The following is a 144,179-nucleotide window of genomic DNA, read 5'->3' as shown; positions in this document are numbered from 1 at the left end:
TCGTGAGGCTTGAGCTGCCTCAAGGCGTAGGCAATGACATGCCCCCTCTGCATCAATACCGCGCCCAACCCTAAAATGGACGCATCACAATAAACCACAAAATCCTCTACGCCCTCTGGCAGGGCTAAGATCGGCGCCTCGCACAATCTCTGTCTCAGCGTCTCAAATGCAACCTGCTGCTCGGGTCCCCACCGAAAGACCACGACTTTCTTCGTCATCCGCGTCATGGGTACAACTATCTTGGAGAAATCCTGAATAAATCTCCGATAGTAACCCGCTAATCCCAGGAAACTATGAATCTCAGATGGAGACTTCGGAACCTCCCATCTCATCACGGCCTCGACCTTGGCCAGATCGACCAGAATCCCGTTCTGGTTGACGAGGTGTCCAAGAAATTGCACCTCGCGCAACCAGAACTCACACTTGGAGAACTTGGCATACAAGCTCTCCCTCCTCAGGGTCTCCAACACCTCCCTCAGATGTTCCTCATGCTCCTCTTGAGTCTTGGAATAAACCAAGATGTCATTGATAAAGACTATCACAGACCGATCCAACATCGGTCTGCACACGCGGTTCATGAGGTCCATGAACGCGGCAGGAGCATTGGTGAGCCCAAACGACATCACCACAAACTCATAGTGGCCATAGCGCGTCCGAAATGCGGTCTTCTGCGTATCCTCCTCCCTGACCCTCATCTGATGATAACCCGAACGCAAGTCAATCTTGGAGAACCAAGATGCTCCCTGAAGCTGGTCAAAGAGGTCATCAATCCTCGGGAGTGGGTAACGGTTCTTCACCGTTACCTTGTTCAGCTCCCGGTAATCTATACACATCCGATGCGACCCATCCTTCTTTTTCACAAATAGGATTGGGGCTCCCCAAGGCGAACTGCTCGGACGAATAAATCCCTTGTCTAACAGCTCCTGCAGCTGCGTAGACAACTCCTGCATCTCGGGAGGAGCCAACCGATACGGTGCTTTGGCTATCGGAGCCGCACCAGGAACAAGGTCAATCCTGAACTCCACCTGTCGCTCCGGAGGTATCCCAGGTAGCTCCTCCGGGAAAACATCTGCAAAATCTCGAACCACCGGAACCTCGCTCACCGTCGCCTTACCCGCCTCCCGGGTATCCATCACATACGCGACATATCCTGCGCATCCCTGTTGAAGATAGCGCCTAGCCCTCGCTGCTGAACATACAGTGGGTCCACCCTGCGGCCTCTCGCCATGAATCACTAACTCCCCCCCCCCCCCGCTTGGGGTCCTGACCCGCACTAGCTGCTGCGCGCAATCTATCACCGCCCCATTAGGGCTCAACCAATCCATGTCAATAATCACCTTGTTCCCGCGCAACGGAATGAGAACCAAGTCTACCAAGTAACGCTCCTCAAACAAACGCAGAACGCAATCTCGAAACACCATCGATGCTCGCACCGATCGATCATCAGCAATCTCTACCTCTAAAGGGCAATCTAACTCACCCGAAGTCTCATGAAACTTCTTGCTAAGCGCAAGAGAAACAAACGATCGGGATGCACCCGAGTCGAACAATTCCTGAACTGGGATGCCGTTCACATGGAACGATCCTAATGCATACATATACATACGGAGCACATATCAATATCATAACATCATAAAATAAAAAATAGAGGGAAAGAATCATACCCGTCACCACATCGGGTGCGGCGCGTGCCTCCTCGGTAGTCAACTGGAATGCTCAACTCCTCACCACCGGAGCCTCTGCCTTGCCCTGCCGGTCATCCGTGATCCGCAGGGTCGCTGGAGCTGGCGCCTTCACCGGCGCTGAAACTGTCAACTGGGGGCCATTGGCCTTCTTGTGGCCCCTCTGGTTGCAGTGGAAACACAGCAACTCTGATTTCTGAATAACTGCTGCCGGAGCAGTGCAATCCCTGCTGATGTGCCCAGACTTGCCGCACTTGTAGCAGCCTGACGATCCCATCCTGCACGCCCCCTCGTGTGGCCTGCCGCATTTCCTGCAGCGGCTCGGTCCTAACTGGCCTTTCGGCCTACCATCTGATCCCTTGGGCTTCTTCCCCGAAGCCCTTCCTGCCTGTCCCTCCTCTAATTTCCGTTTCCGGATGTGCTCCAAATCTATCTCCCTCTCCCTCGCCTTGGCGATCATAGAGTCCAAGGTAGGGCAAGCCGAAAAGCTAACATGCTCCCGGATGTCAGCTCGTAGCATATCGTGATAACGAGTCCTCCTCATATCCTCTTCACCAGCATACTGGGGCACCAACAAAGCCCTCTCCCGGAACTTGGCGGTGATCTCCGCCACAGTCTCCGTCGTCTGTCTCATGTCTAGAAACTCCCTGGCCAGCTGCTGAAGCTCGACAGCCGGCGCAAACTCTGCCCTGAACCTGGTCACAAAGTCCGACCAGGTCATAACCTCGATAGCTGAGGCTCCCAACGAGTCACCCACTGACTCCCACCAATCCCGGGCTCGGTCCCGTAAACACCCTGCTGCATACCTCACCTTCGACCCCTCGGGGCAGAAGCTAGTCAACTGTGCAGACCTGATGTCTACAATCCATCGCCTGGCAGCAATGGGGTCTTTCACCCCATGGAAATCCGGCGCACCACTGCCCCTGAAGTCCTTGAAGGACAGTGTGCGAGATCCCGACTGGCTAGATGCCAAATCACTCCTGAATGCCCGTAGGCGATCCTCCATCAACTCCATGATCCCTTCCTTGATCGACCCAAAGAGGATGGGGGTCGACTCAAGGATGCCTCTGGTGATCTATGACGCGATGAACTCGCGTAGTCCCTCATCTACCGGCTCGGAACCTGATCCCGAACCTGACCCCTCTCCTGAACCGCCATCTACCGGCCTCGACCGAAGTACCACCATTCTGCAATACATCACAACAATCATTAGAGATACTGATACTTCCTGAGGGTTCACCACTACTTACAAGTTCCCTGGTCTTTTCTTGGCCTTCCTTGGTTCGGGTACGGATCCTCTGCTTTCAGTAGTACGGCCCATACTACCTTCCACATCTATCCGTACCTTCTTCAAGGACTGCCTCGACTCCACCGGATCCCTTTCACTATTGCTGATCACAACTATACTCATCCCAGGCTCGCCCTAGGAAATCTCCGACTCTACTCAATCCAGTCCTCAGCTGCTGCAGACCTCCTTGTAATGCCAATTAGCCATCATCCGAATACCATCACACGCGACGAGACTCAGATAATCCTTCGAGTACCCGACTCGTACCTACGACGGTTGGACTCAAAGAAGAGCTGCGCAGTAGGATCAAATCCGGTACTCTAAGATTATTCAACTCTGATTACATGTGACGTGACGTATTCGCCTAATGGCTAATTCCCAATTATTCGGAGTCCCACATAGCACGAAGCAAGCAACATTTAGACAAGGGAAACAATCTCAAGCAATTCCGCTCTCATAGAGGGAAACTGAACTAGCACACAGTGCTAACTCATACTATCGGGCACAACCCTAACATGCTACCCTACTGCTGTCTACTCGATATTAGCATGCAATTCTCATACAGCTGGAACACATAAAGCAGGCACATAAGGCATCACCCCTAGATCCTTAGTCCTATTCTAGCATGCTGTTCTACAAAAGCTGATAAACATAACATAAACTTGTATGGGTACTTTGGGGAATACTTACTTGAGCTCGGCCGGTCGCGCACATCACACACTTCGTTCTTTCTTAAACTCTTTTCTCAATTTTAGAAAACATTTTCTTTTAGAAATCTTTTAATCCCTCGATTTGAGTTCAGACACCCCCCCGAAGGTGAGTCCGAATCCCTTAAACCAGGGCTCTGATACCAACTTGTAACGACCCAATTTTCACGTCCAAAAATTTTGTTTTAAAAACATTACTTTAGAAAACATCAATAGTTAAAAACATTGTTTGATCAACCCACAACACAACGTAGACCATGTTTAAAAGTCAAATCATACAGCCCATCAAAATATCAGAGTATAAATCCCAAAGAATCTCGTAAGTGCGGAAACCAGTGTGTGTGCATGATGTGCCGCTACCACGCCGACTCTTTCCCCTTTGACGAAGAGGTACCTGAAACCAAAACTGTAAAATGTAAGCACAAAGCTTAGCGAGTTCCCCCATCGTACCACATACCATACAAACACATAACACGCATACTGCCAGGCTATTCTGGGGTGCATGACTACCCGGTACGGTCATTCTAGGGTGCCGACTACCCGTGTCAAGCCATTCTGGGGTTCTGACTACCCGTGTCAAGCCATTCTGGGGTGCTGACTACCCATCGGTCCTAACAACCGATCCTCGGGGACTAGTCCCCTCCTACTACCTCTATCGCATATAACATAACAGGCCAGCATGCAAACACATCATCACGTACTGTCAGACATTTCTGGGGTGTCTGACTACCCTCCGGTCCTAACAATTGAACTCTACTATTATCACATATAACATATCATACTAGCATATAACATATCAGATAGTAGCAACCTAGATGATATCACAAAGACAATCATCTAACATACGACTCCTACTGGTGGGCCGGCATTGTGGCCGTAGACCCACCGCTACTGGAAGGTAACTCACCTCAAAGTAGCTGCTGATCTGATCGGGAACTGATTGTCTACTGCGGCTGCTGCTGCTCCGGAAATCCTCCGGCTGCAATTCCCATAACATACTCAATCAAATACTACTGACTGACCTTTGGGTAAAATGACCATTTTACCCCTGATCATGACCTAAGTCAAAGTCAGAGTCAACTTTCAGTTGACCCGACTCGCCGAGTTGGCTTTCCAACTCGCCGAGTCCCTACCCAAACGTTTTCCCTGAATCCCGTTTCTACTCGTCGAGTTAGGCGACGACTCGACGAGTTCTCTTTCTAAACTGATACTCAAGTCCTTCATCCTACTCGCCGAGTTGTATGAACAACTCGTCGAGTTCATCTTCATCCGATGAACACTTATGCTAAGACTCGCCGAGTTGTATGAACAACTCGCCGAGTCTGTTCTTGATCTAAGGAGATTGCCTTGAACTCGCCGAGTCAGGGCATCGACTCGCCGAGTTCCTCCATAGATGAGTTCAGCTTCCAACTTACTAAGTCACACCCCGTGACTCACTGCACTCTCGACACTACGAAAAGGGGACAAACTCGGAGACTCGCGAGCAGACTCGCCGAGTCACATGAACGACTCGCCGAGTCGTTGCCATGCACCCGCTAAATACACAGATTTGCTCGATTCCAGTCCATGTCATTCACAAATCTGGACTCCTAGAACACGAATCACACGTAAAGTTTCCAACTTTACGTGTAGATATTCACCCTTAAGGGTTTTAGGGTTCAATATGTACCCAAAAGGGTAGATCTAGGGTCTTCATGCAATAAGGGTCCATAAAGGCAACAGATCTGAGCTCCTGGAGCTCAACCATGCCTAGATCTATCGGCCAATCAGCTTATTACGAAATAATTTGCACATACAAACTTGGGGATTGGCTCAAGAATGACTTAAATGAAGTAATGAGCATAGAAACAGGGGGAAAACGGATTATACCTCAAAGGAACTGCTAAGGGAGTACAAAGATGCCTGGATTCCTTCCCTTCCTCTTGATCTACTTCCCCTTTTGCCTCAAAACCTTCAACAACACACAACAAATGCTTCAAACTCTCAATGAACAGGCTTAGAACGAGGGTTGGGAGCTCTGGGGGTGAATGGGGGATGGCCTGGGGCGGATATGATGTTTAAATAGGGTGCAAACCCCTGAAACTTAGGGTTTCATCCAACAGCGGTGACTCGCCGAGTCGCCAACTTAAACATGTCCCGGGTCCCGTCCTTACTCGGCGAGTCGGACCTATGACTCGCCAAGTCCAAGGCAAAAAGAAGGAGAATACTCGAATAAGATTTACGTACCAGGAACGAGGTGCTACACCAAAGCTCATCGCTTCCCATACGTCCCAAACACTCCCGCTCCGCTAGACCCGAAAACCTGCAATTATGCTCACAAGATTCGAAAGTACCCGAAATAGTCATAAAATAACAAAAGGGAAAATATGCATGGAAATTATCTAAATTATGAATGAAATATGCTAAAATAAACTATAAAAAGAAGTAAACAAAACTAACTATCAAATCACTCCAAGCTTAACCCTTACCTGTCCTCAAGTATGACAAGACTAAAATGAACTTGGGATGAACTATCCTAGAGAAAATAAAAAGAATGGATAGAGCCGCAGAACCTGATCACCGTTAGTCAACATGGTCATAATTGATCTTGCTATTGCCTCACGAATTTTTCATCCGATGACAATGGTACCATAAACCACAGCCAGGACAACTCCTTTAGGTGAGTAAGGAGGGATGAGTAGTCGCAGCCTCAATGGAACATGCATACAATGAAGAATATCTGTAGTAGGGAGAAAGCAGCTGGATGAGTTCGGGTGGAGCTCTTCTTTAAATGTACACTCTGATCTCATGTTTGCTGGTTTCTCTCATGTGTAACTAGGTTTAATCGCTCGGGCACCGTTGTAGGAATCAACTCACTTGGTGTTGGCCCAAACCTCCCGTAGTATCCGACTCGACAGTCTCCCTAACATCACCAATTTGCGAAAAACAACTCGATATACATATAATAAAACATACCTAAATAAATGAATATCAAACGCCGGGTGACCAAAATGTTAGAAAATTTAGTTCAATAATTGAACCGGTCAACCTTCTCAGATTTCTGCAGCTGGGAATTTGCCTGCCCCCTTTTTTTTTGTTTTTTTGTTTTTTTTTTTGTTTTTTTGTTTTTTTTGCCATACTTGAAGGTAATGTAATAACAACCCTTTGACTCAAAATTTGGTTCCTAAAGTGTGTAAGTGGAACCGAAAGGGTAGTAATATAATCCGAATGGTCTAAGCGAGAAAATGACCGTGTGTGGAGCATAAAGATATAATGTAAGATCCTCTTCAAATTTGTGATTTTTTTTCAAAAATATTGAAAATGTCCACATGCGGACTAAAAGACTTCTCTAAAATCCTAAGAAAATCGCAAAAAGATATGGTGATGTAAAGAGACCGGATATGGATTTTACTCGGGGACAAGCACTAGTGCTTCATCCTAACGGTTCAAACATGATCAAGTGTGATCCTCTCGGCGGTAGTGACCGCAAGGCTAACACATCCATTGCTATAGTATATCCTACAGTCATTAGTATTGTATGCATAATTCTTCATGAAAACTACCTGTCCATGATCACTTACCCCTTTAAGCTACCAGCATCTGATCCCAAGTATGAGATCCCAAACTGCAGCTAATGGTCCCGGTTCGATGGGTGAGATAACAACAAGATCCTGGACCAATAATGATACAATAACTGTGAACCTATTCCATGGCATCCAGGGGGTGAGAATAAACAGACAAGAAAAATGCATGAATGTTAATGCCTAAGCTAAATGTTATGCAAAAATATAAAAGGTGAAAAAGAAAAAAGATAAAATCTTTTTGGAATTTTATATAAATAAGAGAAAAAAAATGAATGAAAATTAGCTTAAAACTAAAATGTTATGCAACCTAGTTAAAAATGCATGAAAAAGTAAAAGATAAGGGAAATGCCCCACCCCAAGCTTAAGAACAAGCATTGTCCTCAATGCTTAAGGAAAGGGCGGAAATGACCTAAATCGGAGGGTCAGGCGGCGGGAAATGCCTGTGGTGATAGTCCCACATATCCTGGACCCGACGGGAAGTGTGAGGGAAGGACTGCTCCAATCGATCAACACGGCTTGCCACATCTTGGATGGCTCTCATATTCTCTTGCGTTTGAGCGTCGATGCGCTGCACCGTGGAGAACATTGTGGCAAATTGGTCAAAGAACGTAGGGGGGAAATATGGTGGGACTTCGTGTCCCCCCTGCTGATGCAGCTGGTCAAAACGTTGTGGAGGGGCCTGGAATTGATCATGCTGAAACAACAGCTGCTGCATCGAAGGCTGGTCAAAATGGTCCTCAGCTTCGGGCATCTCGTTGTCCTCTTCGTCATGTTCTTCCTCTTGTTCCTCTGCATCGTCACCCTCATCATCACCGAATTCTGGGAATACACCTACTTGGGTCAACTGATCTGGAGGAAGCCAAGTGTCGGGGTCGTTTGTGTCGAATGAAGAACCTATCCAACTTGGCAGGATGTAAACCGGGGCTTTGTCAGAGTCTAACCAACTGTACGTGCGGGCTCCCCGATCGAGCAACATCTCCATTTGGATGAGAGCGTCACAGTCTAGCAGGAAGTTCGGTGGGGTGTCGACAGGTATGTACTCGGGAGCCAGGAAGTCTAGGCCGACGGCTCGACCTATGATCATGAGAAGTCCCCCAATGAAAATTGCCCCTGAGGAACGCTGGCGTATGGAGTCGCATTTGTCTAAAAAGAAGCTTGGAAAACTGAGGGGGAGTGCACGCCTCATGCTTCAGAGGAAAAATAGCTCACATCTGTTGATTTGACCGGGCTCGAGGCGCCCGAAGATACTCGTCGTAAGGACTCGGTGAGCAATTCGCCAGCAGGGGTGAACGATGTGCTTGGCTCGCAGTCGGCTTGGGTTGAAGGTTGTGAGACCGGAAATTTGCATCCAAAAATTTGCATTCGGGTAATGCAGAAAATCTTGGTACTCTTGATTTTGGGGGTTGATGCGGAATGGATCGTCTATACCCATGATGGAATCAAGCTCTTCGTATGTGAGCCTATGATGCTCCCCTTTCAACTGGAATGTGCGGACTTTCGTTTCATCATCTCGTGCATATGTGCTAAGAAATTCCATTGTGGGTTCCTTGTAAGTTTTGTCACAAAGTCGAAGAAAACCACGCCAACCCAGTTGTAGGAACAAATTGTATACACCATCATGCACCCTAAGCTTTTTCATGGACCTTCTATGGTAGAATTTTGTCGGCCGGATTGTGTGACCCCGAAGGTTGGAGCGATAGGTTTTGATCTCAGCATTTGTAAGGGAAGGATCGCTTCCTTCTTCTCCTCTTTTTTTTCGTTTACCGGCTGCTTTGCGTGATGGACCGGCGACATCCTTTTGCGGGTTAGGATTGATAGATGATCCATTGGTGTGTGTCCGAGCTGCGGTTTTGCCTATTTTCAAAACCTACAATATCAAAAACAACTTCACCAATGTAGTCCCTCACCTCACCACTCTCAAATCAATGCAACTATCTTTAAACCGAACACAAAAATTCCAAGAAATAATGACACCCAACTTTTGACAATTTAAAATGGTTTCAACAACACCACTCGGTTAATTTGACAATCCCAACAAAAATTCGGCAGCATTATGAGACAAAATGAGAAAATCCCAACCAAAGTTTAAACAATTTTTGAACAAATTTCCAAGCAAATTAACCAATCTCAACCTTTCTCAAATCAATGTTTCCAAATAAACCGGGCAACAACTAACGATCCTAGGCAATTGCCAAAGCATAATTGGATGCAATTATCGAATTGAAACAATGCAATGTAATAAAAACCAAGGAAAGAAAATACCCGAATTGTCCCAAAATTGAACTTGAACCCGGAATCCGCTACCGTGCACCCCAAGCTTTGTGGTTATTCATGGGTGCCAAAATGCAAGACTTGTTCACTGAAGGAATATATTCAACTTGATTTGTGTGAAAAATCCGGCGGCGGCTTGTGGTGGCTCAAAAATTCCAGGAAAATTTTTGGTGAGATTTTGAGGTTTGTTTCGGTTAGATGTAAAGAGCTTGGAAAAAGAAACACTTTGGTGGTGTCGGAATTGCGAGAGGTGGTCGGAGTTGGCTGGAAAATGGTCAGAAAGCGGCGAGTTGGGTGGTGGTAGCGCCCCTAAACCCGGAAATGGATTGGAGTAAATTTCGGGTGGGGTTTGTAGAGCACAGAAAATGGTGAAGAATGGTGGTGGTCTCCTCGGATTCCGACCGGTGGAACTCCCAGAAATCGAATTTTAGTGAAAAGTGGGTTTATGTGTTCTTGAGAGTTTGAGAGAGAATGGTGGGTTTTTGAGAGAATGAAATGAAGAAGAAGAGTTGCTGAAGGTTTTCAATCCATATTCAAGTGTGGTCAACACCCGGTCAACGTTGGTCAACTCATTAAACCACTTGGTCAACGAAAGTCAAAGCTGGTCAACAAAATAAGGGCTCGTCGTCAAAGCAACACGCGGGTCGCCCAGAGGGGGCACGCGGGTCGCACGGATCATGCAGTTAGGGGTCTACTTTGTGTCGCAAGTTGAAGTCCGGCCGCACACACCAGCCGCGCACCCGTGCGTGGGTCGCGCAGATCACGCAGTTAAGGACCCGATTTTTGTCGCAAGTTGAAGACCGGCCGCGCACCCATGCGCGGGTCGCGCAGATCCCTGCTCCCGGAAAATCGATTTTTCTCTTTTTTCTTCCGTTTCTTCACTAGTTCTTGATTCGGAAGGCCCCAAACACCTAGAAACTCTTGATTTCTTCAAAAATGACTTCAAAAGGCGCATTAAAACATTTTCAAAACTTCTTTATTCGAACGTAGAAACATGAAAGCATAAAGCTTTCCAAAAATGCCCCTCTTTAACGTCTTAGGCGAGACGTCCTTCTAGCTTGGTTCAACACACCGGGACATCCAAGTGGATGATTTCAATAACACTTGCATTAAAACCTTCATAGAATGGCTTTAATCGGTGCCCATTGACTTTGAAAATTTGTCCCGTTTCTTCACTTTGGATTTCGACCGCTCCATGGTCAAAAGTCTTTATTACAACAAATGGGCCAATCCACCTTGATCTTAATTTGCCCGGGAATAACTTCAACCGTGAATGGTAAAGTAAGACCCTATGTCCCGGTTCAAAATTCTTCCGGGTGATGGACTTGTCGTGGAAGAGCTTTGTTTTCTCCTTATAAATCCTTGAGTTTTCATAAGAGTCATTTCTCAATTCTTCTAACTCTTGAAGTTGAAGCTTTCTATGTCTTCCTGCCTCATCAATATTGAAATTGCATTTTTTGACCGCCCAAAATGCACGGTGCTCTAACTCGACGGGAAGATGACAAGATTTTCCAAAAACCAGTCTGAAAGGCGACATTCCTATCGGGGTCTTATAAGCGGTCCGATAGGCCCATAAGGCATCGTCAAGTCTCAAACTCCAATCCTTCCTTGTTGGATTCACTGTTTTCTCTAGAATAGACTTCACTTCACGATTCGAGACCTCCGCTTGACCATTCGTTTGAGGGTGATAGGCAGTAGAGACACGATGAGTCAAGTGATACTTCTTCAATAGAGCCTCCATCATTTTGTAGGAAAATTGCGTCCCTCTATCACTAATCAAAGCCCTAGGCACACCAAATCTCGCAAAAACATTAGACTTTAAAAACTCGATAACCATTTTGGCATCGTCCGATCTTGTGGCTTTGGCTTCAACCCACTTAGAAACATAGTCAACCGCGAGTAAAATATAAATGTTGCCAAATGAGATGGGAAATGGGCCCATGAAATCAATCCCCCACATGTCAAAAATTTCACAAACAAGGATTGGATTTTGGGGCATTTGGTTCTTTTGTGAAATGTTTCCCGTCCTTTGGCACCGCTCACAACTTTTGCAAAACATATAACAATCGCGTGACATGGTTGGCCAAAATAATCCACACTCAAGGACCTTTCTCAAAGTCCAGCTAGGTCCAAAGTGTCCCCTACAAGCAAATTCATGACAGAATTGCAAAATGGATTGGTGCTCTTGTTGGGGTACACATCGCCTAATGATTTGATTGGGACAATGTTTCCACAAATAAGGTTCATCCCACACATAGTATTTTGCATCACTTTTCAACTTGTCTTTTTGAGCATGTGTGAATGTGTCGGGATACCTTTTTGTGACCAATAAGTTAATGATATCGACATACCAAGGAATAGATTGAGTAAGGGAAAAGAGATGCTCATTCGGAAACTCGTCCCGCAATGGGAGAGGAGTTTCATTTGAACTGATCCGGCTTAGATGATCGGCAACGAGGTTCTCGCATCCGATCTTGTCCCAAATTTCCAAGTTAAACTCTTGTAACAGTAGGATCCACCGGATGAGTCTCGGCTTTGCATCTTTCTTCATCATCAAGTACTTAAGTGCCGCGTGAGCCGAATACGCTATGACCTTGGTACCAAGTAGGTATTGTCTAAATTTCTCCAAGGCGAACACTATGGCCAATAGCTCCTTCTCCGTGGTAGAGTAGTTGCTTTGAGCATTATCTAGTGTCCTTGATGCATAATAGATCACGTGGGAGGCCCTCCCATTCTTTTGACCCAAAACGGCGCCTATCGCATAGTTGCTTGCATCACACATGATCTCAAAGGGGAGATCCCAATTTGGTGCTTTCATGATGGGAGCGAATGTAAGCAACTCTTTGAGCTTGTCAAAAGCTTCTTTGCACGCCTCATTGAACTCGAAATCGACCTCCTTTTGCAAGAGTTGGAACATTGGTCTTGTTATCTTTGAAAAATACTTGATGAACCTTCGGTAGAAACCTGCATGGCCCAAAAAAGAACGAACTTCCCGAACACAAGTCGGGTAAGGTAAGCTTTGAATAACATCAATTTTGGCCTTATCTACGTCAATTCCTTTTTTAGACACAATGTGACCCAAAATGAGACCTTGACTCACCATGAAATGACATTTCTCAAAATTCAAAACCAAGTTTGTTTCAATGCATTTTTTTAAATTTTTTGTGAGATTAGTCAAACATTCTTGAAAAGAGTTGCCATATACCGTGAAATCATCCATAAAAACCTCAATTATGTTTTCAATGTATTCAGAAAAAGATACTAACCATACAATGTTGGAAAGTGGCCGGGGCATTACCTAATCCGAATGGCATTCTCCGGTATGCAAAAGTACCAAATTGACATGTAAATGTTATCTTTTCTTGGTCTTCCGGTGCCACTGGGATTTGGTGAAAACCGAAATACCCATCGAGACAACAATAATGAGATTTCCCGGCCAACGTTTCTAACATTTGGTCAATGAAAGGCAATGGGAAATGGTCTTTTCTTGTGCTTGCATTGAGCTTACAGTAGTCAATACATACTCTCCACCCGTTTTGCACACGGGTGGGGACCATCATACCTTTGTTGTTCTGGACCACCGTGATTCCCGTCATCTTTGGAACGACTTGCACCGGGCTCACCCATTTGCTATCTGAGATTGGGTAGATCATCCCCGCATCAAGGAGCTTCAAAATCTCTTTCTTCACAACTTCCATCATTGGCGGGTTCAATCTTCTTTGCGCATCCCGACTCGACTTGCATTCATCCTCCATCAAGATCTTGTGCATACAAGTAGAGGGGCTCAATCCCTTGATATCTGCAATCGTCCAACCCATGGATTCTTTATGCTCCTTCAACACCTTGAGGAGTTGCTCTTCTTCAGATTCGGTTAAATGAGTTGAGATGATAACCGGAAGGGTTTCATTCTTTCCCAAGTAGGCATACTTCAAGTGTTGAGGTAAGACCTCTAATTCCAATTCGGGTGGTTGAACAAGGGATGGAGGCAATTTTGTATGAGTTGGGGGCAATTCAATTTGCTTGACATCTAATCTTGTGGACTTCTTCATGTCCATTTTATTTACCACCTTTTCAACTTCCGGATCCAAAGAATACAACTTTAATTGTTCAGCTAGCTTCCCACAATCGAATCCTTTGCTTAAGATCATCTCCAACATATCACCGTTAGACAACTGAAACAATTCTTGATTAATTGGCTCAACAACATCAACAAAGTACAAAGATGAAACATTACTAGGATATCTCATGGCATCATAAATATTAAAACTTATCGTTTTGCCATCAAACTCCATTGTCAAACTTCCCGCATACACATCGATCTTCGTCCTAGCCGTCTTAAAAAACGGTCTCCCAAGCAAGATTAGAGCCGATTTGGAGGACACTTGCTCATCTAGATCAATCACATAGGTACTTCAATGGGAATAACTCCTATCTCTTCCTCTTCTTCCCTCGACTTCTTCTTCGAACTACTTTCTCCGACTTGTTTGCCACTTCGCAAGGTCACCACATTGACATTTGGGTTCTTTTCGGTTTGAGAAGGGAGTTTACCACGGGATTCCAACTTGCTTATGGATGTAACTGTATATCCTATTTGTGCTTCAAGGTTGGAGATACTTGAAACGACCCAAAAATACGGCCCGGAAATTTCATTTTTTAATATAACCATAATCATAACACGGAGTATATCATAATAAAACCATGTGTTGCAAATCTCAAAACCATACTAAAATACAAATGAGAAAACGGTGTCATGACTGTATCAAAACATATATAAGATAACTGATCAACTCCTAGGATAAAAACTGTGGCTGTGGTGTGTGCGATGCCATCATCCCGAGCCCTTCCCTCTGCTTGCGGAAGTACCTGAAACCAAAACTGAAACTGTAAGCACGAAGCTTAGTGAGCTCCCCCAAACTACCACATACCACACAATAACATATAAAGCACGTACTGGGCCTTGCCCACTGCATCGGAACGAAGTCCGGCTAACCGGGGCCTTGCCCCTACATCGGACCGAAGTCCGAAGCTGGATGAAACATCGGACCGTAGTCCGAAGCTGACTGGGACCTTCGTCCCCTACATCGAACCGAGTCCGAAGCTGACTAGGACATCAGACCGAAGTCCGAAGCTGACTGAGACATCGGACCGAAGCCCGAAGCTGACTGGGACCTACGTCCCCTACATCGGACCGAAGTCCGAAGCTGACATCGGACCGAAGTCCGAAGCTGACTAGAACCTTGTCCCCTACATCGGATCGAAGTCCGAAGCTGACTGAACATAGCATACACATATCATCTAGCATAAACACATAACCCTGTCTGAACCACGAAGGCATTAAACTTACTAACTACTACATCAGACCGAGGTCCGAAGCTGACTGCTAGCTAAACGGGCAGGCATTGTGGCCTTAGACCTGTTACTACTGGAAGGAACACTCACCTCGTGAACTGGCTGCTCTGTGAATGGCTCTGGAAGCTAACTGTTGCTGCTCTGGTATCTCCCCGGCTACAAGGCCATAAACACACTCAATCAAATACTAAACAGTGCACTGGGGTAAAATGACTCTTTTACCCTTGGTCAAAGTCAACTCTCCCGGTCAAAGTCAACCCACAGTTGACCTGACTCGCCGAGTTGGGCCACCAACTCGCCGAGTCTCTAATCTCATTTCACAACCCCACTCGTGGCTACTCGTCGAGTATGGCATCGACTCGACGAGTACTCTTTCTATCCAAGAACTCAGACAATCTTCATCCGACTTGCCGAGTCATATGAACAACTCGACGAGTTGTTCTTGAGCTCAAGAAGATTGCCTTGGACTCGCCGAGTTGTATGAACAACTCGCCGAGTCCCTCCATTACTGAGTCTGCTCTCTGACTCACTGAGTCCACTCTACTACTCACAGGCTTCCACTCGTCATCACTCAAAAGGGGAAAACGGGGACTCGCGACTCGACTCGCCGAGTCGTTCTTCTGACTCGCCGAGTCGCTTGCATGCAGCAACTCAAAACTCGATTCTGCTTGAATCCAGTGTATAAAACTAATAGATCTGGACTCCCTTAACTCGATTAGCACGTAAAGATTCTATCTTTACGTGCCCATATGCATCCATGAAGCTAAAATGGCTCAAAAAGCATAATAAAGGCTAGATCTAGGGTTTTCATGCAAGATAACTTCAAAAAGGCAATAGATCTGGGCTCTACAACTCCTAAATGAACAAATCTAAGGATATCTCGACATAATAGGGCATCCATACAATCATAAGGCTTGAGAGAAGCATCAAACTAGATCTAGAAGAGTTCTAATGGAGGTTAAAAGCATAAAACAGGAGGGAATCCGAAGAATACCTCAAAGAACTCTGATTTGCCCTTGGATCTTTGCTCTACACCTCTTCTCCTTGCTCCTTTCTTCTTCTCCTTCTTCAAGCCTTCAAAAATTTAACACAAGAACACTTAGATCACTAAAGGATGGATTAGGGTTTTCTCACAGCTTTCTGAGGGTGAAGGAGGCGAGATTGGGGCTATAAGGTGGATTAAATAGTGAGCAACCCGGGGATTTAGGGTTTCTTCCAGGCAGGCAGACTCGCCGAGTCCCGAATATGGACTCGCCGAGTCGCCGACTAACACGTGCTCGTAATCCCGTCCCTACTCGGCGAGTCAGGCTATGAACTCGCCGAGTCCCTCTTGCAAACTTCTAATTAAATACTATGGAATCATCATACCGGGGACGGGTCGTTACAATTCTCCGCCACTTGGCTCAGACTTCGTCCTCGAAGTCTGCTACAGCTGAATCTGCAAATATCTCCGGATAGTGCTCTCTCATCTCCTCCTCAGCCTCCCACGTCCACTCAGACCCCTTCCGGTGCTGCCACTGCACTTTTACTAACTGAATTTCCTTGTTCCTCAAGGTCTTTGTCTTCCGGTCCAGAATCGCGACCGGTCTCTCAATATAATTCAGGCTGCTATCAACCTGAATATCCTCTATGGGAACGACTGCTGACTCATCCACCAAACACTTCCTCAACTGAGATACATGGAAAGTGTTGTGGATCTGACTAAGCTCCTTAGGAAGATCCAACTGATAAGCAGCCCGACCCACCCGGGCAAAAACCCTGAAAGGACCAATAAACCTGGGACCCAACTTGCCCCTCTTTCGGAACCTGATAACACCCTTCCAAGGTGAGACCTTTAGAAGGACCATATCACCCACCCGGAACTCCAAGTCTGAACGCCTCCGATCGGCGTAACTCTTCTGCCGACTCTGCGCAGTCTGCAGTCTACTACGGACCTGCTGGATCAACTCGGTCGTCTTGAGCACCACCTCTGTGCTTCCAATGACTCGTTGACCTACCTCGCCCCAACAAATCGGGGTCCTGCACTTCCTCCCATATAGCATCTCAAAGGGAGGTCGATCAATGCTCGCATGATAACTGTTGTTATACGAAAATTCCGCTAACGGAAGGTACGTATCCCAACTGCCACCGAAGTCTAGAACACATGCCCTGAGCATGTCCTCGAGAGTCTGAATCGTCCTCTCACTCTGCCCGTCCGTATGAGGGTGGAAAGCAGTGCTGAAATGAAGACGAGTACCCATCTCGTCGTGAAACCGCTTCCAGAATCTGGATGTAAAGCGGACATCTCGGTCTGACACCACCGACACCGACACTCCATGACGTGCCACGATCTCTCGCACATAGATATCGGCTAACTTTTCTGCCGATATACTCTCTTGGATCGGGATAAAATGAGCACTCTTCGTCAACCGATCCACTACTACCCATATCGAATCCATTCCTCGTGCGGTCCTAGGAAGCTTGGTGACAAAATCCGATGTCCTCCCATTTCCACACGGGAATGTCTAACTGCTGCATCTTGCCGTGAGGCCTCTGGTGCTCCGCCTTGACTTTCCTGCAGGTCAGGCACCTCTCAACATACCAAGCGACATCCCGCTTCATGCAGGGCCACCAATAATCGGGTCGAAGATCTCTATACATCTTCGTCGCCCCTGGGTGGATAGAAAATCGAGACTTATGAGCCTCATCCATCAACACCTACCGTACTCCTCCCCAGTACGGTACCCACACTCTCCCATGAAGTGTCAGCAATCCCCGACTGTCATAATCAAACGAAGATGCTCGGCCCACTATCCTCTCACACTTCTGCCTCTCCTCCTTGAGGCCCTCGATCTGAGCCTCCCTGATCCGTTCCAACAACGGAGTAATCACTGTCATCCTCAAACACAAATCTCTGATAGGGGCTGCCGACACTTTGCGGCTTAGGGCATCAGCCACCACGTTGGCCTTCCCTGGATGGTAAAGGATCTCACAATCATAATCCTTCAGCACATCTAACCACCTCCTCTGCCTCATGTTCAGACTCGGCTGATCCATAAGGTACCTCAAACTCTTGTTATCCGTGTTGATAGTACAACGGACCCCATAAAGATAATGCCTCCAAATCTTGAGGGCAAACACAACCGCCCCCAGCTCTAAATCATGGGTAGGATAGTTAGCCTCGTGAGGCTTCAACTGTCTCGAGGCGTAAGCTATCACATGGCCTCGCTGCATCAACACTGCTCCCATACCTGTGATTGAGGCATCACAGTAGACTACGAAGTCCTCTACTCCCTCTGGCAAGGTAAGGATCGGAGCCTCGCACAACCTCTGTCTGAGGGTCTCGAACGCTGCCTGCTGCTTAGGCCCCCAACGAAATACCACCGACTTCTTGGTCAGTCGGGTGAGAGGCACTGCTATCTTGGAGAAATCCTGAATGAATCTCCGGTAATACCCTGCCAACCCTAGGAAGCTCCGAATCTCAGATGGAGACTTCGGGACCTCCCACCGCATCACAACCTCTATCTTGGCCGGATCCACCAGAATACCCTTCTGGTTGACGAGGTGACCAAGGAACTGCACCTCTCGCAATCAGAACTCACACTTGGAGAACTTTGCGAAAAGTCTCTCCCTCCTCAAAACTTCCAGCACCTCCCTCAGGTGCTCCTCGTGCTGCTCCTGCGTCTTGGAATATACCAAGATATCATCTATGAATACTATCACTGACCGATCCAGCATCGGCCTGCACACGCGGTTCATGAGATCCATGAACGCGGCTGGGGCATTGGTGAGCCCAAATGGCATCACCACAAACTCATAATGACCATACCTGGTCCTGAAAGCAGTCTTCTGCACATCCTCATCCCTAACCCGCATCTGATGATACCCGGAGCGTAGATCGATCTTGGAGAACCAAGACGCTCCCTGAAGCTGGTCAAACAAATCATCTATCCTCGGAAGTGGGTAACGGTTCTTCAACGTCACCTTATTCAACTCCCGATAATCTATACACATACGATGCGACCCATCCTTCTTCCTCATAAACAGGATAGGCGCTCCCCAAGGCGAACTGCTCGGCCGGATGAAACCCTTGTCTAGCAGCTCCTGCAGCTGCGTAGACAACTCCTGCATCTCAGGGGGAGCTAGGCGATACGGTGCCTTGGCTATCGGAGCCGCACCAGGAATCAGGTCGATCCCAAACTCAACCTGCCTCTCAGGAGGTATCCCCGGTAAATCCTCGGGGAATACATCCGGGAAGTCTCGCACTATCGGAACATCATCAACTGTCGTCTTGCCCTTCTCCCGGGCATCCAAGACATAAGCTACATAACCAGCGCAACCCTGCTGAAAATAGCGCCTCGCCCTTGCGGCGGAACAAAAGGTCGGTCCGCGCTGTGGCCTCTCGCCCTGAATCACTAACTCTCCCCCACTGGGAGTGCGAACCCTCACTAGCTGAAGCTTACAATCAATCACCGCCCCATTGGGGCTTAGCCAATCCATGCCCACAATAACCTTATTCCCTCGCAGGGGAATAGGAACCAGGTCCACTGAGAACTGCTCATCAAACAACTGAAAAGAACAACCTCTATGCACTCTGCCGACCCTCACGGTCCTGTCATCTGCTATCTCAACCTCTAATGGACAATCCAGCTCCCCTGGAGCTCTGCTAAATCTCTTGCTAAGCGCAAGCGATACGAATGATCGGGTAGCCCCCGAATCGAATAATACCATAGCAGAAATGCCGTTCACAGAGAACGACCCTATATAAAACATACAATCATAAGCAATAATCAATCAATAAATAAAGAGATGAAGGGAAGATACATACCCGTCACCACATCAGGAGTCGCTCGCGCCTCCTCTGCTGTCATCTGGAACACTCTACTCTTCACCACTGGCGCCTCAGCTCGGCCCTGCCGGCCATCTGTAATCCTCAAGGTAGCAGGGGCAGGTGCAACCACCTTCCCTACTGCAGCTAAACTCGGACACTGGGACTTTTTATGTCCCCTCTGATTGCACTGAAAGCAAATCAGATCTGACGCTGCAACAGCAGTAGCAGGGGCCGTACAATCCCTGCTCAAATGCCCAGGCCGACCGCACTTGAAACAGCCGGAACTCCCTGCCTTGCACACCCCATCGTGCATCTTCCCACACCTGCCACATCGGATGTGGCTCGGCTGAGACCTGGACCTGTGATCTGAAACCTTGGGCTTTTTGCCCGAACCTCCGGAACCCGAAACCGCCTCTGGTTTCCTCTTCTTCTCCATCTCGAGATCAATCTCCCTCTCTCGAGCCCTAGCAATCATGTCGTCCAGCATTTTACAGCTGGACCGGCTCACAAACTGGCGGATATCGCTCCGCAACATCTCATGATAACGGGCCTTCTTCATCTCCTCATCGGTTGCATACTGAGGAACAAGAAGAGCCCTCTCCCTGAACTTGGTGGTGATCTCCGCCACGGTCTCCGTAGTCTGGTTGAGGTCCTGAAACTCTCTGGCTAACTGCTGCACTTCAATAACTGGTGCAAAGTCAGCCCTGAACCTGGTAGAGAAATCAACCCAGGTCATGGCATCCAATGCTGCATCATCTCCCATAGTATGTCCGACCTCCTCCCACCAATCCCGTGCCCTGTCCTTCAGAAGACAGGACGCCAATCTGACCTTGTCCCCCTCGGGACACATGCTAGTGCGGAATGCGTTGGCCACATCCGCTAATCATCTAGTACTCGCTATAGGGTCCCGCGCCCCATGATAGTCTGGAGCTCCACATGCCCTGAACTCCCTGAAAGTAAGTGTGTGCGACCCCATCATGGCCGCCACCTCGGCACGGAAGGTGCCCAATCTCTCATCCATCAGCTCTAGGATCCCCTCCTTGATCGAACCGAAGATCACAGGAGTCTGCTCTAAAATGATACGAGTAATCTCTGAAGAAAGAAACTCTTTGGTCTGCTCATCCATGTGCTCATTCCCCGAGCCTGATCCTAATCCCTCCCCGGCACCTCCACTGTCGGCTGCTGTCCTCGGACGCAAAACCACCATACTGAAACACATCATAGCAATATCAGAAAACTGAAATATCTCAAGGGATCATTGATACTACTACTAGCTTCCTGGCCTTGTCTCAGCCTTCCTTGATTCGAGTACGGATCCTCTGCTTTCAGTAGTACGGGCCCATACTACCTTCCACATCTATCCGTACTTTCCTCAAGAACCGCCTTGACTCCACCAAGTCACTTCTACTACTGCTGATCTCTGCTACTCTCATCCTAGGCTGGCCCTAGGGAAATCGCTGACTCCACTCATACCAGTCCTCAGCTGCTGAAGGCCTCCTTGTAATGTTGATTAGCCACCACCTGAATACCATCACATACAATGAGGCTCAGATAATCCTTCGAGTAAAAGACTCGTCCCTACAACGGTTGGACTCAAACAAGAGCTGCGCAATAGGGCCAAATCCAGCACTCTGAGATTATTCAACCTTGATCACATGTGATGTGGCGTATTCACCTAATGGCTAACTCCCACCACTCAGAGTCCCACAAAGCACAAAGCAAGCAGCATTCGGATAAGGGAAACATACTCAGGCAAAACTATTCTCATAACGAGAAGCTACTCTAGCATACAATGCTAAGCTCGCGCTACCAGGCATAACCTAAACAGGCTATCCTACTGCTGTTTACTCAATACTAGCATGCAATTCTCATAAAGCTGTAACACATAAAGCAGGCACATAAGGCATCCTCCTAGATCCTTAGTCCTATACTAGCATGCTGTTCTACTGAAGCTGGAACAATTAATCATAATAATAAAACTTGTATTGGTAATTTGGGAGTACTTACTTGAGCTCGGCTGATCGCATGCACCACACCCTTATCTGGTTTAAAAAAAATCTTTTCTTTCTAAGTGCTTTTCAGAATCTAATTCGAAAACATTTTTCTTTTTGAAAATCTTTTTATCTTTCCCTTAGTTTGAGTTCAGATGCAACCGGAGGTGTATCCGAATCCCTCAAACCAGGGCTCTGATACCAACTTGAAATGACCCAAAAATACGGCCCGAAAATTTCATTTTTTAATATAACCATAATCATAAAACGGAGTATATCATAATAAAACCATGCGTTGCAAATCTCAAAACCATACTAAAATACAAATGAGAAAACGGTGTCATGACTGTATCAAAACATATATAAGATAACTGATCAACTCCCAGGATAAAAACTGTGGCTGTGGTGTGTGCGATGCCATCATCCCGAGCCCTTCCCTCTGCTTGCGGAAGTACCTGAAACCAAAACTGAAACTGTAAGCACGAAGCTTAGTGAGCTCCCCCAAACTACCACATACCACACAATAACATATAAAACACGTACTGGGCCTTGCCCACTGCATCGGAACGAAGTCCGGCTAACCGGGGCCTTGCCCCCTACATCAGACCGAAGTCCGAAGCTGGCTAAAACATCGGACCGTAGTCCGAAGCTGACTGGGACCTTCGTCCCCTACATCGAACCGAGTCCGAAGCTGACTAGGACATCAGACCAAAGTCCGAAGCTGACTGAGACATCGGACCGAAGCCCGAAGCTGACTAGGACCTACGTCCCCTACATCGGACCGGAGTCGGAAGCTGACATCGGACCGAAGTCCGAAGCTGACTAGAACCTTATCCCCTACATCGGATCAAAGTCCGAAGCTGACTGAACATAGCATAAACATATCATCTAGCATAAACACATAACCCTGTCTGAACCACGAAGGCATCAAACTTACTAACTACTACATCGGACCGAGGTCCGAAGTTGACTGCTAGCTAAACGGGCCGGCATTGTGTCCTTAGACCTGTTACTACTAGAAGGAACTCTCACCTCGTGAACTGGCTGCTGTGTGAATGGCTCTGGAAGCTAACTGCTGCTGCTCCAGTATCTCCCCGGCTACAAGGCCATAAACACACTCAATCAAATACTAAACACTGCACTGGGGTAAAATGACTCTTTTACCCTTGGTCAAAGTCAACTCTCCCGGTCAAAGTCAACCCACAGTTGACCTGACTCGCCGAGTTGGGCCACCAACTCGCCGAGTCTCTACTCTCATTTCACAACCCCACTCGTGGCTACTCGTCGAGTATGGCATCGACTCGACGAGTACTCTTTCTATCCAAGAACTTAGACAATCTTCATCCGACTCGCCGAGTCATATGAAGAACTCGACGAGTTGTTCTTGAGCTCAAGAAGATTGCCTTGGACTCGCCGAGTTGTATGAACAACTCGCCGAGTCCCTCCATTACTGAGTCTGCTCTCCGACTCACTGAGTCCACTCTACTACTCACAGGCTTCCACTCGTCATCACTCAAAAGGGGAAAACGGGGACTCGCGACTCGACTCGCCGAGTCGTTCTTCCGACTCGCCGAGTCGCTTGCATGCAGCAACTCAAAACTCGATTCTGCTTGAATCCAATGTATAAAACTAATAGATTTGGACTCCCTTAACTCGATTAGCACGTAAAGATTCTATCTTTACGTGCCCATATGCATCCATGAAGCTAAAATGGCTCAAAAAGCATAATAAAGGCTAGATCTAGGGTTTTCATGCAAGATAACTTCAAAAAGGCAATAGATTTGGGCTCTACAACTCCTAAATGAACAGATCTAAGGATATCTCGACATAATAGGGCATCCATACAATAATAAGGATTGAGAGAAGCATCAAACTAGATCTAGAAGAGTTCTAATGGAGGTTAAAAGCATAAAACAGGAGGGAATCCGAAGAATACCTCAAAGAACTCTGATTTGCCCTTGGATCTTTGCTCTACACCTCTTCTCCTTGCTCCTTTCTTCTTCTCCTTCTTCAAGCCTTCAAAAATTTAACACAAGAACACTTAGATCACTAAAGGATGGATTAGGGTTTTCTCACAGCTTTCTGAGGGTGAAGGAGGCGAGATTGGGGCTATAAGGTGGATTAAATAGTGAGCAACCCGGGGATTTAGGGTTTCTTCCAGGCAGGCAGACTCGCCGAGTCCCGAATATGGACTCGCCGAGTCGCCGACTAACATGTGCTCGAAATCCCGTCCCTACTCGGCGAGTCAGGCTATGAACTCGCCGAGTCCCTCTTGTAAACTTCTAATTAAATACTATGGAATCATCATACCGGGGACGGGTTGTTACAATACTAGTCCTTGTTTCTTTTTGGAATTGTTGGGTACTAGTGGCTAGAGATTTGACAATGTCTTCAAGAGACATTTCGGAGCTACTTGGTTGAGATTGAAGAGGTTGTTGATGATGATGTGGAGGGTGCGGTTTGGGTTGATAGTGTGGTTGTTTATGTTGGTAATGAGGTTGTGGTGGTGGTGGATAGGATGGTATAACCAATGCATTTTGAGGCAATGGTCTTGGATTGTAGCTCGTGTTGGGATTTGGCTTCCAACTTGAATTATATTCATTTTGGTAACCAGATGGTTTGTTGTGGTAGTTTTGGAACTCTCCCGTGGCATTCACATGCTCCGCATCTTCTTGAAGGATGGGACACATATCCGTAGGATGTCCCATTGTTGCACATATTCCACAAACCATCACTTGTGAAGTTTGTCCAGTGGCTAGCTTTTGGACAACGGAGGTTAGATCTTTGATTTGAGACTCGAGATTTGATGTTCCTACTTCATTGACTTTGTGTTGTGTGTCTCTTTTCATATCCTAGCGAGGGCCAAAATGTTGTGAATTCGCGGCTATGGTGTTGAAAAGTTGTCTTGTTTGTTGTGGGGTTTTACTAAAGACATCTCCACCACTTGAGGCATCAACTAGTCTTCTTTCCATTGGCAACAATCCCTCATAGAAGTGTTGAATGAGGAGTTGTTTCGGAATTTGGTGTTGTGGGCAACTATAGCACAAGTTGTTGAACCTCTCCCAATAATCATGGAAAGTCTCATTTTGACCTTGGCGGATTCCACAAATCTCATTTCTAAGACTTGAGACTCTTGAAGCGGGATAGAATTTATCAAGGAAAGCTCTTTCCATGTCGGTCCATGAGTTGATCGACCCCGGTGGAAGATAGAATAACCAATATTTTGCTCTATCGGCCAATGAAAAGGGGAATGCCCTTAGCTTGATTTGGTCATCGGTTGACCCTTGTGGCTTCATACTAGTGCAAATAATGTAGAACATCTTCAAGTGCTTATGCGGGTCTTCGTTCTCCAATCCATGAAAATTTGGTAGGTGATGGACTAAACTTGACTTCAATTCCGAACCTCCTTCCAAAACCGGGTAATTGATACCGGTTGGAGTTTGTGTAACATCGGACTCCATCATTTGCCTCAAGGTTCTCTCGGGAACTTCTCCTCCGTCCGCCATTGCAATTGGTTCAATAATGGGTGGATTTTATTGTAGGGGTGGTGTTTCGGGAATTTCTTGGCGAGGGTCGGGACTAGAATCGGGTTCTATATCACTTAATTAAGCAGTTTCAACCTCGGGGTCCCCATGGGGGTTAGAAGTTTGACCACGTTCTACTCGTTTTTCCTTCGCCAAACACCTTGCTTCTTTTTCAATTTCTGGATTGTAAATCAAGTCACCTGTACGCTGAGATCTGGGCATAGAGAAACAAATTGATTAAAAATAAACCAATCCCCGACAACGGCGCCAAAAATTTGGTGGTTGTCGAGGCCAACAAAAATAATAACCCTAAATATTACACACTAAAGTAGTGTATAGTGGTAAAGGGATCGTATCCACTGAGATTAGAGGTGGCAAACGGGTCGTGTCGTGTCGGGTTCGTGTCGTGTCGAAACTTAAATAGGTTGGAAATATGTGACACGAACACGACCTGTTTATTAAACGAGTCAAAAATTGTTGACCTGAACTCGACACGTATAAAACCCTCTAACCCGACACGACCTGTTTAAACCGCGAAACCTGTTTAACCCATGTAACCCGTTTAACCGGTTTAACCTGTTTAACCCGTTTAACCTGTTTAACCCGTTTAAAGAATAAAATTTTCTAAATTTTACATCAGGAAAGTAAACAACCAAATCAGTAGATCAAAACTTAAAGTTCACAAGTTAAAGCATTAAACATTCAAAGTATTAAGAGAAGTTTACAATCCAAAATAATAGCAAGTTTCCAAAACATCAAACATCCACAACATTAACATAAAAAATACAAGTAATACGAGAATTCAACTTCAAATCTTTAACCTAAACCGGATTGTTGAGTTTGAATACTAGGAGCACTTGGTACATCACTTTCATCTTCATTCACATCGCCAATCTTCATTGTTGAGTTTGAATACTAGGAGCACTTGGATGCATTGAACCTACAAAAAAGCAAAAAATTATATTAGCATTACTTTCATATTAAATGCAGTTTTTATAAATGCATAAATTTAAATGTTGTTTTTTTGTAAATGCAAAATTTTAACTCTTTAAAAAATGCAGATTTTACTCTTAATATTTGTTTAAATGCAGTTGTTTTTTTTTTTTTTTTTTTTTTTTTTTTTTTTTTTTTTTTTTTTTTTTTGTAAATACAGAATTTTATAAATGCAAATTTTACCTTCACTAAAAACCCAATCTCTAAGACAAACCAAGGCTTCAACAGCATTTGCCTTCAACGAACTAGGATAAGCATCAATAACTCTTCCTCCAATACTGAAAACAGATTCGGAAGCAACAGTAGATATTGGGATGACCAAAATATCTCTAGCCATTTGAGAAACAATGGGATACCGTCCTTGAAGATGTTTCCAATACTCCAACACATTCAAATCACCCGTGCGAGGTAATTTTGGCTCCTCTAGGTAAGATTGCAGCTCAAATTTACCACCAGTAGTAAATTCACAGCTAAAGAAATCATCAAAATCCTAACAAAAAATGTAGAAGTTAGGAAAATACAAAAAAAATCATAAAATAAGATAGGAGCAAAATATTACCGTCATATATGTGTCCGACTTATCATTGGCAACACCAGAATGAGATGAGCTTTCATTAGCCTTGGTTGTAGCACTAACAGCCGTATACTCATCAAACAAGGAAAATATTTTTTTCTTAAACAAATCCAACTCAACATCAAAAGATGAACCATATATCTTTTTGAAAGCCCATTCAATAAAATGAAACTTGTAACGGGGATCAAAAACAATGGCAATGCCCATAATAGTGCTAAACTCACACCAATACTTGTCAAACTTCAAATGCATATTTTTAGCCATGTTCTTTATAAAAGTATCACCATTTTCCTTCTCCTCTTGCAAAAGCAATCTTATCTTTAAAACATTAGGAAAATAAAGATTGGAAGTAGGATACTTAGAACCTGAAAAAGCTAAAGTCACATCATGGAAAACTTGCAAAAAGTTGCAAATTTTTTCAATCCTACTCCACTCTTCGAAGCTTGGGCAATGAACATAGTTTGCATCAGTCTTTGCCAAATGAAGAATTGCTTTTTTGTGATATAATGCACTATCTAACATGTGATATGTAGAATTCCAACGAGTTGGAACATCTTGCCTTATCCCTCTTGTGGAATCTATGCCAACATATTGAACAGAACGGAAAAATGATTTTTTCCGAGCTTGGGAACCTTTGCAATACTTAACAGTATCTCTCACCTTAACGATAGCTTCATCTAATTCTTTTAAGCCATCTTGTACAATCAAATTATGGATGTGAGCACAACAACGAACATGAAAATAATCACCATCAGACATCAAATTCAAATCAAACTTCAGTGCATTAGCCATAGAATCATTTGCAGAGGCATTATCTAAGGTTATGGAAACTATTTTCTTATCAATTCCCCACTGTTTTAACAATCCACAAACTCTTTCTGCTAAGGAAGCACCATTATGGGGAGGGGGCATAGAAGTAAAAGCTAAAATACGTTTTTGCAAGCACCAATTATGATCAACAAAGTGATCAGTCAATGAAATATACCCATCAGTTGTTACAGAAGTCCAACAATCTGATGTTAATGCTATTCTACCAGGAACAAGTCGCAACAAATCACAGAGCTTTGATTTCTCAATTGAATACATGTTGAATATTTCTTTTTTTATGGTATTTCTGCAAAATGTTTTAACTTCTGGATATAAGTAAGCAAAACATTTCCTAATACCTTCATATTCTACAAATTGAAAAGGAAGATTATGTCTAGCAATAGCAACAGCAACCAACTCACGAAATTCATCAGCATTAAAAGTAGGAGATCTAGTACCTAAAGTCCCTTCCAAATTAGATTGTATAAGAAGCTGTCCAACATCTTTATAACTTTTGTGTTTCAAATGACAAGCCCTTTTATGCCTAAGTAGATTCCCTGTCCCGTGACTACTTTCAACAATATACGGAAACTAGGAAAGAATTAGGTCATCACGTAATTAGGTCAAAAAATCTCTTTATTAGCCCAATAGTCCAATACCCTTTGAACACAATAACAGCCCAATATGTTACTTTAACCCAATACACACACACACACACACTCTCTCTCTCTCTCTCTCTCTCTCTATATATATATATATATATATATATATATATATATATATATATATATATATATATATATATATATATAAACGGGTTATTTTCGTGTCATTTTCGAGTTGAAAATCTTAACCCTAACCTTACCCGTTTAATAATCGTGTCGTGTCGTGTCAACCCGTTTAATTAAACGTGTCGAAATCTCTAACCCAAACCCATTTATTTCGTGTCGAGTTTCGGGTCGTGTCAATTTTTGCCACCTCTAACTGAGATTGGTCCAATTTATAACTCTATGAAAAATCTCTTTGTAAAAATACTTGTAAAATAACAATAAAAATAAAATGGGGGGGGGGGGTGTTTGGTTTTTGAAATACTTGAAACAAACTAGAATTAACTATGGTTTAAATAGTCAATTTCAACAAAAATAAGGGTTTGATGTAAAATCAACAAGGGAGAGATGGTTGACTTAAAGTTTCCTCACTTTGACTTTTGATGAACATATCATTAGAATCCAATGGTGCAATACTTTGATTTAAATCCTTAATTTGGCGATAGTAATCCAAGGAGCTTGAGATTACCTAGACTTTTCTTAATTGTTGAAATAGCTAGAGAAGCTCATAACAATTTCCTTAGTCAAAGTCACTAATTCCAAATAACATGTAATTAGTGAAAGTCAACTAGCATTAAGAACCAAAAAGTCACCAAATCCAAGAGGGGTCAAATGCTTTCACCACCATGTTGGAGGAAATGTTTTTATGATTGTGTGAAGCAAAAACAACACAAAAATCATTTGTTGCTTGTTAATTTGAGGATCCTTTACTTAATCAAGAAATTAGCCAACTAATCACCACAAACGCATTTAAACTCATGAACTAAAACATACAAGTAGTGATAAGATGTTAAAACACAAAACATTCCCATAAAGATTTAAGAACATGTTCATGGATTCTTCAACATTCAACAAAAGTTAAAACGATTAACCAAAAGTCAACCAAGATTAGTTTAGCCAAGCATGGCTAAACCCAAAGAAACAAAGTTAGAGAAGATTGTACCAAACATTAAGCAAGAATCAAGAGGTAAAATATGATGTTCTTCAAGTGTTCTTGGCCTTCAAAAGTCTTCAAAACCCCAGAGAGAATCTCCAAAAATCGGATGTACAAGAGTTTCCAAAAGATGGGCACCAACCTTCCTCAAATAGCCTTCCAAATGGATTTCCAAAATTACCCCTGCAGAGCCTTGCGCGACCCGCGTGCTGCTGCGCGGGTGGTGCCTGACATGGGCTTCTTTGAGATTTTGGGCCTCCAAAGCATATCCCACTAGCCCAGATCGAATCCAATCACCTCCTAGCCCATTTTCTTCAAGTTTTTCTTCATTTTAAGTCCAATTTGGCCTCTCCAAATCCTCCAAACTCGCCCGATTAATAATCTACGCACGCTCGAATAAATTCCCGCATTTTGCAAATTTAAAGCTTATTTCTCTCCAAGCCTTCAAATAACCATCATGTTCGCTCCATGCATCATCTCCACAATCACCAAGCCTAACATCATTTTTGTCTACCAAATCTCATCGCTTCCCATACGTCCCGAACACTCCCCTGCTCCATATCGTGGGTGGGATATCTCGTCTCATGAGGCTTCAACTGCCTCTATGCGTACGCTATCACGTGTCCTCTTTGCATCAGTACCGCACCCATGCCTGTAATAGATGCATCGCACTAAACCACAAAATCCTCCATTCCCTCTAGAAGGGTCAACACGGGAGCCTAGCACAATCTATGGCAAAGGGTCTCAAATGAGGTCTGCTGCTCGGGACCCCAAGTAAACGCAACGCCTTTCCGAGTCAAACTAGTGAGAGGGACGGCAATCTTAGAAAAATCTCTGATAAATCTTCGATAGTATCCGGTGTTGGGTTTTGAGCAATCTAACACTTCCTAAGTGTGCATGAAACCCTAATAAACCTTGGATCTATGTTTGTCTAAATACATGCAAAATAATAATTTTTCCAAGGTTCATAACCTATCTAACATGGCATGGGGTACTTTTAAACATAAAAGAATTAGATGAGATTACATACCTTTTGATGATGAGTTTGATTCCTAAGGAGTTTGAGGGCCAAGCACCAATAGTGTGAATGCCTCAAATGGAATCACAAATCATCACAAACTCTTGGAAAACTTTGAGAGAATGTATACACACTATAAAATCGGCCACACACAAAGTCTCACACAACTAGTGCCACTAGTGGCTATTTCATGCAACATAAGCATGCTTATATAGTGTACATGATTAGGGTGAAACCCTAATAACCCATGACCTTTCCTTTTCCAAGGATCCATGGGTTAAAAGCTCCATGGATCATCCATGGACTTCCATACAAGCCTAGCCCATTAACAAATGAGTGTTAGCCCACACTATATAAAACCAATAGCCCACAATCTAATTAGTCTTCCTTTTAATCTCTAAATTAATTCATAATCAATTTAAGACTAAGACTAATTAAATAACATGACTTCATATTAATATATTATAACTTATAATATATTAATAATCATATGTGTATAACTCTAATAAAATTATCCATAAATAGTTTGGATGAAATGCAACCCAAATGGACCATGCCGGGTCGGGTCAAGTATATACCAAATAAGTTATGGACTTAGACACCTTATCCAACATCCGGCCAGTCCCAAAAAACTCCTGATCTCAGTGGGGGATCTCGGCGCCACCCATCTAGTAATTGCCTCAATCTTGGCCGGAGCGACCAAAATACGATTCTGGTTAAGGAGGTGTCCCAGAAACTGGACCTCTCGTAACAAGAAATCACACTTGGAGAACTTGGCATAGAGCCTCTCCAAACTCAGTACACCCAAAATCTCTCTCAGGTGCTCCTCATGTTGCTCTCTAGACCTCGAATACACTAAGATATCGTCGATGAACACAATCACCGAACGATCCAACATGGGCCTACACACCCGGTTCATGAGGTCCCTGAATGCTGCCGGTGCGTTGGTAAGCCCGAAAGGCATCACCTCGAACTCATATTGCCCATAACGTGTCCTGAAGGCCGTCTTCTGGACATACCTACTTCCAACATATGAATGACTGTGGAGTGTTTAAATAACTTAGTCATTCGGAAAGAATAACCTAGCTATTTTGGAAGTCAAAACATGCAAAGTGAAACACAATAATAATCAAATCCAATACGGTCTCAGAACTCTTTTGAATATAAATAGAACCACCTTCTATTTATCACCATATTGATTACACATTATTCAATGTTTCAAATAATCAACTTAATACTTGAATAAAAAAACAGTCGTCCCATGCTCCTAGCATGTACACTTTGTTTTTCTAAACAATAGTTATGCCATACTCCAAGTATGCACACTATGTTTGTCTATGATCCTTACATTGTGATGTAGATCAATTGAACATGATTCCAATGATACTCATTTCACAATCCCAAATCCTTATTGTAAATGTGAGAATCCCCGATTCCTATCATTTACCAAAAAATCTGTTAGATTTTAAACTTTTATGCAATGTTCCTCTTGTAATGATTATGCACAAAGTCATCAAAACCTTGTCACCAGTCATTACAGAGTATTCCAAGGAAGGTCAACTTCTATGGAACGGAAGTCTCATATTCAAAGTACATTGCTTTGAACATCCTTCTTGCATTAAGGTTTTCTAATCTTACATAGATTGAATAACTTCCACCTATAGAGACATTTCTATAGTCCCATTTTGACTATCACTTCCGAACAAGAGTTACTTCTTTTCAGAATATGTCAATATGGTCCTATCCGACAACTTACATCATACTTCCAACTTTCCCTGAGCAACCAATCTTTGGCGAACCTCAGACTGTCCTCAACAATTGCTTAATCACTTTAGTCATATCCAGTTCTAGACTTTTCCCTTCTCAATGCCTTAAGCATTTGGAAAATTTAGAAAAGATGAATATTATAGCACATGCAATCGATCCTATATCTGAATCATATGGGACACGATTCATGATGTTTGACATAAAGACATGATACTAGACCAGTCTTTTGCTACAATATTTTTTATTTGCCATGTTTTCAAAATTTAACTATGAAGAGGGATGCCGTAGTCATAACTGAATTTTGAGAACGCAATATATATAGAATTTCTTCAAGTTGAACCATTCCAACATAAAATTCATATATATATATATATATATATATATATATATATATATATATATATATATATATATATATATATTCTTGACTAAAGATGATTAAAATCTCAATCTAAGCTTTAGAATTGAAACGAAGTATAATTTCCTCTCCCTTAATTATAGCAAAACAACTTTTTCAACCCCTACAACTTCACAAATTGAAACTTTTGTTTTTCTATAATTAACATTGCTAGCTTGCAATAATAGTAATCACAATTATCATGCTCCCACTAACACGATGATTATTAGCATAACACTTATGCTCCCACTAGCTTTGACATGTATTTAGAAATCGGTTGGACTTCTAAAATTTAGATTCATACACCTTTCCGTAGATAGCTCACTTGTGTGTCTAAACAATTTCCAGAACTATGAAAAGGGATGCCGTAATCATAGTCTCAAATGATTAGTCCTTTGCCATTTCTCACAAGTCCATGTTAGTGTGCTGGTTAACCACACACGCTCCACTAACGGCTTTTGAAAATGCAAATATCACAATTGCTATCTACTTAAAATCTACTTAGTGAAAGCGTTTCCTCACCATCATTTTCATGAATCAGAGAGAAACCTTATGACACTTAGATTTTATAGTGTATGAGTTCCTATCCATGTGAATTTGTCAAAACCATAATCACAAGATAAGGTTAGTGACAAATTCAGCCTTACATGGATTAAACTTGTTCAGTCTTAGTTTCTTGTCACCTTGGTAGCACAAGGCCCACCAATGCTTCCAAGTTGAACTCTGATAACTCACATGCAAATTCAACTTATTTGAAGTAGGTACAGAAATAAGAATTATGTCAACACGATAGGTTGCAAACCTTAAGTCGTGTGCTAGTGATAAATTACAGGTTTTACTCTTGATTAAATCTTGAAACTCTTTCAGGATCTTTAAGGCTCCCACTGTCCCCTTGACATATAAGTTTCCCCAGTCAAGAACCATTCCTTGACAAAACAAATACTCAAGGGACAGTGCGGATTCTTATCAAGACTAACACTTCACACAATTGGTCTTAGTTGGTCTTTGTCTCATCCAAGACATCATAACTTACCAATCTCAAATGTACAAGAGTAGAAAACATTTTACTCTTACATTTGACTAGTGTTAATAAATCTTCCTTTATGTCACTCAAAGTTACAATCTTGGAGTATGACTCTAAGAATTGTTTTGGAACGAAGTATGACTCATCTTCTTGATTTTAACCAATCCAACAATTCATGACCTCTCTTCTTAGCCATAACAATGCACTAAGACGTCCTTAGAGTATGAATTTGTGATATGGTTTCATAATCATTAAGATGATCATGAAATACGATACTAAAGTACTCTCCCATCCTTTCAGATTTGAGAAACTTTTATCTTTCTGCCTAATTTGATTCTTCTCATTTGTTTTATCATACATTGTAACCTTTCCAATGTTACAGAATCATACTTTAAGCTCATAAGTATAATCATATTTACTAATCTTTAGTAAATCATGACAAATCAATCTTTGTGGTGGACCTTGACCAATGCACACCCAGTGTACCTAATTCCTTAGTCCTTCAACTGACTCACATATACATGTGATCAAAGAATTAGTCTTAATTTTCAAAGATGAAAATTCTCATTCATCATACAATACAACTTGTATGATTCCAAGTTTCTGTCCAATTAAAACTTGGGTGATGAAAAACTTTCTTCATTTGGTAAATTCAGACACTACCACAAATGAAAGAATCAAATCCACTTTCCAATATTGCTATTACTGGAAACATATAAGCAACAATTTTCCACAGATGCCATTGTAAGGATAATTTTTAAAATAAATAAAATTAAAACCCTTTTTTTCTTCTATTTTAAAACTTTGCGGAAAGACTTATCCTTACAATCCACATGAAAACCTTGTTGTTATCTATTCATAAGCAATATATTATAACTCTTAAGTAACATCTCAAAATTCTGATTACCGAACCATGCGATCGAAACCCACCTTTGCAATCAGAATCAACATATACTTACTTTAAGCTTCCTATCTTTTCTTTGATTCTTAAAAACATCAACATGTGACCCATTCACATTATGTAATAAGAATCTCCAAATAGGAACTTAATAGAGTTAGATAGTGGACTTTACCCGAAGTAGAGTCAAACCTCTTGACTTGATCAACCTTATGACCTTTCAGGTGAATAGGGCAACCTTGCAACCAATGCCCCTTCCTTTGGCAACAAAACACATGGATCCTTTGGTAATGGCACATGGGACTATCTCAGACTTAGCCTTTCTCTTTACCATTTGGTCAACCGATTTGACTATAGCCGATCCCTTTCCATTGGGAAGAGAAATCTTTTTTCTAGATATCCAATGCTACCATTGTCAATGTCCATTTAAGACTTGGGAAGTTGTTCTTTTAATCAAATTTTCTTTACTGGTGTTCCAAATCATTGCTGATTCCACAACACCAAGCAAATAGATAACATCATTAAGGGTCATGTCATAGTCTGTCTCATAGTAGTCCCAAAAAGACTCACTATGTTACTAAGAAAGTGATTGAACATCCAACTTTCACGAGACTTTGACACCCAACTCTCCCGGCTTGTCAATATGTGACTTTATCTCCAAGATGTGAGCACACATAGACTATGCTTGCCAATAGGGATTGAGTGACTTTAAACTTTTCAAGAACTTGTGGGTGAGGGAGAATAATTGGAGGAGGTGGAGGAAGTGAAGCATGATGTTGAGGGACACCATCTTCAAGAGATTTGGGAAGATCATAGTTGTCTGAACCAGACATCTATAATGGGAGAAAATCAAGTTAGTTGATTAAAAGTCCTTAATATAACACCCAATATGAAATATTAAGGCTAGGACCCAACACAATATTTTATAGTTTGGAAGAGGGATGCCGTAATCCATGCTACAAAATATTTGAAGGTAGGCGAATGACGATTCACCAATTTCCACCATGAAAAACAAAATAATTTATTAGGTTTTAATTGGATTTGAAATTCCTAGATCTTTTGAGATTCATTGAACTTTTCAATGGCATGTTTCAATCTCGAGTGTGCCCTCTCAAATTTTGTGACTGGGATGTCGAGGATCACAAAACAAGGTGTGAATAACCATACCAATTCACTTGGTACCCTTACTATTATCACCCAATCAATGTGCCGGTTAACCACACACGCTCCATTGATCTATGAAAAACATTAAGTCACCCTTCGTGATCCTTACTAGTCCAAGTTAGTGTGCCGGTTAACCACACACGCTCCACCAACGACTTGGTAAGGTACAAAGTGTGAATTCCATGGGCTAGCACCAAATTCACATTTTTCCTAAAGTAACTAAGATTGGGAATTAAATAAAATATTTAGTTACTTTATAAGAATCATTATCCTTTTAATGAGAATTTAAAGTCATTGTCCTACCCGTTCGGCTAACGACCCTCCACCAGTCAAGCAAGCGGTGGGTGAGAGTGGACACCCATTAAGTCGCCATTTTATAGGCAACAACCTTATACCCACCTTATAGACCGCCTTCGTGAATGAGGCCTACTAACGGTAAAACGACTTGTTCTTATACATATATATATAATAATTAACCATTAATCTTATAATAGTATAAGGGTAGAATTTTAACTTTTAAAACTTCTAGGGTATGGAATTAAAGTTTGTGTGAGACTTTACAAATTCCAAAACTTGAGGGCAAGTTTTGAACAATTCATAAACTTTTGGATATTCATAACTTATGAGTTTTAATTAAGTGTTTAATACTTTTAATGAAGAGTCTCTTGGAAATCCATAACTTGAGGACAAGTTATGAAGTCCATAAAAGCATTTATGGGAAAAACTCTTCAAGAAAATGTAACCTACAACTTCTTAAAAACATTTAAAAGAAAAACTCTTGGAATTCCATAACTTGAGGACAAATTAAGAATTCCATTAAAACACATTAAGATCAAGAATTAACTAACAAACAATTTGCAAATAATTCCTATGATCTAACAAAACTCATATGAACATGAACATCCACATTAACAATTTCAAGAATCATATGAACACATATAAAATTGAAATTTGATTATAACTTTGAAATTGGTCCACCATCATCATTACCACATCAAAAACAGGTTTTATGAGTCCAAAACAGTTTAAGGTAATGATTCTAGACCAATTCCAGCACCAAAACTCGAAGATATGCTGTCTGGGGTTCCAACTCGTCGAGTGCATGAACCAACTCGCCGAGTTGGATGAATTTTGTTTTGGACTCATCGAGTCCCTTCAAGGACTCGGCGAGTCAGCTGTGCAGACAGCATAAAATCTTCGATTTTCAGCAATTTGCATCAAGTATTCAAGAAAACAAGCCTAGTCTCTGATACCACTGTTGGGTTTTGAGCAATCTAACACTTCCTAAGTGTGCATGCAACTCTAATAAACCTTGGATCTATGTTTGTCTAAATACATGCAAAATAATAATTTTTCCAAGGTTCATAACCTATCTAACATGGCATGGGGTACTTTTAAACATAAAAGAATTAGATGAGATTACATACCTTCTGATGATGAGTTTGATTCCTAAGGAGTTTGAGGGCCAAGCACCAATAGTGTGAATGCCTCAAATGGAATCACAAATCATCACAAACTCTTGGAAAACTTTGAGAGAATGTATACACACTATAAAATCGGCCACACACAAAGTCTCACACAACTAGTGCCACTAGTGGCTATTTCATGCAACATAAGCATGCTTATATAGTGTACATGATTAGGGTGAAACCCTAATAACCCATGACCTTTCCTTTTCCAAGGATCCATGGGTTAAAAGCTCCATGGATCATCCATGGACTTCCATACAAGCCTAGCCCATTAACAAATGAGTGTTAGCCCACACTATATAAAACCAATAGCCCACAATCTAATTAGTCTTCCTTTTAATCTCTAAATTAATTCATAATTAATTTAAGACTAAGACTAATTAAATATTAATATATTATAACTTATAATATATTAATAATCATATGTGTATAACTCTCATAAAATTATCCATAAATAGTTTGGATGAAATGCAACCCAAATGGACCATGCCGGGTCGGGTCAAGTATATACCAAATAAGTTATGGACTTAGACACCTTATCCAACATCCGACCAGTCCCAAAAAACTCCTGATCTCGGTGGGGGATCTCGGCGCCACCCATCTCATAATTGCCTCAATCTTGGCCGGAGCGACCAAAATACGATTCTGGTTAAGGAGGTGTCCCAGAAACTGGACCTCTCGTAACAAGAAATCACACTTGGAGAACTTGGCATAGAGCCTCTCCAAACTCAGTACACCCAAAATCTCTCTCAGGTGCTCCTCATGTTGCTCTCTAGACCTCGAATACACTAAGATATCGTCGATGAACACAATCACCGAACGATCCAACATGGGCCTACACACCCGGTTCATGAGGTCCATGAATGCTGCCGGTGCGTTGGTAAGCCCGAAAGGCATCACCTCGAACTCATATTGCCCATAACGTGTCCTGAAGGCCGTCTTCTAAACATCCTCCTCGCGGACTCTCATCTGATGATACCCAGACCTCAGATCGATCTTGGAAAACCAAGACACCCCCTGCAACTGATCGGACAAATCGTCGATCCTCGGAAGTGGGTAACGTTCTTGACCGTCAACTTGTTCAACTCCCGGTAGTCAATGCACATCCGGCGTGAACCATCATTTTTCTTGAAAAAAAGGATCGGGGCTCCTTATGGCGAACTACTCGACCTGATAAATCCTTTCCTCAACAGCTCCTGCAGCTCTGAGGATAACTTTTTCATCTCCGGTGACACAAGTCGATAAGGTGCCTTGGAAATTGGCGCTGCTCCCGACACTAAATCGATCCGAAAATCTACCTGCCTCTCGGGAGGCACTCCCGACAACTCCTCGAGAAAAACATCTGGAAAATCGCACACTATCGGAACCACGGAGATAGAACTCGATCTCTCCATAGTAGCCCGCGTATCCATCACATATGCCAAAAATCCCATACAACCCTATTATAGACTCTGTCTCGCTCTGGCGGCCGAACAAAATGCTGACCCAGATCGGGTACCCTCGCGATATACTGTAAGCACTCCCCTACTAGGGTCTCATATGGTCACCAGCTGACGCTCACAGTCAATCATAGCTCCAAATCGACTCAACCAGTCCATGCCCATGATGACACAAGACATCCCTCATCGCGATCGGTACCAGATCTATTGGAAACTCAACTCCGAGAATCTCAAGCACACATCCACAAATCATGTTAGTCGTAAATACCGCATGCTCATTGGCTAAGGTGACTCTCAGAGTTCGACTCAACGTCTCTCATCGGATATTGATGTGACGACTAAAAGCTAATTATACAAAGGATCGACTCGCACCCGAGTCAAATAACACCAAGGCAAGCACATAACTCGCAAGGAAACTACCTATACACAATCAAAATATAAGCACAAAATATCTCAAAAGAATATAATAAGAACACGTACCATCCACAACATAGGTGCCGCGCAAACCTCCTCCGCTGTCAGCTGAAAGGCTCTCCCACGAATCCTCGGTGTCATGTCCTTCGCTGGCCAGATCTCTGCAGCATGCACAAAACTAGGTGCAGATCCCTAGGCCGATCCCTACACGAGCTGAGGGCACTCAGCCTTCCGGTGGCTGGTTTGGTTGCAATGAAAGCAAACTGATAATCCCTTGGGGAAATCCTTTGCCATGTGCCCCTCCTTACCGCATTTGTAGCAGATCCCCGTACGAAAAGAACCCTCGTGACTCTTGCCGCACTTGCGACATGTGCAGCCATTTTGGCCCCCAAATTTGGAATCAACGGGCTTGGCCGGCTTCGTTGTTGGCTGCAACTGCACTGGTCTCCGATCCCTCCCCCAAGACTCCTCCTCCTCCTCCCTGGTCTGCAACTCAAGCTCAATCTCTCTCCTCCTAGAATTGGCCTGAAGCTCGGCCAATGTCCTATATGACGAGTTTGCCACGAACTATCGTATGTCCCTCCTCAGTATGCTCAGATATCGACTCACATATTCCTACTCAGCCGACACATGTTCAGGGCAAAACATCGCCCTCTCATGGAACATCCTCGAAATCTCAGTCATTGATTATGTCTTCTGCTTGAGAGACAGAAACTCCTATGCCAAACGTTCATCGGCGAAACATACTTGTCTCGGAACATCTGAACAAACGTCTCCCATGACACTGCAGAATGATCTGCAGGGGTAAAACCAGCTGTCACAAACTTCCACCAGTCCTTCGCTCCCAAGCGAAGCTGGTTCAGTACAACTGAACTCTCAAATGGCCGGGGCATGAGCACATGTAAAAACACCCCTCGATATCGTAGATCCACCTCATCGCAACAATCGAATCCTACGTCCCATCAAACTCTGGTGGCTTCTGATGGGTTTTAGCCATAAGAACTTTCCTATGTGCGCATGCAAAACCCTAATGCTTGGATCTAGGCTTTCTAATTAAACATGCTTTGAATCCAAGACTTCTAATGACTATTTAGGAATAATAACAATGATAAAACAGATCTAGAATCATACCTTTGAATCCCTTGTTGATCTTGTTGTCTTGGAGTTTCTAGAGTCACAATTGTCACTCCTCTAATGTCTTACAAACACCAAATAGCAAGGAGGATGATTTGGGAGAGAGGAGAGGGGAGGAAATCAGCCAGGGTTTCTATGCTTTAGATGAAGTGCCGATTTCCCTTAGCCATAGGGTCTATTTATACTTGTAGACTCCTTAAGGGTTACAACCTAAACCCTAATTGGATAATCTTCTCTTAAGGCTATCCAAATCCATTCCTTAGATAACTCTTGGACGATTTGAGCTATCCTTTAGCTCCTAGAATCCGCCCAATCCATATCTATATGGATTTACAGTCTAAAGTTTAACTATCAAACAATTGACAGTTTATACCCTCTTATTTAATTAATCTCTTTAAGTCACCAAATTAATTCCAATTAATTCTATGACTTATATTAATCAAATAACAATATATTATTCTTTATATTATTCTCATAATATATTAATAATATTTACTCTCTCTTAATAAAACATCCTATCAAGTTGCTATGGTGAAGGCAACCCAAAAGGACCATGCACAACCGGGTCAAATACTTGCCTAATATAGTTGCAGCCTTAGACACTATTCCAACAGTCTCCCACTTGGATAAGTCTAGTAACTATATGCACAAGTACAATTCGGTTTGCAATCGTAGCTCTCAAAGACGCTGTCAAACTCTGATCTAATCAATCTTGTCCTTTAGATAAGGGATCGTACAATCCTCTGTTAGATATCATGCTGACAATCCTATGGAATGGTTAGTCAAGCATTTAGGTTTCTCGATCTCTGATTTATTTTACATAGAACTTAATCGAACACATCAATTCAGTTTTGACCGGGCTCGACACATAAGTCAAATCAAATCATCGAGCGGCCGAGATATCGCTTTTACCTTCTTAGATAAAAGTTACAGATAAACTTCGACTTATATGCATTTACTTATTCATTAACCAACTATACACAACAATGCGTTTTATAACACCGAGTTACTGATGCATTTTCGCATTATCAATGTACAATCAATTAACAAATAACAAACCATATATCTAGGTTTTAAGACTATATGATATTATCGTCTTGCGATCACCCTTTTATATCATATTCCATAAGATGATTCTAGCAAGCGCGAGTTTGTTCCAATGCTCAAAACTAGTTCATAAGCACTCATGAACGTTGCAGCAACCCTTTGCTATGTCTAACACCATTTAGACAATCTACACACCAATTCATGACAATCTTCATTCATATCTACTTCCAACATATGAACGATTGTGGACAATTCGAATAACTCGATTATTCCTAGTAAACTCAATTATTCTGGTAGTCAAAACATGCAAAGTGAAACAATAGTTAAACAATTAACATAAGACAGTAACATTACTCATAAATGAAACTCCTTTATTTAATCATCAAATGTTAATTACATTTATCTATTACACGTTTCTAACACTATCTAATCTATGCTAATATCATCCTTCAGCCCAATACTCCTAGCATGCTGCAAGTGCTTAACCCTACTCAGTCCCTTCGTGAGCGGATCTGCTGGGTTATCTTCTGATGAGATCCTCTTCACTACGAGTTGTCCTTCTTCTACTCGATGTCTAATGAAGTGATATTTTCTGTTGATATGTTTTGATCTACCATGATCCCTCGGTTCCTTGGTCAAGGCTACCGCTCCTTCGTTATCACAGAAAATCTCCATGGGCTCCTTTATGGCAGGTATAACTCCAAGATCACCGATGAAGTTCTTCAGCCATATTGCCTCCTTCGACGCTTCGCTTGCTGCAATGTACTCTGATTCGCATGTTGAATCAGCTACGGTTTCTTGCTTAGAACTCTTCCATGTCACTGCTCCTCCATTCAGGGTAAAGACCCAGCCCGACTGTGAACGGTAGTTGTCCCTGTCGGTCTGAAAACTGGCGTCACTATACCCTCGCACCTTCAAGTCATCACTCCCTCCGAGGACTAAGAACCATTCCTTCGTCCTCCGAAGGTACTTAAGGATATTCTTCACCGCAATCCAATGTGCTCTGCCAGGATCCCCTTGATATCTACTAACCATGATCAAAGCGAAGGCTACATCAGGGCGAGTACAAGTCATAGCGTACATGATTGAGCCAACTGCGGAAGCGTATGGTACTCGGCTCATTTTTGCTATCTCAGCTTCGGTACTTGGGCTTTGAGTCTTACTTAACTTGGCATTACTTTGTATCGGTAATTTTCCCTTCTTCGAGTTTTCCATACTAAAACGTTTTAGTACTTTCTCTAAGTAAGTATTCTGACTAAGTCCAATTAGTCTCTTACTTCTTTCTCTTACTATCCTTATTCCCAAAATGTAAGAAGCCTCTCCGAGGTCCTTCATAGAAAAGCACTTCCCGAGCCAGGACTTAACCTCCCGCAGAGTCGGGATGTCGTTTCCTATGAGTAATATGTCATCGACATATAGAATGAGGAAGCTTACTATACTCCCACTGGATTTGACATATACACATGATTCGTCTTCGCTTCGTACAAATCCAAACTCTTTGACTTTCTCATCGAAGCAAAGATTCCATCTACGAGACGCTTGCTTAAGTCCATAAATGGACTTCTGAAGCTTACACACTCTATTCGGATGCTTCGGATCCACAAACCCCTCTGGCTGAGCCGTGTAAACATCCTTAGCCAACTTTCCGTTAAGGAAAGCGGTCTTGACATCCATTTGCCAAATCTCATAATCATGAAATGCGGCAATCGCTAGCATCACTCTAATGGATTTAATCTTCGCAACTGGTGAGAAGGTCTCATCATAGTTAACTCCGGGAGTTTGAGTAAAGCCCTTCGCAACCAATCGCGCTTTATATGTGTGTACGTTTCCATCCACGTCGGTCCTTTTCTTGAAGATCCATTTGCACCCAACGGTCTTACGTCCGGGCACATAATCAACCAAATTCCAAACTTGGTTGTCATACATGGATTGGATCTCGCTATCCATTGCCTCTTTCCACTTTGCAGACTCCGGGCCTGCCATGGCTTCCTTATAGCTTTTAGGTTCATCAAGATTTATTAGTGTACCATCACTAATATACGTGTCCCCTTCGGTAGTAATATGAAAACCATAAAACTGGGGATGAACTCTAACTCTATCGGAACGTCTAAGAGGTAAGGACTCGTCAATAGGTTCAACCGGAGTTTCCTCCTCGGGTTGAGTGCCAGCGGTAGAGGTTCCTTCATCTATCGACTCTTGAATCTCGTCAAGCTCGATTTGCCTCCTATTGTCTCCTTGGCCTATGAGTTCTCGCTCTCGGAAAACTCCTCTCCTCGCAACAAAGACAACATTGTCCTTCGGTCTGTAGAAGAGATATCCAAAGGATGTCTGCGGGTAGCCGATGAAAATACATCGCTCACTTCAAGGTTCGAGCTTTTCGTGAGTATCTCGTCTTACGAAAGCCTCGCAACCCCAAACCTTTATATGTGCCAACGAGGGAGCTTTCCCTGTCCACATCTCGTGAGGTGTTTTGGCAACCTTTTTAGTCGGGACTCGGTTAAGGATATGGGCGGCAGTCTCTAAGGCATACCCCCAAAAAAGAGATAGGTAGTGAAACACGATTCATCATAGAGAGAACCATATCCAATAGGGTTCGATTACGCCTTTCTGCCACACCATTCAAATGCGGTGTCCTAGGAGGCATCAATTGCGAAACTATTCCACACTCCTTGAGATAATCGTGGAATTCAAGACTTAGGTACTCTCCTCCTCGATCGGATCGAAGCATCTTGATTTTCCTGCCCAATTGATTCTCCACTTCATTCTTGAACTCTTTGAACTTTTCAAAAGTTTCTGACTTTTGCTTGATTAAATAGATATAACCATATCTACTATAATCATCGGTAAAAGTCATGTAGAAGCGGTTCCCATCCTTCATGGTTGATCTAAACGGTCCACATACATCGGTATGTATTAAGTCCAATAGACCTTCACCCCTTTCACACGTACTCGTGAAGGGTGATTTAGTCATCTTTCCAAGTAAACAAGACTCGCATGTGTCATCTTCCCTAAGGTCAAATGACTCCAACACTCCATCCTTTTGGAGTTGGGCTATGCGTTTCTTGTTGACATCTCCAAGACGACAATGCCACAAGGATGCTTTATCCATACTAGTGGAAGAATCTATGTTCAAAACATCATTTCCTAAGTTATCAACAATCATAACAGTTTCATAAATTCCATTACATGTTATGGCTTCAAAGTAAAAGACACCATTTAGATAAGCTAAAATAGAACCATTCTCATTATTAAAAGAAAATCTAAAACCTTATCTATATAAACCATGAAATGAAATGATGTTTCTGGCCATTTCTGGCGAATAGCAACAATTGTTCAAATCTAAACACAAATTATTCCTAAGCACTAAAGAATACACTCCAATCTTGGTCACAGGCGACGATCTTCTGTTCCCCATGATTAGATTGATCCTTCCTTGCTCCACATCCCTACTTCTTCTTATTCCCTGCACATTAGAACAAATGTGATAACCACAACCGGTATCAAGAACCCAAGAAATAGCATGATTAGAATCGTTAGATTTAATTGTGTATATACCTGCGAAAGATGGCTTGATCTTTCCTTCCTTTATGGCTTGCAGGTACTCTGGGCAGCTTCTCTTCCAATGTCCTATCTTGTGGCAGTGGTGACACTTTGCCTCCTTCGGGTTAGGGCAAGGCTTAGCGGGATCAACTTTGGTCCCACTAGAAGAGGCACCATCTCGGGCTTTAACCTTGCGATAGTTCTTAGACGAAGCCTTCCTCTTCTTTCCCTTTCCTTGACCAATAGCCAAGACAGGAGCAGCAGTTGGATTGGGAGTTGGTGCAACAGACTTGTCTTTGAAGTTGCTCTCAGCGACCCTTAATAGACCTTGGATTTTTCTTAGGGTGACCTCCTCTTTGTTCATGTGGTAGGTCATCCTAAATTGATTGTACATCGGAGGCAAAGAGTGAAGCACCATGTCGATCGCCAAGTCTTCCCCAAAGTCAACATTTAACTTGCGAAGGCGGTCGACATACCTTTGCATCTTTTGTAGGTGCACGGTAAGAGATTCTCCATGACCCATCTTAGCGGAGATCATGTTAGTGAAAATCTCATAACGCTTTTTTCTCGCGTTTTGGTGGTATCTCTCCAATAAGTCTTGATGCATCTCGTACGGGTACATGTCCTCGTAGGACTTTTGGAATTCGGAGTTCATGGTGGCTATCATGATGCAATGTACCTTCGTTGCATCTCGCTCATGAGTTTCAAGAGCGGTAATTTCAGCCGGAGTAGCGATTTCAGGGTTGATTTTCTCGAGCTTCTCATCGAGGACATACTCCTTATCCTCATAGCGAGCACTGGTGCGAATGTATCTTATCCATTTGCTAAAGTTCGTTCCATCGAAGGTGACCTTTTGGCAAAGGCTCATCAACATGAAAGAACTAGCAGCAGCGTTGTTAGCTTTCGACATCTACAAATAGAAAGGACAAAGATAGATTAGAATAAGAATCCCTAATTATCACCCAATAAGAAAAATTAGGGCTAGGATCCAACAATAACATTTACATATTAGAAAAGGGATGCCGTAATCCAACATGCAAATAAATTGAAGGTAAGTGAATGACGATTCACTAATTCTCCACCATAAAAACCTAACTATTAGACCTAAATGTTTTTGAGAATTCCTAGGTTCGGATGAGATTCATTGAAACTATTCAATGGCATGTTTAAATCTCGATATGCCCCTCTTTTTTGTGACTGGGATACCGAGGATCACAAAGCGGGTGTGAATTACCATGCAAATTCACATGGTGCCTTCATTGTAACGATCATCTATTCGATGTGCCGGTAAACCACACACGCTCCATCGAACTATGATAAACAATGAATCACCCTTTGCCACCTTTGCTTAGAACCAATTAGTGTGCCGTTAAACCACACACGCTCCACTAACTTCTTAGCAAGGGTGCAAAGTGTAATTTAATGGGATTGCATCAATTCACTTTTCCTAAAGTAACTAAGATTGGGAAATTTTAAAAATATGTGTAGTTACTTTGTATTACTTATTATACTTTTAATGAGAGGATGAGGTTGCCCTATCCTACCCGTTCGGCTAACGACCCTCCACCGATCAAGCAAGCAGTGGGTGTGAGTGTACACCCATTAAGCGCCATTTTATAGGCCGCAACCTTATACCCACCTTATAGATCGGCTTCGTAAATGAGGCCTACTAACGGTAAGACTAGCATTTAGTTATACATATATATATTATTCTAGTAATATCATATTAGTATAGGGTTGTATTTTAAACCTTTTAAAATCTAGGGTTTGAAATTTAAATTGTCTAAATTAAAACTTTTTAATCACAAAATATAAATTTCAAAACTTGAGGACAAGTTTTAAACATTTAAAACATGGAGGATCAAATAACAAATAATTTCAATTAACAATTAATTTCCTAATTATCTATATTTGATTTATTCAAGATTTCTTTGAAGATAATTACCAAAATAATCAAAATAATTAATTAATTATCATATAAGGAAATTAAATATTTTTTTAGTTGATAAATATCTTTAATTAGATCAAGATTATAGTCATATATATCAAAAAATCGGATTAGGGTTGATCTAACATGATTAAGGTAATTTTCCATAAGATAATCATGAAGAAATCCCGAATCTGGCCATTCCTGACGCTTGGACTCGCCGAGTGCACAAAGGGACTCGCCGATTCAGGCCAACTCGCCGAGTCCACTTTGGAACTCGCCGAGTCCATGACTCAGAAACACAAAAATCGAATTTTGTAGTTAAGTTTCAGACAATTAAGCAACAATTTAATGAAAACCAAGCTAGGCTCTGATACCACTGATGGGTTTTAGCCATAAGAACTTTCCTATGTACGCATGCAAAACCCTATTGCTTGGATCTAGGCTTTCTAATTGAACATGCTTTGAATCCAAGACTTCTAATGACTATTTAGGAATAAGAACAATGATAAAACAGATCTAGAATCATACCTTTGAATCCCTTGTTGATCTTGTTGTCTTGGAGCTTCTAGAGTCACAATTGTCCCTCCTCTAATGGCTTACAAACACCAAATAGCAAGGAGGATGATTTGGGAGAGAGGAGAGGGGAGGAAATCGGCCAGGGTTTCTATGTTTTAGATGAAGTGCCGATTTCCCTTAGCCATAGGGTCTATTTATACTTGTAGACTCCTTAAGGGTTACAACCTAAACCCTAATTGGATAATCTTCTCTTAAGGCTATCCAAATCCATTCCTTAGATAACTCTTGGATGATTTGAGCTATCCTTTAGCTCCTAGAATCCGCCCAATCCATATCTATATGGATTTACAGTCTAAAGCTTAACTATCAAACAATTGACAATTTATACCCTCTTATTTAATTAATCTCTTTAAGTCACCAAATTAATTCCAATTAATTCTATGACTTATATTAATCAAATAACAATATATTATTCTTTATATTATTCTCATAATATACTAATAATATTTACTCTCTCTTAATAAATCATCCTATCAAGTTGCTATGGTGAAGGCAACCCAAAAGGACCATGCACAACCGGGTCAAATACTTGCCTAATATAGTTGCAGCCTTAGACACTATTCCAACAACTTCGTGTTGCTGAGCTCTCGAAACAGCAACGAGTCACCTCCTTACGGGCTAGTAGTGACGACAGTTGCAGTGGCCATGGCAGCGGCAACCTTAGTGATAGCAGCGTATCTCTCATCGAACGTTTGTATCAAGGTGGTCTTGATGGACCCAAATATCTATGGAATCTCTGCTCGAATAGCTGTAGCCACCTCCTTGTGGATCATCCTCCGTATCTCCTTGTCACTACTCCCACTGGCTCCAGGGTTGTGGCGTGTACCCACCACGATGTCTCTGAAACGCAACACAAAATCATCAGATACTCGCTTCATCATACTCACACTCGATCACTCGCCCCTACTTGTTCCTTAGCATCCAAAGGATTCTTACTTGGTCCGCTCACTGATCCGATGTTTCCAGTAGTATGGGCCCAATACTACCTTCCACACCGCATCAGTGTTCACCCCAAGTCCTCCTCCTCGGATCCCAATAACAAGTACTCTATACCTTACAAGCTACTCTCACAACAGACCTCTCATTGGATCGCTCCTGCTAAATACTCATACTCAAAGCAAACTACTGATAGCAGAAATCCCTAGGCTAAGGCATCACAAATTAGGCCACCCTAATCCTAATATATGAATTACCTAGCCTATTCTCAAGCATGCATTATATCTCATTAAATATCTCATAACACAAAATGAGGGTATTTTGGGAAATCACTGCTCTGGCTCTCGCTGATTGTACACACTGTTCCGGCTTGTGTTCTCTTAAGACTCTTTCTTATTTTTAGCAAAATTTTTGTCTCATTTTTAAAATCTCTTTCAAATCCTCAGTTCGAGTCCAAACACACCCGAGGGTGCATCCGAATCCCTCAAACCAAGGCTCTGATACCAACTTGTAACGACGTAAATTTTCAGACAAAATTTTCATTTTCAATCACAATAAAACTCGTTTCATAATTCTCAAAATCACATATGTCTCAAATGTCAACAAATAAAACACAATCCCAGAATCATAAAAACAATCTGCCGCCAATGTGTGCAATCATGCCGGTGCCTTGCTGCGATCCTCGGAACTATGTGAAACACCCAACACATAACACGGTAAGCATAAAGCTTAGTGAGTTGCCAAAAATACCACACACAACACATTATCCACTCGAGGCTATAACTCAATAAGACCCTCCAATCAATGTGTCTTAGTGGGATCCTCCGGTCCCAAAACTCAGATGGACCCTCTGGTCCCTCAACTCAGGAACACAAAATAATACACGGTAAGCATATCACAAAACAAATAGCAGGATATCTCAAAACATAGCTCATTCACATAAGACCCTCTGGTCAAACATAAAGTTACCACACAAGGTAAGTATAGTGAGAAGACTCACCTCATAAGCTAGCAAGTAAAAACCTCGTACTCAGAAATCTCTAACTCTGCCCAACGGCCTAGCCTCCGCCTAACACACAAGAATTATCCCTAATTAATATTAGCCCTCAAGAAGCTAGATTAACCCTTTTATATTCACAAAAGGGTAAAAGACTATTTCACGCCTCCATGGTCTCAATGTTCCTAACTACCTTACTCTCAAGACACAGAAGTCAATACGAGTCTACTGCCAAAGTTGACCTAACTCGCCGAGTCCACTCGTATCTTCCATATTCTTCTAAGGGTCTCACATGACTCGTCGAGTTAACCTCCCACTCGACGGGTTATCACTGGGTCACGAATCGCGGGGCAACCCGATTCGACTCGTCGAGTCATCCCATAGACTCGACGAGTTGACTTATCTAGATGTCTCATATGGACGTCTGAGGTCAGATCTACAACTCAAACCTCTAGATCTAGCCTCCAAATACTCAAAAGTCACGTAAAGGTCCGATCTTGATGATCATGCATTGCATCAATGCCCCAAAATGTCATCACAAGCGCCAAGAAAGGTCACAAGCATGAGGACCTGCCTCTAACTCGATAAAGCTCAAAACTTTGGACCCTCCAGGTCCCCTCTAGTCCAGATTTGAGGTTCTAGCATCAAACCATACCTAAAAATATCAAGAACACAACATGTTTGAGAGAAAACCCTAAAAGTTCCCCGAAAAAAGATATCTAACAAACAAGAGGCCAAGATGAGAGCTTTTTACCTCTGAATGGCAGCAAATGACAGAAGAATGCAAGATCCATAGCCTCCTCTTGGATGGTCCACCAAACTCCTCCAACATCTCCTCCAAAGTGCTCAAGAATGCTCAAGATGGACTCTCTCTCTCTCTCTCTCTCAACAACGAAAATGACAGGTTAGGGTTTCTCTATGGGAAAGGTGGCCGCCAAGGGAGGCCATAAGGGCCTTTAAATAGGCCACAAGCCTGAGAAATTAGGGTTTCCCTCAACAGCGCTGACTCGGCGAGTCAGCTTACGGATTTATCGAGTCCGCTCATTAATCCGCGTCACCAGTCGCGACTTTACTCGACGAGTTGAGGCACCAACTCATCGAGTCACTCCTCATATCTCAAAATAAATACTTAAAATATTATACATGGAAATAAGGATGTTACAAATTTAGTGTCCTTTAGAACTGAAATGTGAACGGATGGACGCCATATTTCCTGCTCATGGTAGGAAACAAACACACATATAAGTTTCTATAACATCCCGTTTAAAGGGAGTAATTAAATAATAAATCAGGAATTCCGAGAAGTAATTATTATGATTATTTTATACTATTTTAGCCCAAGATTGAATAATAATTAGTGGGTTGTTGGTTTCGAGGAGCCAAATGACAAGATTTGAATATCCGAGGGTTAAAATGTAATTTCGGGATTTATTATGCAAAGGATTTTTGAAGACAAGGGTTGGTTGGTAAATGTTGGGCTTAGATTGAAAGGATTTATGGGAGCAGGGGTTAAAAAGTAAATTATGGATATAACATGAAAGGATTTTAAGAAGGAGGGGTTTAAATGGTAAATTCTAGATTTGATTTGAAAGAAATGGGATAAGGAGGAACTAAGAGTGTCATTATGGACTGAAGTTTGGATGTATCGGGTATATAGAGTTCCAAAACCCTAACCCTAGGGACCATATCCAGCCGTCACCCCTCACCCTTATACCTCCCACGCCCTTCAGTTGTCGCCGCCGATGTTGGGACAGGAAACCATCGAGTCGAGTAACCCCCTTGTCGTCGTTCTGCTACCGGATGAGAAGGTGGGTCGCAATCCCAGTGTAGGTGTCACTGTTGTCCTCCGCCGCCTCACTCTTCTACCACCTTGTCGCCGAACACCACCATTATCACAGCCCCTACCGGCTGTAACGTCGTGAATGAGCGGAGGAAACCCACCGAGAGCGAAGTCGCTGCTGTACCAGCAAGATCGAAGGCTGGTGGTAACCCCCCTCACCGGGTGACGTCGCGTGATATTGGAAGTCGGAAGGCGGAGCTGTCACCGTGGGTGTCGTAGTTGTTACTTCTGGTTGCAAACCCTTTCCTGTTTCATCGGTGCCAAGCCCAGCCGATCCCGTTGCCACCGCATCACCTTTTCTCTTCTCTTCTCCATCTCGTCCTAGCCATGACCGTTCGTCACCGCCATTAGCCGTTGTGCTGCCCGCTTTCCTTTCTGCTACCACTGCCTCACGCCACCAGGTGGGTGGTCGGAGTCCTTCTACAAGCAAAAGTGTGTGTGTGGGTGTGGTTTTTGTTATTAGTATGTGTAGTGTGTGGCTTGGTTTGGCCGAAAAAATCAAGGAAGGCCACCACCACCACCGTGAAGTGGTTGCTGCCACTCCATGCCGCTGCTTGCCGCCACAAGGTGGTTGCATATTCTTTTTGAGTGTGTTATTTTGTTCGGTGTGTGTATTGTTGTAACTTGTAACCGGAATGATAATAGAAAAACTTGAAACCACCACCGAGAGTTGGTGGTTGTCGCCTCCTGCCGCCACCGACTACCGTGTCGAGTGGCGGTGTGCTTTGATTGCGTTTGGACCTTGTTTGGGATGATTGGACAAGAATGGGCCCAATGAAACCCTAGGGGGCCCAATGAAACCCTAATGGGCCCAATAAGGCCCGATGTGACCTAAAAGACCAACCAATGCACTAATGGGCTAGTATTGGGTTGGAAAACCCTAATTAGGGTTTGGAAAACCCTAATTAGCGTAAAACCCTAATTGTGGGAATTGTTTGGTACACACACGAGAATTAATTATTAAACTTAAACTAATACTTAATAATCATTGGCAAACTAGCTTAAGGCAATAATGGACTTAATGGATTAAGTCCTTAATGGGTTAAGTAAGAAACACTTAACCCTAAACATCATTTCCTATGAAAGCCCTAATCTTACTCGGGCCTTGAATTGGGCCTTCCTATTGGGCTTTAGCGATTGGACTATTGATGGGCCATCCAAGAACAAGTTAATGTACCAAAGTAATTAGATGGGCTTTAGGATAAGGCCCATGTGAGGACTTGGGCCCAATTTGGAAAATTAGGCCATAGATGGGCCATAATTGGGCCTTTATGATTATATGATAATGTGCCATGGGAATTAGATTGGAATAATTGGATGGGCCTTAAGGAAAGACCATGTACAGGTCTGGGCCCAATTTGGAAAATTGGGCCATATGTTGGGCTTTGGCCCATGATTTGACTTTTGGGCTTTTGTAGTGTGAGTTGGACCTTGGGCTTGGAACCCAATTATTAATTGGGTATTGTTTGATGTTAACAGTTCGGGAATCTGTCAACCAGCAGTTGGAGCTTTACCTACAGGACTTCAACAGTGCAAGGTATGTTATGCTCACTATACTAAGGGGTCTAAGGCACCAAGGCCGGCGCATTGGATATGTTATCCTAGCAGTGTTAGATGTTGTGTATGAGTTAGTGGTACATGCTAGTGGTTATGCCACTTAGGTAGATCTGTAGGACTACCTGTGTTGTTATATGTTTGTCTGCATGCTCAGTGGTTATGTTATCTGTTGACATGTTATGTGGGATGGGTTGAGGTTGTACTGATCCATGCGGTAGCCAACAAACCCTAGGAGCATTCCAGATACGAGCTGTGGGCCCGGTAGGCAATCCAGACTCGTATAGTGGGCTCGGTGGCAACCTATATGTGAGCTGTGGGCCCAGTAGTCAATCCACACTCACACTGTGGGCCTAGGGGTAATCTAGTCTGTGGAGCATTCTAGATATGAGCTGAGGAGACTCGTACTGTGGGCTCGATGGAAATCCAGATGTGAGCTGTAGGCCCGATAGGCAATCTAGACTCACACTGTGGGCCTAGGGGTAATCCAGTCTGTAAAGTTGTTGACCCATTACATGTTGTTTAGTTTGTTATGTTATGATGTTGCTGACATGGTTATGTGGATTGTATGTGTATCGGTATTTTGGGGATAACTCACTAAGCTTTCGGGCTTATAGTTTCAGTTTATTGTTTAAAGTACATCAGGGGATCGCGGCAAGGCAAATGCGTGATCGTACAACTCCTCACTTTTTATGACTTTATTTCTGGGATACTCTGATATGATATATTTTGAAAACAAGTTTGTAATAGTTAATGGATTTGAAATGTTTTTAAAAGTTTAAATTGGCTTGAATTTTTCGGTTGTTATAGTTTCACTTTAATTTGTTGGCAAATGAGAAGTCTATTGCATTTGGGTATATACCTTTTCTTCAACCCAGAGAATTAATACTCCTAATGGTTTATTTTCAAAAAGACTCACACAAGCTTGGTTGTCTTAAAACCCACCTTTCTAGAAGCCATTGCTATTAATCATTGCACTATATCATTGTGCAGAAGAACTTATTGGGCCTTTGAAAATGTACTATTATGGTCTTCTCTCAATGCAAACAATATTTCTCTTCTCCAATTTTTTTCTTGAAATCAAGGACTTTAAAACCTTGAAGCCTTTATCTTGGACTGCTTCTGCAAATATGTGCTATAATGAATGAAAACATAAATATTTACTATAATTTTTTGTTCAATTATTTCATCCAATAGATTGTAAGCTTCATCAAATCATCTTCGTTTTAACGAAAGCATATATATATATATATATATATATATATATATATATATATATATATATATATATATATATATATATATATCCACATCATACATAAATCTTTCAAACTCTACAAATTTCGCTTCATCTAGGCTGATGGTAAGGAAGATAACAAGTCTACCTAAAATCTAGGATTTTGTATATATAGACTGGCTTGTTGTTATGCAAATTGTTGTAAGATGTACACATTTGTTTCAAATTATCTATTAGTTAAAAGTTTTATTACATAATACATTTTATGGATATCACAACAAAAAAACCTAATAATGTATTTCTATCTCTTGTCCGGTCATCTTTGACGTGAAAGATGTGTCTCTTACACTCTTTTACCTAGGCCTCTAATTCCCGTAGTTGGTGGTAGTCCTCTCAACCACAAACAACCTAATATTTTTGTAAAGCAGAATATTGACATAATCATTTCTTAGGTTTACATGTGAGAAAATATCAATTCTAACCTATGAAGTTGGTGTTTTCTCAAGTGTAGCCTAAGGTATTACCAAATTCTCATTTCAAAAGTGGTACTTTTTTGTTTAGGCTTGTGAAGTTTAAATGAAGGGCAAACATGTCAATAATAATAATAATAATAATAATAATAATAATAATAATAATAATAATAATAATAATAACAGTTGAGCATGTGTGTCTACTGTGTAAGTATGCTTTGTGCCATATGGTCATTGATCATGTGGGTCTACTGTGTGATTATTGTGTGTGTGTCATATGTTTCAGTTATGACTATGTTTGAACTTTGGACGCATGTTATAGAAAAATTTATAGGGTATTTTGGCCTTTTAATGAAATGCTGCAAGAGAAGTATTGTATTAAGTATGCCAAGATACTGGGTCTTTTCAGAACAATCAAAGACTTTTTATTTGTGTGTGATTGTCTTTGTGTGAACTTAATCAAATGATTATTTATTTTGTAGCTTTCAAGAAGTAGGTGAATGCTAAAGAATGAAATAAATTCTTTAACTCTATTTAAACCACTACTAGAAAAATACTCTTTAATGACACACATTGTGTGTCATAAAAGGGTACAGATGACACGCAAATGCGTGTCAAGGAAGAACCTGTCATAAAGGAAGACGACATGCTTTTGCATGTCGTAAACTTACGACGCACATTTACAACACGCATTTATGACACACATTGTGTGTCAAGGAAGACCCTGTCATAAAGGAAGACGACAACACATTTGCATGACGTAACCTTACGTCGTGCATTTATGACATACATTGCGTATCATTAAATCCCTTGTCATAAATGAAGATGACAAGTATTTGCATGTCATAAACTTCAGCAACCATTTACGATATGAATATACGACGTGCCTTTACAATACTCATTTACGCATAATACAAAAATATAGAGACAAATATATACCAAAAAGAATCAATTTCATCCAATAACATCATGTCCAATTTTTTTAATACATTGATATTAAGGGGATCTGATTGTATATTGTTATTAAGAGGTTTTCCCTTAATATATTACCTAATACCGCATTGCTATTAAGGGGCACCTTCTTGTTGCCCCCCTGGCTCCCTGTGAAGAACCACTGTCAGACAATTCACCCCCTCCATGTAATACCGAGCATGTAATTCAGCCAAATGTGCATAGTAAGCAGGAGGAACTACATTCTCTTATTTGAAATATATCACATATAGTTTTAGCATAATATTATTCTCAAAGAATAAGAACAATAAGATATTATTTATACCTATGGACACAAATCTTGTACACCATTGATAAGTGTAGCATAGACAATTTGTTAGATTTTGGAGACCAATAGGAGTGAACTTATTCTCATCATACAACACATGGTAATGTGTTGGCCTACTTGTTTCTTGCAAATCAAATATATCATCACCTTTTGAACGGAAAGATTTATTAAGCTCAAGTAGTTCAGTTGGTTCACCTGAATACCATCATGACTATACAGGTAGAAATCAAACTCCGTTGGGTGGAAAATCTTGGTGTCAACCATAGTCCCTACCAACATAACATTTAACATTCATTCTTAATAAATGAAACCATAATTATGTACTTATTTACAAATAATAAAACTGTTGAAAACCTAGAAGAATGTTGCCACTCCTGTCAGTGCTAGCTTTATCTCCATGCTTCATAGGAAAGAAACGTGTGTGATGCCTCTTTTGTACAACAACGAATGTTACATGTTTCATATACCCCCCCTCCAATGACACACAAGCCTGATGTAAATATAAATAAACATCAAAAAATAAGTTTTTTCAAGACAACAAGTTTGAAATCATAACCTCTACCTTCCGGATTTTATCCATTCCACTCATCAAGACTTCACTAATGTAACATCGTAAATTTTTAAACAAATTTTTTATTTTAAAATCACATAATTATCATAACACATTTCACAAAAATCTTATTTATTTAATTTACAAAATGCAACTCCATAATTCTTTAATTAATAATCCAGGATCCTCAAAACATAACTCTTTCTCTGGTGTGTACAATCAAGTCGGTGCCTTCCCGTGATCCTGAGAAAACCTGAAACACATATCACATAACACGGTAAGCACGAAGCTTAATTAGTTCCCTAAAATACCACACATATCTCAATAACCTCTCATGGCTATACTCAGATAAAACCCTCCGGTCAGCATGTGAGGTTTGACTCATCATATCATAAGGTGTGACCTTATAGTCTCCCCTCTTTCTAATGATGTTAAAACTAATCTTCAATTCCCCCTTGAGAGTAAGATTGAAATTTTTTTTTCTTTTTCTCCCTGTGAATATAGATCTTTCTTTCTTGTATTTGAAACTATTTTCCATAAGAGAAAGAAGATATTTTTGAAAGTATCTCCCCCATGAGAAGATAAATAAATATGAGAATATGATCTCCTCCTTTCTGACATCAGCAACATTGTAGTATGAGCGGAAGCGGTTAGTGTATTAGAGTTGCATTCTCAGTGGATCATGGTTGCAGCTGACGAATGAGTAAGATGGATATGTCTCTTGATATCATGTGTTTTTGTTATCGTTCATTGAAATAGTTTTTCAAATTCTCATCAGCATATGGTTTTATATGTTGAATCATTAACTTCTAAATAAAAGGAGGGAATGGGATGATGCGTGTAATACATTCCGATACAAAATGTATCCATCGGCAAAGAATGTCAAGGTTTTATTAGTGTATGGCTAATATAGTGAATCATCAACTTCTTTAACAAAAGATTTGTTGGGAGAGAATGGTAGGTGCGTGTGATACATCACGGACAATGATGTACCTATTGGCATAGATTTTTTGAATTTTCATCAGTGTCTGGTTTCATACGCCGAATCATAAAATTCTAAGGAAGAATATATCGCGAGAATGGATTGGTTCATGTGAAAAGCTACGTTACATAGTCTAACCATCGACACAAAGTTTCAAACTTCTATCAGTGTGTGGTATGTAATAGTGAATCATTAAGTTTTATCAAGAAAAATTTGAGGAGAGAGTGAAATGTTTCAATCATGCTGGGATGAGTCAATGTGAATCATAACAATGTAAGGTTATCATCAAGTAGTGGTTTATCTTTTGTATCATAAAGTTAAGTTGCAGTGTAGAATCAAAGATTCACCGTCAATTCATTCAATGGTACTATGCCATACCTAAGTTTAGGAGGTCAAGGACGTGAGAAAAAGATTGACTAAGAGAGAGGATAACATCCATTCCTTATAAGAATTTGCATTTGTGACCAGGAAAAAATCTATAGGTGAAGGATAGAATTTTCTATTAGATTCAACACAAGAGATGGATGGCTTATTTAGTCTCAACAAATAAGATCAAGACCTGTTGGGATAAAGATTTATGAAGTGAAATCTCATCAGGTCATTAATTGCTAGAAGACACGATACTTAAGGCATATGCAACAACATTTCTTCTAGAAATAAGAATTGCCAACCGTTACATACTTGGCATATGAAATGTCTCCGTCTAAACATAAAGGGTACAATGATTTTAGAATGAGTGACCACCATACCAGATGAAGCATATGTTTCAACTTCAAAAAATCATTACTACATGCTTTTCAATTTTCAGCTCATTTGCCTCTGTCAAACTTGATTGCTCCCCTAACCTTGTGGTTCAATTTCTTGAGTCACTTTGTACACACATTGTATGATCATGACATTTCTCATCAATTCCATTGAAGTGGTGAAATGAATTTGCAAATCATGAACCAAATGTGTATTAACACATTAGGTAGACCGTTACCAAGACCCACTTGAAATTATCTAAAATATCACATGAACAAACATTCATGTTATCTCTTATTCAACTGCAAATCAATACTTGAAATTAAATAACTTTGTACACACAAGAAGAATGTAACTGTTAGGAACTTTCAGGGTAAATAAGTTCTAATGTTCATAGATAATTTGAACATCAATCACAATATTAAATTCCCCCCCCCCCCCCTCCCCCCCCCAAAAAAAAAAACAAAAGGGTTAAAGAAATGTCTTAGTCAAGGTGACAATAAGACAGAGTCAAAAGTCAACAGACGCCGACAATCATGCTAGATAGTGTCAAAGTTCAGTTTTGAACATTTTTGATCACCATCAAACTCTTAGTAGATCATCAACGGATGATTTCACCGGTTGGTACATGTGAGCTCATCTTAGGATTCACCATGAGAATTGGAGCTCCACACGTCATTTAAATCAATAGCAAGATAATATTGTTAGTCTTTGTTGCTCCCCTTTCGCCGATGATCTGTATCTGTGCATTCTCCCCTTATATTTCTAACAAGGGGATAGAAAATACACTTAAAACTTTTCTCAAGCAAAACATATGCATCACTTAGTTTTTTTTTTTTTATTTTTTTTGAAATTTTAAATTTAAATAATAACTAAAAAAACAAAATTTAAACAAACTATACTAACTAAAATTAACTAGAAGTTAGAGACTAATTAAAGAAAACAAATTAAGTAAATTTGACAACTAAAAGTAGTTTAACTCAAACAAAAACTAACTAATAAATTGAAAAATAATTTTTATTTTTAATAATTTTTTAAAAAACCTTTGAATTTCTTGTTCTTGCTTCCTTTTAGTTCCATTTTAGAGACCTTGAATCCTCTCGATGGTTCCTATTTTAACATAGCAGCACACAATTTTGACAGCTCATATATAAAAGCCTTAGCTTTGCCATGATAGAATAGTCCTTCTTGACAGATGATGGACACAATTCTGGTGTATCTATGCACGTGAAGCGAGAGAAAGCACATCACACCAACTGCAACCTTTTAGAAGGAAACCTATAGCATCTCTTTCTTACGTGAAAATGTTCATCACAGCAGCGTGAGAGTAGTATGAACTTGAGGGCAACACATTGATGAAAAAACAAAGTTTCATAGCTTTTTCCTTTTGTCTGTACTTGTACCTTTTAATGTCCTCTTTCCATCCTTAATGTAACACTATAACCATGACATGAATCCCTTTCATAGCCACTACCTAGGTGAGATTGACTTTCCTTCTCACGAAACAAATATATTAAGTAAAATGACCAGACTGCCCCATGGATTGACTGCCCCTGTATCTAACCCTATGTGAAGAGTGAAGACCATATTGTATCCATACCATGCAATCTTTTCTTTGTGCCAACTCGTAGATCATGAGTATATATATAAATCAAAACATCAACAACCATGTATTCAATCATAGTACTGATGTGTTTGAAGAAAATCCACACATCATGTGACAAAAAAGTGAGAATGCAGGTCTATAGACGAGACCAACACTTTTCTGAAAACTTGCAGCATTGAAGAAGAAAAGCCAAGCCTAGAGTGAAGAGGTAAAGACTAGTAGACTTTGACCAATTTCGTTTGGCATGATAATTTCTTTTTCTCAGAGCATGATAGTTCCCTTGTCACTTGCACCATCATCGGCATTGAATTCCATTCTCCACATAATACATTTGGAAACAAGAATAGAGTGCCATGACAAAACTTCCCTTGTTCGTTCCTTTTCTTGAATTGTCACCATGACTCCTTACCATTCTCTCATTTTATGCTCTTGTCTCCATCAGGTACCACAAATCGATACTTAGTGTACAACATTTCCCTTTTTATTTGGCTGAATAGAATCGAGTTAGAGATACCTTGGAAGTGTATCTATGTGCACAGTTTCAGTTTCTGAACTTTGAGAACATTAATGAGATAACTTAGAGGACTTAAACTTATCAACAACATCCAACATTGATATTTTCAATCCACTTCCAACACATTTAGAAAGAAACACGAAGCCAGGATTATGACCATTTTCAGATCATGTTTCATGATAGTGACAATACACAAATTCGTTGACCCAACATGTTGTATGTTGTAGGTCCAACTATATTTTGTCATCTTCCTGAAAAAGGGCTCTTCTCATATGACTTTTCACAAACAAACCCATGTGATGACCATTCTTCTTGTTAACAACGAAACTGATAGTGTAAGCATTTAACTTTACATGGAAATGGATCAAAATACTTCTTTAGAGCGTGTTCATGTTCTCTATAACTCAGAAGACTGCATCAGAAAGTAAACTTTCAGCTTGAGTACCATCTAGCGTGTGAATTCAGGATGTGAATTCATATCAGTGTAGGCATCAACATTAAACTTTGATCATTGAGAGAACATGCATCTTATTTTCATGGTAAAGACAGAAAAAGAAAGACACATAGATGTTACACAGTTAACTTTCTTTGACAACACTAAATAATAACCATCCATCTTGCTTTGTCCATGCACACTTTTCGTGAATTACTTGTTCTTTTCTTGAATTTGTGACTCATGCACACTTAGCAATCTTTCTTTTACTTTACATTCACACACACACACACACACACACCACCACCACCACCGCCACCCACCATCGTTGAATACTTGAATAGAGGACCCATGCCAAGATTCTTTTCCTTATATCTTAAAATCACATGTTGACATGCATCAGGCATCAAACTACAAGTGAGAGCATTGGTTTAATCCATGGATCAGTGAACTCAAGGTCAGCTTGAGAGACTTATTGTAACAAAATGAATTACCAGCGAGAAGTTTCTATCAGTGTGACATGAACATACATAATCGACAAAACTCATGTTGAACAGCCTTTGACCAAAATAAAAAAATGAATATGCTTTCTCTTTCATTTGCAACCATAGGTGATAAGATAAAAGAAGAACAACCATGCATAATTTGTCTTTTACCCATAACTTCACTATAGCATTTGTTCAAACCTGCTTTTTCACAGTTTCCATTTAGAGAGATGCAAGAAAGAGTCAATGATGCAGATGTGTTGGTGGAAATAACAAGTGGTTGTGATAGTATTGGAAACACACACACACACAGATAGAGACCACCAAAAGACTAGCTTCAACGAGATGGAAAATATGAAGACGCTGAAAAGAGAGTTTTGTGACAAATACTGGAAGATGAAGTTGGTTGCTTATATATGCTGGGGATTTCAATTGGAATACCAGCATGAAGGTCTATCAATGAGAGTCCATCAGCATGAGTGTCAACGAGAGACCTTCATTGATCAGCGAGTAAACAAGTAAACTAATAAAATATTCCTTTGACTATAATTACGAGAGAGAGAGAGAGAGAGAGAGAGAGAGAGAGAGAGAGAGAGAGAGAGAGAGAGAGAGAGAGAGAGAGAGAGAGAGAGAGAGAGAGAGAGAGAGAGAGAGAGAGAGAGAGAGAGAGAGAGAGAGAGAGAGAGAGAGAGAGAGAGAGAGAGAGAGAGAGAGAGAGAGAGAGAGAGAGAGAGAGAGAGAGAGAGAGAGAGAGAGAGAGAGAGAGAGAGAGAGAGAGAGAGAGAGAGAGAGGTCCTTTCTCACATCTTCATATTTTATTGAAAGATTTTTAGAAACCAAAAAAGATTTGGTTTAGAAACACTTACCTGGTGGTATTTCTAAACAATAGAAGAACAAACACCATGCTCCAGATTTTAAACACTCTTCTTCTTTTCTTTAGGATTCTAGTTCCAATGCACCTCTTTAGCTTCTTTGGTTGCCTTCACATCATAGTATGTAGATGTGCCTTTGACAACCCACACTTGCTTTATCTTCTTAGGTTTTGGAGATGCTTTCTTTTCAACCCACATCTTCTTTGTTTAATGTCTTTGCTTTCTTTTCTTTGATTGCTTTGACCTATAAGAAGCATTATTAAAACAAGAATATACATCAGAGAATTTACCTAGTTGAGCTCTTCTGATGTTCAGTGTTTGAGATGGAACTGGAGACTTGACAGGATGTGATGGATTCTTCACTGCTTGAAATGACTTGAAAGTAATATTTCTTCTACATCTTTATAATAGCCACCAGATCTATCTTTATAATAGCCACCAGATCTGGTGAATGATTGTATAACAAAAGTTTCTTCTTCTTCTTTTGATTTTCCTGGATTTTGAAAAGCGATTTCTAACCGTCTATGAACAGATCTTAGAACGAAAGTTCTAACCTGCTATGATAACTTGAATGTATCAGAAAACCCGCTCTGATACCAAGCTCTATTAGGTTTTGACCCGTAATAGTACGTAATATTACAGTAAATACAATTATTGAAATGAAAATCCCACTAATTTGGGGATGTGACTAATCTATGTAAATGTTTAATTCTAATTACTAAGATTACAGATCAGACATCTATTTTATATATCCAAAGTATAATTACATGATATACAAACGATCACTAAGATCATTGAGTTCAAGCTGGAACGTTGATTCTGTTGATGTTGGCGCTGGTGCTGACGTTGGTGAACAACGTGTGATGTTTGACTCATCAAAGCATAAGGTGCGGCCTTACACATTTACATGCGTCAAGAAATCTTTTCCATTTGTGGTGGTGTAAGGATTCTATTTTGTCGTCTTTGGTTGGTAAGGGTAGTGTAGCACCTGGTTCATGGTACGTAAAATTTACCTAAGTACTTTGCAGTTTTAGCCTTGGACTCGGCGAGTTGTAGGCCCGACTTGCTGAGTAGAGCCGGGATGTGGAACACGTTTAAGTTGGCGACTCGGCGAGTCCATATTCTGTACTCGGTGAGTCCCCGCTGTCTGATGAAACCCTAATTTCAAGGGTTTGCACCCTATTTAAACCCTCATATGCGCCCCCAAGCTCTCCCCCTTCACCCTCAGAGCTCCCTATATCGTCCTAACCTCGTTCCTTGTGAGATTAAAGTGCTTTGGTGTGATTTCTTGAAAATTTTGAGAGAAAAAGGAGAGTAGATCAAGAGGAGAAGAAGGAGGCCAGACATCTTGGTGTTATTTCAGAGATTTCTTGAGGTATAATTCAGTTTCCTTTTGTTTTCATGATAAGAGTCCCTTAGAGCTCCATTAAAGTCCTTCTTGAGCCATTTCCAAGCTTGATTATGAATTAGGGTTTGTGATAAGTTGATTAACTTTAGATCTAGGCATGATTGAGCTCCAGGAGCTCGGATCTACTACATTTATGGAGCCATATTGCATGAAAGCCCTAGATCTACTCTTTTAGTGCATTTTGAGCCCTAAAACCTTCATTGGTGTTTATTTACACGTAAAGTTGGAAACTTTACGTGTTAACCAAGCCCTAAGAACCCATATCTATTTATGGCATGAGCTGGATTCAAGCAAAATCGAGTATATAGTAATTGCATGTGAAAGACTCGGTGAGTCGTTCATCGGACTCGGCGAGTCAAGTCACGAGTCCCCAAGTTTTCCCCCTTTTCGTGTTTGCTGAGTGGAGTTGTGAGTCATGGGGTGTGACTCAGTGAGTCGGAGGCCAGACTCACCCATGAAGGAACTCAGCGAGTCAATGCCCTGACTTGGCGAGTCCGAGGCAATCTTCTTGCCTCAAGAACAGACTCGGCGAGTTGTTCATACAACTCGGCGAGTCTCAACATAGAGTGTTCTTTAGATGAAGATGAACTCTACGAGTTGTTCATACAACTCGGCGAGTGTGATGAAGGACTATTCGACATCAGTTTAGAAGGAAAACTCATCGAGTCAATGCCTAACTCGACGAGTAGAGACGGGATTATGGTCAATCGAATGGATAGGGACTCGACGAGTTGGCGAGCCAACTCGGCGAGTTGGGTAAACTGGAAGTTGACTTTGACTTTGACTCTTGGATTAGTTAGGGGTAAATGGTCATTTTACCCTGAGGTCGGTTAGCAGTATTTGACTGAGTATTTTGTGGGAATTATAGCCAGAGGATTTCCGGAGCAGCAGCAGCAGAAGATAGTCAGTTCCCGCACAGATCAGTAGCTACTTTGAGGTGAGTTACCTTCCAGTAGCGGTGGGTCTACGGCCACAATGCCGGCCCACCAGTAGGAGTTGTAAGTTAGATGATTGTCTTTGTGATATCATCTAGGTTTGCTGCTACCTGATATGTTATATGCTGGCATGATATGTATATGTGATAGCAGTAGAGTTCGATTGTTAGGACCGAAGGGTAGGTCAGACACCCCAGATATGTCTGACAGTATGCGATGATATGTTTATATGCTGGCATGATATGTTACTTATGTTAGTGGTAGTAGGAGGGGAATAGTCCCCCAACTTCGGTCGTTAGGACCAAAGGGTAGATCGGACACCCCATATATGCCTGATAATATGTTATGTTATGATATATGTGATAGTAGCAGTAGGGGGTGAAATAGTCCCCGAGGATCGGTTGTTAGGACCGATGGGTAGTCAGCACCCCAGAATGGCTTGACACGGGTAGTCAGCACCCCAGAATGGCTTGACACGGGTAGGTCGGGACCCCAGAATGGCCGTACCGGGTAGGTCGGGCACCCCAGAATTGCCCGGCAGTATTTATGGTATGTGGTATGATGGGGGAACTCACTAAGCTTTGTGCTTACAGTTTATAGTTTTGGTTTCAGGTACCTCTTCTTCGAAGGGGAAGGAGCTGGTGTGGTAGCGGCACATCACACACATGCTTTGTATTCCGCACTATGAGATCTTCCTGGGGATTTGTACTCTGACACTATTATGTTTTATAAAATGGTTTCCAGACACGCGCCATCTTTTATGAAATGATATGATCGGTGAATGTTTTATTTCTAATGTTTTGCAAAGTATCTGTTCTTAAAATGAAATTATTGGCTCGTATTTTTGGGATGTTACAGGTCGTAGTCCTTTGGGCATGACTAATTTAAATTCATGAAGTCCACACACGTTCTCTACTGCCCCCGCCCCTTTTGACTAAGATCGGCTTTACTACCAAAGACGAGAATATCGACTTTGTAACAACGTAAATTTTCAAAACATAATGTATCCAATGTTATCATAACAAAACAATTCCCAGAATCTCAAACATAATCTCTATGAGTGTGTACGGATCATGTCGGTGCCTTCCCGCGATCCTCACTAGTACCTGAAACACATAGCACAACAACTATAAGCATAAATGCTTAGTGAGTTCCTCAAAACACCACATACTACACATACGCCTTTCTAGGCCATAACATTGTAGGATCTTCCGATCCATGTGTAACATCCCAAATTTCGAGGCCAAAAATTTCATTTTTAGAATTTAGCATGTAATAAAGCGTGTTAGTAAAACATTGTCAAGTTACATTAATTATAAAACATAAGATCATGTCTCAAAACGATATCATCGGAAACAAGAAAATCAGAGTACGATCCCAGAAAATCCAGTGCGGAAATCATGTGTGTGATGCGCCGCTACGCCGCTGGCTCTTTCCTCTTTGACGAAGAGGTACCTGAAACCACAATTAAAACTAAAAGCATGAAGCTTAGTGAGTTCCCCCATCATACCACATACTATACAATGCCATCGGTATCTTTTAACTGGTAGTCATCATCGGTATCTTTCAACCGGTAATCATCATCGGTATCTTACAACCGGTATTCATCATCACTGTCTTTCAACCGGTAATCATCATCGGTATCTTTCAACCGGTAACTGGGGTCTATTCCACCCCTACTACTACTAGAATACAACAACAAGGTATAAGCATACAATCAGGCATATCTGAGTACTGACCTACTCTTCGATCCTAAAGACCACTGTCAGGGGAAAACTATCCCTATCATACACATAACATATCATACAGATATATCTCATAACCAAACACGTATCCATACCAAGATAATTATCACAAATACAATCATCTTCTAAAATATTCCGACTTGGTGGGCCGGCATTGTGGCCTTAGACCCACCCTTACTGGAAGGTAACTCACCTCAAAAGGCTGACTACTGAAAAGTTGATCCGCAAATGTCTGACAGCTGCTCTGGTGATCCCCCGGCTATATTCCCATAAAACACTTAATCAGACATTGATACTAATCCCAGGGTAAAATGACTATTTTACCCCTGACCGATTCCAAACCAAAGTCAAGTCAAAGTCAACTTCCAGTTGACCAGAATCATCGCGTTGGATTGCCAACTCGTCGAGTCCATATCCAGTCGATTGACCTTACTCCCGTCTCTACTCGTCGAGTTAGGCATTGACTCGACGAGTTCTCTTCCTAATTGAATACACAGTGGTCCTTCATCCAACTCGCTGAGTTGTATGAACAACTCGTCGAGTTAATCTTCATCCGATGAACACATTCTGTCCTTGACTCGCCGAGTTGATGAACAACTCACCGAGTTCTATGAAGATTTCCTTGGACCCGCCGAGTCAGGGCATTGACTCGCCGAGTCCCTCCATAGATGAGTCTGGCTTCCGACTCACTGAGTCCACCTATGGCTCACTACTCTACTCGCCTAATCGAAAAGGGAAAAAAATCGGGGACTCGTGACTCGACTCGCCATATTCGAGGAACAACTCGCCGAGTCGCATTCATGCAATCTCTCTACACTCGATTCTGCTTGAATCCAGTGCATCCCATTCATAGATCTGGGTTCCTAGGACTCAGTTAACACGTAAAGTTTCCAACTTTACGTGTATATAATCATCCATGGGGATTGTAAGGCTCAAAACACACAAAAAGGGGTAGATCTAGGGCTTTCATGCAATATGGCCCCATAAAGGTATTAGATCTAGGCTTCTGGAACTTGAACATAGCCAGATCTAGCAGCTATTCAACCCATTATGATCCCTATACCACTAACAAGCTTGGAAATGGATCAAAGATAACTTAATGGTGTTCTAATGGGGAATTAAGCATAAAAACAGAATAGATCCGAATTGTACCTCAATGAACTCTGGATTAAGTCCTGGATTCTTGCTCTTCACCTTCTCTTTTGGTCTTTCCTTCCTTCTCTTCTTCAAACTTCAAGGAACAAGCACAAGAACGCTTCAAATCACAAGGAGAGGGTTAGGGTTCGGTATATGATGCTCTGAGGGTGAAGGAGGCTAACTTGGGGCGCATAAAGGGAGTTTAAATAGGGTGCAAACCCCTGAAATTAGGGTTTTTTCCAGACTGATCGACTCGTCGAGTCCAAAATATGGATTCGCCGAGTCGCCAACTTAAACATGCTCAAAATCCCGTCCCTACTCGGCGAGTCTAGCCTACAACTCGCCGAGTCCAAGGCTAAAAAGGTAGAATACCCAGATAAATCATACATACCAGGAACCAGGTGCTACAAATCTCCCCTGCTTATTTTAGACTTCGTCCTCGAAGTCTGTTGCTCGATCCTGAAACAGCTCGGGGTAATGCTCCATCATTTCCTTCACTGGCTCCCAAGTCCACTCTGAACCCTTCCGGTGCTGCCATGGCACCTTCACAAGTTCCACCCTCTTATTCCTCAGATCCCTTGACTTCCGGTCGAGGATTGCTACTGGTCGTTCGATGTAATTTAGGCTGCCATCGACCTGAATATCCTCCAGGGGTACCACCGCTGAGTCGTCCACCAGACACTTTCGCAACTGAGAAACATGGAAAGTGCTGTGTATCTGACTGAGTTCGGCTGGCAGATCCAGCCTATACACCACCTTGCCCACCCGGGCCAGAACCCTGAAAGGTCCAATGTCTCTGGGGCCCAACTTGCCCCGTTTCCTGAATCGGATGACACCCTTCCATGGCGACACCTTCAGGAGAACCATATCCCTGACCTGGAATTCCAGGTCTGATCGGCGCTTGTCGGCGTAACTCTTCTACCGACTCTGAGCAGTCTGAAGCCTGCTCCGAACCTATTGAATCCTCTCGGTCGTCTTGACCACCACTTCGGTTCTCCCCATGACCCTCTGGCCTACCTCACCCCAACATATCAAGGTCCTGCACTTCCTTCCGTATAACATCTCAAACGAAGGATGGTCAATACTCGTGTGGTAGCTGTTGTTGTATGAGAACTCAGCCAAAGGAAGATAGGTATCCCAGCTACCACCGAAGTCTAGCATGCATGCCCGCAGCATATCCTCCATATTCTGGATGGTCCTCTCACTCTGACCATCTGTCTATGGGTGAAAAGTAGTGCTAAAATGCAGACGAGTACCCAGCTCGTCATGAAATTTCTTCCAGAACCTGGAAGTAAACTGTACATCTCTGTCCGAAATCACTGAAACTGGCACGTCGTGCCACGCCACCACCTCCATGATACAGATATCGGCCAATTTTTCGGCCGAGATGCTCTCCTGAATCGGGATAAAGTGGGCGCTCTTGGTCAATCGATCAACGATGACCCAGATCGAATCCACTCCCCACGCGGTCCTGGGAAGCTTGGTGATAAAATCCATCGTGATGTCTTTCCATTTCCACAACGGAATCTCCAACGGCTGCATCTTGCCGTGGGGCCTCTGGTGCTTGGCCTTGACCTTCCTGCAGGTCAAGCATCGCTCCACGTACCAAGCTATATCCCGCTTCATGTAGGGCCACCAATAGTCCAGACGAAGATCCCTATACATCTTTGTCGCCCTAGGATGAATAGAGAACCGGGATTTGTGCGCCTCCTCCATCAGAACCTGACGCACGCCTCCATGATAAGGGACTGACACCCTACGGTGAAGAGTCAACAACCCTCGGCTATCATAGTCAAAGGAGGAAATCCGCCCCACAATAAGCTCACTCTTTCGATGTTCCTCCTTCATAGCCTCTTGTTGGGCCTCCCGAATCCACTCCAAAAGCGGAGCCACCACTGTCATCCTCAGGCAGATATCTCGGATCGGCGCTGCCTTGCGGCTAAGCACGTCAGCCACCACATTGGCTTTCCCCAGATGGTAGAGGATCTCATAATCATAATCCTTTACCATGTCAAGCCACCGATGTTGCCTCATGTTCAGATTCGGATGGTCCATGAGATACCTTAAAATCTTGTGGTCCGTGTAAATGGTACAACGAACCCCATAGAGGTAATGAAACCAAATCTTGAGGGCGAACACAACAGCCCCCAACTCCAAATCATGCATCGGGTAATTCGCCTCGTGAGGCTTCAGCTGTCTCGAAGCGTAAGCAATAACGTGCCCTCTCTGCATCAACACTGCGCCCAAACCCGAGATGGATGCATCACAATACACAACAAAATCCTCCATACCCTCTGGCAGGGTTAATATTTGTGCCTCGCACAATCTCTGTCTCAACGTCTCGAATGCACCCTACTGCTCGGGCCCCCAACGAAAAACCATGGCTTTCCTCGTCAGCCTGGTCAGAGGTATGACTATCTTGGAGAAGTTCTGAATAAATCTCCGATAGTAGCCCGCCAATCCTAGGAAACTCCGAATCTCGGATGGAGACCTCGGGACCTTCCATCTCATCACGTCCTCCACCTTGGCCGGATCCACTGATATCCCTTCCTGGTTGACAAGGTGCCCTAGAAACTACACCTCGCGCAACCAGAACTCAAACTTGGAGAACTTAGCATATAAGTTCTCCCTCCTCAAAGTACTCAGAACCTCATGCAAGTGCTCCTCATGCTGCTCTCGCGTCTTGGAATAAACCAAGATATCGTCAATGAAAACAATCATGGACCGATCCAACATCGGCCAACACACACGATTCATGAGATCCATGAACGCGGAAGGAGCATTGGTGAGCCCGAAAGGCATCACCACTAACTCGTAATGACCATAGCATGTACGAAAAGCAGTCTTCTGCACATCCTCCTCTATGACCCTCATCGGATGATACCCTGATCGCAAATCAATCTTGGAGAACCAAGATGCTCCCTGAAGCTAGTCGAAGAGGTCATCGATCATCGGGAGTGGGTAACGGTTCTTCATTGTTACCTTGTTCAGCTCCCGGTAGTCTTTACACATCCAATGCGACCTGTCCTTCTTCTTTAGAAACAGAATCGTGGCTCCCCAGGGTGAACTGCTCGGTCTAATGAATCCCTTGTCTAACAGCTCCTGCAACTGTGTAGACAACTCCTGCATCTCAGGAGGAGCCAACCGATACGACGCCTTGGCTATCGGAGCCGCGCCAGGGACTAGGTCGATCCTAAACTCCACCTGCCTCTCTGGAGGTATCCCAGGCAACTCCTCGGGGAATACATCCATAAACTCACACACCACGGGTACATCGCCCACTGTCACCTTACCCGCCTCCCGGGTGTCCATAACATACGCGATATACCCTGCACAACCCTACTGAAGGTAGCGCCTGGCTCTCGCTGCTGAACATACAGCTGATCCTCGTTGTGGCCTCTCACCCTGAACTACCAACTCTCCCCCACTTGGGGTCTTGATCCGTACCATCTGATGTGCACAATCTATCACTACCCCATTGGGGCTCAACCAATCCATGCCTATAATAACATTGTTCCCCTGCAACGGTATGGGAACCAGGTCTACCAGGTAACGTTCCTCGAACAGCCTCAAAACACAATCTCGGTAGACCTCCGATGCTCGCACTGATCGGTCATCTGCAATCTCGACCTCTAGAGGGCAGTCCAACATGCCCGAAGACTCAGGAAACTTCTTGCTAAGCGCAAGAGAGACAAATGATCGGGTAGCACCCGAATCAAACAATACCTGAACTGGGATACCGTTCACATGGAACGATCCTAAACACATATACACAAGGCACATATCAATATCATAACATCATACAAATAAATTAGCAGGAAAGAATCATACCCACCACCACATCAGGTGTAGCGCGTGCCTCCTCGGCTGTCAGCTGAAAAGCTCAGCTCCGAACCACTGGAGCCTCCGACTTGACCTTCCGGCCATCCATAACTTGTGCTGTCGCTGACGCTGGTGCCATTGCCGGCGCTGCTGCTGCTGGTGCTGTCAACCTGGGACACTTGGCCTTTTTATGGCCCCTCTGATTGCAATGGAAGCAAACCAGGTCTGATGTCTGAATCGCAGAAGCAGGGGCAGTACAATCTCTGTCAAAGTGCCCAACCTTGCCACACTTATAGCAGCCTAAACCCGACCCAGTGCGACAAACTCCCTTATGTGCCCGACCGCATTTCCCACAACGGTCCCACCCCGTCTGGCCTTTCGGCCTACCATCGGGTCCCTTGGGCTTCTTCCCCGAAGCCCCCATTGTCTGCCCCTCAGCGACCTTCCTCTTCTGTATGTGCTCCAAATTAATCTCTCTCTCTCTAGCCGTGGTAATCATGGACTCCAGGGTAGGGCAAGCAGAGAAACTAACATGCTCCCGAATATCAGCCCGTAGCATGTCATGGTATCGGGTCCTCCTCATATCCTCATCCCCCGCATACTGGGGTACCAACAAGGCCCTCTCTCAGAACTTGGCAGTGATCTCCGCCACAGTCTCCGTAGTCTATCTCATATCCAAAAACTCTCTGGCCAGCTGCTGAAGCTCCACAGCTGGTGCAAACTCAGCCCTGAATCGGGTCACGAAATCTGACCATGTCATAGCCTCAATGGCTGGGGCTCCCAACGTATCGCGAATCAACTCCCACCAATCCCTGGCTCAATCCCTCAAACAACCTGCAGCGAAACGGACCTTCGACCCTTCTGGGCAGAAGCTCGTCAGCTGCGCATACTCGATGTCTGCGATCCATCTCCTAGCAGCAATGGGGTTCTTCACCCCACGAAAATTCGGTGCACCACTCCTACGGAAGTCCTTAAAGGACAGCATATGGGTACCCACCTGGCTAGACGCCAGATCACTCCTGAATGCCCGGAGGCGATCCTCCATCAGCTCGATAATCCCTTCCTTGATCGACCCAAAAATTACCGGGGTCGCCTCAAGGATACCTCTCGTAATCTCAGACGCGATGAACTCGCGCAACCCATCATCAACATGCTCGGGTCCCGGCCCCGAACCCGATCCCGAACCGGGTTCTGATCCCCCTGCTCCATGACGTGTGACCACCATTCAGAAAAATAATAATGCAATTGTCAGGGTCATATATACCCCCGAAGGGTCTCACACACTTTCCAAGTTTCCTGGTTCCATCTCGGCCCTCCTTGAATCGAGTACGAATCCTCTGCTTTCAGTAGTACGGACCCATACTACCTTCCACATCTATCCGTACTTTCTCCAAGGATTGCCTCGACTTCACCAGGTCCCTTTCACCAATGCTCTTTCTGATGGGTTTTGGCCATATGAACATTCCTATGTGCACACGCAAACCCTAATGCTTGGATCTAGGTTTCTCTAATTAAACATGCATTGAATCCAAGACTTCTAAAGGCTAATAGAGCATAATAACAACAAGAAATCAGAATTAGAAGTTTTCCTTGAATCACTTGTTTGATCCTCTTGTCCTTGGAGCTTTAGAGTCACAATTGTCACTCCTCTAATGGCTTACAAACACCAACTAGCAAGAGTGTAAGTCCCTAATTTGCCTGTGTATCAATCAAATCCGTTTGATGGTGCAAAATCCCAATCAAACGGATGATGTCATATCAAGTAGAAGAGAAGGAAAAGAAGAATAATATGAATCTTGATTGAATTGATTAGAATGAAGTTCCCTTACATAAGATTCACACACAACACACACTTGTTCTTCTCTGGCCGTAAACTCTCTATTTTTCATAAATCAATTCCTCACACCCTAATACCTATATTTATACTAGGGGAACATGGGCCGGAAACACATGGGCCGTAAATGAGTTTACGGCCGTAAGGTGTTTACGGCTGTAAACTCAACCGTAAACATGACCTGACCGTAAACTAGACTGTAAGCTTATAAAATATTACACAAAAATATAATTGCCCAGAAAAGCAAAGTATAAACCATATTTTGACCTAACAATCTCCCCCTTGGTTTATAGCTTCTTTTCTTAATGACCCAACAAGCTCCCCCCAAAAAGTAGCTGGCTCTTCTTGTCAATCTTCAATGGGAGATTGGCTTCAGCTTTAAACTTCAATTTCTTCACAGCATCAGAATGAACATATGAACCTTCAATGAATGACTTCATCTTGAGCACTTGAGGTTTTTTTCAGAATTTGGCATTGAACGCACATTGGGTGAGGAGGCTTGACGTATTGATTCTTGAAAGATGGTGCTTTCAGCTTGAGAATCTCTAGAGAGAACATCAGAGAGAACAAATCTTCTGGATCACTTCAGCAGGTTCATAGATAGCAGCAGACTGATTGAGGAGGCTTCAATGCAATCTGTCATATAATCTTTAATTTCTGCTTCACCTTGCTTCTGGGGTTGAAAGATTGAATGTTGAAAGAATAATCTTCATTTCTTGCTCCTTCGAATGAGAATTCTTCGATGCTCACAGACGAAGCCTTGGCTCAGAAATCTTCAACTCAAACTCCATGAGTTTCATCTTCACATGAAATCACTTTTCAAGACAAAACAAAACTAAAAGAAAACTTAGCACACAAATTAAAACAAAAACAAAAATATTTTTGGATTTTTCATATTTTCTGAAAAAGAAATAAAACAGAAATAACACCTTTTTTTGAATTTTATGATTTTTTTTATTTCCCCCCTAATATTTAAATTCGAAGAACACTATGAACAAACTTAACAAAAACCAAACGATATCTAACTTTAAGAGTGATTTGGGATCAAAGTTGTTGGACAGCCTTATTCCACTTGTTGGTACCCTTATCTTCACATCTTCGTCTGATCGATCGCCAGTATTGTGGTCCACTTAAACATGAAAATTTTGTGACAATTTTGGACAATTTACCAATGACATGATACATGCATATATCTAATTATAACTTTATTATCATGATTAGCCCTAATTCTTAAATAAATTTTCTTAAGACCATTTAACTGACTACAACCAGGGATATTGTTGTCCACCTAAATCGAGCAGCGAGATCTACAGACAATCTGTATGAGTTCAATTATTAAGTGTACTAGAATGTGTTTCCCGCTTCCTGATATGCCCCAACCATCAAGAACTTCCAGAGTACTCCTTACACCGGGTGAGCAGACAACCATTCAGAGAGAGGATAGATTCAGAATTCTATTACTTATTTTTTCAGAGGGGTTGAGAAGTAGAATATTGCATATGTTGTGTACTAGGTCGGATTGGAAGTCACGCAAACGAGACAACATATGGCTAACAGACCTAATTTATCGGAATTTACCAGTCGCCCCATCCAACCGGAATTAAGGACAGAATCTGCACATCAAGGAAAAGTGAATCCACAGTTCTAGATACGGGTTATTTAATGTGACCGATAGATTCCCATGTATATCTCCCTGCTCAACCTATCAGAGCTTCGTGACATCAGGTTAAACGGATCTAGCTAGGTCAAAGTTTGTCAAGTCCTTAATTTCATTAGGTTCAACTCTTCCTATTCAAGTCCATTTAAAATCTTTCGTGCGTACCAACACATCGAACACAGAGCGTAGACGATTCAACTTAGGTACGTTACGCAGATTCAAATTGCCCGTTATCACTTGCCAATTTCATTTCCCAAAACATCTCTTACAAGCACATTTCATTTACACCATATTTTTTTTATAAATTTTCTAATTTTTGTTTTGTTTTTATTTCTCCCCCTAAATTTGTGCATAGGAGAGAAACGAAAATAAATGCGCAAATTTAAACTATCCTAAAACAAAAATTAGTCTTTAAAGCGAATCAGCTTAAGAAAAACTCAGGAGTATAGAGAAGAAAATTCAAACCGTAAGTCACCGATTGAATTTGCATCCAGAAGGTCTGAGAACAGCATGCGTAATCTCAGAGTAGATCCAAAAATTCTTCACATCGTTAAATACTAACCCCATGAGTGATCCCTTCCTTTCTTCCCTTCCCGCAAAGGACACATACTCTCAAATAATGTTCTGAGTGTTGTACAGTTGAGAGATGTCTCTTATCATGTGCCTGGAACAGCCACTACCAACAAACCGAAGTCTGATGATATGCCTCCATAGCTGCTCCAACACAGAGCGGGATTAGTTGGTCTTTGGAACCCAGTCCATTTTGAAACTGGGTCGACCTTTGTCATCAACGCACGATACTCTCTCCCATGACATATCCTGCTTATCACAAACAGAAGATGTAGAAACGTTAGAAGCATTAGGAGATTTGGGAGAGTGAGCCTTTGGAACCCATTTGTAGTTGGGTTTAACCCATTTCTTTTTCGATCCTATGGGTGGCTCAGTACTTGATTTGGAACTTGAAGCCAACTGCCCAGATGACTTTGACCTAATCGGTCTTGGCTTCACAGGAGCATCTCTTGAACTGGGCTTGTTGGCTGACATTTCCTTCTTGCCCTTGGGATTTGGATGCTTGGCCTTGTGTGCATTCCAATCATAATGGTCTGAACGTGACCTTGAGGGGTTTCTTTTGGAGTATCTCCCTCTTGGTGCGTCCTACCATCCTTGAGCATAGTAGGGAACGTATGCGCGATTAGGACAATTTCTGGCAACGTGTCCAGGTGTTCCACAATGAAAACAAGTCTTTTTCTTCACTGTAAAGTTATTTCTTCCTGCCCCTGGTGGCGTATCCTTGCATTGTCTCTTATTTTTCCCACACGCACAGTTGCAACAGGCACTCTGTTTAGCTTGAAATGGTGGCCTGTATTTACCAACGGCAGGTTGATTAGAAGCAACAGATTTGGAGTTCAAGGGGTCGTTTGTTTGTTTAGAAGAACTCTCCTTGTTCTCATCCTCTGCTACTTTACCTGCACATGTAATAGAAATATCAGTATTTTCAACATTAATAACTCCGCCTGACACAAATCCAGCTCGTTTGCCATATCGAAGATGTGGCTCCCTGTCAGTTTCGTCCTGTGTCATAGGGATGGATGTGTAGTTATGATTATAAGGAGGAGGTACACTATCATACCCTAGACCCTTGTTTTGATTTTATTTGAATTTTAATTGGGTTTCATATAAGGACTCGACTGTCTGACTTGACGCAGTGTAATTTTTGAAACTGACATCTGTTTTTTCACACTTAATTTTTAAAGCGTCAAGTTCTTCAGTTACAGCAGCAAGTTGTCTCTTAATATAGTTATAATTTTCACACTTGTTGCTATACTCTTCTTGAAGTTTCCTAAAGTCTTTGGTTTTTGCTTCTAATTCAACCTTCAGGGTTTCTGTCCTTTCCTGTGTTGATATCCTTTATATCTCAGGTCCTCAACTTCCCTTTTTAATAAATCAATTTGTTCCCGAAGAAATTAATTGTATCTTCACTAGATAGCGTACATGAAACTTCACATGATTGAGAACATGAAACTTCATTGACCGGGAGGTTTGTGGAACTCATTGTTTTTTGACAATTCAAAGCGTTAAGTTCTTCAATTATATCATCCAGACTAAGACAATTGAGATCTTTTGTCTTTTTGATGACAACCACGTTCATATCCCACAATTTCGGAAGTGAATTCAGTAGCTTTTTGTTTATCTCAGATTTGGACAAGAAGATCCCAACTATATTTATCTCATTAGTAAGTGTAGTAAATCGCTGCAACTGAGTTTCGAGGGTTTCTCCAGGGATATAATTGAAAATGTTGAAATTTTGTCTTAACATATCCTGACGACTCTCTTTCATGTTTTCAACTCCCTCGTAGACCTTAAAATCAATTAAAAGCACAACTAGAAACTAAAATAAAACTTAAAAGTCACACCCTTTGATTATAAACCTCAAAAGTCAATCTTAAAAGTCAAATTTAAAAAGTTAAACTCAAAAGTCAAACTTGAAAAGTCAAACTTAAAAGTTAAACTTAAAAGTCAAATTTAAAAAATTAAACTCAAAAGTCAAACTTGAAAAGTCAAATTTAAAAGTCAAACCGAAAAGCTAAATTTGAAAGGTTAAAAGTCAAACGAGAAAGTCAAAGTGTAAAGTCAAAGCTCAAACTTTGAAGTCAAAGTCAAAATTTAAGGTCAAAAGTTAAAAATAAATAAATAAATAAATAAAAGTAAAAAATTAAAATATAATTTTATTTATTAATTTTAATTTTATTTATGTATTATTATTATTAATTTTTTTTATGAAAAAGGAATTTAAAATTAAAAAAAAAAATTAATTTTGGGCTAAAAATGACAATTTTGCGAAACTTGGAACCGAAAAGGAGTCTTTTTGAATTAAGTTTCGAAGGTTTAGACCATCTTGTAATCGAGATCTGCTGGTAAGCTGCTTGGCTTGGGAGCTAGAGGTTGCGGGTTCCATCCCCGGCACCTCCAATTCTTGTTTTATTTTAATGCGAGGCCAGAAGCTGCTTGCGAGGACGAGGCTGCTGAGCGAGGCTGCTGCTTGCGAGGCCGAGGTGCGAGGCCCAGAACTCAGAAGCCGGAACGTGCGAGACCGAGCCGCAAACTGCTGAGCCGTATACTCCGAGCCGAGGCCGCAAACTCCGAGCCGCAAACCTCGGGCCATAAACTCCTCGGAAACCCAAGCTGCTGGCCGCCACCCCCTCGCAGGTTACGACCAAAAACTGTGATTTTTGCTCCAAAACTCGAGCAAAAACCCTTTTTTATGAAAAACACGAAGAACAAACCCCCCTTATTTTTCAGAGATCTATCCAAAAACGCAAGAATATTATAAAATAAGATCAAATAATGCTCCAAATCTAACAAAATTGACTGATACAACATGGCTCTGATACCAATTGTAAGTCCCTAATTTGCCTGTGTATCAATCAAATCCGTTTGATGGTGTGGAATCCCAATCAAACGGATGCTGTTAGATCAAGTAGAAGAGAAGTCGGGCCATAAACTCCTCGGAAACCCTAGCTGCTGGCCGCCACCCCCTCGCAGGTTACGACCAAAAACTGTGATTTTTGCCCATTTTTGCTCCAAAACTCGAGCAAAAACCCTTTTTTATGAAAAACACGAAGAACAAACCCCCCTTATTTTTATGAGATCTATCCAAAAACGCAAGAATATTATAAAATAAGATCAAATAATGCTCCAAATCTAACAAAATTGACTGATACAACATGGCTCTGATACCAATTGTAAGTCCCTAATTTGCCTGTGTATCAATCAAATCCGTTTGATGGTGTGGAATCCCAATCAAACGGATGATGTCAGATCAAGTAGAAGAGAAGGAGAAGAAGAAGAATATGAATCTTTATTGAATTGATTAGAATGAAGTTCCTTTACACAAGATTCACACAACACACACTTGTTCTTCTCTCGCCGTAAACTCTCTATTTTTCATCAATCAATTCCTCACACCCTAATACCTATATTTATACTAGGGGAACATGGGCCAGAAACACATGGGCCATAAATGAGTTTACGGTCGTAAGGTGTTTACGGCTGTAAACTCAATCGTAAACATGACCTGATTGTAAACTAGATTGTAAGCTCATAAAATATTACACAAAAATATAATTGCCCAGAAAAGCAAAGTATAAACCATATTTTGACCTAACAAAGATGATGATTTGAGAGAGAGGTGAGGGAAAAGAAATCGGCCAAGGTTTCTTTCTAAAGCACAAGTGCCGATTTCCTTAACCCTTGGGGTCCTTTTATACTTGTAAGGCTCTTAGGGTTTCACCCTTAAACCCTAATTGGATAACTTAGGCCCTAAGAAATCGAATACCCTAATTGATAAGCCTTGGACGAATTCTAAGCTTATCCTAAGCCCTAGAAATCGTCCACCATTATCCATAGCGGATTTATAGGCCAAAGTACAACTATCATACAATTGACAATTTATACCCCTTTATTTAATTAATATCTTTAAGTCACCAAATTAATTCCTAATTAATTTATGACTTATATTAATCAAATAATAACATTATTATTCCTTATATTATTCTCATAATATATTAATAATATTTCTTCTCTCGTAATAAATCATCCTGTCAAGTTGCTATGGTGAAGGCAACCCAAAAGGACCATGCACAACCGGGTCAAATACTTGCCTAATATAGTTGCAGCCTTAGACACTATTCCAACAGTCTCCCACTTGGATAAGTCTAGTAACTATATATACAAGTATAATCCGATTAGCAATCGTAGCTCTCAATGACGCTGTCAAACTCTGATCTAATCAATCTTGTCCTTTAGATAAGGGATCGTACAGTCCTCTGTTTAGATATCATGCTGACAATTCTATGGCACTAACTTGTCTAGCATTTGGTTTCTCGATCTCCGATTCATTTGACATAGAACTTAATCGTACACATCAATTCAGTTCTGACCGGGCCCGACACATAAGTCAAATCAAATCATCGAGCGGCCGAGATATCGCTTTTACCCTCTTAGGATAAAAGTAACATATAAACTTCGACTTATATGTATTTACTTATTCATTAATCAACTATACACAACAATGCGTTTTATAACATCAAGTTACTGATGCGGTTTCGCATTATCAATGTACAACCAATTAACAAATAACAAACCATATATCTAGGTTTTAAGACCATATGATATTATTGTCTTGCGATCACCCTTTTTATCATATTCCATAAGGTGATTCCAGCAAGTGCGGGTTTGTTCCAATGCTCAAAACTAGTTCATAAGCACTCATGAACGTTGCAACAACCTTTTGCTATGTCTAATACCATTTAGACAATCTACACACCAATTCATGACAATCTTCATTCATATCTACTTCCAACATATGAACGATTGTGTACATTTGAATAATTCGATTATTCTTAATAAACTCAATTATTCTGGAAGTCAAAACATGCAAAGAGAAACAATAGTTAAACAATTAACATAAGACAGTAACATTACTCATAAATAATACTCTTTTATTTAATCATCAAATGTTAATTACATTTATCTATTACACGTTTCCAATACTATCTAATCTATTCTAATATCATCCTTCAGCCCAATACTCCTAGCATGCTGTAAGCGCTTAACCCTACTCAGTCCCTTCGTAAGCGGATCTGCTGGGTTCTCTTCTGATGATATCCTCTTCACTATGAGTTGTCCTTCTTCTACACGATGTCTAATAAAGTGATATTTTCTGTCAATATGTCGAGATCTACTATGATCCCTCGGTTCCTTGGTCAAGGAAACCGCTCCTTCATTATCACAGAAAATCTCCATGGGCTCCTTTATGGCAGGTACAACTCCAAGATCACCGATGAAGTTCTTCAACCATATTGCCTCCTTCGACGCCTCGCTCGCTGCAATGTACTCTGATTCCCACGCTGAATCAGCTATGGTTTCCCTGCTTGGAACTTTTCCAAGTTACTGCTCCTCCATTCAGGGTAAAGACCCAGCCCGACTGCGAACGGTAGTTTTCCCTGTCGGTCTGAAAGCTGGTGTCACTATACCTTCGCACCTTCAAGTCATCACTCCCTCCGAGGACTAAGAACCATTCCTTCGTCCTCCGAAGGTACTTAAGGATATTCTTGACCGCAATCCAATGGGCTCTGCCAGGGTTCCCTTGATATCTACTGACCATGCTCAAAGCAAAGGCTACATCAGGGCGAGTACATGTCATAGCATACATGATTGAGCCAACTGCGGAAGCGTATGGAACTCGGCTCATTTCTGTTATCTCAGCTTCTGTACTCGGACTTTGAGTCTTACTCAACTTGGCATTACTTTGTATCGGTAATTCTCCCTTCTTCGAGTTTTCCATACTAAAACGTTTTAGTACTTTATCTAAGTAAGTGTTCTGACTAAGTCCTATTAGTCTCTTACTTCGTTCTCTCACTATCCTTATTCCCAAAATATAGGAAGCCTCTCCGAGATCCTTCATAGCGAAGCACTTCCCGAGCCAGGACTTAACCTCCTGCAGAGTCGGGACGTCGTTTCCTATGAGTTGTATGTCATCGACATACAAAACAAGGAAGCTTACTGTACTCCCACTGGCTTTGACATATACACATGATTCATCTTCGCTTCGTACAAATCCAAACTCTTTGACTTTCTCATCGAAGCAAAGATTCCATCTGCGAGACACTTGCTTAATTCCATAAATGGACTTCTCAAGCTTACACACTCTATTCGGATGCTTCGGATCCACAAACCCCTCTGGATGAGCCATGTAAACACCCATTAAGGAAAGCGATCTTGACATCCATTTGCCAAATCTCATAATCATGAAATGCGGCAATTGCTAGCATCACCCTAATAGATTTTATCTTCGCAACTGGTGAGAAGGTCTCATCATAGTCAACTCCGGGAGTTTGAGTAAAGCCCTTCGCAACCAATCGCGCCTTATATGTGTGTACATATCCATCCACGTCGGTCTTCTTCTTGAAGATCCATTTGCACCCAACGGTCTTACATTCGGGTACATTATCAACCAAATTCCAAACTTTTTTGTCATACATGGACTGGATTTTGTTGTCCATTGCCTCTTTCCATTTCGCAGACTCCGGGCCTTCCATGGCTTCCTTATAGCTATTAGGTTCATCAAGATTTATTAGTGTACCATCACTAATATACGTATCCCCTTCGGTAGTAATATGAAAACCATAAAAATGGGGTTGAACTCTAACTCTTTCAGAACATCTAAGAGGTAATGACTCGTCAATCGGTTCAACCGGAGTTTCCTCCTCGGGTTGAGTGCCAGCGGTAGAGGTTCCTTCATCTATTGACTCTTGAATTTCTTCAAGCTCGATTTGCCTCCCACTATCTCCTTGGCTTATGAGTTCTCGCTCTAGGAAAACTCCTCTCCTCGCAACAAAGACAACATTGTCCTTCGGTCTATAGAAGAGATATCCAAAGGATTTCTGCGGGTAGCCGATGAAAATACATCGCTCACTACGAGGTTCGATCTTGTCGTGAGTATCTCGTCTTACGAAAGCCTCGCAACCCCAAACCTTGATATGTGCTAACGAGGGAGCTTTCCCTGTCCACATCTCATGAGGTGTTTTGGCAACCTTCTTAGTAGGGACTCGGTTAAGGATATAGGCGGTAGTCTCTAAGGCATACCCCCAAAAAGAGATAGGTAGTGAAGCACGACTCATCATAGAGCGAACCATGTCCAACAAGGTTTAATTATGCCTTTCTGCCACACCATTCAACTGCGGTGTCCTAGGTGGCGTCAATTGTGAAACTATTCTACACTCCTTGAGATAGTCGTGGAATTCAAGACTTAGGTACTCTCCTCCTCGATCGGATCGAAGCATCTTGATTTTCCTGCCCAATTGATTCTCCAATTCATTCTTGAACTCTTTGAACTTTTCAAACGTTTCTGACTTTTGCTTGATTAAGTAGATATACCCATATCTACTATAGTCATCGGTAAAAGTCACATAGAAGCGGTTCCCATCCTTTGTGATTGATCTAAACGGTCCACATACATCGATATGTATGAGGTCCAATAGACCCTCACCCCTTTCACATGTACTAGTGAAAGGTGACTTAGTCATCTTTCCAAGAAAACAAGACTCGCATGTGTCATCTTTCCTAAGGTCGAATGACTCCAACACTCCATCCTTTTGGAGTTGGGCTATGCGCTTCTTGTTGACATGTCCAAGACGACAATGCCACAAGGATGCTCTATCCATACCATTGGAAGAATCCATGCATAAAACATCATTTCCTAAGTTATCTACAATCATAACAGTTTCATAAATTCCATTACACGGTATTGCTTCAAAATATAAGACAACATTTAGATAAGCAAGAATAGAACCATTCTTATTATTAAAAGAAAATCTGAAACCTTGTCTAAACAAACCATGAAATGAAATGATGTTTCTTGCCATTTCTGGCGAATAGCAACAATTGTTCAAATCTAAACATAAACCATTCCTAAGAACTAAAGAATACACTCCAATCTTGGTCACAGGCGACGATCTTCTGTTCCCCATGATTAGATTTATTCTTCCATGCTCCACATCCCTATTTCTTCTTAGTCCCTACAATTCAGAACAAATGTGGTAACCACAACCGGTATCAAGGACCCAATAAATAGTATGGGATGAATTGTTAGATTTAATTGTGTATATACCTGTGAAAGACGGCCTGATCTTTCCTTCCCTGATGGCTTGTATGTAGTCTGGGCAACTTCTCTTCCAATGCCCTATTTTGTTGCAGTGATGGCACTCTGCCTCCTTCGGGTTAGGGTTAGGCTTAGCGGGATCAACTTTGGTTCCACTAGAAGAGGAAACATCTCGGGACTTTCCCTTGCGGTGGCTCTTAGATGGAGCCTTCCTCTTCTTGCCTCTTCCTTGCCCAATGGCCATAACAGGAGTAGCGGGTGGATTGGGAGTGGGTGCCACAGACTTGTCCTTGAGGTTGCTTTCAGCAACCCTAAGGAGACCTTGGAGCTTACATAGGGTGACCTATTCTTTGTTCATGTGGTAGGTCATCCTAAATTGATTGTAACACGGAGGCAAAGAGTGAAGCACCATGTCGATCACCAAGTCTTCCCCAAAGTCAACATTCAACTTGCGAAGACAATCGACATACCTTTGCATCTTTTGCAGGTGCACGGTAAGAGATTCTCCACGACCCATTTTGGCGGAAATCATGTTAGTGAAAATCTTGTAACGCTCTTGCCTTGCGTTTTGATGGTATCTCTCCAACAAGTCTTGGTGCATTTCGTACAGATACATGTCCTCATAGGACTTTTGGAATTCGGCGTTCATTGTGGCTATCATGATTCAATGAACCTTCGTTGCATCACGTTCGTGAGTCTCAAAAGCAGTCATTTCAGCCAGAGTAGCGATTTTTGGGTTGATTTTCTCGAGCTTTTCATCGAAGACATACTCCTTGTCCTCGTAGCGAGCAATTGTGCGAATGTATCTTATCCATTCGCTAAAGTTCGTCCCATCGAAAGTCACCTTTTGACAAAGGCTCATCAATGTGAATGAACTAGCAGCAGCGTTGTTCGCGTTCGACGTCTACAAATAGAAAGGACAAAGATAGATTAGAATTTGAATCCCTAATTATCACCCAACAAGAAAAATTAGGGCTAGGATCCAACAACAATATTTACATATTAGAAAAAGAATGCCGTAATCTAACATGCAAACAATTTGAAGGTAAGTGAATGACGATTCCCTAGTTCTCCATTACAAAAACATAACATTAAGTTCTAAATGTATTGAGAATTCCTAGGTTTGGATGAGATTCATTGAAACTTTTCAATGGCATGTTTAAATCTCGATATGCCCCTCTCATTTGTGACTGGGATACCGAGGATCACAAAGTGGGTGTGAATTACCATGCAAATTCACATGGTGCCTTCATTGTAACGATCACCTATTCGATGTGCCGGTAAACCACACACGCTCCATCAAACTATGATAAACAATGAATCACCCTTTGCCACCTTTTCTTAGAACCAATTAGTGTGCCGGTAAACCACACACGCTCCACTAACTTCTTAGCAAGGGTGCAAAGTGTAATTTCATGGGATTGCATCAATTCACTTTTCCTAAAGTAACTAAGATTGGGAATTTTGAAAAAACATGTAGTTAATTTCATATTATACTTTTAATGAAGAAATGAGGTTGCCCTATCCTACCCGTTCGGCTAACGACCCTCCACCGATCAAGCAAGCGGTGGGTGTGAGTGTACACCCATTAAGCGCCATTTTATAGGCAGCAACCTTATACCCACCTTATAGACCGGCTTCGTGAATGAGGCCTACTAACGGTAAGACTAGCATTTTAATCATATATATATATATATATATATATATATATATATATATATATATATATATATTAATCTTGTAATATTATATTAGTATAGGGTTGAATTTTAAACTTGTAAAATTCTAGGGTTTGAAATTTAAATTGTCTAAATCAAACTTTTAATCACAAAACATAAATTTCAAAACTTGAGGGCAAGTTTTAAACTTTTCAAAACATGGAGGATCAAATAACAAATAATCTAAATCAACATTTAATCACATAATTATCCATATTTGATTTATTTAATAATTTCTTGCAAAACAATTTACCAATTTAATCAAAATAATTAATCAATTATCACATAAGGAAATAAATATTTTATTAATTGATAAATATCTTCAATTAGATCAAGAATATACTCATATATATATATCATAAAATTGGATTTATATTGATCTAATATGATAAAGGCAAGTATCTCAAAGATAAATAGCAAGAAATCCCGACATTTGCTCTTTCTGACGCTTGGACTCGCCGAGTACCCCAAAGGACTCGCCGAGTCCACTATGGGACTTGCCGAGTCCATCAGACAGAAACATAAAATTCGAATTTTGAAGTCATCAAACAAGCAACCAATGCATCAATTCAATAGAAACCAATCTAGGCTCTGATACCACTGATGGGTTTTGGCCATATGAACATTCCTATGTGCACATGCAAACCCTAATGCTAGGATCTAGGTTTCTCTAATTAAACATGCATTGAATCCAAGACTTCTAAAGGCTAATAGAGCATAATAACAACAAGAAATTAGAATTAGAAGTTTACCTTCAATCACTTGTTTGATCCTCTTGTCCTTGGAGCTTTAGAGTCACAATTGTCACTCCTCTAATGGCTTACAAACACCAACTAGCAAGAGGATGATTTGAGAGAGAGGAGAGGGAAGAGAAATCGGCCAGGGTTTCTTTCTAAAGCACAAGTGCCGATTTCCTTAACCCTTGGGGCCCTTTTATACTTGTAAGGCTCCTAGGGTTTCACCCTTAAACCCTAATTGGATAACTTAGGCCCTAAGCAATCGAATACCCTAATTGATAAGCCTTGGACGAATTCTAAGCTTATCCTAAGCCCTAGAAATCATCCACCATTATCCATAAGGGATTTATAGCCCAAATTACAACTATCATACAATTGACATTTTATACCCCTTAATTTAATTAATCTCTTTAAGTCACCAAATTAATTCCTAATTAATTTATGACTTATATTAATCAAATAATTATATTATTATTCCTTATATTATTCTCATAATATATTAATAATATTTCTTCTCTCATAATAAATCATCCTGTCAAGTTGCTATGGTGAAGGCAACCCAAAAGGACCATGCACAACCGGGTCAAATACTTGTCTAATATAGTTGCAGCCTTAGACACTATTCCAACACTTTCCACTAATCACATCCTAGGCTTCCCTAGGGCACTCTCAGACCTACTCCTTGACATCAGCTGCATTAGGAGTCCTTACCACATCCCCTAACTAGCTTGCGGATACCGGTACATATCCGTTCACTAGTTAGTCGAAATTGGCCAGAACCCCTATAGCGCAAAGCAAGCATCATTCGTGCGTTGATTAACCAAACCAGGCATAACCTACACAGGCCAACCTACTGACTAAAGAGTCCTAGCATATAGCTCATACAACAGGCATATAAGGCATCCTTCCTATATCCTTAGCCCTAGCTAGCATGTAATTCTCAAAATCATATATCAGGCACACAAGGCATCCTCTTAGATCCTTAGTCCTATTCTAGCATGCAATTTTCTGAATCAAAACCATACAACATAACTTAACAAGTATGGGTATCTTGGGGAAAACTTACTTGAGCCCGGCTGGTCGCACGCATCACACACTTTGTCTTTCTTAAAACTTCCCATTTTAGATTTTAGAAAACCATTTTCCTAAAAAAATCTTTTAGTCCCTCGGTTTGAGTCCAGACACCCCCGAGGGTGTGTCCGAATCCCTCAAACTAGGGCTCTGATACCAACTTGTAACATCCCAAATTTCGAGGCCAAAAATTTCATTTTTAGAATTTAGCATGTAATAAAGCATGTTACTAAAACATTTTCAAGTTACATTAATTATAAAATATAAGATCATGTCTCAAAATGATATCATCGGAAACAAGAAAATCAGAGTACGATCCTAAAGAATCCAGTGCGGAAATCATGTGCGTGATGCGCCGTTACGCCGCCGACTCTTTCCCCTTTGACGAAGAGGTACTTGAAACCACAATTAAAACTGTAAGCACGAAGCTTAGTGAGTTCCCCCATCATACCACATACTATGCAATGCCATCAGTATCTTTCAACCAGTATTCATCATTGGTATCTTTCAACCGATAATCATCATCGGTATCATACAACCGGTATTCATCATCGGTGTCTTTCAACCGGTAATCATCATCAGTATCTTTCAACCGGTAACTGGGGTCTATTCCACCCCCTACTACTACTAGCATACAACAACAAGGTATAATCATACAATCAGACATATCCAAGTACTGACCTACTCTTCGATCCTAAAGACCACTGTCAGCGGAAAACTATCCATATCATACACATAACATATTATACAGATATATCTCATAATCAAACATGTATCCGTACCAAGATAATTATCACAAAGAAAATCATCTTCTAAAATATTCCTACTTGGTGGGCCGGCATTGTGGCCTTAGACCCACCCTTACTGGAAGGTAACTCACCTCAAAAGGCCGACTACTGAAAAGCTGATCCGCAAATGTCTGACAGCTGCTCCGGTGATCCCCCAACTATATTCCCATAAAACACTTAATCAGACATTGATACTAATCCCAGGGTAAAATGACTATTTTACCCCTGATCGATTACAAACCAAAGTGAAGTCAAAGTCAACTTCCAGTTGACCCGACTCGTCGAGTTGGATTGCCAACTCGTCGAGTCCATATCCACTAGATTGACCTTATTCCCGTCTCTACTCGTCGAGTTAGGCATTGAATCGATGAGTTCTCTTCCTAATTGAATACACAATGGTCCTTCATCCAACTTGCCGAGTTGTATGAACAAATCGTCGAGTTAATCTTCATCTGATGAACACATTCTGTCCTTGACTCGCCGAGTTGATGAACAGCTCGCCGAGTTCTATGAAGATTGCCGTGGACCCGCCGAGTCAGGGAATTGACTCGCTGAGTCCCTCCATAGATGAGTCTGGCTTCCGACTCACTGAGTCCACCTATGGCTCACTGCTCTACTCGCCTACTCGAAAAGGGGAAAAAATCGGGGACTCGCGACTCGACTTGCCAAGTTCGAGGAACAACTCGCTGAGTCGCATTCATGCAATCTCTCTACACTCGATTCTGCTTGAATCCAGTGCATTCCATTCATAGATCTGGGTTCCTAGGACTCAGTTAACACGTAAAGTTTCCAACTTTACGTGTATATAATCATCCATGGGGATTGTAAGGCTAAAAACACACAAAAGGGGTAGATCTAGGGCTTTCATGCAATATGGCCCCATAAAGGTATTAGATCTAGGCTTCTGGAACTCGAACATAGCCAGATCTAGCAGCTATTCAGCCCATTATGATCCTTATAACACTAACAAGCTTGGAAATGGATCAAAGATAGCTTAATGGTGTTCTAATGGGGATTTGACCATAAAAACAGAATAGATCCGAATTGTACCTCAATGAACTCTGGATTAAGTCCTGGATTCTTGCTCTTCACCTTCTCTTTTGGTCTTTCCTTCCTTCTCTTCTTCAAACTTCAAGGAACAAGCACAAGAACACTTCAAATCACAAGGAGAGGGTTAGGGTTCGGTATATGATGCTTTGAGGGTGAAGGAGGCTAACTTGGGGCGCATAAAGAGGGTTTAAATAGGGTGCAAACCCCTGAAATTAGGGTTTCTTCCAGACTGATGGACTCGCCGAGTCGCCAACTTAAACATGCTCAAAATCCCGTCCCTACTAGGTGAGTCTAGCCTACAACTCGCCGAGTCCAAGGCTAAAAAGGTAAAATACTCAGATAAATCATACATACCAGGAACTAGGTGCTACACTATGTGTCTCAGGGACCTCCGTCCCAAATTCCGGTAGACCTTCCGTTCCTACCCGCATCGACCTTCCGATCCATAACCTCTTGACCTTCTGGTCCATAATCTCTTGACCTTCCGGTCCATAACACACATAACATATATAGCACATACATATCACATAACAACATACGACTCATACGTCTCATAGCATATAAGACCTTTCGGTCACACATAGGTACCCTTCCAGGTACAGTATAGTGAGAAGACTCACGTCAACAAAGTCGGATAAACTCTCGTGCTCAACGTCCCAACTTAGCCTCCTCCTATTATTCAAATAACATCCAAATCAGAAATCTCGCATGATCTCATCTTACAAATAGGGTAGAAGGCCATTCTACCCTTCCTTGAACCCTCTTGAATCAGCCTTGACCAGAACCCTAAAGTCAACGAAAGTCAATGGTCAAACTTTGACCCGACTCGTCGAGTGCACATGGGCAACTCGGCGAGTCCATGCGGTTTTTCTAAATCCTTTCAACCTCTCTTGACTCGTCGAGTCATCATTCCACTCGACGGGTTACACCTGTCATGAATCGCAGGGCAACCCTGAGTCGACTCGTCGAGTCCACTTATGAACTCGGCGAGTTGCCGCCATGCTCAAACTCAAATGGCCTTCTAAGGTTAGATCTATTCCTCTAATCCATAGATCTGACCTTCCCAACCTCAACAAACACGTAAAGGTTCGATCTTGATACTCATGCAATGTCCAAATAACTGTACTTGAAGAAATAGCCCTAAATACAACATCCTAAGTCCATTTCTTCCATAACTCAACATAAAGCAAGATGGATAACATCCTCTGGACCACCATGGGTCCAGATCTAAAGTCTAAACATGATAAGGGACTATATTCCCAACAAATCGACCCAATAAAGGGTATAGGAAACCCTAGATCCATGGATTCTTTAGAAAAACAGAAAGACGATCGATATGCTACCTCAAAGATGATGCCCTCTGCTTGAAATCCACAAATATGCAACCTCCTTGGCCTCCTCTAAGCTGTAATCAACTTCTTCTTGCAAAACCAACCCACAAAGGTCAAATAATGGCTTCTTTTCTCTCACAAACGCTCAAACACTATTAGGGTTTCTCTCAAGGGCATGGTAGCCGCAAATGGTGGCTATAAGGGTCCTTAAATAGGTCCCAAACCCAAGAAATTAGGGTTTCATTAAACAACGTGGACTCGCCGAGTCCACTCATGGACTTGTCGAGTCCCTCATTAAATCAGACCAAAAGATGCGCGATCCCACTCAGCGAGTCTGAGAGCCTACTCGCCGAGTCCCTCTCATAAATTCAATATAAATATTTAACATAGGGTACCTGGGAATCCGGATGTTACAATTCTCCCTCACTAGAATTAGACTTTGCCCTCGAAGTCCTGCTTGACAAACAACTTTGGATGCTGCTCCCGTATCTCCAACTCCGACTCCCAGGTTAGCTCGCACCCCTTCCGATGTTGCCACTAGACCTGCACCAGTGACACCACCTTGTTCCTTAGAACTTTGATCTTCCGAACCCGAATCGCGATTGGCCTTTCCGCATAACTCAGGCTCGCATCCACCTGAATATTCTCCAGCGGTACTACCGCCGGCTCGTCGGCTATACACTTTCTTAGCTGCGACACGTGGAAGGTATCATGAATCTGGCTCAATTCCGCAAGTAGCTCTAACCGATATGCTACCATGCCCACCCTTGCAGTCACCCTGAATGGACCGATGTACTGGGGCCCCAGCTTGCCCCTCTTCCTGAATCGGACCACTCCTTTCCAAGGAGATACTTTCAGGAGTACGAAGTGCCCCACCTGGAACTCCAGCTCGGATCGTCGCCGATCCGCATAACTCTTCTGACGACTCTGAACCGCCAGTAACCTCTGTCTAACCCATTGTATCTGCTCTGCCATCTGAAGTACTATCTCAGTGCTACCCATCACACGCTGCCCTACCTCTCCCCAACAAATGGGAGTCCGACACCTCCTCCCATACAACAACTCGAAGGGAGGCATACCAATACTAGAATGGTGGCTGTTGTTGTACGAAAACTCAGCCAACAACAGATACGTGTCCCAACTTCCTCCAAAGTCCAACACACATGCTCGAAGCATGTCCTCAAGCGTCTGAATTGTCCGCTCACTTTTTCCGTCCCTTTGGGGGTGGTAGGCGGTACTGAAATGCAATCTCGTACACAACTCCTCGTGGATCTTCTTCCAGAACCTGGAAGTGAAACATACATCTCGATCTGACACAATAGAGATCGGTACTCCATGACGCGATACCACCTCCTTCACATACAACTCTGCCAACCTCTCGGCAGAAGAGCTCTCACTGATAGCAAGAAAATGCGCACTCTTCGTCAGACGGTCGACAATCACCCAAATTGCATCGACACCCCTTGCGGTTCTTGGAAATTTGGTGATGAAGTCCATGGAAATATGTTCCCACTTCCACTAGGGAACCTCAAGCGGCTGCAACTTGTGACAACCCGATATTTCAACTCTTTGTAACGACCAAAATGGGTCAAGTATTGTAACCGCTTCTGAGTAATAAAATTTACTTTCATAATAAAATGTACAAATAAGTTCTATTTAATTTCCTTCTATGATTAAATGTCTTTGAACCATGATCGTACGTGAAAAGAACGCCCAAATCCGACTTCATATAGCGAAGTTATGATTTTTCCAAGTTCGGCTTAGCAGCAGACAGCTAAAAACTCAAATCGGAAATCGAGCGACTTTTGGCCGGAATGACCTAAACGAGAATCGAAGGTCTCGACAATGGTATTCCAGCGGTAAAAAGTCTGGCAAAAACCGACATCAGATAAAGAAGTTATGAATTTTCAAAGAAATTCCTTAAACACGATGGGTTTTTATTAAATAAATAATTTTGGAATTTGCCGACGGAGTCTAAACGAAAGTTGTAGAGCGTAGTCTCACCTAAGCGAGGATATAAAGACCATCGAAAACGGAGTTCGTATGAAGAAGATATGAATTTTTGAAGTTTATTAAATAAATTAATTATTTATTTTAATCAAAATTCGGATATTATCCGAAGGGGAGTCAGCGTCCTCATCCGAGGTACGCGCTGCGTACTCCTGTACGCCCCGCGTAACCGAGAGGATTGGCCTCTGATCGTCCACGTCGCGCTATCCGAAAGAAAACGACCCGTCCGACCCGTCCGAAGCCCCGACCCGTCCGACCCGACGTCCCATCCGACCCGCCGTCCCATCCGACCCGCATACCCAGCAACCCGTCCCATCCGAACCGAGGCAGTCGAGGCTTCGGTCATGCATGACGTACGTGTACGCGCTGCGTACGAGCGTACGCCCCGCGTACCGAGGCAGACCAGCCTTACTATAAATAGGATGCGAGGGCTTCCAAAGAAAAGGCTCATTTCTCTCCTCTCTCTCTCAACTTTGCCTCGTTTTCCGTGTCCGTTCAAACCCGAAGCTCTGGTCTTTTTGGCTCAAGTCCCGAAGGTCGATTCTACTCCCGAGATTCCCGAGAATCCCGAGGAAAAATCCGTTTCCCGAGACGAAACTCTGCCCGGTTTTCCATCTCGCTATCTCCAAAACTTTCAAGTGAGTTTCATACCCCTTAATCAACTGTTTTAATTATTCTAAATACTTTTATATGCTTTCAAGGGGGGGATTACAAGTAAAAACACACGAGTATTATCGTGTGTTACATAAAGAAACTCTTTTATATACTGTTATATATTCAAATCACATGCGATTTATAAACCTTTAAAGAACTTTTATATATATAACATATGTTACAATAGCATTTTATCTTTTAAAATATAAAGTTGTTGTAATGCATGTATAAACTAAACTGTTCTTAGATTATTCTTTTCTATCTTAGACTCCACACCAAAAATCTATGCTTTCATAAACAAGTGATTCTTTTTCTAGGTACTTCTAAACAAACAAGGCACACTTTTTGAAAACTATAATAGGTATAGTTTCACTAACAGATTTCTAACTCTTATATACTAGAAACATACATTTCAAGAAGTTTACTTTCGTATACAAGAACAAACGTAACATTTTAACAAGTAGATCTGTTTTTATACCACGGTTTTGTGAGACACTAACTTCATGTACGTTCGAGTACACATTTCAAGTCCTGTATTATATACCAGAATCCCTTGGAGGGGGAGCATGGTGTTTGTGTATAGATCTATACGGGCTTGACAACCCGCGCCCTGACTGTTAGCTGCAGTCCACCGTTTGGGGTGACAAACGTCATAACATTCCAACGCCTGAAGAACGTTGTGTATAGGCATTCAGAGTCAATAGTATGGTTATAAAACTCACAAGGGGTATTAAAAATGCATTGATTTACAAGGTTTTCAAACTCATTGGTTATTTTACATTTACATACATTTTGGAAATAAACATTGGTCTTGAGTGAAGACTACTTTTATACTAGTAGAAAATATAGGATTTTCTAAACACAAACAAACAAAGATAAAACATTTCATTTCATTCAAACATTGTCACTTAAATACTTATGAAATTCACCAGCTTAAATGCTGATCTACTCTTTCAAAATTACTTGTATGTCCCAGGAAATCAGTAAATTTCAGGTATTCATTTCGCTTTTGATGAAGGGATGATGCGGCGCCAGTTTAATCTCGTATTTTTGACATCATATTGTAATGGAGTTTTGAACATGTAACTTTTGACAAATGTAAACTTTCAATTATATATATGATGGTTGTATTGCTTTCTTTACTATGTATTCATTTGTTACGCTATCACATGAAGTCATCCGCCCCCGAACGTTTCCGCCGTTCAGGTTTGGGGGTGTGACAGATTGGTATCAGAGCAATGTTTATAGTGAACTAAGTATATCGAACCACATAAGATATACAAACTATAAATGCTAAAGGGACTAATACTCTCTAACAAAACAAATTTTCTTTTTACACTTAAGCAGCATTTCGTTCAACTTAAATTGATAGTTCATTTAAGTACAATTACATGCATACCACAAACTATTTTCATGTTATACAACTATACAAGTATTTAGACAAGTTGACACTACGATTGAGACTCGATATATGTAATCAGATTTTGAACAAATATAGCATGATCAACTATATTTGCCCAAGATTGGACCAACGTATATCGAGGAATGATCGTAGTAAGCAACAAGTCAAACCTTACCAAACCATTTCAAGAATCAAACACAAGAATTTAAATACTATAGGAGTATTTGCTATCTAAACTAGTTTAACTTACATGTTTTACATGTTCCGACTTTATTCAATCCTTATAACCCTATTTCTCGTACAGTCAAATGGCTGGATTTCACCACCCTGGCGACCCCTACTTTCCCAACCAAGGCAATGGAGGATGGATCGAAGATGATCCCGAAGAGGACGAGGAACCCATAGAAGTGGGTGATGACTCCGGTACCGACTCAGAGCCGGAAGTTATCGATCCACCACCCATTCAACCTCCCGTCTTCGTAAGGAACTTTCAAGGACCGACTCCCGTCTGGGGAAGTCACCTCCACCATTGGAGCCAACAACAAAACCTACGCCCTCCCTACGGCATGTGCCGAGACTTCTATGATGTCCGCGGCGGAGGTTCGGCTGATCGAGCACTCCCGGTAATGGTGGGTAAGTTAGCCAATCAGTCCTATCAGTCTGGAGTACAAGCTAGTCGACTCCGGGATATCAACGTGGAAGTGCAGGTTCACACTTCTGACATCCGTAGGCTGGACAAGATGCAAGACAACGCTCAATTCCAAACCGAAGCGTTTCAAGCGCAAATGATTGCAGCCCTCGCCGAACTAAGGGAACAACAAGCCGCTTTCGATAGGCGTCTAATGGAGTCAAAGCAATCAGATACGGAGTCAAGCTCCAAGCGCAACCTTCGACGCAAGTAGTGCTTGTCAAGGACTCCAATTTTGTTATAGCTTAGGACCTCGGCTAAAAGTCTTTAAATTTCTCGAACTTTGTAATCGGAGACCCTTATAGGGGTCAAATTTTCATGATCGTTGTAACAACTTTTATATTAATATAAGTGGCACTATTACTACTATGTTAAGTATTTCGTTCGAACCTTGAATGGTCTTTGTGAACCCAAATACTTGTTTCATACCTTCAGTCTTACAAATAACTTTCATTTTTCTATTATAAGACTCATACTATCATCTGTTGTTGAACTATAGCGATTTAGTTCATGAGACACATACATTTTCCATTCTATGAAATTCTTATCCTTGTCTTTTCAAACTATAGTTGAAGGATGCCTCCGCGTAGGAATCCAAGGCGAAACAACGGTGAGGAAGCACCTATACCACCACCACCTCCACCACCCCAATTTGATGCTGTAATGTTTCAAGCAGCAGTCACCGCAGCGGTGGCAGCTGCCATGTCACAAATCAATAACTCAAGTGCTAATGGCTCGGGATCTGGCACACACCCATCCAACCATGGCGAGAGTCATGGACCACCTCGAGAATGCACCTATAAGGACTTCACTAATGCCAAGCCCCGGATGTTTTATGGTACTGGTGGTGTGATGGCCCTGAGGCAGTGGATTGAAAGGACGGAGGCAGTCTTTGAAATATGCTCCTGCCCCGAGCACAGCAAGGTCAAATTTGCAATTTCACCCTTCTCGATAAAGCTTTAACTTGGTGGAATGGCCACGTTAAAGTACTTACCCTAATCGTGGCAAACTCCATAAGTTGGGAGAGCTTGAAGGCCATGATGATGAGAGAATACTGCCCACGGGGAGAGATTCAAAAGCTTGAACACGAGCTATGGACTCTCGGAATGGTGGGTACCGACATCGCTACTTATACCAACAGATTCTGCGAACTGGCAATCCTTTGTCCAGATATGATTGCTCCCGAGAGCAAGAAGATAGAAAGGTACATCTGGGGACTGACGCCCCAAATGCGATCAAGCGTGTTAGCTTCTAAACCTGACACCTTTGAAAGTGCTAAGGAACTGGCACAATCTCTGATCGACTACGGAGGTCATCAGAACTCAACCACTTCTGCACCAGCGCCACAGAAAGGAAGCAACCACAACAACAACTACAACAACGACAACAACAACAACAACAACAACAACCATGGTAGGAAGAGAGCGTGGATTAAAGGGAAGGGTGGGTCTTCCCAAGAATCCGCAAAGAAACAACTGGTTTCAGTAAATGCTGCCATTGTACCTGCTACAGCCCCTACAAATACCTACCCAACAAAGCCTTATATAGGTAACCTCCCAAAATGCACCAAATGCAATTACCACCACCATGGACCTTGTCGAGATATGCAGTGCGCCAACTGCAGCAAGAAAGGGCACACAGCCCGTTTCTGCAAGGAACCCGCAAAGCCGATCACTCAAGTTCCCGGTGCGGGTGTAGGGCAGGCTTGCTACGTTTGTGGCGAGGTGGGCCACTACAAGAGAAACTATCCTAAGGCAGCAGGCACCGGAGGTGTAGAACGAGTTTTGGCAATAGGCCACGACGAAGCCATAGCTGACCCAACTATAGTTGCTGGTACGTTCCTTCTCGATAATTCATACGCATGCATATTATTCGATAGTGGAGCGGAGAGAAGCTTCGTGAGTCAAAACTTTATTCATTTACTTAAACCTAAACCTAGCAAGTTAGAAAATTCATTCACTATAGAGATGGCCAATGGAAAAACCGAAAACACAAATTGCATATTCATGGGTTGTACGTTAACATTAGACGGCCATTCTTTCCCAATCAATCTCATGCCGGTTCAAATTAAAAGTTTTGACGTTATAGTCGGCATGGATTGGTTGAGTCTTCTTCGCGCCGACATCATGTGCTTTGAGAAAGCAGTCCGTCTTAACCTCCCTAACAACGAAACATTAGTTATCTACGGCGACAAATCTAGTGCAAACCTTCGCATCATTTCGTGCATCCAAGCTCGAAAGTGCTTGCGGAAGGATTGTCGAGCATTCCTAGCGCACATCGTTGATACAAGTCAAGAACTGAAGGACATCAAGAGCATCTCGGTAGTACGCGCCTTTCCCGATATCTTTCCAGAAGAACTACCAGGATTACCACCGCAACGCCAAGTCGAGTTCAGAATCGACTTAATTCCAGGAGCTACCCCAGTAGCGAAGTCGCCTTATCGTCTTGCACCAGCAGAGATGCAGGAACTTTCCAGTCAACTTAATGAACTCCTTCACAAAGGATTCATAAGACCAAGTTTCTCACCTTGGGGAGCACCGGTCTTGTTTGTAAAGAAGAAAGACGGATCGTTCCGTATGTGCATCGACTACAGAGAGCTGAACAAACTTACTGTCAAGAACCGCTATCCTCTACCCCGTATTGACGACCTATTCGATCAACTTCAAGGGGCGAACTACTTCTCCAAAATAGACCTGCGATCCGGATATCACCAATTACGAGTTCTAGAGGGGGACATTCCAAAGACAGCCTTCCAAACTCGTTATGGACACTACGAATTCGTGGTGATGCCGTTCGGATTAACCAATACACCAGCAGTATTTATGGACCTAATGAATAGGGTATGCCGCCCTTACTTGGATCAGTTCGTCATCGTCTTTATCGATGATATACTTATCTACTCTCGAAGTGAGGAAGAGCATAGTCAACACCTACGAAAAGTCCTAGAAACACTGCGAACGGAGAAACTCTATGCGAAGTTCTCTAAATGCGAATTTTGGATTCGAAGAGTCGAATTTTTAGGCCACGTTGTTAGCGAGAAAGGTATACACGTGGACCCCTCCAAAATTAAGGCTATTGAGAACTGGTCGGCACCAAAGACACCTACAGAAATTCATCAATTTCTAGGTCTAGCTGGCTACTATCGCAGATTCATAAAGAACTTTTCGAGCATTGCGAAACCCCTTACTTCATTAACCCAGAAAGGTGTGGCCTTTGACTGGGAAGCGAAACAAGAGAAGGCATTCCAGACACTAAAGCAGGCCTTGTGCACCGCACCGATACTATCCCTCCCCGAAGGGATAGAAGACTTCGTAGTGTATTGCGACGCGTCAAATCAAGGACTTGGTTGTGTTCTTATGCAGAGAGGGAAGGTTATCGCTTATGCCTCCCGACAGCTTAAGACACACGAAGTGAACTATACGACACACGACCTCGAGTTAGGAGCAGTGGTATTTGCTCTGAAGATCAGGAGGCACTACTTATACGGAACAAAGAGTACTATATTCACCGATCACAAGAGCCTTCAACACATTTTCGATCAGAAGGAACTCAACATGCGACAACGACGATGGGTTGAGTTACTGAATGACTACGAATGCGAAATTCGTTATCATCCTGGCAAGGCCAACGTAGTAGCCGACGCCCTCAGTCGAAAGGAATACACTGGTCGGAGGGTCAAATCTCTGACCATGACTATCCATTCCCACCTATCCACACAAATTAAGGAAGCACAAATGGAAGCTTTGCAACCTGAAAATGTGGCGGGTGAATCCCTGCGAGGAATGGAGAAGAATTTAGAAGCCAAGGGTGACGGAGCCTAATATTTCATGAACCGGATCTGGACACCGAAACACGGTGGTTTCCGAGACTTGGTCATGACCGAGGCGCACAACACTCGGTATTCCGTCCACCCAGGTTCAGATAAGATGTATCTGGATCTTAAGAAGCTATACTGGTGGCCTAATATGAAAGCAGAAATTGCTACCTTCGTAAGTAAATGCCTTACTTGCGCAAAGGTTAAGGTCGAGTACCAGAAGCCCTCTGGCTTACTACAACAACCAGAGATCCCGGAATGGAAGTGGGAGCGGATCACTATGGATTTCATAACCAAGTTGCCCAAGACGACGGGTGGACTTGACACCATATGGGTCATCGTTGATAGATTAACCAAGTCTGCACACTTCCTGCCTATCAGAGAAACAGACAAGATGGAGAAACTTACGAGAACATACATTAGGGAAATCGTACGGCTACATGGTGTACCTATGTCCATTATCTCCAATAGAGATAGTAGGTTCACCTCAAGATTTTGGCAATCACTACAACATTCCCTAGGAACAAGGCTGGACATGAGCACAGCCTACCATCCTCAGACCGACGGACAGAGTGAGAGGACCATCCAAACTCTGGAAGATATGTTGCGAGCCTGCGTGATTGACTTTGGGAAGGCATGGGATACTCATTTACCCCTTGTCGAGTTCTCCTATAATAACAGTTATCACACGAGCATCAAGACTGCTCCATTTGAAGCTCTCTATGGCCGTAAGTGCAGATCCCCTCTTTGCTGGGCTGAGGTGGGTGATACCCAATTAGCCAGGGGGCAAACTTCCGACAGTACTCTCACCGGTCCGGAGATCATTCGGGAAACAACAGAGAAAATCGTTCAGATCCGTGAACGATTGAAAGCCTCTAGAGACCGATAGAAGAGCTACGCTGATAAACGAAGGAAACCTTTGGAATTTCAGGTGGGAGACCGAGTCCTCCTCAAAGTCTCACCCTGGAAGGGCTTGATACGCTTCGGCAAGCGTGGAAAGCTTAATTCGAGGTACATAGGGCCTTTCGTGATTCTTGCAAGAGTCGGCCCCGTAGCTTACAAACTCTAACTACCAGACGCACTTCGTAACATACATTCTACATTCCACGTATCTAACTTGAAAAAGTGTCTATCCAGCGAGACTCTTGTTATTCCACTCGACGAGATCGATATCAACGAGAGCCTCAGCTTTGTGGAAGAACCAGTAGAAATCATGGACCGTGAGGTCAAACAAACAAAACAAAGTCGCATACCCATCGTGAAGGTTCGCTGGAACGCCAAGCGGGGACCCGAATTCACATGGGAACGCGAAGATCAGATGAAACAAAAGTACCCTCATCTCTTTCATGTTCACTAGTATCTTTACTACTTTAAATTTCAGGACGAAATTCTCTCTAACGGGGGGATGATGTGACAACCCGATATTTCAACTCTTTGTAACGACCAAAATGAGTCAAGTATTGTAACCGCTTCTGAGTAATAAAATTTACTTTCATAATAAAATGTACAAATAAGTTCTATTTAATTTCCTTCTATGATTAAATGTCTTTGAACCATGATCGTACGTGAAAAGAACGCCCAAATCCGACTTCATATAGCGAAGTTATGATTTTTCCAAGTTCGGCTTAGCAGCAGACAGCTAAAAACTCAAATCGGAAATCGAGCGACTTTTGGCCGGAATGACCTAAACGAGAATCGAAGGTCTCGACAATGGTATTCCAGCGGTAAAAAGTCTGGCAAAAACCGACATCAGATAAAGAAGTTATGAATTTTCAAAGAAATTCCTTAAACACGATGGGTTTTTATTAAATAAATAATTTTGGAATTTGCCGACGGAGTCTAAACGAAAGTTGTAGAGCGTAGTCTCACCTAAGCGAGGATATAAAGACCATCGAAAATGGAGTTCGTATGAAGAAGATATGAATTTTTGAAGTTTATTAAATAAATTAATTATTTATTTTAATCAAAATTCGGATATTATCCGAAGGGGAGTCAGCGTCCTCATCCGAGGTACGCGCTGCGTACTCCTGTACGCCCCGCGTAACCGAGAGGATTGGCCTCTGATTGTCCACGTCGCGCTATCCGAAGGAAAACGACCCGTCCGAAGCCCCGACCCGTTCGACCCGACGTCCCATCCGACCCGCCGTCCCATCCGACCCGCGTACCCAGCAACCCGTCCCATCCGAACCGAGGCAGTCGAGGCTTCGGTCATGCATGACGTACGCGTACGTGCTGCGTACGAGCGTACGCCCCGCGTACCGAGGCAGACCAGCCTTACTATAAATAGGATGCGAGGGCTTCCAAAGAAAAGGCTCATTTCTCTCCTCTCTCTCTCAACTTTGCCTCGTTTTCCGTGTCCGTTCAAACCCGAAGCTCTGGTCTTTTTGGCTCAAGTCCCGAAGGTCGATTCTACTCCCGAGATTCCCGAGAATCCCGAGGAAAAATCCGTTTCCCGAGACGAAACTCTGCCCGGTTTTCCATCTCGCTATCTCCAAAACTTTCAAGTGAGTTTCATACCCCTTAATCAACCGTTTTAATTATTCTAAATACTTTTATATGCTTTCAAGGGGGGATTACAAGTAAAAACACACGAGTATTATCGTGTGTTACATAAAGAAACTCTTTTATATACTGTTATATATTCAAATCACATGCGATTTATAAACCTTTAAAGAACTTTTATATATATAACATATGTTACAATAGCATTTTATCTTTTAAAATATAAAGTTGTTGTAATGCATGCATAAACTAAACTGTTCTTAGATTATTCTTTTCTATCTTAGACTCTACACCAAAAATCTATGCTTTCATAAACAAGTGATTCTTTTTCTAGGTACTTCTAAACAAACAAGGCACACTTTTTGAAAACTATAATAGGTATAGTTTTACGAACAGATTTCTAACTCTTATATACTAGAAACATACATTTCAAGAAGTTTACTTTCGTATACAAGAACAAACGTAACATTTTAACAAGTAGATCTGTTTTTATACCACGGTTTTGTGAGACACTAACTTCATGTACGTTCGAGTACACATTTCAAGTCCTGTATTATATACCAGAATCCCTTGGAGGGGGAGCATGGTGTTTGTGTATAGATCTATACGGGCTTGACAACCCGCGCCCTGACTGTTAGCTGCAGTCCACCGTTTGGGGTGACAAACGTCATAACATTCCAACGCCTGAAGAACGTTGTGTATAGGCATTCAGAGTCAATAGTATGGTTATAAAACTCACAAGGGGTATTAAAAATGCATTGATTTACAAGGTTTTCAAATTCATTGGTTATTTTACATTTACATACATTTTGGAAACAAACATTGGTCTTGAGTGAAGACTACTTTTATACTAGTAGAAAATATAGGATTTTCTAAACACAAACAAACAAAGATAAAACATTTCATTTCATTCAAACATTGTCACTTAAATACTTATGAAATTCACCAGCTTAAATGCTGATCTACTCTTTCAAAATTACTTGTATGTCCCAGGAAATCAGTAAATTTCAGGTATTCATTTTGCTTTTGATGAAGGGATGCTGCGGCGCCAGTTTAATCTCGTATTTTTGACATCATATTGTAATGGAGTTTTGAACATGTAACTTTTGACAAATGTAAACTTTCAATTATATATATGATGGTTGTATTGCTTTCTTTACTATGTATTCATTTGTTACGCTACCACATGAAGTCATCCGCCCCCGAACGTTTCCGCCGTTCAGGTTTGGGGGTGTGACACAACTTGCCATGCGGACGCTGGTGCTCGGCCTTAACCTTGCGACAGGTCAAGCACCTCTCGACAAACCACGCGGCATCCCTCCTCATACAGGGCCACCAATAATCTTTCTTCAGGTACAAATACATCTTTGTGGCCCTGGGATGGATCGAGAATCTCGATCTATGCGCCTCCTCCATCAGAATGGTACGTGCCCCGCCTGCATACGGCACCCAAATCCGACCTTGAAAGGTCATCAGCCCTCGACTATCGGTAACAAGCCCAGGTACCTGTCCAATCACCCGCTCCCTCTTGCGGTTCTCCGGTCTCACAGCCTCAGCCTGGGCCTCTTGAATGGTATCCAACACCAGAGTCATCACTGAAAATCTCATACAAGTGCCTCGAATCGGGGCACTCTCCACCCTTCGGCTTAGCGCATTAGCTACAACATTAGCTTTGCCCGGGTGGTACAGGATCTCACAATCGTAATCCTTTACCACGTCTGATATGTGTAAAACCAACTATTTTTAATCCTACTAATTTAAACACAAAGAAGAACACACGAAAGGCAGTGTACCTATCGATTAGCAGTTTAGTTCAGGTAAGTAGGGTATCGAACACAGGGAACGGTAAACAATTAAAAGAAATGCTAATATTATCTAAATAAAACAAGTAATAGAAAGGGGGTTTCTCTAGTTTTGCAAGACTAGAAACTTAAACAATTAACTAAAACTTAAACTAAGAAACTAAGAGCTAAGCAAATAAAAATCAACTAAATTCAATAATAAAGAGGACTTCTATTTAGGTTCGACTCATTTGTTCCTATGAATGATTTCAATATATCAGATTAATTCTTCATCGGCTACCGACTAAGATGATTAGTTTCACGTTCGCTATTACTAATCCTTAGGAAACAAATTAACTCAAGCAGTGGCCAGTTGTCTAAATTAACGGATTTCCTAGTTATTGATTCAGGTTAAATAAGACTTGTAATGGTTAATTAAATTGGCCCTTCAATTAACCTCTTGCTGATGTTCATCAAACAAGCTCACACATTAACTTACCTATCTTCTAGTTAATTCTAGTTTCACATTCGCTATTCCTAGACATACAACTATGTGGTCACAATAAATCATATGAAATTAATAACTAAGAGATGTTCATACAACTTAATTACTGGTTTATTAACAGAAGAATAGTTATTGTTAACACATAAGGTCCTTTAACAAGCTTAATAAAACATAATCACCAATTAAAATTAATCCTAATCAAATAATCAATCCATGTTCACAAATTCATCTACCTAAACAGAAGTTATGAGTTTTAGCTCATGATTACAGCAGAAACAAGCTCAAAAACGAAATCAATTGGTAAAAACATAGTTCAAAAAAGAGATTAGGTAAGAGTAAACTTGATTCTCCTTAAAATTGAATGTAGGGTTGATTCCTTAGCTTCCCACGCTCCAGCAGCACCTTTAGTCGACAATTGGCCTCCAAGGATTCATCTATATGCTAGGGTATCGTTCTGAAAGTCCCTTTATATAGATTTTCACAAAACAGAGGTGACTCGTCGAGTCCAGTGACCTACTCGGCGAGTCCGTCACTTAAAACCCGTGTACGGCAAGTCAGCGCGTCAAGAATCGCGAAAGTTCGAAGTGACTCGTCGAGTCCGTTTGGAATCAGTATTTTCTCAAAACACAAAAGTCTTCCGAAATTGTGTCTAGTTTTCAGAACATTTTGAATCTCGTTAATTGGAGTAATGGTGAATGAGATATGGCCAAAACACTGAAGAGGGGTCAAATTGTCCAGCAACATCCTTCTTTCTTCAAAATCCAAGATCCAAGCTTCCAATCACTAGTTCCGCTTCCTTTTCCATCCGAGCATGTAATTGTTGCTGAAAAATGAAATTATAAACTAATTAAGCACCTTTTTGTTCATTAAATGAGACAACAACAATATAAAGTATTAAGATAATACATGAATTATATGACTAAATATGCCCATATCAAAATACCCCACATTTGACTTTTGCTTGCCCCCAAGCAAAACTGGATTTTTAATACACTAATACCACATAATACAATCCCAATCGAACCCAGCCATTATGCCAAGACCGCAACGCATGCATTTGTGTCTAAAATTTTTCCTAAGGACCCCCTCAATTCTAAATACTTACAATTCTCATAAACACTCACCCACTTCTTTTGAACAACGCTCATTTTATGCATCCCTCCGAATCCATCCCCATAAAACTTTCTTAACCTCAAGTCATTTTTGGTTAAATCATCAATCATACATACGATAAAATAACCTAGAAAAGAAAATTAAAAATACAACTTTTGATTGAATCTTTTATACTTTGTAGCTTTTCTTCATGATATTCTTCTTTGTCTTCATAGCTTTGTAGATTCTTTATTCAAACATTTCATCACTCTTTTTTTCAATTTTTTTTTCTTTTTTTTCTTTTTTTTTCTCTTTTTTTTTCTTTTTTTTTCAACACACTTTTTCCATTCAAAACTAAAAACCTAGAAAAACATATGCTTAAGCAAGGGAATTTAACTTCATCATTTATTGGTTAAAGGCATTAGTCTAGTGTGCAATGTCCCCATTGCATATTATGCATGATAAAAAAACATAAAAGGAAAGAGAGAATTGGAACAAACTCCCCTGGGATAGTAATCACGAGGTTGATCTTCTTCATGTAAAGCTCCAACTTCAGCTGACTTTGGCATGGGAACAACGAATCCATGCCTTAGGCGTCAAATCTCGTGTGGTTGACAACTCTAAATATAAGGGAAAAATTCTTGGAAATGCTCGGAAAATGATCTCCAAAGAAAAGAACCAATGCCCGTATCAAATGTGGTCAAATCTTGAAAATATAATTAAAGAGGGACTCGTCGAGTAGATATGCTAACTCGCCGAGTTGTAGCTTGACTGGCAGAAAAGTCGCAAAATTTCACATGGACTCGTCGAGTCCATAAGATGCACTCGGCGAGTAGACCGTTGTGTGGAAAAGTTTGTATTCTGCCCAGGTCCGTTTTTGATGTATGGGAGTTATATAAACTAATACTTCCTCTCATTTTTCTTTAGTGAATAAACACTCTATAACCCTTCTATCAATTGGACTCATAGCTTGACTCAAAACTTCGTTTCCTCTCTTGCCTAGACTAGATTTCTCGCTTTGTTTAGCCTTGACTCTAGACCCTCACATACAATCCCAAGCTTCAAACTGAAAAGATCAAAACAACACACAAGTAATAGAAAAATGAAAACAAACATCAAAATTAAAATCCTAAATTACCCTAATAAACTAGAAGTTTAAAAATAAAAAGAAAAGCAAACTCTAATGACGGGTTGCCTCCCGCAAGTGCTTCTTTTTGTGCGAGTCTTTAGTTGGACTCTCAACTTAATAAGCTTCCAATAAACTCAATGCCAATCCATCCATTGCATTAAATATTTTCTTTGGACCAATTTGTAAAATTTGGCTCTTTTCTTCTAAAATTGGCCAAACGAGCTTGAATTCATAAAACCCAAGAATATTGACAAGGGTTGGAACCGGTTGGATACTAATCATAAATGGAACGCGCTTCATAACTTTCTCCAAAGTTGGAATTGTCACCCCATGCTTCGAAACACAAACCGGAAGAACAGGGGACCATGTCGTGGTAATGGTCAAACCACAACTTGGTTCCTGCAATTCAGCTTGTTTTTGTTCTTCATTCGACCTCTCTGCTAGCAACCTTTCCAGCTCCTCTAAATCTCTTTCTGGATTAAATTCATCATCTTGTAACTTTACCTCTTGTGACTCAAATTGTTCTTGATCGTTAGACAAGAAGTTATCTAACCATCTTCCAAATTTCTTCAAATCATCATCTGAGTCATAATCGTCATCTTCCTGCTCAATTTCCTGCACTACTTCCTCAAGAAAAGCATCAAAATCATCGAGATTTGGAAAATACATAATAAATAAAAACTAAAATTAAAATAAAAAAACTAATCAATAAAATAAAAACGATAACAATTAGCAAATAAAATTAACTATTTGAACCATTCCCCGACAACGGCGCTAAAAACTTGATGTGTGTAAAACCAACTAGTTTTAATCCTACTAACTTAAACACAAAGACGAACACACGAAAGGCAGTGTACCTATCGATTAGCAGTTTAGTTCAGGTACGTAGGGTATCGAACACAGGGAACGGTAAACAATTAAAAGAAATGCTAATATTATCTAAATAAAACAAGTAATAGAAAGGGGGTTTCTCTAGTTTTGCAAGACTAGAAACTTAAACAATTAACTAAAACTTAAACTAAGAAACTAAGAGCTAAGCAAATAAAAATCAACTAAATTCAATAATAAAGAGGACTTCTATTTAGGTTTGACTCATTTGTTCCCATGGATGATTTCAATGTATCAGATTAATTCTTCATCAGCTACCAACTAAGATGATTAGTTTCACGTTCGCTATTACTAATCCTTAGGAAACAAATTAACTCAAGCAGTGGCCATTTGTCTAAATTAACGGATTTCCTAGTTATTGATTCAGGTTAAATAAGACTTGTAATGGTTAATTAAATTGGCCCTTCAATTAACCTCTTGCTGATGTTCATCAAACAAGCTCACACATTAACTTACCTATCTTCTAGTTAATTCTAGTTTCACATTCGCTATTCCTAGACATACAACTATGTGGTCACAATAAATCATATGAAATTAATAACTAAGAGATGTTCATACAACTTAATTACTGGTTTATTAACAGAAGAATAGTTATTGTTAACACATAAGGTCCTTTAACAAGCTTAATAAAACATAATCACCAATTAAAATTAATCCTAATCAAATAATCAATCCATGTTCACAAATTCATCTACCTAAAAAGAAGTTATGAGTTTTAGCTCATGATTACAGCAGAAACAAGCTCAAAAACGAAATCAATTGGTAAAAACATAGTTCAAAAAAGAGATTAGGTAAGAGTAAACTTGATTCTCCTTAAAATTGAATGTAGGGTTGATTCCTTAGCTTCCCACGCTCCAGCAGCACCTTTAGTCGACAATTGGCCTCCAAGGATTCATCTATATGCTAGGGTATCGATCTGAAAGTCCCTTTATATAGATTTTCACAAAACAGAGGTGACTTGTAGAGTCCAGTGACCTATTCGGTGAGTCCGTCACTTAAAACCTGTGTACAGCAAGTCAGCGCGTCCAGAATCGTGAAAGTTCGAAGTGACTCGTCGAGTTTATGGCATACTCGTCGAGTCCGTTTGGAATCAACATTTTCTCAAACCACGAAAGTCGTCCGAAATTGTGTCTAGTTTTCCGAACATTTTGCTGAAAAACACTGACGAGGGGTCAAGCTGTCCAGCAACATCCTTCTTTCTTCAAAATCCAAGATCCAAGCTTCCAATCGCTAGTTACGCTTCCTTTTCCATCCGAGCATGTAATTGTTGCTGAAAAATGAAATTATAAACTAATTAAGCACCTTTTGTTCATTAAATGAGACAACAACAACATAAAGTATTAAGATAATGCATGAATTATATGACTAAATATGCCCATATCAACGTCCAACCATCTCCTCTGGCGCATACTCAGATTGGGCTGATCCATGAAATACTTCAGGCTCTTGTGGTCCGTGTATATGGTACACCAAACCCCATATAAATAATGAAGCCAAATCTTGAGGGAAAACACCACTGCCCCCAAATCCTGATCGTGGGTGGGATATCTCGCCTCATGAGGCTTCAGCTGCCTCGATGCATATGCTATCACATGCCCCCTCTGCATAAGCACCGCACCCAACCCTGATATCGATGCGTCATAATATACTACAAAATCTTCCATCCCTTCCGGGAGGGCTAATACAGGGGCTTCGCATAATTTCTGGCGAAGTGTATCAAACAAGGTCTGTTGCTCTGGACCCCATGAAAACGCAACACCCTTCCGGGTTAACCTGGTGAGTGGCACGACGATCTTGGAGAAATCCCTGATAAGTCTACGATAATAGCTAGCCAATCCTAGAAAGCTCCTGATCTCGATGGGCGATCTCGGCACCTCCCACTTCATGACCGCATCAATCTTGGCCGGATCGACCAAAATCCCATTCTGGTTGACGAGGTGCCCCAAGAACTGGTTCTCTCATAACCAGAACTCGCACTTGGAGAATTTGGCATAAAGACTCTCTGATCTCAGAACTCTGAGGATCTCCCTAAAATGCTCCTCATGCTGCTCTCTGGATCTCGAATACCCCAATATATCATCAATGAACACAATCACCGAATGATCTAACATCGACCTACACACTCTGTTCATGAGATCCATGAACGCCGCCGGTGCATTGGTGAGCCCGAAAGGCATCACCACAAACTCGTAATGCCCATAACGAGTCCTGAACGCCGTCTTCTGGATATCCTCATCACGCCCCCTCATCTGATGATATCCCGACCTCAGATCAATCTTGGAAAACCAAGACGCTCCCTGCAGCTGATCGAACAAGTCATTGATCCTCAGTAAGGGATAACGGCTCTTGACTGTTAGCTAGTTCAACTCCCGGTAATCAATACACATCCGGTGTGAACCATACTTTTTCTTAACAAAAAGGATCGGCGCTCCCCAATGGGAACTACTTGGTCTAGTAAAACCCCTTCCCTAGCAGCTCCTGAAGCTGCGAGGATAACTCCTGCATCTCTGGCGGCGCAAGACGATAAGGCTCCTTGGTGATAGGTGCTGCCCCCGGGACCAAATCAGTGTGGAACTTTACCTGCCTCTCGGAGGCACACCTGGTAACTCCTCGGGAAACACATTCGGGAACTCACGCACTATCGCAACATCATCAATCGAACTGAGCCTCCCAGCGGCCTCTCGTGTGTCTATCACATAGGCTACAAACCCACTACAACCCTGCTATAAACTCTGTCTCGCTCTGGCAGCCGAACAGAACGCCGACCCACATCGGGTACCCTCGCCGTACACCGTAAGTACTCCCCCACTAGGGTCTCGTGCCCTCACCAACTGCCGCTCGCAGTCTATAACAGCCCCAAATCGGCTCAACCAATCCATGCTCACTATGACACACACGTCCCCCAGTGCTGTCGGGACCAGATCTATCGGGAACTCAACACCGAAGATCTCGAGTACACATCCTCGTATCACCTTCGTAGCAAACATCGCTCGCTCGTCAGCTATGGAAACTCTTAGAGGTCGACTCAACGCCTCTCGTCTGCTGCTGATGTGCTGACTAAACGCTATCGACACGAACGATCGACTTGCACCCGATTCAAATAACACTAAGGAAGGTACAAAACTCACAAGAAAAGTACCTATGCATATCATCATATAAGCACAATATCTCAACTCAACATAAATAAACAAAGAATACATACCATCCACAACATCGAGCGCTGCGCGGACCTCCTCCGCTGTCAACTGGAAAGCTCTGTCGCGAGCTTTTGGTGCCTCGGCCTTCACTGGCTGAACCTTAGTAACCCTAGTAGCAGGTGCAGATCCTTGTGCTGATCCCTGATGTAACTGCGGGCACTCGACCTTCCGATGGTCAGTCTGGGTTCCATGAAAGCAAACCATAAATCCCTTGGGGCAATCCTTGGCGATATGCCCCTCCTTGCCACATTTGTATCAAGCACCCGATCGACAGACCCCATCATGACCCTTACCACACTTTCCGCAAGTGCGACCCTTCTGGCCTCCAGATCTCGTATCAGTGGACTTGGCCCACTTGGCTAGATGCTGAGACTATGTTGGCCGCCGATCCATCCTCTGAGACTCGGCTTCTTCCCTGGCCTGAGTCTCCAACTCAATCTCCTTCTTCCGGGCATTTTCCTAGAGCTCAGCAAATATCCGGTAAGTCGAGTTCGACACGAACTCCTGAATGTCTCTCCTCAAAATGCCCAAATACCGGCTCATCCATTCCTGCTTAGAAGACACCTGCTCAGGGCAGAGCATCACCCTCTCATGAAACTTCCTGGTAATCACAGTAACAAAATCAGTACCATGCTTGAGGGTCAAGAACTCCTGAACCAACCATTCCCTCTCCACCGGGGGAACATACTCATCTCTGAACATGGTGGTGAACCTCTCTCAGGTCACCTCTGAAATCTCTGCAACAGTGAAGCTTGGCGTCACGAACTTCCACCAGTCCTTCGCTCCCAAGCAAAGTTGGTTCAACGTGAACCGTGCCGTCAGATGCTCTGGACATGAACACGTGTAGAGGCATCTGTCAATATCAGCAATCCATCTCATCGCAGCGATAGGATCCTGCGTCCCATCAAACTCGGGTGGCTTCGTGTTGCTGAACTCCCGAAACAACAACGAGTCACCTGCCTGGGGCCTGACAGTAGCCACAACTGTGTTAGCTGTAGCAGCCGCGACCTCAGTCACCGCTACATATCGCTCATCAAAAGTCTCAATCAATGTGGTCTTGATAGACCCAAACATCTCTAGAATCTCGGCTCGAATCACCGTTTCCACCTCATCGTGGATCATCTAACGAAGCTCCTCGTCACTCACACCGCCTGCCTCAGGTCTGTGGCGTGTCCCAACCATGATGTCTCTGAAATATAACATAATAATATTAAAGACTCGCTCGAGCATGCTCGCACTTGATAACTCAACCCTACCTGTTCCTTAGTACCCAAAGGATTCTTACTTAGAGTGCACACTACTCCAGTATCTTCAGTAGTATGGGACCTATACTATCGTCTACACCGCATCAGTATTCACCCTAAGGCCTCCTCCTTGGATCCCAGATCAGAAGTACTCTATATCTCACTGGCATAGGCTACCCTTCAGTAGACCTCTTATCAGCTCCTCACTGCTACCTACTCGCTCTCAAGCATTACATAGCAGCAAAATCCTTCCTAGGCTAAGGCATCACAAAATCAGGCTACTCTAGTCTTAATATGAATACCTAGCCAACTCTAGCATGCATATCATATCATAACATATCTCATAACACATAATGTAAGGGTATTTTAGGAAATCACCGTTCAGGCGCTGGCTGATCGTACACACTGCTTCCTTCTGCTTTTCTCAAAATCTTTTACCCCCTTAGAAAAATTGTTTATATTATGAAAAACTTTCTCAAATTCTCAGTTTGAGTTCAGATTCATCCAAAGATGCACCCGAGTCCCTCAAACCAAGGCTCTGATACCAACTTGTAACAACGCAAATTTTCAAAACATAATGTATCAAATGTTATCATAAAATAACAATTCCCAGAATCTCAAACATAATCTCTATGAGTGTGTACGCATCATGCTGGCGCCTTCCCGCGATCCTCGCTAGTACCTAAAAAACATAACACAACAACTGTAAGCATAAATGCTTAGTGAGTTCCCCAAAATACCACAAACTACACATACGCCTTTCCAGGCCATAACATTGTAGGATCTTCCGATCCATGTGTCTCAGGGACCTCTGTCCCAAATTCCGGTAGACCTTCCGGTCCTTCTTGCATCGACCTTCCGGTCCGTAACCTCTTGACCTTCTGGTCCATATTCTCTTGACCTTCCGGTCCATAACACACATAACATATATAGCACATACATATCACATAACAACATACAACTCATACGTGTCATAGCATAAAAGACCTTCCGGTCACACATAAGTACCCTTCTAGTTATAGTCTAGTGAGTAGACTCACCTCAACGAAGTCGGATAAACTCTCATGCTCAACGTCTCGACTTAGCCTCCTCCTATTATTCAAATAGCATCCTGATCAGAATTCTCTCATGATCTCATCTTACAAATTGGGTAGAAGGCCATTCTACCCTTCCCTGAACCCTCCTGAATCAGCCTTGACCAAAACCCTAAAGTCAATGAAAGTCAACGGTTAAACTTTGACCCGACTCGTCGAGTGCACATGGGCGACTTGGCGAGTCCATGTGGTTTTTCTAAATCCTTTCAGCCTCTCTGGACTCGTCGAGTCATCATTCCACTCGACGGGTTACTCCTGTCACGAATTGTGGGGCAACCCCGACTCGACTCGTCGAGTCCACTTATGAACTCGGTGAGTTGCCGCCATGCTCAAACTCAAATGGCCTTCTGAGGTCAGATCTGTTCCTCTAATCCATAGATCTGACATTCCTAAGCTCAATAAACACGTAAAGGTTCGATCTTGATACTCATGCAATGTCCAAATAACTCTACTTGAAGAAATAGCCCCAAATACAACATCCTAAGTCCATTTCTTCCATAACTCAACATAAAGCAAGATGGATAACATCCTCTAGACCACTATGGGTCCAGATCTAAAGTCTAACCATGATCAGGGACCATATTCCTAACAAATCGACCCAATAAAGGGTATAGGAAACCCTAGATCCATGGATTCTTTAGAAAAACAGAAAGAGGATCGATATGCTACCTCAAAGATGATGCCCTCTGCTTGAAATCCACAAATATGCAACCTCCTTGGCCTCCTCTAAGCTGGAATCAACTTCTTCTTGCAAAACCAACCCACAAATGTTGGAACCTGAAAATGAACCTCTAGCAATCCTTAACACTAATTCTGAAGTGTGTTTGGTTCCGGAGAAGTAGATGCTCCGGAACGTGTCCAGAGCTGGAGGAAAAGGGCGAAGAAACAAGAAGAGAAGAAACCCATTCCGGAATATCTCTAACATCCGGAATGCTAGCAGATCCGAAGATAGCTATTTTGTCTCATGTAATTTATTAGATTTGTATTAATGTAACATCTCATTGGACTTAGCTTTTTGTACTCTTAGACAATCAGAATGTTAGAAATAGTTCTTTTGTCCAGTCCTATGTAAGTTACTTGGTTAAATCGATGTAATACTCTCTCCTATATATAGGAGCATTGAATACAAGTCAATGAAGGATCTTCTCTCTCACTTTTGGCATCTTTGTCTTTATCACATCAAATATATTCTTGTTCATTTATTGATCTTTCCTTGATCATTGTTTACTTATTCATTCTTAATGTCTTGATCATCTGTTGAATTAATTATCTAAGACTTGACTGGTCTTTCCAGTCTTGACTTGAACATCTATTTGTAAGTAGACATTGATCTCAAGCATTCACTCAAGGTTTGAGTTTTCAAACCTTGTCCCTGCGCAAAGATCTTGTTCTCTTAATTGGTATCAGAGCTTGAGTGGTTGTCCTTTGAATCCATAAGATCAGATTATAGTTGGTTGAACTTACCTTGGTATTTCAACCATTTATGTGTTAAGGATAACAGTTCTTCTATATACCACTTAAACTTGAAGATATCTTAATTTCAATGGCTTCTTCAAATCCTCAACAAATGATTTCAATGCAAATCGCAAATAGCGTGGGTGGCCCTACACGTGCCCCACTGCTAGTTGTGGAAGAATATGATCACTGGAAAGTCAGAATGGAAAGGTTTCTTTTGGCCAAAGATAAAGGTGAAGAGATTTGGAGATCCGTAAAAGAAGGTCCACATATTCCTGTTAGAACCATTGTAAGAGATGCTACTGCTCAGCTTATGGGTCAAGATGAAGCTCATCTAGCTCCTCATATTGCTGATGATGTTAAAAAACTGCATGTTGATCAAGTTGCCTTCTCGGAAATGGTGTTTGGTGTTCCTCCATCACTCTTTGAACACATCAAGCTGTGCAAATGAGCCAAAGAAATTTGGGACACTCTTTAGGATCTGATTGAAGGTTCCGAAAATAGGAAGGACAAACGTCTCACCTCGGTTGTCAATGACTTTGACACTTTCACTACTACTCCAAGTGAATCCGTAGCCTCAGCCTCTAACCGATATCGAATCGTTGTCAACAACATGACTGCTCATGGGATTGTTCGAACTCCTCTCGAGTATAATCTCAATTTCATTAACAGTCTTGGTAAAGGATGGGGAAATGTAAGGTCATGTCTTCAAAGTAATGGTTCCTTAAAAAAATTAAAACTCGATCAACTTTTTGATAAGAGAACTTTCCGGAGGACCACTTGCTCTGGTTAGCTCCTTTGAATCAATCATTCCTAACCCACCTGCTCCTGAACCTTACAAACCCGCTATTTCTCTAACTCAGTCATCCTTAACCTCTTTACCCACACATATATATCTTGACGATGATTTCGAAACTTCAGATTCTGAACTCTGTTTCCAACAAGAGTTTGCTCTACTTTCAATGAAATACAAACGTCCTTTCAATCCATCATAAAAACCATACCAAAACAAGTTCAGTGCTCCTCACCAAAACCATCCTCAACCATATTCTATTCCGTAATCAAAACATACCTCTGAAAACCCTCTTGCATGCAAGCCTAACCTCACTAAACCAAACTCAGCCCCGAAATCCTCTCAAAATTCCAACTCGGAAAAACCAAATATTCTATGTCACAAATGTGGTCATGCAAACCATTTTTCTAAAGATTGTCTAGCTGATGCTCCACAAAAAACACAAATCAAGGACTCAGCTTATTATGTCTGAAAAGCACATGAAATGGCTGAAAGTGAGAAAGCATTTGTTACTACTGTTTCAATAGATGTCGAAGGATACTGGTCATTCAGAGATGATGAAGAGTTGGTGTCTGGAAGGAATATGTGTTTAATGGCAAGACAAACAATTGAATGTGATGAAGGATATTGGTCTTCTGGGTCCGAAGATGAAGATGATCTTGCTGAACCTCACTACTGCTACATGGCCACCAATGGTCCACCAGGTCGAAGCATCGTTCAGCAGGTAAAATCCATGATCTTTGATAATGATTTTGATTTAACTTTATGTAAAACCCTATTAGCTAATCTAGATAATCACGGATGGACAGGCCCAATCCGGATACAAAACTTAAGGCCCTAGACGCAACACAAACGAACTCAACAATCTCCCCCTTTGCGTCTATGGAGCCAAAACCTCAACTTTGTTTAACAACCGAAGACTTCTTCACAGTCTTGAAAATCCTCGGGATGATAGCCAAAAGATGGTACCGGAAAGTAATGTACTAACACAACATATCAGTGAAATTTTTCTTGTCAGCTTCTGAGTTCTGCTTGCACCGACGTATCAAGTTGATAATGTGCTCCAAGCAGTCAGTAGAAAACAGATGCTTATCTACCCGAGCAAACAGAAACCTGTGAGCTTCTCCTTTCATGAACATCACAGTAAGATTCGTTGAATCTATCTGTCCTATTTTCATTTTATGCACATCCCCTGGTTTCGGTGTAGTCTTCACAATTGGCTTCTTGTTCATCACCTTTGCTATCTCTTGATCCATAGTAGCAACTTCATGGATGTAGGAGGCCAACATTCTCTTCATATGTTCTAAGATAGGCTCATATTCCACAAGATTAGTGAGCAGAATGTTGTATATCAGAATCCAATCATGAGGGTTGAGATTGGGAAGATCTGCAAGAGAGATAATAGACATCGTGTTTGCTGTACCACGAGTGATCTTGAAATTGATGTTGATAATGTTGGATTAGATGTCTAAGCCCATAACTATTATTGGTATGTACTTGACCCGAGAGTAGCATGGTCCATTTGGGTTGCATATCATCAGGACAATTTGTTGGGATGGACTTTTGAGAGAAGGTTATTTATAGTTTATTAATATATTATAATTTATAATATATTAATATGAAATCATATGTTTTAATTAGTATCGATCAAGAATTAATTTGGAATTAATTTAGTGATCAAAAGAGACTAATTAAATCTATGGGGACTAATTATGATAATTAGTTATATTTATATGTGTTGGTCTTATGATCCATGTTGGACCAAGTTTATGTATGGATACATAAAGAGTTGGGCCACATGAACCATGGATCATAAAACCCATGGGTATGGGTCATGGGTTATACCCATGACCCTTGGAATCCTACATATAAATAGGTTACTCCATAGCCAAAATCACCACTTCTTTTCTTAGAGAAATATGGAGGTGTTTTGGTGCATGGAATTCTCTCTCAAGAGCCACCTTTGTCCTAGGTGTGTTGTGATTCTATTTGAGGCATTTCATACTATTAGTGCTAAGCTCTTAAGGCCAAATACATCAGGACTTCAAGCCACATAAAAGGTATGTTTCCCTAACTAGTATATTATATGGATTATGTCAAATGCAAGCTAGTTATAGGTTTAATGCCTTGGAAACCATTTGCATGTATAATTAGTGAAAACATAGATCCAAGGTATTTAGGGTTGTATGTGCACCATAGGATGTTGTATTATACCAAAACCCAATAGTGGTATCAGAGCCATGGGTTGTTTTCTACTATATTTGTTGCAAATGTATTTTTTTCAAGTTGATGGAAAAAAAAAAGAAAAAAAAAACATGAAGTTTGTCAACTTTTATGATAATTACTTGATTTTATGAAAAACTAATTATTTGTAAAATTTGAGTCACTTTACTACAAGAGTTGAATTAGGTCAATTTATTAAAAGATAGAATGATATAATTATTTTATTTGTTTTAAAAGTTTGATCTAAGTGGTTTTAAGGAGTTACAAATTTTGTCATAAAATTTTGGAACTCAAAAGTTTTTTTAAAGTTATGATCTTAAGAGTTTTGAAACTTCCATAAGTTATGGATGTGAAATGTCTCATTTATTAACTCTTTAGGTTATTAAGTCCAAGGGTCTTCAAAGGATAATTGTCAAAGTTTCAAGATTTGTATTAGTTTATATGATTATCTAATTTCTTGAAAATTGTTGATGTGAATTATCTTTACTTATGAGTTTAATCTAGATCATAGAAAAATTATTTGATTATTGTGTTAATTGGAATATTTGATCTTAATGGTTTTTGTAAACTCCATAACTTGTCCCCAAGTTAAGGAAAGTGAAGAGTTTTTCTTTTTAAAGTGTCATTAAGTCTCATAGGTTATGAAAATAGAAGAGTCTCTATTTTTAATGTCATCATTAAATGATTTAATGTCTTCCATAACTTGTCCTCAAGTTATGGAACTTGAATTTTTTTTTCATTAAACCTTAATTAAACTCATAAGTTATGAAAAAGCCAAGAGTTTTGAAAGGTTTCAAAACTTGTCCTCAAGTTTTGGAATTTGTAAAGTTACCCCCCATGTATACTTTAATTCCAAACTATACCTTAGAATTTTAAAAGTTAAAATTCAACCCTTATACTTTATAATATTATAAGTTAATAATATATATATATATATATATATATATATATATATATATATATATATATATATAAGAGTAAAGTCAGTCTTACCGTTAGTAGGCCTCATTCACGAAGTCGGTCTATAACGGGGGTATAAGGTTACTGCCTATAAAATGGCAGTTTAATGGGTGTCCACTCTCACCCACCACTTCCTTGACCGGTGGAGGGTCGTTAGCCGAATGGGTAGGACAAGTACTATAATTCTCCCTTCATTAAAAGTATTAATGATAAATACTAAGTAATTAAACCTTTTATAAATACCCAATCTTAGTTACTTAGGAAAATGTGAATAAGGTGCTAATCCATGAAATTACACTTTGCACTTTGTTTAAGTCGGTTAGTGGAGCGTGTGTGGTTAACCGACACACTAACTCGTATTTAACAAGGTAGGCAAAGGGTAACTTAATGTTTATCATAGTATCGATGGAGCGTGTGTGGCTAACCGGCACATCGATTGAGGGGTAAACATTTAAGGGTACCAAGTAATTTGCATGGTTACTTCAAACCTTGTTTTGTGATCCTCGGCATCCCAGTCACAAAACTTGAAGGGCACACTCGAGATTGAAACATGCCATTGAAAAGTTCAATGAATCTCAAAACATCTAGGAGTTTCAAATCCAATTAAAACCTAATAAATTATTTCGTTTTTCATGGTGGAAATTGGTGAATCGTCATTCACCTACCTTCAAATATTCTATAGCTTGGATTACGACATCCCTCTTCCAAGTTATAAAATAGTTTGTTGGGTCCTAGCCTTAATATTTCATATTGGGTGTTATATTAAGGACTTTAAATCAACTATCTTGAATATCTTCCAAAAGATTTCTAGTTCATACATCTATGATCTTCCCAAATATCTTGGAACTTCACTTCCTCCACCTCCTCCAATTATTCTACCTAACCCACAAGTTCAAGGTCACTCAAGCCCTATTGGCAAGGCAAGGTCTAGGTGTGATCACATCTTGGAGATGAAGTCACATACTGACAAGCCGGGAGAGTTGGGTGTCAAAGTCTTAAGAAAGTTAGTGGTTCAATCACTTTCTAAGTCACATAGTGAGTTCCTTGGGACTCCTATGAAACAAACTATGACCAGACCCTTAATGATCTTATCTATTTGCTTGGTGCTTCTAAATCAGAAATGATTTAGTGTATTAGTAAAACAAATTTGATTAGGAGATCAACTTCCTAAAACTTTATGGACAGGGACAATAGTGACACAGGAAATCCAGAAATGCATTCTTTTCCCAATGGAAAGGGATCCGCCATAGTCAACTCGGTTGACCAAATGGTAAAGAGAAAGGCTAAGTCTGAGATAGTCCCATGTACTATTACCTAAGGGTCCATATGGTCCTATTGCCAAAAGGAAAGGGCATTGGTTGCGAAGATGTCAATTTTATCTGAAAGATCATAAGGCTAGTTAAGTCAATAAGTTTGACTCTATTTCAGGTAAGGTCCACTATCTAACTCGGTTAAGTTTCTATTCTGAGATTCTTATTAAAAGATGTGACTGGGTCACATGTTGATGCTTAAGAATCAAAGGAAAAGTGAAGGAAACTTAAAGAAAGAGTATGTTGAATCTGATCGCGAAGATGGATTTCTATCGCTTGATTGAAGATTGGATTCTTGAGCTACTCTTAGGAGTTATGATAGATTGCTAGGAAACAAGTAATAACATAGTTTTCATTTCAAGTTACATTGTAAGGAAAAAGTTTTTTCCGCATTTTAAAATAAATAAAAGTTTGTTTTACTTTATTTTTATCTCCTTACAATGGCATTCATGAAAACTTGATGTTTGTATGTTTATAGCAATATTGGAAATATAAATTTGATTCATTCATTTGTGGTAGTGTCTAAATTTACCAAATAAGGAAAGATTCTCATCACCCAAGTTTCAATTGGACCGAAACTTGGAATCATGCTAGTTGTATAGTATGATGAATGAGAACTTTCGAGCATTGGAAAAATTAAGACTAACTACTTGTTCACATGAATGTGTGAGTCAAGAGAAGGACTAAGGGATCAAGTACACTTTCTTATGTACTTGTCAGAGTCCACCACAAAAGATGGATAAGACTATCCGTCATGATTTACTAAGGTTTAGTAAATATGATTATACTTACAGGATTAAGTATAATTCTGAAACATTGGAAAAATTTCAATGTATGACAGAACGAATAAGAAGAATCAAATTAGGCAGAAGTATAAAAGTTTCTCAAATCTGAAAAGATGGGAGAGTACTTTAGTATCATGTTTTAAGGTCATCTTAATGATTTTGAGACCTTATCACAATTCATCCTCTAAGTACATTCTGATAGATAAGAAGAGGAGTTATGAATTGTTGAAGTGGTTAAATCAAGAAGATGATTCATACTTCATTCCAAAACAATTCATAGAGTTATACTCTAAGATTGTAACTTGAGTGACATGTCTTAAAGAAGGTTTAAAACACTTGTCAAATGTAAGAGTAAAAGTTTTCTACTCTTGTACATTTGAAATTGGTAGGTTGTGATGTTTTGGATAAAACAAAGACCAACTAAGGCTAATTGTGTTAAGTGTCTGTCTTGATTAGAATCCACACTATCTCTTGAATATTTGGCAAGAAATTCGTATAGGTCAAGGAGACAGTGGGAGTCTAAAAGATCCTGAAAAAGGTTTCAAGAAGTAATCAAGAATAAAACCTGTATTTCATCGCTAGCACACAAGTAGAGGTTTATAACCTATCGTGCTGACATTTCTATGCCCATTCTAGTTAAGTTGGCTATACATTTGAGTTCTACATGTTCTCAATTGTTTGCATAACTACTTAGAAGCAATGGCATGCCCTTGAGCTGCCAGGTGGCAAGAAGTTAAGATTGCACAAGTTCAATCCATATGAGTTTGGATTTGTCATTATCCTTGTCTTGTGACTATGGTTTTGAAAATTCACATGGATAAGAATATATACACCATTAAATCTAAGTGTCATAAGGTTTCTCTTCGATTCATGAAAATGATGGTAAGGAAACTCTTTCACTAAGTAGATTGTGAGTAGATAGCAATTGTGGGAATGACAAAAGGTCTAAACATTATGATTACAACATCCCTCTTCATAATTGTTTAGACACACATGTGAGCTATCTAAGAGAGGTGTATGATATTGATAAAGTCTTATCAAGGCAATCTAGTGTCAGGAATCTGAACTTTGGTAAGAAAGTCAATAAAGTATTGATTTCTAGAAGTTCAGTTGATTTCTGGGCACATGTCAAAGCTAGTGGGAGCATAAGTGTTATGCTAATAATCATCATGTTAGTGGGAGAATGATAATTATGATAAGTATTGCAAGTTAGCAATGTTAATTATAGAAAACAAAAGTTTCAATTCGTGAGGTTGTAGGGGTTGAAAAAATTGTTTTGCTATAATTAAGAGAGAGGAAATTATACTTAATCTCAAATCTAAAAGCTTAGATTGAGGTCTTAATCATATTTAGTCAAGAATATATATGAATTTCATGTTGGGATGGCTCAATATAAGGAAATTCTATATATGGGTTCATTATTTGCGTTCTAAAATTCGATTATGATTACGACATCCCTTTTCATAATTTGAATTATGAGATCTTGGCAAATAGAAATGGAAATATTATAGAAAAAGACTGGTTCAGTCTTTATGTGAGACATCATGAATTGTGTCCCATATGCTTCGGATATAGGATCAATTACATGTGCTATATTCACTCTTTCTAAGTTTTTCCAAATGCCTGGGGCATGAAGAAGGGAAAAAGGTCTAGAAATTGATATGACTAAAATGATTAAGCAATTGTTGAGGACAATCTAAGGCTTACCAAAGATTGGTTGCTCAAGGACAGTTGGAAGTATAATATTAATTCTGGAAGGACCATATTGACATAATCTGTAAGGAGGCAACTCTTGTTCAGAAATGATAGTCAAAATGGAATATGGAAATGCTTCAAAGTTAGAAAGTATTCAATCTGCATGATTAGGAAACTTAATGCAAGAAGGATGTTTCCAAGGAGTTGATCTCCTTTGGAATACTCTGTAATGATTGTTGCCAAGTCTTTGTGAATTTGTGCATAACCATTACAAGAGAATCAATGCATATAAGTTTAGAATCTAACAGATTCCAGTAAATGGCATGAATTTGGAATTCTTGCATTTGAAGTAAGATTTGGGACTGTGAAATGAGAATCATTGGAGTTATGTTCAATTGATCTATTTCACAAAGTAAAGATCATAGACAAACATAGTATGCATACTTGGTGTGTGGCATGACTAGTGTTTAGAAAAACATAGTGTACATGCTTGGAGCATGGGAAAACTGTTGTTTTAATTCAAGAATAAACTTGATAGCTGAAACAGTATACAATGAATAATGTGTAATCATATGTTGATAAATAAAAGGTGTTTTATTTATATTCATAAGTTCTGAGACCATATTGGATTCGATTATTATTGTGTTTCACTTTGCATGTTTTGACTTCCAGAATAACTAGGTCATTGTTCTGATTGACTAAGTTATTCAAACCATCCACATTCGATCATATGTTGGAAGTAGATATGAATCAAGACTATCATGGGTTGGGTTTGTAGAGGTCTAATATGTTGGACAAGGTGTTGCTACAACACTCATGAGTGCTCATAAGTTATGAGTATTAGATTCAACCCGCGCTCATTGGAATCACTTCATGGATTTTATCACGAGTGATCATGAGACGATAATATCTTATATTCTTCAAACCTAGAGATATGAGTTGTTACTATGAGTTGGTTATACATTGATTGCACGAAAACGCATTGGTAACTCGATGTTATAAAACGTGCCTTTGTGTATGATTCAACAAGTAGTAGAACAAGCCATATGAGTCGAAGTTTATCCAATCCTTTTACCTTCGGGATAAAAGCGATATTTGTGGGCCCCTCGATGATTTGATGATGACAAATGGAAGTGCTCCGTCGGGCCAGGACTGATTTGATTTGTTCAATTAGTCAGTCGTCATAAATCGGAAATCGGGAAACAACAAATGGACAGAGAGAATGATTATAATCCATGTCTCAGTCCATATGATATCTAGAATGGAGGAATATATGATCCCTTATCTAATGGACGCGTCATTGATTTGTTCAGAGTTCGATAGCGGCTTTAAGAGCTTCGATTGCTAGTCGGGTTATGAAGTCGTACTTGCAATAATATTTTTAGACTTATCCAAGTAGGTGACTATTGGATTAGATGTCTAAGCCCATAACTATTATTGGTATGTACTTGACCCGAGAGTAGCATGGTCCATTTGGGTTGCATATCATCAGGACAATTTGTTGGGATGGACTTTTGAGAGAAGGTTATTTATAGTTTATTAATATATTATAATTTATAATATATTAATATGAAATCATATGTTTTAATTAGTATCGATCAAGAATTAATTTGGAATTAATTTAGTGATCAAAAGAGACTAATTAAATCTATGGGGACTAATTATGATAATTAGTTATATTTATATGTGTTGGTCTTATGATCCATGTTGGACCAAGTTTATGTATGGATACATAAAGAGTTGGGCCACATGAACCATGGATCATAAAACCCATGGGTATGGGTCATGGGTTATACCCATGACCCTTGGAATCCTACATATAAATAGGTTACTCCATAGCCAAAATCACCACTTCTTTTCTTAGAGAAATATGGAGGTGTTTTGGTGCATGGAATTCTCTCTCAAGAGCCACCTTTGTCCTAGGTGTGTTGTGATTCTATTTGAGGCATTTCATACTATTAGTGCTAAGCTCTTAAGGCCAAATACATCAGGACTTCAAGCCACATAAAAGGTATGTTTCCCTAACTAGTATATTATATGGTTTATGTCAAATGGATGCTATTTATAGGTTTAATGCCTTGGAAACCCTGCAGGCGAAGGTTTGAGTACTTTAACAGTAATGATCTTTTGTGCGCTCCAAGTCAAGTACTGTGGTTGCCCATACTTTAAGTAAAAGTCTATCAGCTCACGATCAACCTTCGGGTGAGGGAAAGGAACCTCAGCAGTTGAATCAAAACAATGGAAAGTAAAAGCCTTCCTTGTAATTGAAATATCGAACTGCGAGTCTTTGGAGTTATCACAATCAAACGAAGTAACTGGCTCCAACCAATAGACGTTAGGAAACTCAATCGCCTGATTGATAAATGTCTTTTTCGTCCATAAGGGAAACAAAGCCTTCTTACAGTTCAGGGCATCTTCTTCTTCTTTGTTTCTCCTTTCCCTTTCCTCTGATTCCTTTGCTACTTTCACACTTTCATCCAGATCTCTGTTTCTTTTCTTTCGTTTGAGAGCATCAGCAATGGTTTCTTCTTCCTCGCTTTCACTATCATCAACGGTCTCCTTTGGCTTTGCTTGTGAACCAGAACTTGAAGCTACATTATCCTTCAGTTCAGTTGTGACACTTGGTTGAGCATCTTCTATTTTCACAAATACTCTCGGCTGAACAACACGAGTACTACTTTCTCCCCCTTGTTTTGGAGGTACGAATCCCTTTGAAACACCTTTCATTTCATGCAGCATGGCAAGGTCGGGAAGGAATTTGGATGTGAGAGGATTACGAATTGTAAGAGTTAAAATAGGATCATGAGCACCAAGTAAATTGGTCAACAAGTCCTTTACCTCACCCGCACAACTCTTATACACAGCCCATTGGACCTTTAATAAAGAGATTTCTTTCTCCGCTTGGGCTAGCTGCAGCTTCTGGACTTTAATAGTGGCTTTGTGTTTGGCCAGATCCTCCTGCAAAGCACTTTCGGTTGCTAGGGTAGCATGAAGAGAGTCAAAACGAGAATCCACTGATCTTAAAAAGGAAGTGTTCTCGGTTTGGAGCGATGAGCGTACAACATCGAACTTAGTGCTTTCTTCTTGAAGGGACTTAGAAAAGGAGTCCACAGAGGATTGGACTTTCGATGCAGTGGTTTCAGCATGAGCTTTCAAAGAGTCAAGGAATATCTGAGTTGTGTGAATAACCTCAGTAACCTCTGTCGTTGCCTGTTTACAAGACGATGTAGACGCATCAATTGCCTGAGTAGATTTTTCAATAGCCTTTGTGTATTGATCAATGGCAGTTTCGAGGGAGGCATTAAGAACAACACCACTGTAAGCTCTACTATCATCAAGTAAGCGATCAAGCTTCTCATGAATTTCATGTAAATGTTGAGTTGTGACAGGAGCATCAATATCATCATCAGTCGGAAGCCGGTATGGACTAAAATATGTAGAGTCATATTCATCATTTTCTCCACCAAGGGTATCACCAGAATCAGTGGAGTGGATAGGGGATAGATGTTTAGTGACAACAGGGGTTTCTGTTACAGTAGTTACCCCCATATCAGATACGTTGACATTCACTGTGGGGTTAGGAATTGTAGTTGTTGTGGATGCTGTAAAGATTGGGGATGATAAAGGATTTGTGGAAATAGGAATGGAAGTGATGGGAGGTGGTGGAAGTAAAGTTGTTGGTTGAGATGTGACTGGTGGAGTAATAATAGGATCAGAGAGAGGAATGATCTGTTTTGGTGATGGAAGTGGGGAAGGAACTCTTTTGTGATTAGGAGATTCGGTTGGAGTAAGTGATCGGGGAGGAGTGTTACCCGTTGGTGAGTCATGATGACTTTCCTCATCTTCATTGTCATCAGCATGTTCTGAACATGGAGGAGTGGGACTCTTAGATCTCCGTGCCATCTTCTTTAACTTCTTTTTCTTTTGATAAGAAGATGCCCCTTCACCAGTCTTGCATTTTGTGGACTTAGAGGACTTAGACTTTCCTTCCTCAATAGGTTCTTTCTTGGAGATTCGTTTCCCTCAGTTGTTAGGCTTGTCTACGGCATCCAGAGCAGCCTGGTGTTCTGGAGAAAGAACTCTTGGTCCAATGGGAGGAAGTTTCTGATATTCAGTCATAACATTACTTTGGTCTGAAACACACCTAAACATGGACTCAAGAATTGATCCATTGTGAGGAAACTTAAGGGGATCCGAAAGAATAATCTTCTTCGTGTGGAAGGTAGAGATAGAGGCAAGATGAGCATCCTTCATAACTGGAATCTCCAAAGAATTAATCGCTTTCCTCGTAATAAGAGTCCAAAATCTTCCAAAGGATACTTCAGAATGCCTCGTAGATGTGTTGAGGCTCTGCACCACCTGAGACCAGATTATTGACCCATAATCAAGATTGATCTCGTTGTAAAGTCCATAAAGAAGGGTAAGGAAACCCTTGCTGGTACCGTCTGAACCACCTCTTCATTCTGCTAAACCCTTAATCAGTAGAGTGAGCAAGCCATTCCATTGAGATGGTAAAGATGAATTCTTTACTTTGGTAATGGTGGTGAGCACATCAGTGTATCCCATTTCGTACATCATCGAGAATAACTGAGTCGTCGTAATAAAATCCGGTGAGATAACTGAGGAATCGACAGCCAAATGCAAAATCGAACAAAACTTCACTTTAGAAATCAACGCCTTCTTATCGTGGATGAAAAAGTAGATGCATTCTTTATTTTTGTCATAAGTCGCCGTAGAATAAACTTGCGATAACAGCGACATTGGAACAACTTCAACCTGGGTTAGGGCTAAAACCAAGGGGGAATATTTCAAACATTCCACAACATGCGGCATATATGAATCATACAAGAACGAGTTAAGTTCGATGATCATATTTTGGTTTGGATTAATGGTGAGCAATGATGATGATGCCGTCTGATCATGAACTGATGATGAAGTCGCCATTGTTGATCGAAGAAAGAAGATGAACAGTGTATACTTGCCTTTGGAAGTTTGAGAGAACTTGTTGCTGATAAAAGACAAATAAAACAAGAAACCCTTAATATACCATTGCCAGGAGAGAGAAAAATCATGATGATAATGACGTGATCTCTAAAACGTCACCTGGAAAAGCGCAATGTGACAGTGTGGTTACTCCCAAGTATACGCCAGCACGCATAGGTATAGAGACTGTTCAAGTTCACATGCCCAAAAGATTATCTTCAATCGTTGTTTAAAATCAATTTAAAACTCCTTGTTTGGCTCCAATAGAGAAAACAAAATTCAAACCAATCAGTAACCAGAGTGTGGGAAAATTGAAATTTTCGTGCATTAGTGTGACAAAGATAAGGAAATAAAACAATTGTGTATGGGATGTGAGTGAAGTCTCATCATAAGACAGAAAGCAAGGGATTACGGGCAAGAATCACTTCCTTCAAAGTCAAGAGAGACTTGAAGTGCTTGGGTGGATTCCCGAAAAATACGATCAACTGTTTGCTAATAAACATTGAAAGGCTTCTTTTAATTATAAGGCTTCAGGGTAGCTTATCTTCAGCCGAACTTCGAGACTTAACATAAGACCGAACGTTGGAAGAAGTACTTGTGAGACCGATGTGGTCTGTTAAAAAAGTAGGCGGGATATAATTTTGAGTAACAGATAAAGTAATAGAAATCTCAAAAACAAAATAAACTGGGTCTTTTGGGGAAGAAAACCCTTGGTGTTAGACAATTTCAAAAAAGACTGCACAAAAAGAAAATGAGATTTCATTAAGTAACCAGTAAATTCTTGAATAATTAATTCACCGTCAATTCATTATTGGTGTCGGATATTGGGTTTCACTCAGCACATGGTATATGTATCTAAGATCACAAACACAGATGTTGTGTAACCATAAACCTCAGTGGTAAGGACCGAGAGTCTCAAGGGTTACATTGGTGAACTGAAAGTAGATGGAGAATATAAGAGAGGTGGTTATAGAACCGAAAGTACATTCTGTTAGATAGATGTGACAAAGCAGAAAAACTCTTAACTCATATGAAAAGAGTAAGGTAGCTCTAGACCGAGTAGATGTGATCAGCCTGATTGGGAAGAAACGATAGGTATAGATCGAATCATTAAGGCTAGCTCAAAGTCTTAGAGGCTTAGGTCAACATACAACAACATGCTTCTAGGGACCCTTTTCTAGTTCGTATTGAAATTAAAGATACCTACCTTAGATCCACATTCTGTAGTACTAGTACTCTTGTCACCTATTAAGAACAAAGAAACACACCACACAAACAAACAAACGAAACAAACATTTTTTTTTTGAATTTTTGGAATTTTCTGAAAAAGAATAAAAACAGAAAGATAAAATATTTTTGGATTTTAGAAAAATTCTGAAGAAGAATAAAAACAGAAAGATAAAATATTTTTGGATTTTTGAAATTTTCTGAAAAAGAATAAAAACAGAAAGATAAAATATCTAAGTTTAAATCAGATGAAAGATAGGAGAAAAGAATGTACAAAATATACAACCGAAACCTTGTGTTAGATGAGTGAAGCAAAATAGACCAAGCATTCGGTTCATTTCGGTTCCTTAAAATTCTAGAGCTGAAATATACCGAGCGGTCGATTCATTTCGGTTCCCGAAAATTATGGAGCCGAAATAGACCGCGCGTTCGCTCCATTTCGCTTGTCTAATTTTTAGTGAGAGATTTGAGGATTCGGTACCGACTCTCCTTCCATCATGACCAAGCCTTGTAAAATTTTGTTAAAGGTAGCTTCTGGTAAGGCTTTAGTGAAGATGTCAGCCAGTTGATCAGCAGATCGAACAAAGTGTACTTCCACGTTTCCATCTTCTACATGATCCTTGATGAAATGATATCTAAGTGCAATGTGCTTGGTTTTTGAGTGTTGCACTAGATTATGACAAATCCTAATTGCACTTTCAGAGTCGCAATAGAGAGGAATCTTCTTCATACTTATCCCATAGTCTCTCAGTTGACTTTGAATCCATACCACTTGAGAAGTGCAAGATGTTGTAGCTATATACTCAGCTTCGGCTATGGATAATGAAACACAAGTTTGTTTCTTGGACTGCCAGCTCACAAGTTTCCCGTCAAGAAATTGGAATCCACCTGTGGTGCTCTTTCTGTCTAGTCCGCATCCTCCTAGATCAGCATCTAAAAACGCTTGAATTAAGAATCTAGATCTGGTAGGGTACCAGAGACCGAGAGATGAGGTTCGCCTCAGATAACGAAAAATGTTCTTCACAGCAACCATGTGAGGTTCTCTTGGATTGGCTTGAAACCTGGCACAATAACAAACAGAAAACATAATATTCGGTCTACTAGCTGTTAGATACATAAAGGACCCTATCAATTGACGATATAGTGTTATGTCAACATTAGGTTTTTCCAGAGATGGAGTTAACTTAGTGCCAAATGCCATAGGTGATGGGTTTTCTTCTCTCATAATAAATCATCCTGTCAAGTTGCTATGGTGAAGGCAACCTAAAAGGACCATGCACAACCGGGTCAAATACTTGCCTAATATAATTGCAGCCTTAGACACTATTCCAACAGTCTCCCACTTGGATAAGTCTAGTAACTATATACAAGTATAATCCGATTAGCAATCGTAGCACTCAAAGATGTTGTCAAACTCTGATCTAATCAATCTTGTCCTTTAGATAAGGGATCGTACAGTCCTCTGTTTAGATATCATGCTGACATTTATATGGAACTAATTTGTCTAGCATTTGGTTTCTCGATCTCCGATTTATTTGACATAGAACTTAGTCGAACACATCAATTCAGTTCTGACCGGGCCCGACACATAAGTCAAATCAAATCATCGAGCGGCCGAGATATCGCTTTTACCCTCTTAGGATAAAAGTAATAGATAAACTTCGACTTATATGCATTTACTTATTCATTAATCAACTATACACAACAATGCATTTTATAACATCAAGTTACTGATGCGGTTTCACATTATCAATGTACAACCAATTAACAAATAACAAACCATATATCTTGGTTTTCAGACTATATGATATTATTGTCTTGCGATCATCCTTTTTATCACATTCCATAAGGTGATTCCAGCAAGCGCGGGTTTGTTCCAATGCTCAAAACTAGTTCATAAGCACTCATGAACGTTGCAGCAACCTTTTTCTATGTCTAATACCATTAAGACAATCTACACACCAATTAATGACAATCTTCATTCATACCTACTTCCAACATATGAACGATTGTGGACAATTTGAACAATTCGATTATTCTTAATAAACTCAATTATTCTGGAAGTCAAAACATGCAAAATGAAACAATAGTTAAACAATTAACATAAGACAGTAACATTACTCATAAATATACTCTTTTATTTAATCATCAAATGTTAATTACATTTATCTATTACACGTTTCTACTACTATCTAATCTATACTAATATCATCCTTCAGCCCAATACTCCTAGCATGCTGCAAGTGCTTAACCCTACTCAGTCCCTTCGTAAGCGGATCTGCTGGGTTATCTTCTGATGATATCCTCTTCACTACGAGCTGTCCTTCTTCTACACGATGTCTAATAAAGTGATATTTTCTGTCGATATGTCGAGATCTACCATGATCCCTCGGTTCCTTGGTCAAGGCAACCGCTCCTTCATTATCACAGAAAATCTCCATGGGATCCTTTATGGCAGGCACAACTCCAAGATCACCGATGAAGTTCTTTAACCGTATTGCCTCCTTCGACGCTTCGCTCGCTGCAATGTATTCTGATTCACACGTTGAATCAGCTACGGTTTCCTGCTTGGAACTTTTCCAAGTTACTGCTCCTCCATTCAGGGTAAATACGTAGCCCGACTGCGAACGGTAGTTGTCCCTGTCGGTCTAAAAGCTGGCGTCACTATACCCTCGCACCTTCAAGTCATCACTCCCTCCGAGGACTAAGAACCATTCCTTCGTCCTCCGAAGGTACTTAAGGATATTCTTAACCGCAATCCAATGGGCTCTGCCAGGATTCCCTTGATATCTACTAACCATGCTCAAAGCAAAGGCTACATCAGGGCGAGTACAAGTCATAGCATACATGATTGAGCCAACTGTGGAAGCGTATGGTACTCGGCTCCTTTCTGCTATCTCAGCTTTGGTACTCGGACTTTGAGTCTTACTCAATTTGGCATTACTTTGTATCGGTAATTCTCCCTTCTTTGAGTTTTCCATATTAAAATGTTTTGAAACCTTATCTAAGTAAGTGTTCTGACTAAGTCCTATTAGTCTCTTACTTTGCTCTCTCACTATCCTTATTCCCAGAATATAGGAAGCCTCTCCGAGGTCCTTCATAGCAAAGCACTTCCCGAGCCAGGACTTAACCTCTTGCAGAGTCGGGACATCGTTTCCTATGAGTAGTATGTCATCGACATACAGAACGAGAAAGCTTACTATACTCCCACTGGCTTTGACATATACACATGATTCATCTTCGCTTCGTGCAAATCCAAACTCTTTGACTTTCTCATCGAAGCAAAGATTCCATCTGCGAGACGCTTGCTTAAGTCCATAAATGGACTTTTCAAGCTTACACACTCTATTTGGATGCTTCGGATCGACAAAACCCTCTGGCTAAGCCATGTAAACATCCTCAGCCAACTTCCCATTAAGGAAAGCGGTTTTGACATCCATTTGCCAAATCTCATAATCATGAAATGCGGCAATGGCTAGCATCACTCTAATAGACTTTATCTTCGCAACTGGTGAGAAGGTCTCATCATAGTCAACTCCGGGAGTTTGAGTAAAGCCCTTCGCAACCAATTACGCTTTATATGTGTGTACGTTTCCATCCACGTCAGTCTTCTTCTTGAAGATCCATTTGCACCCAACGATCTTACGTCCGGGCACATTACCAACCAAATTCCAAACTTGGTTGTTATACATGGACTGGATCTCGCTGTCCATTGCCTCTTTCCATTTCGCACACTTCGGGCCTGCCATGGCTTCCTTATAGCTATTAGGTCATCTAGATTTATTAGTGTACCATCACTAATATACGTATCCCCTTCGGTAATATGAAAACCATAAAACTGGGGTTGAACTCTAACTCTTTCGGAACGTCTAGGAGGTAAGGACTCGTCAATCGGTTCAATCGGAGTTTCCTCCTCGGTTTGAGTGTCAGCGGTAAAGGTTCCTTCATTTATCGACTCTTGAATCTCTTCAAGCTCGATTTGCCTCCCACTGTCTCCTTGGCTTATGAGTTCTCACTCTCAGAAAACTCCTCTCCTCGCAACAAAGACAACATTGTCCTTCGGTCTATAGAAGAGATATCCAAAGGATTTCTGCGGGTAGCCGCTGAAAATACATCGCTCACTACGAGGTTCGAGCTTGTCGTGAGTATCTCGTCTTACGAAAGCCTTACAACCCCAAACCTTGATATGTGCTAACGAGGGAGCTTTCCCTGTCCACATCTCGTGAGGTGTTTTGGCAACCTTCTTAGTAGGGACTCGGTTAAGGATATGGACGGCAGTCGCTAAGGCATACCCCCAAAAAGAGATAGGTAGTGAAGCACGACTCATCATAGAGCGAACCATGTCTAACAAGGTTTGATTACGCCTTTCTGCCACACCATTCAACTGCGGTGTCCTAGGTGGCGTCAATTGTGAAACTATTCCACACTCCTTGAGATAGTCGTGGAATTCAATACTTAGGTACTCTCCTCCTCAATCGGATCGAACCATCTTGATTTTCCTGCCCAATGGATTCTCTACTTCATTCTTGAACTCTTTGAACTTTTCAAACGTTTCTGACTTTTGCTTGATTAGGTAGATATACCTATATCTACTATAGTCATCGATAAAAGTCACACAGAAGCGACTCCCATCCTTCGTGGTTGATCTAGACGGTCCACATACATCGGTATGTATTAGGTCCAATAGACCCTCACCCCTTTCACATGTACTAGTGAAGGGTGACTTAGTCATCTTTCCAAGCAAACAAGACTCGCATGTGTCATCTTCCCTAAGTTCGAATGACTCCAAGACTCCATCCTTTTGGAGTTGGGCTATGCGCTTCTTGTTGACATGTCCAAGACGACAATGCCACAAGGATGCTCTATCCATACCATTGGAAGAATCCATGCATAAAACATCATTTCCAAAGTTATCTACAATCATAACAGTTTCATAAATTCCATTACACGGTATTGCTTCAAAATATAAGACACCATTTAGATAAGCAAGAATAGAACCATTCTCATTATTAAAAGAAAATCTAAAACCTTGTCTAAACAAACCATGAAATGAAATGATGTTTCTTGCCATTTCTGGCGAATAGCAACAATTGTTCAAATCTAAACACAAACCATTCCTAAGCACTAAAGAATACACTCCAATCTTGGTCATAGGCGATGATCTTCTGTTCCCTATGATTAGATTTATTCCTCCATGCTCCACATCCCTATTTCTTCTTAGTCCCTGCAATTCAGAACAAATGTGGTAACCACAACCGGTATCAAGGACCCAAGAAATAGCATGAGATGAATCGTTAATTTAATTGTGTATATACCTGCGAAAGACGGCTTGATCTTTCCTTCCCTGATGGCTTGCAGGTAGTCTGAGCAGCTTCTCTTCTAATGCCCTATTTTGTGGCAGTGATGGCACTCTGCCTCCTTCGGGTTAGGGTTAGGCTTAGCGGGATCAACTTTGGTTCCACTAGAAGAGGAACCATCTCGGGACTTTCCCCTGCAGTGGCTCTTAGATGGAGCCTTCCTCTTCTTGCCTCTTCCTTGCCCAATGGCCAAAACAGGAGCAGCGGGTGGATTGGGAGTGGGTGCAACAGACTTATCCTTGAGGTTGCTTTCGGCAACCATAAGGAGACCTTGGAGCTTACTTAGGGTGACCTCTTCTTTGTTCATGTGGTAGGTCATCCTAAATTGATTGTAACATAGAGGCAAAGAGTGAAGCACCATGTCGATCGCCAAGTCTTCCCCAAAGTCAACATTCAACTTGCGAAGACGATCGACATACCTTTGCATCTTTTGCAGGTGCACGGTAAGAGATTCTCCATGACCCATTTTTGACGGAAATCATGTTAGTGAAAATCTTGTAATGCTCTTGCCTCGCGTTTTGGTGGTATCTCTCCAACAAGTCTTGGTGCATTTCATACGGATACATGTCCTCATAGGACTTTTGGAATTCGGCGTTCGTTGTGGCTATCATGATGCAATGAACCTTCGTTGCATCACGTTCATGAGTCTCAAAAGCAGTCATTTCAGCCGGAGTAGCGATTTTTGGGTTGATCTTCTCGAGCTTCTCATCAAGGACATACTCCTTGTCCTCGTAGCGAGCAATTGTGCGAATGTATCTTATCCATTCGCTAAAGTTCGTCCCATCGAAAGTCATCTTTTGACAAAGGCTCATCAATGTGAATGAACTAGCAGCAGCGTTGTTTGCGTTCGACATCTACAAATAGAAAGGACAAAGATAGATTAGAATTTGAATCCCTAATTATCACCTAATAAGAAAATTAGGGCTAGGATCCAACAACAATATTTACATATTAGAAAAGGGATGCCATAATCCAACATGCAAATAATATGAAGGTAAGTGAATGATGATTCACTAATTCTCCACCATGAAAACATAACTTTAATTTCTAAATGTATTGAGAATTCCTAGGTTTGGATGAGATACACTGAAACTTTTCAATGGCATGTTTAAATCTCAATATGCCCCTCTCGTTTGTGACTAGGATACCGAGGATCACAAAGTGGGTGTGAATTACCATGCAAACTCACATGGTGCCTTCATTGTAACGATCACCTATTCGATGTGCCGGTAAACCACACACGCTCCATCGAACTATGATAAACAATGAATCACCCTTTGCCACCTTTTCTTAGAACCAATTAGTGTGCCGGTAAACCACACACGCTCCACTAACTTCTTAGCAAGGGTGCAAAGTGTAATTTCATGGGATTGCATCAATTCACATTTCCTAAAGTAACTAGGATTGGGAAATTTTGAAAACATGTAGTTGCTTTGTATTTCATATTATAGTTTTAATGAAGAGATGAGGTTGCCCTATCCTACCCGTTCGGCTAACGACCCTCCACCGATCAAGAAAGCGGTGGGTGTGAGTGTACACTCATTAAGCGTCATTTTATAGGCAGTAACCTTATACCCACCTTATAGACTGGCTTCGTGAATGAGGCCTACTAACGGTAAGACTAGCATTTTAATTATACATATATATATTAATCTTGTAATATTATATTAGTATAGGGTTGAATTTTAAACTTGTAAAATTCTAGGGTTTCATATTTAAATTGTCTAAATTAAACTTTTAATCACAAAACATAAATTTCAAAACTTGAGGGCAAGTTTTAAACTTTTCAAAACATAGAGGATCAAATAACAAATAATCCAAATTAACAATTAATCACATAATTATCCATATTTGATTTATTTAACTATTTCTTGCAAAACAAGTTACCAATTAAATTAAAATAATTAATCAATTATCACATAAGGAAATAAATATTTTATTAATTGATAAATATCTTCAATTAGATCAAAAATATACTCATATATATCATAAAATCGGATTTATATTGATCTAATATGATTAAGGCAAGTATCTCAAAGATAAACAGCAAGAAATCCTGAAGTTTCCTCTTTCTGACGCTTGGACTCGCCGAGTACCCCAATGGACTCGCCGAGTCCACTATGGGACTCGCCGAGTCCATCAGACAGAAACACAAAAAAACAAATTTTGAAGGCATCAAACAAGCAACCAATGCATCAATTCAATAGAAGCCAATCTAGGCTCTGATACCACTGATGGGTTTTAGCCATATGAACATTCCTATGTGCACATGCAAACCCTAATGCTTGGATCTAGGGTTCTCTAATTAAACATGCATTGAATCCAAGACTTCTAATGGCTAATAGAGTATAATAACAATATGAAATCAGAATTAGAAGTATACCTTCAATTACTTGCTTGATATTCTTGTCCATGGAGCTTTAGAGTCACAATTGTCACTCCTCTAATGGCTTACAAACACCAACTAGAAAGAGGATGATTTGAGAGAGAGGAGAGGGGATCAAAATCGGCCACGGTTTCTTTCTAAAGCACAAGTGCCGATTTCCCTTGACCCCTAGGGTCTATTTATACTTGTAAGGCTCCTAGGGTTTCACCCTTAAACCTTAATCAGATAACTTAGGCCCTAAGCAATCCAATCCCCTTCATGATAAGCCTTTGAACGATTTTCAAGGCCTATCCAAAGTCCTTAAAACTATCCACCATTTTCCATAAGAGATTTACAGCCCAAAGTACAACTATCATACAATTGACAGTTTATGCCCCTTTATTCAGTTAATCTCTTTAAGTCACCAAATTAATTCTTAATTAATTTATGACTTATATTAATCAAATAATAATATTATTACTCTTTATATTATTCTCATAATATATTAATAATATTTCTTCTCTCATAATAAATCATCCTGTCAAGTTGCTATGGTGAAGGCAACCCAAAAGGACCATGCACAACCGGGTCAAATACTTGCCTAATATAGTTGCAGCCTTATACACTATTCCAACAATAGGAACCTTCACTTTTGAATCACCCTACATACTAAATTTCATCAATAAGTTCTTTGTATAGGCCTCCTGGTCCCTGTCTAATATTCAAACCAAGGAAAATATTAATCAGACCCATTGTGCTCATTTCAAATTTAGTCTCCATCAACTGCCTGAATTCAGCTGTTAAGCCAGGATTCGTGGAGCCGAAGATGATATCATCAATATAAATCTAAACAATCATCAGATGTTCGCCTTCCTTCTTACGAAAGAAGGTAGGGTCAACCGAACCTTGCTTAAATTTTGACATTTTCAAAAAGCGAGTTACTGTTTCATACCAGGCCCTCGGTTCTTGCTTTAATCCATAGACAACTTTATCTAGTACATAGCAATGATCAGGGTATTTTCATTCACAAAACCCGACGGTTGCTCAACATAGACTGTTTCTTCTAGTTCTCCATTCAAGAGAGCACATTTGACATCCATTTGGAAAACTTCAAAGTTTTTATGAGCAGCAAATGCCCAAAAGATTTTGAGTGATTCTAACCTTGCTACTGGAGCAAAGGTTTCCTCATAATCTATCCCTTCCTCTTGACAATATCCTTTTCCCACCAACCAAGCGTTGTTACGAATAACATTCCCCTCTTTATCTAACTTATTTCGAAATACCCATTTCAAGCCGACAACAGAAGCATCTTTCGGTGTAGGAATCAACCTCCAAACTCGGTTGCGTTCGAAATCATGGAGCTAATCCTGTATTGCTTGAAACCAATCAGAATGATCAAGTGTAGCACTTACAGTTTTCGGCACAATTTTGGAAATAAATGAATTAAACATACAAAATTCAACTTTAGAGAATAATGCAGTTTGTTTCGCCTTCAGTTGAGAACGAGTAAGAACACTTTCTGAAGATTCACCAATAATTTGTTCTTTGGGATGGTCCTTCGTCCATTTCACTAATAGAGGATAGTTTGGATCATATTCTAGATTCAATTCAGCTTCCACTTCTACTTCAATCTCTGTGACAACCCAAAATTTCCATTGTACGAACATCATCTATTCAATAGAAGCTAGCTCAGTTTCAGTGATTTTCAAGCTTTTCCGAACAAGTTTGTGTACATTAGGATTATGTTTTAGATGATATCAGGAGAGTGGATACTCCTGGTTTTGTGAAACTTGGGCATTTCAAGTTTCATACTGTTACAGTCCAACATCAGGAATAAAAATATTTTCTGCCAAAATATTCCAGGACTATAAATAGTTTTCTGAATTAAATTAATTCATTATTCACAATTCCAAATAGAGAAAAGCCATATTCTCTCTGACGGATCGTCGGGTTTTCATCCCAGATTGTGAGTGTACTTTTCTAGATGTGTTTCAATACTTATTTAATGCATATTAACAACAATAACATGTCTAGATATTAAGATCCGGGAGTTTACCGCCCAAGAACGTTCTTGGGGAGTAAACTCCAAAATGGAACTTTAATGCCTTCTAGACCCATTCCTATGTTAGAGGACTTGTTTAGGAGATAGGGTATGATCTTTATAGGCCAAAAAGCATCCAAGAAACACAAGTTCTAGGAGTTTACGGCCAAGGAACTCCCTTGGGCCGTAAACCCCTTTTCAAGGGCTTAAGTGCCCTAAAACTTTCCCCAAATGCTTAAGGACTTTAACTACTAGTACTTGTGCTTGTTTATAACATCAAAAACCCATAAAAACCATAAGTTTTTAGGAGTTTACGGCCAAGAACCCTTCTTGGGCCGTAAACCCTTTTTTGTGGGACAAAAATCATTCCAAGCAACCCTTAAGCCTTTAGACAATTTACCTTGCACCTTTGGGACTAGAATGGAGAGTAGAACACATCTAAACCACTCCTTGAAAGGAGTTTACGGCCAAGGAACATGACTTGGGCCGTAAACTCCAAGTGAAGGCACCAAAGTGTGCCTCTTGTCCCCATTAGCCTTAGATAAATTCATGGATGCCATTCTTGATGTTTAAGTGCCTCAAATCAATTAAATTCCTAGAGCTTACGGCCGTAAACTCTAAGGTGAAGGACCTTAGGCCGTAAACTCCCATATGGAGTGTTTTAAAGCCTTAAACTACTTCATGTGTTATTCCAATAAAGTTAGGAGTGTTCTAGGATCAAGATAGCACCACAAAACACCCAAAAACACCATTTGAGGAGTTCACGGCCATAAACCTATGAGTTTACGGCCGTAAACTCCAAGGTGTGGGGTTTGTTGGATGGTGAACTCCTATACAAGGCCCTTTGATGTTTCAAACCCTTTTGCCTTGTCCCGTAGCAACTTAGATGCAACCATTTAAACCTTAAACACTCATAAAAGTGTTTAAATGTTTTCTAAGTGTCCTAACTTATTTATTTAAGTTATTATATGTCTAATTAGTTATATATATGTTTATTATATGATAACTAAGCTCGTGCGTGTAAACCAGTCTCCGATTGTCACCTAGCACGGTAGCCGACACTGCAATTCAAACGACTCACCACAAGTGAGTTCATACCCCTTGAATCAACCTTTGAAATGAATTTAAGTGTTTTAAATAATTTATGGGGGGGATACAAGTCAAATACTTATAGTTATTGCTTCAATCACATGTGATTGCATTTAATCACATGTGATTAATAACTAGGAAAACAACGATTTTCACCACTGTTCAAACTGTTTTTCAAACTGCTTTACTATTGAAATGTTTTACAAACTGTTTTACTATCCAAACTTATTTATAGATTGTGATTCAACAAATGCTTCTTATACTTAAACTGTTTTATCAATTTATGCCTTCAAAATGTTTTATAGATCGACATCAAGTCGATCTTCTCTTGAAATTATATTACTGCTTCAAATGTCTTATGAAAACTTATTTACGCTTTTATATATTCAATTGCATGCCCATATATGTATAGATGTATAAATAATGTTTAAAGGACTTAGGAAGGCCATCCGCCCTATTTCCTTTTCGCGCCTTGAGATGTGGTCTGGTGGGATTTCGGGTGACCATCCGAAGGTCGTTTCCATATTACTTATATATCATATATACATGTATAGACATAAAAGTACTTCCATATTCATACTCATCAGTACATCATTAGCTGGTTACCATCGGGGTAACGCAGGATCATACATATACAGAAATACTAGAAACAATACATATATAGAAATACTAGAAACAATACATATACAGAAATACTAGAAACAATACATATACAGATATACTAGAAACAATACATATACAGATATACGAGAAACAATACATATACAGATATACGAGAAACAATACATATACAGATATACGAGAAACAATACATATACATGAATACTTAACAATTGTGATCCACTGTATCGGGCATGCCTTAAATGTCATGGCCCGAGTTGTAGCCAGAATTCTCTTGGAGGGAGAGCGTGAGTTTGCATATAGATCTATACTGGATTGACTATCCTACACCTTGCTGCTAGCTACAGCCGGACCTGCAGGTCTGTGGGTGCCAAACGTCATTTCTTATTACGACCGTTCATTATGTCGTTGATTATCAGTCGATAGCATGGTGCAATTAATCACAATATACCTTAATATAAATCCGGTTTAAGGTAGTAGTAATTAGTACAGCAGTAGTCTTAATATACAAAGCTACAGTACTATAATGAATTACCCATTACATAATTTAGTGATAATCTCACTTAAGCATTAATGTACAAACTATATTTTTAGCAAATGATAGTTATATTTGGGTAATCACACACTTTACAACAGAAAAGTTTACAAAACAGCCTAGCCTTGGTAGAAGGTTACTTTTATAGAAAATATAGGATTTTCTGAGTGATTCAAACCTTTACAAACACTTTCAAACATTTACTTACATTTTTACAACTTATACTTTGAGACAGGTTCAAACGTTTTTACAAGAAACATTGACACTAAAATACTTATGAACTCACCAGCTTAATGCTGATAAACTCTTTCAAAATAATTTGTATTCTCAGGTCATCAGTAGACAGGTACCGAGGCCAGCTTTTGAGAAGATGGAGTGCATTCAAGACTCAACTCATATTATTTTGTGTCTCATTATTTTTGGTGTCTATAACTGTACAGAACACACTTGTATTAAAATTATATATTTAATGCAATGGATGATGTTGTTTGCTTATTTACAATTACTGTGTTGTGATACTGTACATGACGTCCTCCGCCCCGGAACGTTTCCGCCGTTCTTGGTTTTGGGGTGTGACAGATTGGTATCAGAGCATTGTTTATAGTGAATCAAGTATATCAACCCATAAAAGATATACTAATCTATAAACCCAAAAGGGACTAAAACACTCTGACCAAGAGTCTATACTTTAAATAATAAAATATTTAATAAGTATACTAGTCTGCATTCATACTAAAATCAGTGTCACAATGACAAGAACAAAAGTATTACGATTGTTGAATATCACAAGTGAGCTAGGGGATGTATGGTCAGTCCTGGGAATGGCATAGCCTGATCAACTATGTTGGTCCTAGGAGTGATTAGCATATGCCCTAGAATGGTTGTGTTATGTTAGCAAGTCTAAAAACTTACCAACAATACCACAAGAAGATCAGTAGAACTTAGAACTTAAAATACTATAGGAGTATTTTGTGCTATTAGTTACACGTATACTATATTCTTATACCTCTCTTCTCGCGTAGATCTAAATGGCTGCATTCCCTCATGGCGACCCGTACTTTCCCAATGAAGGCAATGCCGGATGGATCGATGAAGAGCCTGAAGATGAGCATCCAATCCCTTTGGATGATCACCTCGCAGAAGGCTTTTCAGATGGATCTGACTCCGAGCCTGAAGTCAACAACCTACCGCTTGTAGGTCAATCCCCGAACAACAACCCTCGACCAGCGTTTCCAGGCCCTACTCCCATGTGGGCAAACAATCTGAATCGCTGGAGTGATGAGCAGGGTCAGCCCTTACCATACTTTGGGGACCGAACCTTTTACAACATCAGCGATGGTGGCTCTGCTGACAGAGCTCTGCCGGTGATCATCCGCAGAATAGCTCGTAATGTCGAGCAAGGGCGAGCAGCCATCGACTGGGTCATGGAGATTGATGCCAATTCAGGCGTCAATACAGTCCGCATTCGCCGTCTTGAAGAAGACATGGAACGGACCCGGAGAACCAACGAAACTTTGCAACAACAGCTGGCTGCCTCCCGTGCTGAAGTCTTAGAACTTCGAGCTCGTCAGAGGGCTCAGGACCGACACCTTCAAGAGGTGTTTCGCCAAGTGTCCGACCTCAGGGATCGCCCGAGGAATTCCTATCGCCATTAGATGATGTCTAGTACATCTCTGTCTTTTGAATTAGGGATAGCCTTGAACTTATGTGCTCTAAGTAGCACTTGTCTGTAAATTATTCCTAACTTTCGGTACTCTAATTTGGAATCTAGGACTGTCAGTATTGTCCTTATGGTATGATGTAAGACCTACTGTTAGGTCGATTTTTCCTTGAACTTATTACATCAGTAATACCCATACTAATGAAATCTACCTAATCTGTGGGAAAATTTGTACACTTGTGTATTCCTACCAATATTTCTTATGTGATTTCAAACACTCATTCAACTGTTGGGCTATGGGTAATTAGTCCATGAGTCACTCTCACATTGCTTACAAATTGATTCTTATCATCCCTCTTGTTTTTATAAACTTATAGCTGAAGGATGCCTCCTCGCAAGTCTCCCAGAAATAGGAATAATCCTGTACCTCCACCGCCTCCACCACCTGCAGTCATCGATACTGCAGCCCTGAATGCTGCCGTAGTTGCAGCAGTGGCAACTGCCATGGCTCAGTATCACTCATCGGATGCTAGCAGAGGTGGAACCCCTGTTGAATCTATCCCAGTTGAAATCCTGGTGCGCTCGAGGGAGTGCTCTTACAAGGATTTTACAAACTGCAAGCCGAAGCCTTTCTATGGCACCGGCGGAGTCATTGCTCTCTCACAATGGTTCGAGAAGACTGAATCAGTCTTCAAAATATGTTCGTGCCCGGCTGCATTTAAAGTGAAATATGCCGCGTGCACCTTCGAGGATAAAGCCCTAACGTGGTGGAACGGCCACGTCAAAGCCCTAACTCTTGTCGTGGCTAACGACATGGGCTGGGCAACGATGAAGGACCTCATGACTGAGGAGTACTGCCCTAGGGGCGAAGTCCAGAAGTTAGAACATGAACTCTGGAATCTGTCTATGAAGGGCACCAACGTGATCGCTTACACTGCCCGCTTTAGCGAATTGGTGGCCCTATGCCCCAACATGGTTCCCACTGAAGGGAAAAAGATTGAGCGGTATATATGGGGGCTAGTGCCCCCGTACCAGGGGAACGTCTTAGCATCCAACCCTGCTACTTTCGACAGTGCCAAGCGATTGGCACAAAGACTTATTGACCATGGAGTCAAGACCCCTGCAACTACAACCACCCTGGCCATCCCAGAACCCTCCAAACCCGCTGGCCTACAGTCCACCTGGTCCACCCTCTGAGTCTGTCCACATCCATCGAGTCTACAGTGTGATTGGTCCGCCCGGTCCCGAGCCTTCAATCCACCTGGTCCACTCTCTGAGTCTACAATATGACTGGTCCGCCCGCACCGGGCCTTCAGTCTATCTGGTCCACTCTCCGAGCCTTTGGCACGTCTGGTCCGCCCTTTCGGGGCCTACAGCCTATCCGGACCGCTCGCTGGGCCTTCGGAACAACCGGTCCGCCCTGGGTATCTTGGCCTGCAGCACGCAGCAGGACCTGCCTCAACCCAACTCCAGTCCAAACAACCATGTGCACATAACATATAATCATCAACAGATCACATAACATACTATTACCCTAACCAAGATACCGGCCTACCGGTCACTAGCATAACATTGCCCTACGAATCAGTCAACATACCAATTACACACATACGCCTTTCCAGGCCATGACCTTCCGGTCCACATCGCAATGCCTTCCGGCCCACAACATGTAATGCCTTTCGGCCCACAACATATAATGCCTTCCGGCCCATAACGTAATGCCTTCCGGCCTATATTCCGCAATATCATAACAACAAACACTACCCGGATTTCCATCCGATAAAGGGTCGGCCTTGGTGCCATAGACCCTGTCGATATAGTGAGGATAACTCACCTCAAAACTGCCGACTGAACAGATAACCCGAACTGCTCCGATCACTGATTCGATCTCCACCACTGGACAACCGCCAATGCACTGAACTCAAAACAACAATCAACAATTACCAAAATGCCCCTGGAAACCACTGGTCAACCCTTGGTCAAAGACAAGGTCGAAGTCAACTCCTGACTGACCCTACTCGCCGAGTCAACCCTATGACTCACCGAGTTCCCATAATCAGAACTTCACTCAATCCGCGACCTAACTCACCGAGTCACCCCGAGACTCGTCGAGTTCAACAACTCTGAGTCCACTCGCATACAACTCACCGAGTCATCCCTTGACTCGCCGATTCTCGACTCGACCAGAAAATATTGGGACTCTTCGACAAGACTTGCCGAGTCTAAGGCTATCATCAACCTACTCGCCGAGTTGTTCATACAACTCGCCGAGTTCCAAGCTATCTTCATCCGACTCGCCGAGTTGTTCTTCCAACTCGTCGAGTCCCAGCTCATCTTCAAGAAACTCCTCGAGTTCACCTATGTGACTCGCCGAGTACCACTGATCTGAATCCATTCAGAAGCATTCCAGATCATACAATTGATCCAAAACATAGATCTAGCCTCATACAACTCATCCATCACGTAAAGTGGCAAACTTTACGTGAATCCAAAGAGATCTAGGCCTTATTCACTTATAACTAGGGTTTGGGACATGCAAGCTTCACTAAACACTCCAACATAGGGACTTTCATGCTCTCTGATTCTTCTCCATTCCAGATCTGAGGTAGCAACCTCAGATCTAACCTCTAGACTTCCAATTACATCCATAGAAAAGATCCCACAAACCCCAAAATGAAGAAACAACATCCAATTAGTCCAAGAACGAGATATTACCTCCAATGGACGCCCCAACTGCTATAAAATTCGATTCCAAGCAAAGCCCCTTGCCCCAAGCCTTCAATCTCACAAAATTCCTTCAACAAACTCCTCAAATGCTCCAAATACACTCCAATCTTCTTCAATCGCACTTTCTAGGGTTTCTGGACTTCAAAGGGGAATAAAGAGGCTGGGGGAAGGGTATAATGTTCTTTAAATAGGGCTCAACCCCGAGGATTAGGGTTTTCTCCACTTAGTGCCTACTCGTTGAGTCCATCTCACTGACTCGCCGAGTCGGCTACTTAACACGCGACCCAGTCGCGACTTTACTCGCCGAGTCCATCCATGGACTCGTCGAGTCACTCCTTCCCAAATAACACTTTTAGCCCTTCAACTCTACTCTTGCTATTCCGGGATGTTACATTTTGCTCATCTCACATGCAACACATAGATGCTCCTTATCGAACTTGAGAAGAGGGAGGCCCCGAACATGGTCACCAAGCACAAATTTGTTGATGTCTTTGAAGTTCAGACGCGATAGGTGCCGATGTCATAACCAGCTTTCATCGGTATTCGCTTTTGACAATAGAAAAATAGCTGGTGTACCTCGAATTGGGTTTAGATTCAGAGGGTACATTTCTCCCTTACGTTCAGATTTCAGCAGAACCTTTTTGGATTGTTTTTCAATTATCTCAGACCCCTCATCATCAAATGATACCTTCAAACCTGTGCCCACAACTAATTGTGACACGCTGATGAGGTTGTGTTGTAATCCTTCTACATACGCCACTTTCCTAATTGAGAAGTCTCCATTGGTTATCATTCCATACCCCTTGATTGTTTCATAAGAAT

The sequence above is a fragment of the Lactuca serriola genome, chromosome 7, assembly GCF_051521515.1.
Source record: "Lactuca serriola cultivar US96UC23 chromosome 7, Lser_US96UC23_V15, whole genome shotgun sequence".
NCBI lineage: Eukaryota > Viridiplantae > Streptophyta > Magnoliopsida > Asterales > Asteraceae > Lactuca > Lactuca serriola.
The sequence above is the reverse complement of the archived record's forward strand: the minus strand, read 5'-3'. Positions refer to the sequence as shown.